General features: G+C 35.3%; 5 protein-coding genes across 5 annotated transcripts in view; 3 read left to right on the top strand and 2 right to left on the bottom strand.

Annotated features, from left to right (window-relative positions):
• The first annotated feature begins 342 nt into the window (after window positions 1-342).
• On the top strand, window positions 343-65,880 carry LOC136821314 (protein unc-13 homolog D-like). The gene is made up of 36 exons (XM_067077547.1): window positions 343-477; window positions 1,130-1,290; window positions 14,505-14,673; window positions 15,454-15,538; window positions 15,790-15,875; window positions 16,443-16,470; window positions 16,976-17,014; window positions 17,525-17,705; window positions 18,954-18,998; window positions 19,348-19,425; window positions 21,170-21,257; window positions 21,579-21,683; window positions 22,623-22,670; window positions 23,526-23,639; window positions 24,000-24,100; window positions 24,432-24,677; window positions 25,154-25,241; window positions 25,489-25,545; window positions 27,483-27,580; window positions 27,992-28,040; window positions 28,811-28,956; window positions 29,402-29,525; window positions 33,957-34,025; window positions 53,328-53,402; window positions 54,536-54,637; window positions 55,486-55,701; window positions 56,298-56,443; window positions 60,783-60,843; window positions 61,189-61,230; window positions 61,577-61,648; window positions 62,373-62,456; window positions 62,938-63,016; window positions 63,241-63,279; window positions 64,277-64,400; window positions 64,725-64,945; window positions 65,682-65,880. The coding sequence occupies exons 2-36, from the start codon at window positions 1,151-1,153 to the stop codon at window positions 65,795-65,797; spliced, it is 3,561 nt and encodes a 1,186-aa protein (XP_066933648.1). The 5' UTR covers window positions 343-477; window positions 1,130-1,150; the 3' UTR covers window positions 65,798-65,880.
• Window positions 49,782-51,100, top strand: LOC136821351 (golgin subfamily A member 6-like protein 22). The gene has a single exon (XM_067077589.1). The coding sequence runs from the start codon at window positions 49,841-49,843 to the stop codon at window positions 51,098-51,100; it is 1,260 nt and encodes a 419-aa protein (XP_066933690.1). The 5' UTR covers window positions 49,782-49,840.
• Window positions 65,881-74,136: 8,256 nt separating the features above from the next.
• LOC136821311 (WD repeat-containing protein 35-like) overlaps window positions 74,137-121,896 on the top strand; it is a 70,038-nt gene continuing 22,278 nt past the window's right edge. The window contains exons 1-24 of the mRNA XM_067077543.1: window positions 74,137-74,229; window positions 78,014-78,131; window positions 78,353-78,427; window positions 78,801-78,893; window positions 79,238-79,419; window positions 80,143-80,223; window positions 80,495-80,559; window positions 80,837-81,209; window positions 81,743-81,835; window positions 82,352-82,444; window positions 83,045-83,105; window positions 85,423-85,567; window positions 86,002-86,071; window positions 87,905-87,958; window positions 88,525-88,634; window positions 88,881-88,929; window positions 89,528-89,623; window positions 96,667-96,735; window positions 96,882-96,962; window positions 97,539-97,675; window positions 98,005-98,122; window positions 100,206-100,291; window positions 101,293-101,372; window positions 101,658-101,854. Of these exons, the coding sequence (XP_066933644.1) occupies window positions 74,206-74,229; window positions 78,014-78,131; window positions 78,353-78,427; window positions 78,801-78,893; window positions 79,238-79,419; window positions 80,143-80,223; window positions 80,495-80,559; window positions 80,837-81,209; window positions 81,743-81,835; window positions 82,352-82,444; window positions 83,045-83,105; window positions 85,423-85,567; window positions 86,002-86,071; window positions 87,905-87,958; window positions 88,525-88,634; window positions 88,881-88,929; window positions 89,528-89,623; window positions 96,667-96,735; window positions 96,882-96,962; window positions 97,539-97,675; window positions 98,005-98,122; window positions 100,206-100,291; window positions 101,293-101,372; window positions 101,658-101,854 (2,550 nt within the window). The 5' untranslated portion in view covers window positions 74,137-74,205. The remainder of the gene's footprint in view (window positions 74,230-78,013; window positions 78,132-78,352; window positions 78,428-78,800; window positions 78,894-79,237; window positions 79,420-80,142; window positions 80,224-80,494; window positions 80,560-80,836; window positions 81,210-81,742; window positions 81,836-82,351; window positions 82,445-83,044; window positions 83,106-85,422; window positions 85,568-86,001; window positions 86,072-87,904; window positions 87,959-88,524; window positions 88,635-88,880; window positions 88,930-89,527; window positions 89,624-96,666; window positions 96,736-96,881; window positions 96,963-97,538; window positions 97,676-98,004; window positions 98,123-100,205; window positions 100,292-101,292; window positions 101,373-101,657; window positions 101,855-121,896) is intronic.
• Window positions 90,281-94,758, bottom strand: LOC136821312 (gamma-glutamyl hydrolase-like). The gene is made up of 4 exons (XM_067077545.1): window positions 94,585-94,758; window positions 92,889-93,132; window positions 91,621-92,092; window positions 90,281-90,699 (listed from the first exon to the last, which is right to left on the bottom strand). The coding sequence occupies exons 1-4, from the start codon at window positions 94,677-94,679 to the stop codon at window positions 90,347-90,349; spliced, it is 1,164 nt and encodes a 387-aa protein (XP_066933646.1). The 5' UTR covers window positions 94,680-94,758; the 3' UTR covers window positions 90,281-90,346.
• On the bottom strand, window positions 107,887-109,103 carry LOC136821313 (QRFP-like peptide receptor). The gene has a single exon (XM_067077546.1). It carries the CDS (start codon window positions 109,040-109,042, stop codon window positions 107,909-107,911), a length of 1,134 nt encoding a protein of 377 aa, XP_066933647.1. The 5' UTR covers window positions 109,043-109,103; the 3' UTR covers window positions 107,887-107,908.

The raw sequence follows: 121,896 nt of genomic DNA, 5'->3' as shown, positions 1-121,896 counted from the left end.
GAAATTAAATGAAGCTTAAAGCAATTGCAATTACACGTTTTTTTATAAGAACATCCAAAATTTTTTAAGCTTTTGGATGTTCAAAAAATGTTCTTAATTTCACCATTTTGTGACCATTTTTACCTAAAAATGTTATTAATCTATTCTTAACATTTTAACCATTGAAGCCTTATGCTCTTATATAGTTTGTCCTTATAAAAGAAGCGTGTAGATCAGAAGTCATACCTTTTGGCTATCAGGCACGCGGAACATCGTAATTATTTTTTTTAAATTACCAATGTAATTGTCAATGATGCTTTTTTGAAAAATGCTTCCCAAAGTAGTTTTATAAATTATGGATAAGTTTGTTTTGATTGTAGATTAGTTTTTGTTGAATTTGGTTGAATTTGGTTGAATTTCGTTCATAAATTCGAGTATAAAAACGTTGAAACTTCGCATTCGTAAGACTTTTTATCTTGTGGCTTTATTAGCAAGAAGGTTAGTAAGAAATCTGAGGCTGGGATTATTCTTGACTTGTTCCAAGCTTTAGACCAAAATTGAGCCTCGTAAAACTGTTCTCATAAAAAAACATGTCCATAACTTCAATTTCAATTTCGTCCATGGAATTCAATTATATACACGTTTTTTATGAGACCCTTCGGATGTTCTTAAATCTCTGGGTGTTAAGCCCAAATATGTTTTAATTTTCATCATTGAGTGTTTTGGACTGATTTCCCAAGAAATTTTATGTTTAAGAGTCTGCAAAGCTTCAAATATTCTAAGGATGGTCTTAAAATTTTTGGCTTTAAAGTCTTATTTATGTTCTTATATACCTTGTTTTTTATATAAAAAAACACGTAACCTTGAAATTTTTTATCCACAAAACTTTTGAAGCCTTCGTTCGGATGTTCTTAACTTTTTGAGTTTCAAGCCTAAAATGTTCTTAATATGTTCTTATTTTCAACATTTTTTGAGTGTTTTCATCCGTTTTCCTAAGAAATCGGGTGTTTTAGAGTCCACAAAGCCTTAAAATGTTCTTAACTTGCTCTTAACATTTTGGCCATAGAAGCCTTTTGTTTTTATATAGTTTGTTCTTTTATTACAAAACCGTGTAAATCCATTCATTCCTATTCTTTTTGACAATTTTCAGTCCTTCCGCAACTTTTGCAAGATGTCGTTCGGGGAGACTGCAAAGACGATGGCTGCATTGAACAAACGAAGGAAATCTGTTTTATACAAACGCAAGGAAAGAACTAAAAGAGAATGTCTGGTAGAACCTCAAAATGCAGTGGATGGAGCTGACGAAGATAGGTAGGAACTTGTATTAAGTTTTTAAATACACTGGTTGCAAAATTATATCAGTGCAGTCAAAACATGTGATTACTCAAAAAAGTTCACGTGAATTTATTCCCATGTTACTTGCTTTACAACTTTACATCTGATAACTTTATTAGTGTCAATAAATTGGAACCAATCAGAAATAAATGTCATGTAACAAGCACATAAAAATTTCGAGTAAAAGTTCTGTCTGTCTGTCTGTCTGTCTGTTTTGGGACACCTATTTCTGGTGGATGTTATTTAGATTTTATTTGCATTTTTGCTCATTTTGGGGTCCAGTGACTATTTTCTGCACTAAACTGGTAGATTGGACTTGTTACTTTGTTTTGGCGAGGTGTGAAAATAATTTCATGATGAAGGTTTATTTTCTTGATTTAAGTATAATCGACACCTATTCATAGTCTTTTTTCCATTCTGTCTCAAATTTTAGTTTATAGGTATTGAGCTAAAATTGCTGGTTTTTTGTTATAAGATTTTGCGGATTCATGAGTCATGTCGGGGAAACATCCGTCGGGGAAATGTGCGGTCGGGGAAATGTGCGGTCGGGGAAATGTCTGTCGGGGAAATGTCCGGTCATAGTCGGGAAAACGTTCGTTCGGGGAAATGTCCGGTCATAGTCGGGAAAACGTTCGTTCGGGGAAATGTCCGGTCATAGTTTGGGAAGCGTCCGACGGGGAAATGTCCGGTCATAGTCGGGAAAACGTTCGTTCGGGGAAATGTCTGGTCATAGTCGGGGAAACGTCCGTTGGGGAATTGTCTGCCGGAGAAATGTCGGTCGGAGAAACGTCCGTCGGGGAAAAGTTCGTCGGGGAAACGTCAAAGGGCCGGCGATTTGCACAATTACTTCGCCGCTGCGCAGCCTTTCGCAAGATATATTTTTTTCTTATTCAAAATTTTTACTTTCGCGACTTCGGCGCAGCGGCAAAACCCAACGCGCAGCGCACCCTTTCGCAAGACATAAACCTATTTATTCTTTAAAATGTCTACCTTCGCGGCTTCGGCGCAACGGCGAAACATATTGCGCAGCGCAACCTTTCGCTTGATTACACTTTCTTTTCTGACGACATTTGATCTGACGTCACTTTCATTTTCAGAAACTCTGCATGAGCTTCAGTTGCTGTTAACAAAGATTTGCGCTGCGCGATATGTTTCGCCGCTGCGCCGAATCCGCGAAGGTCATTTCAGGACACAAAATAACTCTTTATAAACGCGAAAGACTTGCGCTGCGCAATATCTTTCGCCGCAGCGCCGAAGCTGTGACGGCCATTTCTGATGTAAAACTAATCATATAAAATGATATTTTAGCATGGATAATACTGCTTCGCGACTTCGACGCAGCGGCGAAATATATTATGCAGCGCAAGTTTTCGCATGATTACACTTCTTCCTGTGACAACATTTGAACTGGATATAAAATAAATCATAACATATGCCAAAGACTTGCGCTGCGCAATATGTTTCGCCGCTGCGCCGAAGCCGCGAAGGCTGTTCCAGACATAAAATAACTCATACCATATGTGAAAGACTCGCGCTGCGCAATATGTTTCGTCGCTGCGCCGAAGTCGCGAAGGCTGTTCCAGACATAAAATAACTTATACCATATGCGAAAGACTCGCGCTGCGCAATATGTTTTGTCGCTGCGCCGAAGTCGCGAAGGCTGTTCCAGACATGAAATAACTTATACCATATGCGAAAGACTCGCGCTGCGCAATATGTTTCGTCGCTGCGCCGAAGTCGCGAAGGCTGTTCCAGACATAAAATAACTTATACCATATGCGAAAGACTCGCGCTGCGCAATATGTTTCGTCGCTGCGCCGAAGTCGCGAAGGCTGTTCCAGACATAAAATAACTTATACCATATGCGAAAGACTCGCGCTGCGCAATATGTTTTGTCGCTGCGCCGAAGTCGCGAAGGCTGTTCCAGACATAAAATAACTGATACCATATGCGAAAGACTCGCGCTGCGCAACATCCTTCGCCGCTGCGCCGAAGTCGCGAAGGTCATTTCAGACTTAGAATAGCCCCCATCACACGCGAAAAGCTTGCACACGTAAAATATGTGCGATAACTGCGTAAGCCACGCGCAGCGCCGAAGTAAGTGTGCAAATCGTCGCCCCACTCGGAAACGTCCGGTCACCTGTATAGGTATAGACAGAGTCTTCAAGTATATTGTGACACGGGTAAAATATATCTAAATTTAAGACTAAAGTTAAAAAGGGTGTGTCACACAATTCGAGTCCACTGGTAAAAAAAAATGTGCAATCTATATATGAATGAAGATTAGAAAGGCAAAGACACAAGAATTCTGACAAGAATGATCTCCACAGTGAGATATAAAAAAAAAGTATTTTTTTTTTGAATTATCAACTTGTTACAAACTATTCGACTAGCCTAGAAATCTAAGCTAGTTTGATTCAATCACCAGGATAAATCTGATGGTAAGTTGTGACTGAATAACAGTATTCCAAGGCAAACTTAAAATCCGTAAATATAAAGAATCTTTAAAGCAACGAAAACGCTATATTGCCAAAAGCCGTGCGCCCTAGCCTGGTGAATACGGGCTTAGTTAACTAGGCTTCCATTCGACGTGAACTGTAGTCGCAAGATCTTGCTTTTTTGTTCACTTTCAGGGCATTTTATACCTTTCCTCGATTCGGGTTATTTCGTAACGTAGCGTCGTTAGGACCCGGACGGAAGTATTTTATCTTTAACTGCCTGGTTATTTAACTGTCATTAGTGTCCTTGCGGATACAAAGTAAGCCCCTAAATGGGTTCGTTATGGAGGTGATTTAAATAGATAATGTTTTTTATCATCCTAGATGCTACTTAATGTCTCAAAATTTCCTTCATCACGATATATAATGGGCTGTTCCATTGAAAAACCATACAGGGGGGTGGACGAACCTTTTCAAGTCAAAAAAACAATTATTGAAATATGTCGATACTCCCCTGGACAATGGAGAAATTTGCAAAAGTACCCTTGGAAAGATTCTTTTCATACCTTAAAGTGAGGTTGGACGAACAGAAATCAGTCTTTTACCACGTGGAAATCTTAGAATAGCTTTTAAGCCCCTTGGAAAAATGAAAAACGACCCCCTGGAAATTTTTCTCGGATTATCCTCTGGAAATGTTCGTCCACCCCCTGTATGGATATAAAATGGAATGACCCAATTGACAGTATGATAATAAGTGTGACTGTATGAACAGAGTGAATTAATTTGGTTTTGTATGAGACTCGCGGAAGTTAGAGAGAGCCTTTAGAAAATAATAATTTACTGATATCTTAAAAACCAGCAAAACCAGACAATTTAATGAAATATAAGCAGCAAAATCCGAATATAAACATCTTTCTGATTTTTTAGTAAAAATTCAAGAAAGAAAACAAGATGTTGTGGTAAACAGAATATTTCGATGTTTCAATCACATCATTATCAACTGAATGTTATAAAATGTTACCAATCTTATGATGTTGAGAAATTCTGATGTCATTACAAAGTCATTGATTAGAAAAGTCATAAGAAATAATATTATCAACTGTGAATTTAAAGATAAAAGGAAGCAATTATCAAGAGAATAATTGTTCAATTATCTCAATATTTACTAAAAAATCAGAAAGATGTTTATATTCGGACTTTGCTGCTTATTATATTTTGATATCTTCTTGGTCAGAATTCGATCATCTTCTGTCTAGAATAATATTATGTACAGTGTGTGACGAAGAAGTTGAGGAACTTCTTCCTACGGAACTCCATTAGTGTTAGTTTTTCATTTTCGTCGTCAATTTTTCAAATTCGTCGTTAAATAGTTAAAGGAGAATCTAAATGGCACTAATGGGGGCCTAATGGGCTTCCGTACCTTCCAATAATAATATTAACAAAAAGGAGCTATTGGACAAAGTCAAATCCAATATGCAAAAATATTGGGTGTGTGAAGCTTCGCCGAGACAGATCATTGTTTTGTATGAGATGTTTTATTAACAGTGAACTATTTGAAATTTTGAAATTTTTTCGATATTTCCACTCGTTCTTCTCTAGCAGTTGGAAAACTTTAATACACCTCTGTCTCACAGTTCCGGTGGGGCTTTTTTCCTCAGTGGGGTTAAAGATTCATATTGAAATCCCAATGGGGATAGAAATTCTATCGTTCCAAAGTTAAAATATCCAGTGCGGATGATTTTAGAATGCAATTTTGAAGCATTGAATTTCGAGTGGGGATGAAATCAAATTCATTTCCCCGAATGGGGCTGAAATTCCAGGGTATTTCTCCACCGGGGACGAAATATTTGCCAAATTTTCCAGTGGGGCTGGGGTCCCAGCGGGTCTGTGACACAAGGGTGTTTTAATAGAAAAGAGTTGTTTAAGTGGAAGAATACGATTCTCTTTCTGTAAAATTTCTACAAAACAGCAATGCATTTCAGCTGTTACGACCTAAGTTAAAGTAAACAGAATAAAATTCTGGTTTTCAAATCCAAGATTTTTCGAAAATCTAAACAACATCAGTTTTGGTAAGGTATAAAGACAGGAGGAAAATTTTTATGGTTTTTAGCATAAATTCTGATCCTTTTATCATTTACGAATATAAAACAATTTCCAAGATATTGCTACTAACTCTCCGCAAAATAGACTGGTTTGGGCTCAGTACATTTGAATCTGTGACTGTGTGATGTTTTAGTGGAGAAGATGGGTAAAAGAATCCGTCGACGAACTGTCGTACGACGCAAAGAAAAACCTGTCGAAATAAATGACGAACATTTTCAACAAAAGACCAGTGACATCAGGTGAACTTGTACTTTCCATTCTTTCATTTTAACACAGTGCTTTTATTGTTTCCCAATAATAAAGTTTTACACGTATTTAAACGATTCTTGTTACCTTAAGTTTTGTGAAAACCTCACATCGTGGGATGAGCTGGAGTTTTTACAAGATACTTCACTAATTGGTCATTTGAAGTGATAGAGATGATGCGTTCTTTAGAAAAAGTAACAAAATTGTTTTATTACTGGTTAATGACCAATCAAATCAAATAAAAGCTTGTAAGAACTCCAGCTTGTCCCCACGTCGTTCATTCCTCAACTTAAGCTAGAATCTGAGATTGTCTGTATGACTGTCTTTAAATTTGTAAAAAAAACTTTTCGTCCATAATAGTGTTTCCTCAGAAAGAATTTCGATGTATATTGTACTTTTGTGTCTATTGCTTTTTGCATTGATATCGTCCATACACCCCTGTCTCAGTGCCCCGGTGGCATGATTTCAGTACATGGTTTCAGTACATGATTTTTTCCTACGTCACTGCAGTAATCAAATTTTTATTGCACTCATTTGTAATATCCTAAATGGCTTGGGAATTCAAGAACTGTTTTTTATTGTCGCTGTCTTTATTCAATTTATATCTCAATTCACAAATGAGTGCAGTAAAAATTTGATTACTGCAGTGACGTAGGAAAAAATCATGTACTGAAACCATGTACTGAAATCATGCCACCGGGGCACTGAGACAGGGGTGTGTCCATAATGTAAGAAATAAACGTCAAAAGTTTTTAAAGGCTTAAAGTATTCTTTACTGCTTAAGTTTTTAAGCCTAAAGATGTTCTATTCTCAGCATTTTGTGAGTATTTTAGTGTAATTTTCTATGAAATTAAATGTTTTCTGATCTTCTTTGTTCTTACAAAAGTGGTTATTTTGCAAAATGCAAAGTTCTTCATTTTTAATTTGCCATAATTGTCTTTATGTGCATGTTTTAAGTGTATTTTTAAGCAATCTAGAGCTCAAATTTTCAACCCCCCCCTCGGGCCAAACCATGGTTGGCCCTCGCGGTGTCACTAAACTTCAGCCCCCCCCAATATGAAAATGCTTCCTACGGCACTGTTATATATAGAAAAAAAGCGCGTACTGTAGTTTACTAGCTGATGCGTATTATGTAAAACCATGCTTTACACAGGATATCTCATTTACTCTTGTTTCGATTAGTTTTTAGGTTAGTTATAAATGCCTTTGTATCTGAGAACGACATCCATATTGTAGAAAATAGCTTAGAAAACGCTGTATAAACTGGATCATTAGATTGAATGATTTTCAAGCCTCGAAGTCGCCACAATAAATACAACCAAAACCGAAGCCGGCCAAAAGTCACCCTGTTCTCAATTATCTTCCCCACGCCCTGTTCTTAATATCTTCCTGTAATTTCATCAATTTCATAATATTTTGCGAGTTATCTTGTTCTTACAAAGAGTTTAACTGGTGTTTTCTTATCAGATTTTGCGGACGCAATTGAAACTAAAACTCGATATACTAGCTGAAGTGCTAAATTGAAAAAAAAAAAATTGAGACAGTGTTCAGTTCGGTTTTGTCGGAACGAATGGAATATTATTAGCTGATAATTCTAAAAAATTTTTGTCTATAATTTGATAATATTTTGCAAATAGATCCTTTTCAGGAGAAAGTTTTTCAAATAAAGGGAGATAATTTATATAAAAATCTTTGCAAATCTTTAAAAAAGTTTGGATATCACATCTCTGCATGACAACTATATCTTCCATTATATCGTGAAGAAAAATTTTTCCTTTTATTTTGATTTTCATGTACAGTATATAGAGTTAATTTTCTTTTCGCTCGAATTTCTACGTTTTTCGCTTAATTATCGTCTGAAACTTACTACAAACAAAAATCTAGATCATTTTTAAGATAAATTGGTGTCGATGTTTTGTTAAGTTAAAATGGAAGCACTTGTATTCTCTACTGTAAATTTTTCTAGATTTTCTTCTACACGTTTTTTTTTATAAGGAACCTTAACTTTGCTCTGAGCCTGGAGTTCCTTATTTTTACAGAGAATTTCAGCCTCAAAGTTCCTTATCGAGTTCCTTATTTACATAGCTGCTAAGTTTGGATTCGCAAAAATTGGATTCCTTAAATAACTTGTTTTCTTATTCTCAGCCTGAGCAGTTCCTTAACAATTCCTTATTTTTTGGACCATTTTCAGCCTCGAGTTCCTTATAAACGTGTTCCTTATAAAAAAAAACGCGTACTACACATTGCACAGTTCAATCTTCTTTAAACTGTGTTTTTGAACATTCTTCTATAAACCTTGAAAAATTTGGATTGATTAAGATTGTTTCTTTTGAAATTTTAGCAAAAAATTCCAGTTTCGATTATTTATTGAGGTACTACCCTCAATCTAATTCTACTTTTTAAAATCCCTGACTTTTCAATTCATAGACAAAATACAAGTAGTTCATAAACGTCGAAAACTTTTTTAATAATTTAACAGTCCCATACCTCTTTTCATTGAAAAATTGAATCGATTGTTTTAGGATTTGTTTTTTTTTACCTAATTTTTGTATTCTATACTGTTTGAATAATTTAATCAATGAGAGGAAAGAGTACAACTAACTCTGAAATTCTTCAATTTCACTAACTGTAACATCCAAAGTTTCATGGTTTTTATTAACATAAAAGCAAAACTATGACCATGTATTCGAATTAGAGAGAAGAAGAAAATGTTTAAGAAATTCCGCCGGAAGACTGGGACTGGTATACGGTCTAAGGATGAAACGTCAATCGTTTTAAATGAAGAACTTTTCAAACGAAAAACCAGCGAAATAAGGTAAATTATGGATTCCAGCTAGCATGCAACGTTTTTTCAACCTTCATCTAATGTTCACAACGTCTTTATAACGTTAGATGAACGTTGAAACAACGTTTCGTGCCTGCCAGTAGGGATTATTCCAGCACTCATTCAATCTATTTTTATTCGAACAATTTCATAAGAACAACGAGCCAGCTTTAAAAACGCTGACAAACTATATAAGAACAATTTTAAGAAGAAAAGCTTGAATTTGAAACAAATAAAGGTCATAGTAGCAAAAAAAGATTATAAAGCCTTAAACATGATTTGTAAGAACAATTTTAAACTTCCAAGTACCCAAAAAAGAACAGTCAAGCCTCAATAAAAATTACTGGTTCCCTTAAAAAACAATGTACAGCGTTGTTCCCTCAAGACTTTTTGAACGAAAGATGGACGACGTTTCAATATTTGTTACCTTTTGGTATACACTTTTCATAAGAACTATCAGATTTTTTTACCTTATTTTTTTGGCATTTTGAGTCTCAAATTGTTCTTATCCTTGTTCTTATTCTCAACTTCAGTTGAGCTACAATCTGACAATGTCTGTGTGTGTGTGTGTGTGTGTGTGTCTGTCTGTCTGTCTGTCTGTCTGTCACAAAAACTTTAGGGCAGCCTGGAGACTTCAAAAATGCTTGGATTTGGCTGAAATTTGGCACACTTGTTCCTTGGGTAAATATATGGGGGCGTTTTTTTCATTTTTTGAAAATTTTGATTTTTGGGGCCTGGGGACGAGTTTTTCGTCAAAACGAGGCTAAAACTTTGGGGCAGCCAGGAGACTTCAAAAACGGTCGGATTTGGCTGAAATTTGGCACACTTGTTCCTTGGGTGAATATCTGGGGGCGCTTTTTTAATTTTTTGAAAATTTAGATTTTTGGGGCCTGGGGACGAGTTTTTCGCCAAAACGAGGCCAAAACTTTGGGGCAGCCTGGAGACTTCAACATTGTTCGATTTGGATGAAATTTTGCACACTTGTTCCTTGGGTGAACATCTGGGGTTTTTTTTGTTTCGTTTTTCAAAAATTTTGATTTTTGGGGCCTGGGACGAGTTTTTCTCCAAAACGAGGCTAAAACTTTGAAGCAGCCTAGAGACTTCAAAAATTGTTCGATTTGGCTGAAATTTTGCACACTTGTTCCTTGGATGATTATCTGAGGACGTATTTCTTTTACTTTTCAAAAATTTTGATTTTTGGGGCCTGGGGACGAGTTTTCGCCAAAACGAGGCTAAAATTTTTGGGCAGCCTGGAGACTTCAAAAATTGTTCGATTTGGCTGAAATTTTGTACACTTGTTCCTTGGGTGAATATCTGGGGGTCTACAATTGGGCCTATGAATAGTTTGAAGGCACTGAAGTTGAGGCCAGTGCGTTGCGCACGTTCGGCTATTTATATAGGCCGGGAGAATTTAGGGTTGACCCAAAATTTTCGTCCACATGGAATTTTTTGATTGAAATGTGTTCATTAGGTCCTTAGGAGTGAAAAACCGTTGAGTGCCACTTTTCTCACCTTGGACATTTTCCATAATGGTGGAATTTCAAAATGGCGGATTTTGAATATCTTTGAAACTTTGATATCTTAGAACATAGGCATATTATATACAGTTAGAAAGTATTTTTCATATATAGGGTAAAATTGAGGTATATCAGGCTTTATACCCAATTTCTATTACTTTTACCCTAAATTGCTTCGATTTGAGTCATTCCAGGCTCAACATTGTTGTTATTTTTGGCAATTTTAAGCCTCATTGTTCATATAAAATTGTTCTTATAAGAGAAAAAGAGTGTACTGCGAAACTGAGAGACACCGTTGTACTTAAAATTTTATTCAAAAGTTTCGACTGTATACTGACTATGTAACAGTCCTTATCAGTCTAAAATCTACTCTACTTTATATTTGTTTTTCCCCTTGGTGTTTTTTAAGGAAATTCCCCCATCGGGATTTGATTATTTTCCACCTGCAGATATTTACAAGATTTTAATTACATCTTCATATGTTTTTCAGAAAAATATTTAAATTTTAAACTACCTATTCTCATTTGTTTTGTTTTTTCATGTTCATTTTCTTCTTCTTCTTCTTCAGATTTTTGTCTTCTTAATTTATTTTTGTTGAAGTTGAAAATATACCTTTGTTTACTCACCTGTTTGCTAAGACATGAATGAAACTAAGCAAAACCGATTTTTTTTCAAAATTCATAATTTGATAAGCGCTAAGCTGGTTTTACTAATAGCTAGAAAGTTGTAGGTACTTGTACTGTAGTAATCAGTAAAATTCAAGCTAGTTGTGAGAAAGATGAAGTTTTCTACGTTTTTGGGTTGTTGCTTGGAAAGACGCTTTTTTTTATTTTGAAGGTTTTACCAGGCAAATCACGGACAAAAGGTTGTAGACTTTTCAAAAATACATGAAAATTTCAAAATAATCTCTGAAAACCCATTTTTACCAGAGCCAATGTTTTTTTTATTGGATTTGGAGAGTATGGGTGACAAGTCCAGAAGCCAAATCCAGTCAACATTGAAGGAAGTGAATTTTTGCAAAGTCTTCAGGCCTTTTTTTTGGCCCTGGTGGGGGTACAGGGGGCGAAGCCCCTGTTAGCTGGCGAATTTTCTAGAATTTTTAGATAAAAAGACCCTATTTTGAACTATTTTCCAACAACAGATTGAAACAATTTAAATAGTTTTAATCAATGAATAATTTTATCAAAACAAAAAAAACAACAATAAAAGAATTATTTTTGAAAAATTATTGGGGGGGGGGCAACTGCCCCTGCTAAAATTTAAGCCTATAGTCGCTCTGAATTTTTTCTTAGGATTGAGCAAGATTAATTTTTGAGATTTTTTTTACCAGAAAATTGTTGTCATAAAAACAATTGCTTGTAGTGCACTTGAATGAAAGATCTATTTCCAGCATATTTTTTGGTTTCCTTGCCAAGTATTGCCAAGTTTGAAGTGTCATTTACACTACTGATATACATAAAACCACTCTTTAGAATAAGAGTGTTGTTTATTATGTTCTATGAAGGTATCAAAATTGCTCTTCAACGTGTCTACACGCTTTTTTTTATATAAGAATAGTGTAAATCTATTTTTAACTTTTTTGGGAAAATCATCCTAAAGTATTCTTACAGCATTCTTAGGTTAGGATCCTAATTCAGACTAGATTTAATATTTAGTACATTCTACCTACGCCTTGGGGCTAATTGACAATTTATAATTGAAAATGCTCTAAAAATGGCATTCTTAGCCTGAGTAGAAAATTCCATGATGGTGATATTCTTAACATTTTTCTTATTTTTTTGGCCATTTTTATCATGGACATTCTTATAAAGTGTATTCTTATAAAATAGAGCGTGTACAAGATAACCTGATTTTCAAAAAGGGGCTGTTGTCTAGAAAGATCGTTTCAGATTAATACTAGAAGTCAAATATCTCTGCTCATACTATAGATGAGATTTTTCGTTCGATCAAGTTGATTAGTTTTATCAAATTTTCTCACGTTTTTTTAGAAGAACATTTTGAAATCATTGATGTCCTTATTTTTTGAGTTTTATACCTAAAGATATTCTTAATATATTCATATTTTCACAATTTTAAATAGAATTTTTGTCCATCTTTTCCTAAGAAATCGGGTGTTTTAGAGTCTGCAAAATGTTGTTAACTTATATTCTTAACAATATGACCATCAAAGCCTTATGTTCTTATATAGGTAGCTCTTAAAGAAAAAAACGTGTATCAGTGTCCTCAAAGGTCCTGTTCTGTACGCTTTTTGCAGGCCCTTTTCTTCGTTGATATTATTATCGTGTTAGAATTTTAGAAGCTCGTAAAGATTAGCTAAGTTTTCAACTTATGTAAACAGATTCTTATGTTTTAACTAGCTTCTAAGATATATTTGAATCGAAGAGCAGTTTGGTTGGTAAAGTAGAGACTTTTTATAGTAAATTTTAGTTTTTGACATGGGCTTTTGATATGTGATTTTTTTACAAGATTTTACTGTATCACTCTATTTTAGATGACAGGGCTTCCTTTGGTGTAGCTTTTCGTCTCAAATTCAAACGTTCCTCCTAAATGTCATGTCTACAAGTAGATTTGAAGGTTAAAAACAAGCTTTATTGAATGTAGTTAATTATAATTGTTTAAAGTGAACTACCCAATGTACTCCACAAAGCTTTGGGTTCGATTTTATTCTGGTCTTACGATGATGTCTGTGTATTTTAGATACACTCTTTTTTATAAAAATGCCGAAAAATAAGACCAATTTAAGAATAATGCTAAGCCTATAATGACCGATCTTTAGGCAAAGCGAGGGTCAAAGTATTGACAATAGGACGCAAAGGCTAAAATACCTCAATATTAGTCTAAAATAAGAACAGATAAAAACATTTTGAGGCTCAAATGCCAAAAATAAGAAAAGCCGAGCCTCAATAGAAAATTAGGGTTCTCAGGGTTTATGATTGCAATGTCAGCAAAACTTAGTAGATTTGCACGGTTCTTTTTATAAGAACATCCAAAAACTTTGAAGCTACGGATGTTTTTCACTTTTGAGGCTATTTTTGTCTATGAAGCCTTAAAATGTTCTTAACTTATTCTTATTATTTTGGCCATCAAAACCTCATGTTCTTATTTAGTTTGTTCCTATAAAAAAAGGTGTATCGCAATGAAACGGAATCTCAATGCACCTAACAAACTTTTTACTTATGAAGAATGTTTCACGCCAAATATAATACGGTAAGGATAACCGTCATAAAATAAATCTAACCCTCAAATTTCATACGTAAGTCTCCCAAACTACCAGGGTATGAATGTTGAAGATTTTATGACTATTCATGATATGCACCATTGCAATGTCTTCTATGGACCCAACAGTTGATTGGTTGAAAGTGACGTATTGATTGATTTTACGTCCCTTACAACCAATCAGCTATTGGGTCCATGATTTAATGTCAGAAGTCATTGCAATGGGGCATATCATGAAAACAATTAACAGAAAAAAGTTACATAGAAAAATTATATGGTGCGGTTTTTTAATCACCCTGTAGTATTGGACTAATGAGAGTTCTTTTTATACCCCGCCTGAACATGAAGCTCTAAAAGATGTAAAATGGTGTGGAAACTCGAACTTTGGGAGATAGATATATTGGCTCGGTTTGTGTCGTCTCCCTTTTTCAAAGTATTTCGTTGTATTCTCTTCCCTTGTTTACTTCAGAAATTGGAGTTTTTTCGACCTCAACTATCTGCTCGTTTACCGGTGGTTTATAAGACAGGAAATCTAACCCATATTACCGCTACTGTTTTACTTTTCAGAGCTCAGCGTCTTAAGGTCAATTGTTGGAGAGAGTCGTTAACTCAGAAACTATTGAAGGATAAATTCATCGGCACGTTTTCTCAAGAAATAGTCTCTCTAATTCAATATTCAAGAAATCAAGAATTTCACTTCGAGTTACATAGATTGCTGTAAACGACTTTCAAACTGAGACTACTAAAGTTTTAGTTCGGATTACAGAAAAATTCTAAATGACAGAGGTTCGATTTAGAGGGAGAGTTGACTGTAAACCTTTTTTTGTTTCTTTCCCTTTTTTTCAGAGCTCAGCGACTGGACGGTGCATTTTTCGAAGGTTTCGTTGAACTCCAAGAAAAGCAGAAAGATGAGTTAGAGGAAGCAGCTAAAGGAACTCTCAAACGCGAAGCGCTCTCGTCAAATAAATATCAAAATGACTCCAGATCGATCATCAAACCGCGATCCAAGAAACAGGTATTCCAATCATTTATTTTCGTAGCAATGAGGGTAGAGTATTCGGCTACGGTGCACAAGGTTATGTGTTCAATCTCCGGCCATGTCATACCAAAGATTACCAAAAGGGTACTTGATGCTTCTCTGCTTGATGCTCAGCAACATAAGAGACGGAGTAAGGTTAAGTGGAGAAATTCAGGGAAGGACTGGCACCCCCTGCCTTCAGGTAGACAGCTAGAGAAAATAAGGGAGCCTTCAAGTCGCCCTCAAATGTGATCGCAAATTTACTTACTTCTAAACGAAATATGAAAACTTAAAAAAGTCGAACTCCATAAAGGCATTATTATGATCTCCTGAATCTCATTGTATTAAGTATTACGGACACTCTATGCTTAAATCATTAAGGTTGTTATTGTGGAGTGATGTTCGAATATTTTGAGTTAACGTAATGAGACCTGGAAATGTTTGTTACATCAATATCCCTGGGTGCTATGTTTGCTGGTTGACAGGTGGAACCACCTGACTTGGAAAATTGGAAATGTTCGGGTCAAAAATCGAGGGAAAAAGCCCAAAATTTGAGAATTTTAAGACCTTTATTGGGACATTTTCCAGGAATTTCCTCTTTTTAGAGACAAAAATCATGATTTTTTCTGTTTTCTTTTTGTAGGTAGACTGAAATTAGCTTTTATGATTTTTACGAGGCTTAGCGAGACTTTGAAGGTCAAAAGATGGCACCTTTGAAGGCGGCACATACCCTCCCCTTTCATTAATTTATATCATTTTGTCTTTTCTCCTTTTCAGTCGCTGGACTTGTACAAAGAAATTATGTACACCATCATGCATCGACTGGGAGCAAGAAAACAGGGTGGTGATAATTTAACTGATGGTAAGGAGAATTTAGATTTTTGTAGTAAAATACATACTATTGTCGAATGAAGTTAATGTGTTTTATTTCAATACTAATAGTTTCACGCCGTGGAGACGATCATCAGTTGAAAATAAAATTAAAAAAAACTAGAGTTCGTTTTAAATGAGACTAGTACTTTCTAACAAAATACTAAGAAAGATTTTTAGTTCAGAACCTCGAGAGTTATGGAAATCGAGATTTTCTTAAGGTTGCAACCCTTATAATTTCAGGCGAGATTTACTCATACGCGCGAGAAGTGTTGGATATATCTGCTGAAGAACATAAACAAGTTTACGATGAAGTGAAGGCGGTCAAGGTTTGTTTTGTTTTACTTTACAATACGTGCTGCTCCACATCGTATTAAAACTAGTATAGTCTTCAGGTGGCTTGCCGATAGAGAAAAGACGTCTATCCGATGGGCTTTCCCATGTTTAGGAGGTGTGACGTAAAGGGTGACCACAGAGAATAAAAAATTCAGAGGGGTCTGGTTTTCGAGTATAACAATTAAAATGGTTAGTAAAATAAGGTGGAAAATCCAGGGTGGTCAGTAAAACGAGGTCGAAAATCCACCACTGTCTTATGTGCCAGACATTGTTAAAAAGTTCCTTTTGTTAAAGATCCTTAGGCAGATGTAGAACGATAAGCTCGGTATACATTCACTCACCATCTGAATAAGGCTATCACTGTGTCTGTCTCACTAACATTCTGCCGATTGGTATTATGAAGGTTTCGATCACAGACTTTCACCGCAATGAACTGTGTTCGAATCCCAAGCACTTCCAGGCAGGGTGTTAGAGAAATATGGCGATAGACTTCACTCATGGGACTCATTATATCCTTAGGCACTTAACATAAATAACGTAAAATTTAAATTTGTTTCCAGGCTCCTGAATGTTTCCTCAATGTGAAAGGTATTTAAAAATTATGCTTTTTATTTTTTTATTTTTTGCATTGAACGATTTAACTTTTGGAGCCGAACACATCCATCTTAAGATCTGGTTTTTCTCGTGACCCAGACCGTCATCTGGGGATGGTGAGTGTTGAGAGGTGACCTCGCTATGTGCCCGACTTGCATGAGACTCGAACCTACAACCTTCCGGTCAGGAGGCGAGCGCGGTCTCGATATGTGTGTGACCGGTTTGCTTGAGACTCAAACCTACAACCTTCCGGTCAGGAGGCGAGCGCGGTCTCGCTATGTGTGTGGCCGGCTTGCATGGGCCTCGAACCTACAACCTTCCGGTCAGGAGGTGAACGCGCTACCGCTCAACCACATCACCCGTTTCTGTTGCTATTTTTGTAATCAGTTGTCAAACCAATAAGGCAGAAATTCAATTTATATAATTATCTGATTTCGACTTGAACCCTTACAGTAAATCCGTAAAGTATCTTAAAATGAGAATCATTTTTAATTTACAGTGTTTCGAGCGGAAGACGTTGAAGCTAAAGACGCAAATGGTAAGAAATATTTCAGAGTGGTATTGAACCACTTCCGCAGCGTGGACATTCTCAAGTTATTTAACCATCTTTAGTTTTCCACAAAATGCCGCTTTTCTTTCCTTAAATTTCTTATAAAAATCCTGGCAGTTAGTAAAATATTTTCCGAGACGACAATAATAGACAGTAAATGCCCCTATAAAAAGAACGTCCGTCTTTGATTTTGTTACTCTAAAACAAAAATTAAATTTGTCTTAAACTATGTCATAGTCTATATCATCACGATAGTTTTGTGCTATTCTCCTTCATTTTTTGTATTTTTCCTTACTGTATGCTTTCTATCATCAAAGATGGAGAAGGCGATAAAGTTAGGTACAGGAACAGCCCCCTAGTTTTGAACCGCCCCTAAAAGCCTAGTATGAATAGGGTTAAACGAAAATGAAATTCGTCTTAAACTATAGTCTACTAATGAAATTCTATTGTAATTGACAACACGGTTCTTACTCACCGTTTTTGTTTGTATTTCTCCAGGTTTCAGTGATCCATACTGTATGCTTTGTATCATCAAAGATGGAGAAGGTGATAAAGTCAGTGATAACGGAAACAAAATCAAGAAGCAAGTCCTCCGACATTTACGGGAAGAAAATGACGTTAAGATGACCAAAATACAAATGAAAACACTGAACCCTGAATGGAACCAACCTTTCAAATTGTAAGTTTAACAATCTCATTCTCAACATTGATCCTAGCATGGACATATAAACGACTGGACATCCAACTCCTTTGTCTTTTTGTAGAAAGGGCTGCTACCTTCGTTGCCGCCTCGTTAAAAGCATAAAATGAAACAATAGATTTTGATGATAAACCACTTGCTAACAACGTCAAAACTCCGATAAAAGTCTCTGTTGTTCTACTCTTCTCAAGTCTTTTATCTATATCATAACAAAGATAAACAGAGGTAAAATCATCGTCAGCTTGTCAAAACTCGACTAATATTTCTAAATTTTACCTTAAAAATGTCTAATAGTTTTAGAGAGTGTCACACTCTAATTTTGATATTCTTATGACACAGGCTCTCAACTTTGGCAAGCTATTTTTTTCAAGTCACAAAAAAAATATTGGAGTGACAAAAGGGATTCAAAAGTATGCACGCAGTTGAAATTCTGCATTGCAAAATTGTGAAAAAATTCGAAAATAATGTTTTTGTGCATTAGGAGTAATGTTCAAGCTCTATCAATCTTTTTACCTAAATAATTCAAAGAAATAAAATTATGACGGAATATTGTCGGATTTTTCATACCAATTTTGAAATACAGGCGGCAACGAAGCTCGCTTCAAAGAGACAATAAAAGATAGATGCCCGGTCGTTTATATGTTCATGATCCTAGATATTCTAAATTTTATTTATGGTTCTGATGAATGCCACATATATACTGGAAGCGAGATTCCATTTTTAATTCATTCGTTCGGGAATAGACCTTTTTCTTATCACTTTGTCATGTTGAATAATTAAAAAACTCAAATGTCACGAGAAAAATAGTACACGCTTTTACTTATTATGCAGTATCAGTAGGGATTGGTTTATATAGCCGGAGTTTTCAATTATTCATATAACATCGAATTAGGAAAATGTTTATGGTAATTTATGACATTGACGAAAATTTGTGACTATTACATGAAGCTTTTGCCATCACCGAAATAATTCATTTTAAAATTTTGAAGCACCAGTCATAGTTAAAAAATCCTTGATTTTTATAGAAAGATATATAGAGCAATATTCGTGGATAACCCAGTAATCTAGGACTTTTAAACAGTCTTTAGGTTGTTTTTTATGGGGTCCACGGCTAGCCGTCTTGTTCATATCGATAATTTAAACGGAACGAAACTTGGAGGGAGCGGGTACTGAACTGGGAACCCCATTCGCTCCATAAAATTTAAAAATTCAATTTCTTTGTACTAGTAACGTTAATGACCTTCACAATCAAGTGCTTCGCATTGACATGTGGTAAGTAATTTAGCTTAATTTAACTTAAAACTTAGGCTCCGGCGAGCTGTTTGAGGTAAGGGGTCCAAAATTTTGGGAAAAGATATTCGGCCACCGTGGTTGGGCAATGAAGAAAATTTTTTGCACTGTCTACTTAATTGGATAAAATCAGGTTTTTAGGACCCTGCATGTTACTCTCACTATTTTGCATACTAAAAACGTTTCTATTCAATCATGGATGTCAGAAAGTGAAAAATATTAAGAATTGTCTTCCGTCCAAACGATGGGTGCCATTTTTGGTCTTACCGGGTGCATGAACATTGAATTTTTAAAAGCAAACCCGTTCCAACGATTTACATTTATTTTGAAGGGACAAAGATGACAATTCAGTTATTTTGGATGAAGAAAATAAAATCACATCCATCAAAGGTTTCAAAGGAGCTGGAAGGTAAAAAATGTTACCTCTTTTTTTGGAAAGTTTGTATAGGCCGTCCATTTAGTAATCAGGACCAATAATCTATTCTGATTGGTCAAAAATCTTGAAGATTTTTTTTATCTGACGAACTAAGCCGTTGTTAGAACGCATTCCTGTTCTGATTACAAATGGTCTTTTTCGTCCGTCAAATGACTTCAATTGAAATCTTTCTCAAATGGATATTACTGGTCCACAATAACAAATTCTCTGAAGTCTCGTTAATTAAACATAATTTCTTTCGAAAACGGAAGTTAAATATGACAGTTTGGACTATTACCCTTGTCCTGTTTCTAAAAAGACCTTAAATTTCAGCACACCATCGATTTGTCAAACTTTACTCTGACTACAACTGCATTTTGACGTAGACACATACCCACTGAATTTGACTATAACTGTGACTTCTTTGACTCGCACTTGTTATTCGACTTTACTGTCTAATTGTCGTATTGTGTCGTAATGTGTTGTCGACATTGAGTTTAAAGCTCGATGGGGCTAGAGAGGAATCTTCAACCTTTCTCAAGCAAGAAAAAGTGTAGCCGTAAGATTTGCGCCGCTTTTAGAATGACAGATTGAATTTAGCGCTCTCTTTGTTTTCAAGCAGCATATTTTTCGGAATCTTGTGATTGGTTTCCTTTCAATCTAGCGTTTGCGTAAAAACCTTGTGAGTCATGCGTTTTTGATTAGAAATAAATTAAGTGGCTTCATTTCCCATCCAAGAGCTTCAACTCTAGCGCCTTCGGGGCTTAAGACTCGATGTATTGTAGTGTTGTAATTCAGTCATCATCATTAAGAGATGATGCGTGTTTAGAATATTTATTTGTTCTTTCTCTTTACGTGTGTACTTTGCAGAATGGTGCATAAATGGTATAAAACATCCAAGAGGTATGTTCTGTATTCTATGCACGTTATTGTTTTATTCTGCGTGATTGCTGTTGTGCTCAGTAATGACTTTTGACTTTTTGAACACGACATAACGTAAATATTTATGATTATTTTATCCCTACCGATTCTATCGGCCTTTTGAAGTCTTTTGAGAATCAGATTAAAAAAACACGAGCACCGAATAAATTCTCCGACAGTACGATACCGTCGTTATGTGTAAGATTCCACATCCGAGACTAAGATTCTACCGACATTTTTCTAGAGAAAATGACCAGGACTTTGGGTAGTTGAAAAATGAGCTTCGGAAAGTTGGGTAGCTTCTGAACTCAAAACAACATTTCCCGTACCTTTTAGAAAAAACCATTTCCAATCTCATACCGGCTATCCCAGGAAAATAGAGAAAATTTTCTGGAACTGTCAGAGGAATCTTAGTCCAGAAAGTAGAATCTTGCCCCCAAAACGACGGTATTGTACTGTTGAAGTTTTTGTACTTTAATTCCCAAAAGAGTTCAAAGAGACGGGAGATGACTGGCGCCCACGTTATGTTGTATGGGATATACTGTTACAGTTGACGCTCTCTAATTCGACTTTCTACTACTCGATACGCTCTATTATTCGATGATAATGTTGAAACTTACCGTCAACAAGAAACTATCATAGATGCCGCTCTAAAATTCGCTTATTTTAGGAAAATCCAATTCTCCTTTAAAATCGAATTAAAGAGCTGAATGACTTTTCGCATCACTGGACTGGTGCAATGAAATTACAGTATTCTCAATGTAAAACCTTTTGGCTTCAAATTAAAGAATTTGAAAATATTTTGTTTAATTTACAGAATGCTGAAAGAGATTTATCAATCGGCTGCCGGTGGATCGAAAAATACTCTTGACGATTTTCTTGGTCTTGTTGAAGTCCCTCTGAAGGTAACGAAAGCTTCAAGGAAAAAATCTTTGTGTCTTCTTCGTTTAATTGCGTGTAGGGAGTTCTGGGTAGTTTCTTTCTAGAACGAAGTTATTTAATTCCGATTTTGTTTTTTGCTTTTAAAAACTTTTGTTCTTCATTTTTCATCTTCATTTTTTAAGGTTTTTAAGATTCTAATAATAATAATGGCATTTAAAAATATTTTTGGAACGAGTGAAAAATTGCAATCTAATCTGCTTTTGTTGGTTTCACATTTTGGCCAGTTTTTTTCTCGAATCCACTACTTCACTTATAAATAGAAAATATTTCATTTCATGTTTTAGAATATACCAGAGAACGGTGTTGACGCATGGTTCAAAATTGAAAGTCGAAACAATAAAAAGACGGTTAAAGGTCGTTTACGTTTGAAAATATCTTTATCCACAAAGGTAACATTGAAAACAACACAGTTTAGTTCGAATTTAATTTAAGATCGCTTAATTACTAATCCATCTAAAAACTTTTGATTCATTTTGTAATCTAAGCTCTGGTTAAGATGGCTCCTTTTTCGCCCTGCCTATTCTAATTGTGAATTTGGGGCTGTTTATGCACCTGGCGGTTGGTTGGATTTTCGAACGTTACGTCGCAATTTTCGACGAATCAAATGGCTAAAAATAGATCACGTGACGTTCGAAAATCTATCCCACCTCTCATTAAAACTTTAATATTTGGATGAGTCACAGACAAGAAACAACAAAAAAATTATTTATTGATAAATTTTCTCTCTACTCTATGTTAGAGCATCTTCAGATCTATTCCACCTCACCTAACCAGGCCAGCCCGCCTCCATATGGACAGCCCCTTAAAATAGGCAAAAAGTTGGTTGTCTAAAGTCAATGTATATTGCCTTTTTTTGACGTCAATGAAATGACTTTTTTAAGCAAAGATTTTGATTTCCAACTTTCTTCCCAGTTTTTGCCTACTCTCACATTTATTTTTGCCTACTCTCACAATTAGAACAGACAAGGCTTTTAGTCGGTCGTCTAAACTAGAGCTAATCCAGACCTGCTTATTTGTTCACTGTTCTTTGGTGATCCAAAAGATATTTTTCTACCGTCCTATATAGTCATACCTTGAAACTGAAAGTTTTTTTTACTAATTAACTTACAAAAGTTAAGTTTTAATTACTCAACTAACAATAGTTGACACTAGCAATACACCACATTACATAATACTCTCAATGAATATAAAAATATTACGATATTGGATCTGAAACACAAGTTTTACATTTACATTATAATTTTTTTGATTTTACACAAAGCACAAACACACATACTTTACACCATTTTACATGACATATAACATTGCACTGACAATTTCTTCTTTAGTTTGACTCAGGTGAAGTTAGTTTATTACCAGACAAGACGAATGACAAGGTATCTCATCAACAACATTTTCTAACAACATCACACTACTAATCTTAATTCGTGTCTTCCTTTTCAATTTTAGACCAGCCCCTACCTCCTGTATTATGAGCCGCCCTCTCTTTATCATTCTCACTTAACTAGCCACATCTAAAATCACGAAATGATTTAATAGGAAATGCGATAATAAAGATTAAGGTCTCTTTCTGTTTCCCTTGTTTTACATAGTTCAGAGAGTCGACAAGCTTGTTAACCATTTACCTGAAACATCTGGAAGTCTTTAGTGGTTTAGTATGAACGTTAATTGTCATATCAGCGAAATAGGAACTACGAAGCCTCGAAAGTGAATCAAGTTTTTGGAGCGATGAACAAGTGGTCAAAGGAATCAGTGTTGCAAGCTAGGGGTCCTCTTTAGTTAATGGATTTACGAAACGGCAGAATCCCGTGAAAACAACAGAAAATTATCTAAAAGTCCTAGAAGATTACTGGGCTATCCACGTAAAATATCAACTGTATTGTGCAAGCTTGCTGGACCTGTAGATTTAGAATTTGATCACTTCTTCATATTGGGGATGTCTAATTAAGTCAAATAATTATATACCGTAAGTTGGTCTAATATCGACATCCCTTGTCTAATTCCGACACCCTTCTTTAGAGATAAGAGTAATATGAAAGCTTGAATCACTAATTGAAAAAGAATTATTCCTCTCTGACCACTAAGCAAAGAACAACAGTTTCAACCTTTCTATCAATTTTAGCTGATAAAAAGGGTGTCGAAATTAGAGGAGGGATATCGACATTAGACCAAGTTACGTTAAGCCAGTGGCATCTAGCTTTCCATGAATATTCTCCTTCTCTCTCTCTCAGGAACCAGACAGACCAACATCCAATTTATCAGAAGCTTCAGCAAACGAAGTCTACAAAGAACTACTGAATTGTTGTGCCAGATATGACTGTCAACAAACTATCGATTCTATGCAGGTTTGGTCCTTTCTTACTCTGTACCAAAGTGCATTTACGTAAAGCGTAGCGTAGTCTATTCTTCGAACCGAGAACCTTCGCCTAGTTTAAATCCACTAAAAAATCAAACTTTGTCAACTAAAACCTGTCAATATCTAGTAGCAGCAGTGACGATTAGCTTATTTTATTAGCCTCTTCCTTGAAAAATTGGGCGTCTATAAAGCCTTAAAATGTAAAATTCTTGATATCTTGATCATTTAAGCCGTATGTTTTTAGTTTGTTAAGAACGTGCAGGTCAATACTCTTTGAATTGATTCACATTTAACAATGACCATAATACCTCTTCCTCAGAAGCTTATCCCCAAATCCTTTTTTGTATAGAACGACAGTGAATGGCAATGTATACTCTCTGATCACGCAGAAGCCATCTTACTACAATACACTATGCAACACGAAATACGTCCACTGGAAGTTGCTGTTATGTATGTCTCTTATCGATAACTTCATCTTCATTTGATATTAGATTCTCTCTGTGAAAGGGTCTGAAAATAAAGAGAGAAGTAATTCAAGGTAGAGTCGATGACACTGAAAGAGAGTTATTGTTTCCTTCATATGGTAGCATGTATTGTTCGTTCGTTCGTTTGTTCGTTTGTTAACTCATTCATTCATTCGCTCACTTACTCATCCATTCACTCACTCACTCATTTATTCACTCATCCACTCATTCAGTCGTTAATTTCATTCGTTATCTCATTCATTCACTCATTTATTTGCTTACTCGCTCATTCATTCATTCATTCATTCTCTGTTTAGAAAATGGGGTATCTTCAGCAAACTGATACAAGAAATTAACATCCCCATGGATGTTTTATCAACCCAAATGGAGGATTTCAAAAAGCATTCGGCAAACGATAAACTCGATACCGACTATGAACTCGAACAACATTTGGAATCGATGAAAATATTCTCCGATTACATGATTCGGTTGATTGGCAAATATCGATACACCTATTCGAACGTTGAGCAAAGGAATGTAACAGAGCTAGGAAAATTACTAATGTGAGTGTCCATTTATCTTTTATTAGTGTTAGTACCGTAAGTTGGTCTAGTGCCGACTAGTGCTGGTCTAGTGCCCTCTTCTAATTTCGACACCCTTCTTTAGAGAAAGGAATGTCGAAATCGCTGATGGAAACTATTTTTGTCTGCCTAGCAAGCAGAGTAGAAAAGATATTTTGTCTATCAGTGATCCCGACTTTCCTATCATTCCTATCTGTAAAGAAGGGTGTCGATATTAGAAGAGGGATGTCGATATTAGACCAACTCACGGTAGGGTGGTGCCTTGAGAAACTTAATACTCCCTCTTACTAGCGAACGTATCATAGTAAACAATAGTCGAACGAACGTGAACAAAATTCTGTAACTTTCCCAGTTGAGAAAAAAATCATCAAAAATTATTTGAAACCAAGTTCAGCAGATATAGATTCTACCCAAATGGTTTTTATCCATTGGTTAGTTTGTTTCTTATTTCCTTTCAGATGCTTGTTAATGATTCACCGAGTACCTGTTTTCACGCAAAAATACCCCGATCTTATTCTTCACAAAGAAATTGAAAAAGTCTTAGAGGTAAGCAAATCTGCATATATTTCATAAATAAATGAACAACAGCTTTTTTTCAAACTTCTAGTTGTCTGCGAGAAATGAATTGCGTATATAGCATGAAACTTTTAGTTACATATTTTACATTGTGATTTTTTAAATACAACTTTATTAACGTCCAAATAACGTTATTTGAACGTTAACACAACGTTGTTGGTCAGCTGGGTTGGCTTTAATTTTGCTTTTGATGCTATTTCTCTCTTTCTCTCCTCAGAAAAGTACGAATGAGTGGTTTTTCATTGAAGAAGCATTTCACCAATCTATGGAGCAGGTATACGACGCCGGTAGTTTTTGAGCTAATACACGTTTTTATGAGAGGATGAAATTGAAATATGCATTCGATTTATTTTTCCTGGAAAGCTGTCATTTTAGAAGAAAGTTTAAAAGGAAAACTTTTTAATTCTGGTCAAATTTGTGTATCTTCTGTGCATTTCTACTTCAAAAGGCAAGATTTACTCAGTGAACTCGGTTAACATTTTTGGACCTACCCCGGTGGGGTGAAGGTCCTATAAATTCACCTCTGTCCGTCCGTCCGTTCGTTACCAGCTTTTCTCGAGATTGAATCATAGGAATCATTTGATTTTTGGTACAAAGGTGCAAAACGGTGGTGGCCAAAATGTGACGGAGCCCGATTTTAAAAAAAAAAAATTTTTGGGCAAATTTGGGCCAAAAAACGGCTAAAAAACGGGTTTTTTGGACTTTGTGAAAAATTGGATCATTAAATTTTTTTGATTTTTTGCATGAAAGTAGGGTACCATCATAGGTAAAAGATGGCTCAAGCAGATTTTTGCTAAAAAATTTATTTGGCTTAAAAAACGCTTGTTTATCTATAAGAATCACTATTAAGAAGCATACATCAATGTTCTTAGTCAAATTACTCAATTTCTTTATGAGATGGAAGTTTTTTTTGCTCATGAGGGCTTACTTTTGAAGAATAAATGTGTGTTTAGACATGAAATTTTGGTTGCTTGGCGTGTTTTTATAGAAAAACTGGCCAAGTTCAATATTTTTTTATAAGCACATTATCAATTACTTAGGTATTAGCTTTTCTCGAGATTGGCTCTTTCATTCTTTAAGACTTTTTGCACAAAGATGCATAACTATAAACCCTCGAATGTGACGGAGCCAAATTTTCGAAAAAAATAAATGTTTTTGGGCAAATTTGGGCCAAAAAACGGCTAAAAAGCGGGTTTTTTGGACTTTGTGAAAAATTGAATCATTGATTTTTTCTGATTTTTTGCATGGAAGTAGGGTACCATCATAGTTAAAAGATGGCTCAGGGAGATTTTTGCAAAAAGATTTGTTGGCTCAAAAAACGCATGTTTATCTATAAGAATCACTATTAATAAGCTATACATTAATGTTCAAATTAGTCAAATTACTCAATTTTTTTATAAGATAGATGTTTTTGCTCACGAGGGCCCACTTTTGAAGCATATCTGTGTTTAGACATGAAATTTTGGTTGCTTGGCGTGTTTTTATAGAAAAACTGGCCAAATTCGATATTTTTTTATAAGCACATTATCAATTACCTAGGTATTAGCTTTTCTCGAGATTGGCTCTTTCATTCTTTCTGATTTTTTGCACAAAGATGCATAACTATAAACCCTCGAATGTGACCGAGCCCGATTTTCGAAAAAAAATGTTTTGGGGCAAATTTGGGCCAAAAAACGGCTAAAAAAAGGGTTTTTTGGACTTTGTGAAATATTGGATCGTTGTTTTTTTCTGATTTTTTGCATGAAAGTAGGTAAAAGATGGGTCAAGCAGATTTTTGTAAAAAAACTTTTCAGCACAAAAAATGCATCTTTATCTATAAGAATCACTATTAATAAGCATACATCAATGTTCTTAGCCAAATTACTCAATTTTTTGATGAGATAGATGTTTTTTATGCTCACGAAGTCTTGAATATGAAAGAATATTTCAAGAGCATGAAATTTTGGTTTCTAAACGTCTTTTTTATAAGAAACAAACGACTAATTTTGATAAATCGTCACTATTTATGTTCTGAATGATTGTTTAACGTTCATTCTCACGTAGATATCAATTATATATGTGTTAAATGCATAACCAGGTAGGTCCATAAAAGTATCACTTGTTTACTCTCCATTTCTCAAGGAAAGGGGGGGATTCTCTTCCGCACTCTTATATGTTGCGTCTTTATCAAAACAATAAAATTTAACTTTAATCGTTTTAACTCATCCACAGGACGATAAAGACATCTTGGGATACCTGTGCCATCTGACGAACGCAATAAATGCTGATCTACAAAGAGGTTTAGAAGTCTACGAACCAATTTTCAAATGGTATGTGAAATTCTCCATCCATTCATTTTTTTTAGTCTATTCTTGTCAGCCTGTATTGTATCATAATAGGTATTTAAGCACTTCTTGCCACCGGTATACACTCATTATATTTATACTCAGTTTAAATATTAAACTTAATATTTTGTAACCCTTTTGTAAGCATTTGTAGAAGATAATAAATAAAATTGGTCAAAAGTACTTTTTTTCTGACTCTTTGGTACAAGAAAACAACTTTTTAGGTTTTTAAACTGCGACCGACCATGGTGGGTAATATTCTTGCCTGCTTTATTAAAATTCTATTTGTATAGGAAAATGGTGATAGGGAAAGTTCTCGGTTAGAAAGTTTACCCACTTTTCTAATATAAGTCACTTAAAATCTTGAGAATTATTACTCTCCCTCTATTTTTTCAGCATAAATGTTCGATATATGGTGGTCGTTTTCAACAAAATTGAAACTCTGGTAAATTGTTCTTTTTTTATAGCTGAAATGTTTAAGAAAGTTTTGATATTTTTTTTTCTCTAACGGACAAATCCTGACAAACCCTGGATAAAACGAATTTAGCCTTTTTTTAAGTCGTATGACGTCACACGACGTTCTCAAGTTCTTATGGTTGGTTTTCATGGCGAAATTGATATAACCTTAATCTATGCATTACATTAATTATAATTTTCAGTTACCCGAATTTATATTTTACCTATTTAATTGTTAAACTGTAAACAGTGGGTAGAGTGTTGGAAGATATCATTTTTGCTTGAAAAAGATTGAAATAAGTAACTTTACATTGCATTGACTTCAAAAGAGGTTAACAAATTGACTTTAATAATTCACTATATCAAGAGGGCAGAAAGTTAGCTGTCTAAACTGGAGCTTAGCAAGTGATATACATGTTTATATAATTAGTGCCCTGTACCAATGAAATAGAAGCCCGAAGGGCTAGAAGCGAATCTTTAACTTTTCTCGGGCAAGAAAAAGTGAAGCCTTTAAAATGGGCGCCGTATTTTTGATGATGGATTGAATCTAGCAATTTCTTCGTTTTCGAGTGGTACATTTTTGAAAATCTGGCGGTAAATTTTACATTTGGTCCGGCATTCGTACGAAATCCATGCGGACCGCGCTATGCCGCGCAACTTAGGTAGGATTTAATGGCTTCAAATCCTACCTAGGAGATTCACTTCTAGCCCTTAGGGCATCTATTTCATTGCCCTGTACCCCGAATCGTTCTTTAATAGATATCACAACTGGTAGAAGAAAAAACTTCCAAAATCAAGAACAATTTCCATCAAGGAAGCAAAGATGATGTAGCCAGCATTTGGTTTCAATTATACCTTGCTGTTAAAGGCTTATACCAACTGAAAAAGAAACACATACCTCAAGGGTAAGCAATGTTTTTAACCTTATGAACTCAAAAATGTACTATACACCCCTATCTTACAGCCCCGGTTAAACCTCTTTCGATAGTGGGGGATAGAAATTTCTATCGAAATCCCAATGGCGATAGAAATCTTTTTGTTCAAAGTCTTCAAAAATCAGTGTGAATGGTTTTGAAGTACAATTTCCATTACAATTTCTCAGTTGGGCTGATACTTTAAGGGTGTTTTTCCCACCAGGGACCGCTCCAGGGTAAGTGAAGCAATCCAGGGAAAGGAGTGGCGCATTCATCTACCTTCGGGTAGATAGCTAGAGCAAAGTTATCATTCGGGTCACCCTCGACTACGTTCGCAAGCTTACTTACATACCAACTCCACGCCCTCTTAACTTTATGCACGGACTTCACTTGCCATAAGAAAATTGTTATAAACCCTTCTTTGTTTTATCATCAGCGATCAGAACACAGAAGGACTGGACAATTGGAGCTCATGGTTTCGTAAAGGCGTGGTCAAACTTCTTGAAATTGCATCCGATAAAGCCGAAGCAAGAACACTGAAAGCTCTGGAGATGGATGAGGTATGATGCCTTTCAAAGTGTTTTTTTTTTTTTTTAATCTATACTAAGAAAGATGTATGCTTTGATGCATGAAAGGAGTTTTCAACTACCGTATTACTTCGAATAAACGCCCGGGGCGTTTATTTAATTTTTGAGCAAATATACCCTTTGTTTTAGTTCTTTATTAGGATTTTAGTGCAAAATTTCTTTGGTTCAACGACTAAAATTGCATCGAAAACTGCTCTGGTTACAAGAAATGACTAAAATCTTCCTTTTCAAGCCCAATCAACACTGGTATTGAAGTATTAAAGTCACAAGTTTCTAATAAACGCCCGTCCCCTAAAGGGGGCGTTCATTCGAAGGGGGCATTTATTTGAGGGGGTGTTTATTACGCACGAGCGAGCGCAGCGAGCGAGTGCGTCCCTTTTTCTAACGGCGGGCGGGCGTGCGAAAAGAAACCGAAATTAACCCGAAAATCTATACTATGCGTGTTGCATTTTTCAAATCTTCCACTTTTTTACAACTTTTCGAACGATTCGAACGTTCTACGGACAAACTCACTAAGATAACTTTACATTTACGAATTTGTATTTTAACATGGTAAGTTCCCGATTTCTTATAACCAACTATAAGAAATCGGGAAATAGGCGGGAAAGTCAGTAATCGGCAAATCGGGTTTCCCCCCGACAACAAGAAAGTAAACAAAACATTTTTGTCAACAAAACCAAAAACCTGAAAACTTTTGGCGACATAGATGGTTTGCTGGGTTTGTCTTGCTTTGACTAGAAGATTGAATTGATTCAATTTGCTTTAAAATCAATTTGCTTTAAAATCAATTTGCTTTAAAATTATCAACAACATTAAAAGTACTGCTGTTTTTTATCCTGGTGTTTTTTCTATCCAACAAAAACTGGCAAATGTCAAGGCAGAATATTCAAAATGGCTAACTCCAGCATCACTTTTTTGTTGATCAGAGCAGAATTGGTTGTGACTTACCTGCTTGCATTGCAGCTGTCAAAAACAGTTAAACAGAACAAATATATCTAGGAACTATGATGGTTCAGTTTTGTACCTTATTCTTCAAATTTTGAAACTGAGCTACCTATTCACTTGTTGGTGTTGCTTTGTTTGAGGAGCGAGTACTGGCTGGAAGATTTGATTTTCCTAAATTCACAATCCTTCTGGAAATGGCATGGAACAGTCACAGCTGGTAAAGACTAGAAATATCAGCTTAATCAAGTGGATGGAAGAAACAAGGGAACAACGGCTTGATGATCAAGTACAATATATTAATCACGTAATACGTGTGTGTGCTGCATGCATAGCGTGCATGCATATGCTTGATTCTGATAAGTTATGTTATGATATCTGGATATGATTATTATTGATGTTTGACGGACGGTAACTGACAGTTGAATGGATGATAACTGACATCCTGATTTAAAGTGAATCAAATGGGATTTGTTTGCTTCAATATAAACTTGTTAATGGATAATTCTTGGATCTTTTTCTTCTCTAAAAGCTGTATATTACTGTCAAGCTCTAACTTGGGACAATTGGTTGAAGCATGGGACTGTTGACAATCTGGCCTGTATTTTCACTTACTGTTAAATCTCTTTGGCAACAAATTTGCTTTGATAACTCCACCAAGTTTATCAATCTTACTTTTTGTCATAGCATGTCACGACAACTTTCACTGATAGCGCGCCCTTTTTAACTTTGTTGTTTTCATTCAAAATGACCGGGCGCCGATTGGAGAATTAGAGAACGCCTGCCGCCTAACCGCCTATCACCTGATGGGATTAACTTGTCAAATGCTCCATCGTTTTGCCACTAATTTGTTCTTCTTCGTTCCAGACATTTGCGTGTGTTCCACTACAAATTTTTTTCATATTTCAATTTAAAAGCCTACTCGGTGCAAAAGAGAAATCGTGTATTTTTTAATATGCCGTTCATTAACTCAAATCAAATGACTTTGGAGGTTCGGTGAAATGGTGGCCGAATTGCTGTCATATGTTTTGTCAGGTAGTCCTAAGTTAGAGCAGTTGACGGTATAAAGGATTGTGCTGTGCCAGAAAAAACTCTTCATCGGGCTTGGGTGATTTTTCCAGGCACCAGGGGTAACTACCGTGAAGTCGGGTAACTTGCATCAGTGGAGGCTAACATGCATAGCCCTCAAATGACTAACCAATCAAAGCAGCAAAATTTTAAAACAAATGAACTACGCAGCTCCGCTCACAGCTTTACTCTACCATTTTTGTTTTAATTTAACTTGGTATTTTAAGGACCAGCCAGGTCATTCATTTGAGGGCTATGCATGCACCCGACTTCACGGTAGGTGATGGTATGTCCAAGCCAAAATTTGAAAATTGACCCTGTGAGAGAATGAATTTTGCACATACTTGACACACCCAATTTACCTTTAAAATACCAACCATCCCGCCCAGTTCTTGAAAAAATTGCAAAAAAAACAGTCATACCCAGGCCCAGGGGGTCGATTTGTCCAGAGGTAAAATTATGGAAAAAATAATATATCTTTCACTGTCCAACCCAAATGAATGAGTTTTCTGGAAGGACCATTTCTAACAAAAGAAATAGATTTATATATTTTATAATTTTTGACTTTTCTGTTGTTTTTTTTACTTATGAATTTTTTTAGGATATATGGAATTTATGGAAATTTTTAGGACTTCCTAGTATAGATTTTATATTAAGTTATGTCAATAGATTTTGAGAAATTTTAGGACTCTTGGAGATTTTGCGGATTTTTCTAAGACCTCTTGGTTTTACAGTCTCGTTTATTTGAACCAGTAATTTTTTGTTGAGAACTTAGTTACTGTTCTCATTTTTTATCTTTTTTATTTCTATAATTCCGAGTTTCAATAAGATAATAAATCAATAAATCCTTTATTTGATTACAATTTTATTGTTTACCACATGCTCGAGTTACTCATATTTTCTTCCAAAACTCTTTGTTGAGCCTAGGATGTATTTATTTTTTTTATACCAAACAATCGTTATGACTTTCTTATTTTAGATCGAAATTTTAAGATATTTGAGACTATCTTTGTTCCATTAATTGTATTTATTGAATTTTTATAATAAAAAAGCATACGATTTTTGCTTATTTCAGCTCAATTGTTAATATTTTGTAATAACTCTTGCAATTCAAATTCTTGTGATTCAGCCATTTAAAGTTGTTTTTATACCCTGGCGATTTGATCCTCGACTCTCATGAAATCGTTCTTATAAAGAAATATGTCATTCTATCTTGTATTCCATCAGGATTTTCCAAGTTTTTCATTAATTAGGTTTTAGAGTGAACATTCTGACATTTTGTGTAGTTAACGAGTTTCCTTTCCATTGAAATTCACCATAACATTAACATTTGATGATTTTATAACCAATCAGCCGGTGGAGCTGGGGGAGGGTCAGTCTATCATATAGCAGTATGTAATTTGAGTTTGGTCGGTGTTTTCAGAAAAATGTTCAGTGTTTTACTACACGGATATTATAAAGTTTCATTAATTTTTGAAAATAGATTCTCAAATTTTCAAAAATACGTTAACTTCGCGAAAGAGGCTCAATGTCCCAAAATCAAGTTTTTGTTCACCAGAGTTTGTATATGCTTAAAATACATCTGTAGAAATCTATCTTGCTCTCGTGACAACCATGCAAATCACCAAAAGTGGTTGATACATCATGCAAATATAACGAAAATAGCCCAAATCACGCACCATGATGTCTCAAATTATTTCCCGCGATCACGAATGTCGCAAACGGCTGCGGTCCCTTAGTTTGAATTTTGCCGTACGTACCCCTAATAATTGAAAGCGCCAAAATCGCAAAATTCGGATGTTGGCTTATTTTCAAACAAGTTAACAAAAATTGGGTTAGTTTCGGTCCTTTTCTGTTGTAAACTGGCAATGGAAAAATTTCCCCGGGAATGAGGAAAGCTTCCTACGGTAGTGTTTAAAAATCCTTTCGCTTGCGAACACGAGACTTTGGTATCGTGCGTAACCCCTTTTACAATTGATTAAATGATTTTCCTTTTAGAAGGGGCGTTTGTTCGAGGGGGGCGTTTATCCGAAGTAATACCGTACGTATGATACCTTAAAAAGCCTACGTAGTGTAAAGGTAGAGCGTCCGGCCATGGTGTGCAAGGTCATGGACTGGGTTCAATTCCTGGCCGGTTCATGCCATAGATTTGGTACTTAATACCAAAATGGTATTTGATGACTCTTTGCTTGATGCTCAGTAATTAAGGGAAGCGTCAAGTGTAGGTGGAGAAAACCATTGGGAAAGGAGTGACTACCTCCCCTACCTTTGGTAGATAGCTATGGAAAGAGGAGTCTTTGGGTTACTACGTCCACTACCTCAAGTGGAAAATAGTAGCATAGTCTCCTGAAAATTTCGTAAATATAATGCCCCTTTTTTCTAATTGCTTTTCAGGTGCGTGTTATCGACAGTATGGTTAAGCATTCTACGTCAGCAGTCGATGTTACTTGCTGCTTAGGACAGGTATATATATTAAAACGATTCCTTCCAAAATGAGTTTCTTCTTCGTTACCGTGAGATCGTGTAACTTGCATCAGTGGAGGCTAACTTCATAGCCCTCAAATGAATGACCTGGCTGGTCATTAAAATACAAAGTTAAATCAAAACAAAAACGGTAGAGTAGCTACTGCTTTGATTGGTCATTCATTTGATGGCTATGCAAGTTTTCCTCCACTGATGCAAGTTACCCGTACGGTAATGATGTTGGTTGTACACGGGTACAAATAATACAAATACTATTGACAAATATCGGTCTTTTCCGATCTACAGACTGTCCTGTTTTAATCAAGGGGACAGTTTAATTTTTTGCTTATTTGCCTTTTTTCTTCCCCCTTTTTAGAAGATTTAGAACCCCATGAATTAGATGCATCTTTGGTTCAAATTTGGTAAAAATTTATAGAGATCATACAATTCATGACGTCACCAAATTCGATCAAATTATGACGTCATGATCACAATTTCTTTAAATATAGATTTTTGGGGTGATAGTTGATTAGGCCACGACCTGATTCATAAACTTCAAGGTATAGAGGTACTTTAAAGCCCTAAGTGGATCTCTGAATCTGGTTGTTATCGGTCGCAAAAACTTAGGGTAAATTGTTAGTTTTTTTGAGACTTGCCCTAAGTCACTCGAGTCTTTTAGTTTTCTCGGAATCTCAATTCAAATATGTAGACTTTCGTTGAAACACAGGGTACAAACTTAAAGGCTAATCTTATTTGAGGCTACAAAAACAAATCAACCATTTCAAATCAATGTACATTCAATGTATTCAGTTTTTATTTGACGTCAGTTAGTCAACACGCATTTTGTGCAGTTCTTCAAAAATGGTTATCTGGCACCCGATGTAGAAATTTTCTTCCGACACGCTAAAGCTCTGAAGGTCGGGAAAATTTTCAACATCTGGAAGAAATACATTACGGAATTTCGCCTGACCGCGTAATTTTTTAGAAAAATGGGCCCGAGTGCAATTTGGACAGGGAAGGTGTCATGGCCGACAAAATTTCGGTCAGAAAAAACTTCAAAAGGTTTCACGAAATAAATCCAAATACAAAACTTTTTGGAGAAGGAATCATGCAAAATATTATCATTCTTTTCACAAGGAGGGCATGTAGAAATACTCAAATAAGTATTTTTCCTTCTTTAAACTGATCACAGAAGCAAAAACAAAATAGAAATAACATTGTACACAAAAAAGCCTGAAATAATCAGCATCTATAATAACACTAAAAGAAAAACTAAAGCTATAGAAAATGAATACTAACCCTCAATGAACACTTTTGTGAAGTTTAATAAAGATTTTATCCAAAAAACTTCAGTTCTGGAACACTGAAGTCGGTTTGTCGGTTGTGTCGGCCGGTGGACAACAGTTATATTTGGAGGACGGTCTAAGATAGATAACAACATGAAAGTTACTGATAAAAGCCTAAGCCCATAGGAACATACCTGCTTTAGTTTCTTTGGTCTTTGAATGGTATAAAATTTGAGAAAGTGCAGAAAAAATCAGCCATCAAAACAAACAAAAACAAAAGTTATGATTATCAACTTTTCTGTGGTAGAAACACATTTTTTGGGTTGGTGCACATACAGAAATTACACTGGATACTAAAACTAATATTCAGGGAGTGATAAGTACAGTTAAACTACAAAAAATCCATCAAAAGAAACCAAAAACAACCATACAGCACACATTTTTTGAAAATTACATCAGCCATGTTGTTTGTAATTTTTGCCGACATACTCATGACGTGGTAACTAACGACAGTGATTTGACGGTCTTTTTGAGGCGCCAGATCTCAAAAAAACAATTTTTGAGCGTTCAGCACGGCCCCGAAAATGAGGGCTAAACTTATGTCGGCACATCAATGGATGACTACTATTTCTCTCCGATGGTATATTGGCCCGCTCCTTTAGAGCTTTAGCGTGGGCGGCCGCCAATACGCCATCGGAATATCAGATAACAAAAATGGTTGAAATTTAGCAAAATCAAAAACATGAACGAAAAAACCGACAAAAAGCAAGAAAAACAACCATTTGAAGAAGCTAAACAAAACCAAACATGCACTCCCACCTCCTGCTCAGATGACGATGACCAAAACCGTCTAAAATGCCGAAAATGCCACCGCATGGTACACTACGAGTGGACACAATTACCGCTTTATCAGCTGCAAATTTTTGCCAACACTTATAACGAACAATATCTATGTCAGAATTGCGTGCGGATAACACGATCTCTAATGAGTAAAATAGGTGAGAACTCGTATCATATGATGCAGAGGGAGATTGAGAAGAAGGACGACGTCATTAAAAAGCTCAAAAACCAGCTAGCCAAGAACCGCAGCCTTAAGAACGATATCGAAAACATCTTAACCAATAAGATGGCTGACTTTGAAATAAAAACCAAGCAGATTATAAAAGAAGAAATAAAGCAAACGACGAATTATATAGAGAAAACATCAGAAAAAACATACGCTGAAATAACTAAGAAACACAAGGATAATTTCAAATCAGCAGTGAGAGAACACCAACAAGAAAACAAGAATGAAGAAAGAGACATCGAATCAAGAAAACGAAATATTATTATACATGGAATGGTGGAATTAGAGGTAGACAACAAAGAGGAACAACAGGAACAGGACAAAATAGATATTGAAGGTATACTAGGTAACATTGGCGTTCAAGATATCAAACCGTCCCACCATCATCGCATTGGACAAAACCAAAAAGGGCTACATTGGCGTCCAATCAAGTTGATCTTAAAAAGTATAGAGGAAAAAGAACGGATAATGCAAAATCTGCATAAGCTGAAACGATTCAATGAAATTGGTGGCTTTAGCATCACAGACGACTTCACCATCAACGAAAGAAAAATCATTAAAGATATGTGCCAAAAGGCGAAAAAAATGAATTCAAAAAATGACGATTTCGTTTGGCATGTAAGAGGAAGCCCTTGAACAAACCTTCGCCTAGTTCGAAAATCTAGGACAAAGACCAAAACAACGTCTTCTCTTCTGTCCATATCTTCGACTGGACGACAGATGAAGAATTAGACAATTTATAAATCTAAAATTATTTCGTAGAGGTCAATAGACCTGTGAAATATAATTCTATGAATAAAAAAAAAAAAAAATGTTCATACTTTAAACCAATAAAATTAGAAACTCAGTACACCTTTCCCGTAATTCGCAAAAAAAGATGCGCGCGCGTATTATTTTGTTGCTCTCCCACCGTCTCAAACTCGTTTTTGCCTGAGTTTCCTTAGGGAAAGTTGGTTTTTTGAGCTTTTCTTTAGTTCTGTTGAACAAAATCCACTCAAATTTGAAGTATGTTCTTTCTATTCATGATATTATACACCCTAAAAATCTTTTGCAAAAAAGGGATCGCTATCAAGAGTGAAGAAGCTGAAAACCCACTTTCCCTAACCCCTCACAGGCAAAAACGCGTTCGTTTAAATCCCAAACAATTTTATACGCAACGGTGGGTCATCTCTGAGAATTTTGAACTACGGGAAAGGTGTATTTAAAGAAAGTAGTAAGTTATATTTAAAACTCTGTGGAAACTGTCCTATGAAAATTGGCGTAATCATAAAATTCCCTAAAAAGGGTCCAAAGCTGTTCGAATCGATTGTGGGTTATTTTCTATTGGTTCTAGCAACCAAAAGAATTTGGGTGTGCGAGAAATAAGTTACCCTCTTTGACTTGATATTGCAGGCAGTAGCAGAAAGATTTTTGCCTTTTTTGACATTTTTTAAAATTGTCATTTTAGGTTTTTAAACATAACTTTTGAACCAACGAAGTAAAATTAAAAAGTAATACACCAAATTTTAAGTTAGGCTTTCCTCTGAATGATTCCGAAACAATCTTTCAAAAATCTTTCTGCTACTACCTACAATATCAAGTCAAAGAGTATAATTTTTGTCATATGTGCAACTTCTAGAATGGGTTTTGTCAGAGAGATATTTTAAAAGCGGATTAATCAAATAATAAAGTAGGATATAGACAGTTGAAATATATAACTCATTACTAAAAAAAGAGAATTAAAACAAATAACTTATTACAATTTTTCAATTCATGTTAATAAAATGACTAGTAATATTCGTGTAATAAGGTATGCAATAAACTATAAAGTGACTGCAAAAAAGCAACGAGAATGACAGATAAGACAGAAAATATGAAACATATTACAATATTCGAAATTAGTAATACTTATAAAAAATCTCATGCACGTGATTCTATTACTAAGGAGTACATGATTATTATTCTCTTTTTGGCTATTCAAAGTAATGCCATGCTCTTCAGAAAGCTACAAAGGTGAACATCCAGACAAGGTCGCAAAAAATTAATTTGTGATAGAATTCTACAAAACCGTAAAATGCTTCACGCTTTTTTATAAGAATAAACTTTATCAGAATATTCATAACGAAATTGGCCAAGAAATTAAGAATATGCTAAGAATAGCACCATCATGGAATTTAGCAACTGAATCTTAGAATGTCGATTTTTAGAGCATTTTTTAACTGTAAATTGTCACTCATCTTCCAATCTTCACCAAAATGCCATATCTTTGCTCGAGGAATGTTTTACATGCTAGATTAAGGCTGTGTTAGATCCTAACCTTAGAATATAGCGAAAGAATATTTCAGGATGAGTTTCCCCAAAAAGTTAAGAAAATCCATCATTCTTATGAAGAAAAAAAAAACGTGTAAAATGTATCCAAAGTTTAGAAAGTCAAATCATAGCATAGGATTGCGTTCCAATCAATCTACAATCTAATTTTTAATCACTAAGAACAGGAAGGTGTACCAAAAAAAAGATTTCCTTCCAAAACTTTCGAAGTTACCAAAGATAAAAGTCATATCTCTTATATGAGTGTTATCAGTACGATGTAAAAGTTTAACGCATTTTATTTTATCGGAACTCCATGCTGGATCTTCGATTTGATATAGAACAATTTCATGTTTAGAAGCGCTTAGCGTCTTGATAAGCAAAACATTTCCTGATTTTATGTGTCGCCCCACAATACTTTTACTTGCAAGCTCACTAACCCACTTTTTATAATCTTCACAAAATACAGTATTCTCTAAAACCATTGAAAGGCCACTTGATAAAACATCTCCAATAGACATTTGACTAAAATCGATTGGTTGTTTGTTACGATGAATTGGGTTATAAACTGGTACAGGGGTTGCCACTTTCTTTTGTACTTGGTTATCATTCTGCAGCCTCTTGTTTGCTTCGTTAAGATCATTGAGTTGACCTTCCGCCTTTTTCTTCACCTGGAGTACTTCCTCCTTTTCACGTTTGGCAGTTTGGTACAAATTTTCAAATTTATTTTTCTCCGTTTCTAGTTGTTTGCTCCTTTCATTGACGCGCTCAATTTCTGACTGAGATTTCTTTTGTTGCATTTTTACGACTTTTAGTTCGTCTCTGGCTGATGCTTCGTTGGCTTTCAATTTGGTGTTTTCTTGTTGAAGTTGGTGATTTCGGTTGTTTAATCCGTTTAAATCACGTTGCAAAGCCTTCACAGCTTTGTTTTCTTCGACAAGTTTTCCTTTTTCAATCTCCACAATTTTTAACTCATCTTCAATTTTTTGCTTCTCATTTGAAAGTGTTTTCAAATCAATACCAAACTGCTTCTCAGCTTTTAAGAGGGCAACTTCAGATTTTAAACCTTGAACTTCAAAATCTTTTTTCAATCGTTCATTTTCAATTCCCAGCTTTTCAAAGTGCATTCGTTTAAGTTCCCTTTCCTTTTTCATTTTCTCAAGTTCTCCTTTCAAGTTTTTCACTTCATCCTGCACATGTGCTCCAACATTCACTTGTGGTTCATTTTCAGCAATTTGGTGATTATTGTCTTCTCGAAAGCCGTGAGCATTGTGCTCGTCCACTACCCTCCGTTCGCCATGTGCATTGTGTTCTCTTATATCGTCATGTGCATTCTTGATGACAACTTTTTGTGGATCACGTCTACCGCTCATATCGTCGTTTAAACTTTTTATGAAATATTTTTTTTCTGTAGATAGAAAAATCTAGTAGTCTATATCCTCTCTACACAAAGTCTTTCTTTACTACAAGCTTTGAGAAAAAACAAATTGACTGCTGAATAGTTTGTTTAGTTATGGTATCGTATTTCGACCAACTTGCTTTGTGCTTTACAAAATCAGTATGCTTTTATAGTAAATTATTTATATATCAAAGGGGTAGATAATGGCTGTTACTATAACGAGGAACAAGAAGTAACAAGAAGTAACACGAACTAGCGAGTAGGTAACGAGAAGTAACGAGTAGGTAACAAGGAGTAACGAGAATTAACGAGTGCTTAAATGGAAATAACGAGTACCAAACTTAAGTAGCGAGTACTTTAGTCAAGAAAATGACGCTCTTTTGTTTTGCTTTTGTCACCAGTTAATTGTTTTAAGATTGATGACGTCATTTCTAGATTTTTTTTAAGGCACCTTACAATATCAAGTCAAAGAGAGCAGCTCATTTCTGGCACACCCGGTATACAGTACTTTTATTTTCAACATAAAAACTTAATTCTATTGGAATGTTGCCATCCTTACCTATCATACAATGAAAAAAAACGAGAGTAACAGATTTATTGTACAGTACTTTAGAAGAAATATAATTTTTGGACCTACCCCGGTGGGGTAGAGGTCCTATAAATTAACCTGTGTTTGTTCGTTCGTTCGTTCGTTCGTCCGTCCGTCCGTCCGTCCGTCCGTCCGTCCGTCCGTCCGTTCGTCCGTCCGTTACCAACTTTTCTCAGGATTGAATCATAGGAATCTTTTGATTTTTGGTACAAAAGTGCAAAATGGTAGTGGCCAAAATGTGACGGAGCCCGATTTTCGAAATAAAATATTTTTGGGCAAATTTGGGCCAAAAAACGGCTAAAAAACGGGTTTTTTGGACTTTGTGAAAAATTGGATCATTAATTTTTTCTGATTTTTTGCATGAAAGTAGGGTACCATCATAGGTAAAAGATGGCTCAAGCAGATTTTTGCAAAAAAAATTTGTTAGCTCAAAAAACGCATGTTTATCTATAAGAATCACTTTTAATAAGCATACATCAATGTTCTTAGCCATATTATTATTTTTATTAGTTTTTTTTTAAGATGAAAATGTCACAGTAGAGGGCAATGGTTTGAGTTTTCTAGAAACACTTATTATTTTTTTGGCTGAAAAACGAATCTTTATCTATAAGAATCACTATTTATAAGCATAGATCAATGTTCTTAGCCAAATTATTATTTGATTATTATTTTTTCTAAACAAAGAAAATGTCACCTTAGAGCGTAGAAACACTTATTATTTTTTTGGCTGAAAAAAACGAATCTTTGTCTATAAGAATCACTATCTATTATAAGCATAGATCAATGTTCTTAGCCAAATTGTTATTTTTATTATTATTTTTTCTAAAATTAGAAAATGTCACGGTAGAGCGCGATGGTTTGAGTTTTCTGGAAACCTTATTTATTAAGCTGTGCATTTTTCTGATAGTGGATTGTTTTTATAAAGAGAAGCATTTAATAGCTTCTTTATTAAATATTTCCTTTCCAGAAGGAAATATTTGTTAAAACGGTAATTTTTCTTCTCCTTCTTCTTCTTCTTCTCCTCCAAGTCTAACGCTCGGTTTTGGTCAATTTCGTGAGTTTGTACATGAGTCTCTTTTTAAATCAAGCTCCGGCGGTAAAAACAGTAGGATGTTCTTTTTTCGAGGCGGAAGACGTCATTTTTCCAAGACACGTCGTAGGAAATATGCGTACGGTGGTCTATTCTCCTTGCCGATCGGAAAACGTCGCCCGGTCCAAAAGCGTATTGTTGATCGGACCATACTGCTTTTTAACAGTCAAAACAAAGATGGAGGCAAAAAAGAGACAACAAATGTTGCTCTTTCGCTATTTTTCTTTGGTTTTTATGCTTTCATGAGTTGAATTGGATCATGTTTTTTGTACCATTGTCTGGATTTGATGTTTCGTTTACATACTCTTGGTGTGAGAGATACAATCTCTTATCTTGATGGTCTTGGAAAAACAGGACATTTTGTCAACTTTCACAAACAAGCTAACTTCAAATTTTGCCTGTATATTTACCTCCTAAAGTGATTGTGGATAAATCTGACCATGTTATACCTGGAAAAAAAGTTTGAACTCACTTTTATGGTATGCACCACCCAATGCGCAATGGTCAGATGGCGATGGTTGGTGATGAACTATGATTTAGCTAGCTTTGAGCTAAAAATTTAAACATGGAGCAAAATTGACTGGTTAATGATTGAATTTCCCTTGGTGTTTTTATCTAAAATAATGAATTAACTGGTTTGTGACAGTTAGTGAAAACTCTCTTAGTGGGGAAAATTCTGTTGCGGTTCACAGAACTGTAATTTCAAACTTTTTAAGCTGATATATATAACCGGAACACCTTGGTCAATATGAAGAATGTTAACTCTTAAAATTTTGATTGTATTGAATATGGAATTAAACAATTGGAATCATTGTCTTGAACTTGGTACTTGGAGATTTTCTTCCCCATGCATTTATAATGTGGAAAACTTTGGTTCTTGGAGATTTTTTTCCACGTGCGTTTTAAACGTGGAAACTTTTGTTGTGAATTTGGAGATTTTCTCCCCCGTGCATTTAAAACGTGGAAAACTTTGGTTGTGAATTTGTAGATTGTTTTCCACATGCGTTTAAAGGCAAAAGGTTGAAAGTTTTGTTATAAATTTGGAGATTTCTTACATGTGCAATTAAACGATGGAAAACTTTTGTTATGAATTTATTTTCTTCAATGCGCGTTGAAAACATGGAAAACTTTATAAATTTGGAGATTTCTTACATGTGCATTTAAAAGATGGAAAACATTTGTTATGAATATATATTTTCTTCAATGTGCCCTAAAACTTGACATTTATTTCCACATATGCATTTAAAAAATGAAGAAAACTTTAGTGTCAATTGACAATTTTTTCAAGTGATTTCCTGGCCTGGCATGACAACTTTTTTTTCCTTTTTGTCATTCTTTTTCATTTCAGATATTTCCCCTTTTTGGCTACCTTAAAGGAAGAAATTTTGGCGGGAACTTAATTTTGTGGATTTGGCGGATTTGGTCGAAATCCGCCAAATTAAGTTCCCGCCAAATTTAATTTATTCCATCATCCGCCAAAATAAATTCCCGCCAAATTTAAATTGTTCTATTTATTCCCCCAAATGTGTGGCTTTAAAACAGGTTTTCCTTTTTTAATAGCGTTTTTCGGACAAAAATGTCCTTCATCCGCAAAATTAAATTCCCGCCAAATATAATTTTTCAAGTTAACCCCCAAATTAAATTCCATCTGAAAAAACTTTTTCGGCCTATCCCAAGGCCTTTTGATGTGTTCAATAACACAACACTCTACTCAGCGGGTGCGACGCCGGGTGACGGCTAGTATAATACTAATATCCAACTAAAGTCCACCTACTCTCACCTCCTCGGGTACCTAATAGCCGGGGGGATTGGAATAAGCGGGGGGGTTGGAAAAAATCTCAAAACATTTTGAAATAAAAATGTCCTGGGTGGCAAATTTTTTAAAAGGAGGCTAATACAGCAGAATTGGGACAAAAAAGGGAACTTTCAAAAACATTTTCCCAAAAATTAATAAGCGGGGGGGCGGCTATTAGGTACCCGAGAGTAATGAAAATTAAAGGTTGTCTAGCCAATTTGGTTACTGTATTGTTATTCTCAGTCGAGTTCAGCTTGGATATACTCCGTAATCCGTAGGTTTGAACCTTCGTCATCTTACGAAAATCCTGCAAATACTAGCAATTACATAAACGAATTTTGAAATTCTTGGGGACTTGTGTTGCTTAATGTTATCTGAGATAAAGCACTTTGAAATCTTTTGAGGACATCAATAATTATTTTATCATTTGTAAAGGAAATATTTATCCGCATCTTTGCGGCTCTTGTTTCTTTTTCAATAGTGTTCATAGTTTCTCCCAATAGATATGCTTTCATTTTTCTTTATTTTTTTGTATTTTGACCAGTTATGTCTTATGTGTTTCATTGTTTCAATGTTCATTGATTAGTTTGATAACCAGGTAGGTCCATAAAAGTATCACTTGTTTTTATGTGTGCAACTTCTAGAATGGGTTTTGTCAGAGAGATATTTTAAAAGCGGATTAATCAAATAATAAAGTAGGATATAGACAGTTGAAATATATAACTCATTACTAAAAAAAGAAAATAAAACAAATATGCGATAAACTATAAAGTGACTGCAAAAAAGCGACAAGAATGACAGATAAGACAGGAATTATAAAATATATATTACAATATTCGAAATTAGTAATACCTTTACATAATATAGTGTGATTGTATTTCAAAAGAGCACATGATTATTATTCTCTTTCTGGCTATTCAAAGTAAGTACCATGCTCTTCAGAAAGCTCTAAAGGTGAACATCCAGGCAAGGTCGCAAAATTTAATTTGTGATGGAATTCTACAAAACCGTAAAATGCTTCACGCTTTTTTATAAAAATAAACTTTATCAGAATGTTCAAAACGAAATTGGCCAAGAAATTAGGAGTATGCTAAGAATAGCACCATCATGGAATTTAGCAACTGAATCTTAGAATGCCGATTTTTAGAGCATTTTTTAACTGTAAATTGTCACTCATCTTCCAATCTTCACCAAAATGCCATATCTTTGCTCGAGGAATAATTTACATGCTAGACATTTCTAGTCTGTGTTAGATCCTAACCTAAGAATACCGTAAGAATATTTCAGGATAAGTTTTTCCAAAAAGTTAAGAATATCCATCATTCTTATGATAAAAAAAAACGTGTAAAATGTATCCAAAGTTTAGAAAGTCAAATCATAGCATAGGATTGCGTTCCAATCAATCTACAATTTAGTTTTTAATCACTAAGACCAGGAAGTTGTACCAAAGAATATATTTAGTTCCAAAACCTTCGAAGTTACCACAGCTTTCCCAATTAAGACCTGTAAAAGCCATATCTCTTATATAAGTGTTATTAGTACGATGTAAAAGTTTAACACATTTGATGTTATCGGAAGTACTCTATGTCTCGACCAAAGTTGCAATAAACTGGTTTAGGTTGTCTCATTGTATTATGCTGCAGCCATTTGTATAATTCCTTCAGGTGATTTTCCGCCCTTTCATTCGCCTGGAGTAATTCCTCCTTTTCACGTTTGGCAATTTGTTAAAAATCTTCAAATTTATCTTTCACTATTTCTAGTAGTTTGCTCCTTTCGTTGACGCTCTCAATTTCTGTCTGAAATTTCTTTTGTTGCATTTTTAACACTTTCAGTTCATCTCTGGCCGTAGCTTCATTGGCTTCCAATTTGGTGTTTTCTTGTTGAAGTTGTTGATTTCGGTTGTTTAATCCGTCTAAATCACGTTGCAAAGTTTTCACAGCTTTGTTTTCTTCGACAAGTTTTTCTTTTTCAACCTCCACGATTTTTTGTTGAAGTAGGTGGTTTCGGTTGTTTAATCCGTCTAAATCATGTTGCAAAGCCTTCACAACTTTGTTTTCTTCGACAAGTTTATTTTTTTCAATCTCCACGATTTTTTGTTGAAGTAGGTGATTTCGGTTGTTTAATCCGTCTAAATCATGTTGCAAAGCCTTCACAGCTTTGTTGTCTTCGACAAGTTTTCCTTTTTCAATCTCCACAATTTTCTCTCCAAATCTTTTTTGAATTGTTCGTTTTCCTTTTTCAACCTTCCAAAAGTTGCTCTTTCCTCTTCAAATTGCATTCTTTCAAGTTCTCTTTGCTTTTTCATTTTTTCAAGTTCTCCTTTCAAGTTTTTCACTTCATACTGCACATGTGCTCAAACATTCACTTGTGGTTCATTTTCAGCAACAACTTGGTGATTATTGTCTTCTCGAAAGCCATGAGCATTGTGCTCGTCCACTACCCTCCGTTCGCCATGTGCATTGTGTTCTCTTATATCGTCATGTGCATTCTTGATGACAACTTTTTGTGGATCACTTCTACCGCTCATCGTCATCAACTTTTTATGAAATATTTTTTCTGTAGATAGAAAAATCTGATGGTCTATATCCTCCCCACACGAAGTCTTTCTTTACTACAAGCTTTGAGAAAAAACAAATTGACTGCTGAATAGTTTGAGTAATTATGGTATCATATTTTTAGACTAACTTGCTTTGTGCTTTAAAAAATCAGCAATTTTTTTTTATCTTTATAGTAAATAAAGCATTTATATATCAAAGGGTAAGATGATTGGGACAAGTTGGAGTTTTTTCAAGCTCTTCTTTGATTTGGTTGGTCGTTTACTCTTTTTCTTACTTTTTCAAAGAACGCGTCATCACTATTACTTGAAAATGACCAATTAATGAAGTATCTTTATAATTTCCAGCTCATCCAAGATAATTAAGACGACTAATCAAAAACCTCTACTAATGCATTAAATGAAAAAAAAAACTATACACGTTTTTTTTTACATAAGAACAAGCTATATAAGAACTTAAGGCTTTGATGGCCAAAATATTAAGAACAAGTTAAGAACATTTTAAGGCTTTCCAACCTCTTAAGAAAATGGCCAAAAATACTCATATAAAATGATGAAAATATAAAGAACATGTTAAGAACATTTTTAGGCGTTAAACTTAAAAAGTTGATAACATCCGAAAAAAAAATTAAGACGCTTTTAAAAAAAACGTGTGTGTGAGGTAATGTGTATTGTATCTAAAGCATTTTAAAACCCCTTTTAAGACGGTATGCTGCGGCTGCTAGGCTACGATCTTTATAGAAAGGAATTGGGTAAAAGGAGATCATTTTTAAATAACCCTGATCCGAGAGGTATAGTAGTGTGTACGGAGATTTTCAAAGGATCTCTTTCGCACTTTTTAGCAAAAACTTGAGGTTATAAGTCATCTATTTTCTATATAGAGAAGTCAATCGAGCATTTATAAAGGCTTTAAAAACTAAAACTTAAACCTCTGATTCTGTACGCCAACCAAAGTTGTTGTTGTTGCCAAATTAATACTTCAACAGAGGATTGAATAAGGGTTTTAGTAAGAACATCCAAAATTTTTGAAGCCGTCGGATGTTCTTAAGTTTTGAAGTTTAAAGCCTCAAAAAGATTGTAATATGTTCTTATTTTCTCCATTTTTAAGTGTTTAATTGTCCTTTTTCTTAAGAAATTGGGTGTTTGGAGTCCGCGAATGTTTCATATAGTTTGTTCTTATAAAAAATGTGAATTAGTCAATCTTTAATTATCTATTCAGCTTTTTTGATGTTGGGTAGATCAAAATATACAGCTTTTAGTTGTTTTTTTGAAACTCGCAGTATGAGGGCTGCTCTGTATAAGACAAACATAAATGACTATCCTTGGTGCTCTCAAAGATAGAGAAGGAGTTTAGAACTAAATGGACAGAATCTTTAAATCAACAGAAAAAGTATATATCTCATAAAAAGTTTAAACGACGATATGAACGGTAGAAGTGATCCACAAAAAGTTGCACCCGCCGAGTAGAGTGTTGTTGAACACATCAAAAGCCCTTTGGATAGTAAAGGGGGAAACTTTTGACTGATTTAATCTCAAATAACAAAAATTGCCACTTATGTTAAGACCAATCAAAACTCGAAAAATCGCAAATTTAATGTTTTGTGACGTCATTTGGGCCCTAAATGACGTCATTGAAAGGGTAATAAATGATTTGCTTGACTGAAATCAATTTGTCATTTACCGAATAGATTCTCTTGATAATTTCCGACACATACAATATGAGGGGTCAACCATTGCTTATATCTTTCTCAAACTTTAGATATTCTACTTTGTAGGTTCTGATGACGTCATCGGGCCAAAGATGCCCGAATATATTTATTTTCGAAAGTCTCTTTATACCCACTCTTACCTTTCCCAACTTATTCTCTATTAAATTCCCGATCCAATGAGGGTTCAACCATCTCTTAACTCCTTTCCAATCTCGAGATATCGCCTTGTTGAGTTTCTTAGCTATCTTCCGTAAAAAAGCCCGGGCTATAAAATATACGGTCTATCACGTTGCTATGTGAACGGATTTAAAGAAAAATGGCGGATTCCCGATATAAACAAAACACAAGGAACAAAAATGTGTCAGATAAGAAAAAGTTTATTTTTCCAATTTTTCCCCTCCGATTAACCATTTTACTTTTTATATAGACATATAATGATTAATAACTGAACACTTTAAAAGCAAGAAGCTAAGGCCAAAATCATTTAGACAGAAAACATGAATTTAGTGAGGACAAAAAACTGGTACAGTTTAAAATGAAAATATCAGCCGCTCAATATTAAAGAACCCAAAGAAATGGAAGATAGGATAATGTCAATATTTTTATAATGAGGTTTAGTGATAAATTTAATGTGTTTAAATCTGAATGAAATTAGAATGATTCATTTTATCATATGATAGTGTCAATAACTATAACCTTTTACTATTTACAACATAATAAAAATGATGGAAAATAAAGTGAAAGTGTATTTTTAATTTTGCTTTCATTGTTCTAGAGTTCTTGGTTAAACAACAACATTGTGATAAGGAAAAAGTCTAATATATAGTCATTGTCAATGATATTCAACCATACGTTTCAACATGATAATGTATCTACACTATTGTACGTATCAAATATTCTTTGCTGCTGCTTCTTCTTGCGCAGCACAGCCCGCAACCAAAGTAGAGTATCGAAGAGAAACGTATAAGGCGGCAATCACTGAGTCGTCGATCGGTCTAAAAAGTGAGTCGGTCGATAAGTCTAAAAAGTGAGTCGGTTGATCGGTCTAAAAAGTGAGTCGGTCGATCGGTCTAAAAAGTGAGTCGGTCGATCAGTCTAAAAAGTGAGTCGGTCGATCAGTCTAAAAAGTGAGTCGGTCGGTTGTCTAAAAAGTGAGTCGTCGGTCGTCTAAAATGTGAGTCGGTCGGTCGTCTAAAAAGTGAGTCGGTCGGTCGTCTACAAAGTGAGGCAGTCGGTCGGTCTACAAAGTGAGGCGGTCGGTCGGTCTACAAAGTGAGGCGGTCGGTTGGTCTACAAAGTGAGGAGGTCGGTCGATCTAAAAAGTGAGTCGGTCGGTGTCGGTGTCGGTCGGTCGGTTGTTGAAACGAACATATTTGTGATTGCTGCCTACAAAGACTACCAAATTACTTGGATGTATTACCATGCAGCAAAAATATACCACTCTCAATTTTCAAGAGGGCTAAAGTAAATGTTTCCATTGGTCGGTCTTTGGTCTTTGTTTATTTTGTTAAGATGGTTGGTTGCGATAAGCCCCATAATAATTTCTGAAGAACAACTATACAAATCCATAACAAAATGTTCTCTATTTAAGAAACAGGATACCATCACCATTAGACCATTCCCTATCCATGTACAAACGATGGCACCAGTGACCAGAGCAGAGAGACCAGATCAATCAATCAATATTAAAAAACCAAAGAGCTTCTTGCTTCTATCTGGTTCTATTTACTTATACGAAAATTACCAGTAAAGTAGAATTTCGAAAACGGAGATACGCTTCCGAACCGGGCGACGTTTCCCGATCGGCAAGGAACCGTAGGCATGTTTTCCGGTGACGTGTCTCAAAAGAAACGTACCCCGCCTCGAAAAAAGAACACTGTACTGTTTTCCCGCTCGGAGCTCGATTCAAAAAGAAACTTGGAAAAAAATCCATAATGGCCCCCCCACAGCTCAATACGAATTAGACTTTTAGTATATAGATGGACAGAATCTTTAAATCAACAGAAAAAGTATATATCTCATAAAAAGTTTAAACGACGATATGAACGGTAGAAGTGATCCACAAAAAGTTGTCATCAAGAATGCACATGACGATATAAGAGAACACAATGCACATGGTGAACGGAGGGTAGTGGACGAGCACAATGCTCACGGCTCTCGAGAAGACAATAATCACCAAGTTGTTGCTGAAAATGAACCACAAGTGAATGTTAGAGCACATCTGCTACAGGATGAAGTGAAAAACTTGAAAGGAAAACTTGAGAAAATGAAAAAGGAAAGGGAACTTGAACGAATGCAATTTGAAAAACTGGGAATTGAAAATGAAAAATTGAAAAAAGATTTTGAAGTTTTGAAGAAAGATTTTGATTTTGAAGGTTTAAAATCTGAAAATGCTCTTTTAAAAGCTGAGAAGCAGTTTGGTATTGATCTGAAAACACTTTTAAATGAGAAGCAAAAAATTGAAGATGAGTTGAAAATTGTGGAGAAGGAAAAAGATAAACTTGTCGAAGACAACAAAGCTGTGAAGGCTTTGCAACGTGATTTAGACGGATTAAACAACCGAAATCACCAACTTCAACAAGAAAACACCAAATTGAAAGCCAATGAAACATCGGCCAGAGACGAATTAAAAGTCGTAAAAATGCAACAAAAGAAATCCCACACAGAAATTGAGCGCGTCAACGAAAGGAGCAAACAACTAGAAACAGAGAAAACCAAATTTGAAAATTTGTACCAAACTGCCAAACGTGAAAAGGAGGAAGTACTCCAGGCGAAGAAAAAGATGGAAGGTCAACTCAATGATCTTAAGGAAGCAATCAAGAGGATGCAGAATGATAACCAAGTACAAAAGAAAGTGACAACCCCTGCACCAGTTTATCACCCCGTTCATCGAGACAAACAATCAATTGATTTTAGTCAAATGTTTATTGAAGATGTTTTATCAAGTGGCCTTTCAATGGTTTTAGAGAATTATGTATTTTGTGAAGATTATAAAAAGTGGATTATTGAGCTTGCAAGTAAAAGTATTTTTGGGCGAAACATAAAATCAGGAAATGTTTTGCTTATCAAGACGACAAGTACTTCTAATTCTAAAATTATTCTACATCAAAGGGAAATCAAAGATCCAGCATGGAATTCCGATAAAATAAAATGTGTTAAACTTTTACATCGTACTGATAACACTCATATAAGAGATATGACTTTTGATGGTCTTAATTGGGTAAGCGGTGGTAACCTCGAAGGTTTTGGAAGTTTTGTTTATCATTATTATGCCTTCCTAATCTTAGTGATTAAAAAGTAGATTGTAGATTGATTGGATCGCAATCCTATGTGCTATGATTTGACTTTCTAAACTTTGGATACATTTTACAAATTTTTTTTTATCATAAGAATGATGGATTTTCTTAACTTTTTGGGGAAGCTCAGCCTGAAATATTCTTACGGTATTCTAAGGTTAGGATCTAACACAGACTAAAGCTAGCATGTAAAACATTCCTCGAGCAAAGATATGGCATTTTGGTGAAGACTGGAAGATAAGAGACAATTTACAGTTAAAAAATGCTCTAAAAATCGACATTCTTAGATTCAGTTGCTAAGTTACACGATGGTGTTATTCTTAGCATATTCCTAATTTCTTTGCCAATTTCATCCCGATATAGTATATTCTTATAAAAAAAGCGTGAAGCGTTTTACGGTTTTGTAGAATTCTATCACAAATTAATTTTTGCGACCTCGTCTGGATGTTAAAACCTTTGGAGCTTTCTGAAGAGCATGGTACCTACTTTGAATAACCAAAAAGAGAAGAATAATCCTGTGCTCTTATGTAATAGAATCACGCTATACTATGTAAAGGTTTTACTAATTTCCAATATTGTTATATATTTTATAATTCCTGTCTTATCTGTCATTCTCGTTGCTTTTTTTGCAGTTACTTTTATATAGTTTATTGCATACCATAATATTACTAGTCATTTTAAATGAAAAATTTGGTGTTATTAAAAACCCCTTTTTTTTTTTTCATTGTATGATAGGTAAGGATGGCAAGATTCCAATAGAATTAGGTTTTTATGTTGAAAATAAATGTACTGTATACCGGGTGTGCCAGAAAATAATAAGCTATACCCTCTTTGACTTGATATCGTAGGCAGTAGCACTACTCTTCAGATTTTTGATTTTCGTGATTTTGGTCTTATGGTCCGCACAAACCCGTCACACGTTTTGTCAAAGTACCCCCCCCCCCCCCCCCCACCCCTAACTAGAAACGGAGAAAAACTAATTGGAAATAGTGTACAAAAGTTGCAAACGAGTACTCTTAGGTTCAAAATAAACGGGGGAAGTTGGCAATTGTACTTCTGAAACCCGATAATAAGGTAAAAATAGGCTAAAATCAGGCTATTTAGAGCAAAATAAGGGGCCTTCTCTTTGACAGCTGAAAATATTCTTAGAGATTAATAAACGGGGGGGTCCTAATAAGGTCCGGGGGGGTTGGAAAATTTACGAAAAATTTCGAAAATTAACAAGCGGGGGGCCGTTTATTTGGAACCTAAGAGTAACTTGAAGCCAGTTAGTTGATTTCAGTCAGAGTTTTGAATATCATATCCAGAGGTCTTTTGATGGTTATTAAGAATAGAAAATATATCTCTTTGACTATCAAGTCTGGTATGATAAAGTCAGCGAAAAGACCCCATACATGGGAAGTATCAGATTAAGAAATGTTCTACTTATCAAATTGGCTGGTACTTTCGACTCCATAGCTGTTAACATCGATGATTATACCCAAGACCCACAAGATTGGACTATTAATAAACTGAAAAGTGTCAAACTTTTACATCGTTGTAATAACACGATGATAAGCAGTGGCGGCCTGGCAGCGGGTGCAGGGTGTGCAGTGCACCACCCAGAAAGACCTGAGAGGGGTGCCAAAAAAGCTTTTCAAGGGGGCGCCAAAATCTTTTTTGATGTTAGGTTGGACGATTTGGCGCCCTTTGACACGTTTTTAGCGCCTTCTATAAGTGCAATGTAATTTTTTTTTCGCCTGCGGCGCTTCGATTTATTTTAAAAAATTTTTCAAAACTACTATCAACATTGAATTGCGAAAAGTCCAAGCAGAAAGCATTTAGAATTTCAGGACGTGTATTTTCATTTTCATTAAAATAATTCTCAGTTTTTGTCAAGGGGAAATTCTCGTAAAATACTCTATATAATTCTCTTTGCAATTCGAAAAGTTAGAATTAACCAGAATTTTATTCAATATGGGGAATTTCCTTAAGTGTTCATAACGTTTAATGTGCGTGTGTCTGTCTGTCAAGAAAACTTTGGGACAACCTGGAGACTTTAAAAAGAAAGATGGATTGATTTTGTGGATAAGTTTTTCCATTTTTCAGCGTTCGAATAATTAACCTGCTGGTTGCTCAGCTTAAACATTCTAAACTGCGTTGCTCTTTGCTCGAAAACGAAAGTGAAAACGACTGGGTTCTAATGATTATGATGTTTCTGTACTGTAATACAACACCTTCTTTTAATTTCAGATTTGTATTTTCAATAACACATTGGAATGGCCTGATCCACTTGGTGCATTCACTTTTCTGGCACAAGTCGTCGGGGTAAGTTCCCATTCCAAATTTTACTGTGGAAGTAATTCACCTAGCTTTACAGAAAGGCATTTAGTAGTATTTCCTTTGAGTTTCCTTTAAAAATCCTGGTTGGATGCTAAACCTGTACCATTGTGACCAACAGAATGTTCGTTCCTCGAAATCTGCGATTTTTAGTATGAATAAAAACTGTGAAAGCATGACCTGTCGATTCTTTAGTCTTTAGGAGTTTTAAGCTAGAGGTGTCAGAAAAGCTATCACAGTGATAACTGGCTTGTGGCAACCAATCGGAATCTGGACCAATCCAATCAAGAATACCATATCATCGTTTCTATTTATCAGCTATTTATGTTTTGCTCGATATACCAGATTCCAGCTTCAGTCACCTTGATCAAACTGAGCAAATTTCTATGTTAAAGAACAACGCTCATAAACAAAATTAAACCATTATATATTGGTTATTGACATGAAAACTCAAAGCAAATTTGAAGGCTCGACGCCGTCACTGCGTTTGGTGGGAGTTTGATCCTCCTGAAGCATTCTACACGTTCGGGAGACTCTGCAAAAAAATTTCTACATCATTTATATCTCTTATAAACTAAAATTTTGGTCATTCCCTTGAGAACGGACTGAGTCCGAAAGATATCGGGAAAAATCAAAATATAATTCATTCTTTTTCACCGTTCAACATCTTATAAACTAAAATAAATGATAGCTTTTTCTCTCTCCCATGCCCCGCGAGCACAGGAGGGAAATTATTTTGTTAATTTTGCTTTGTAAGCATTAGAGGCGAGCGATTCCTTTCTGAATCATATAAAAAATAAAGATACCTTGAAAACGATTTAGGCCCAAACATACTGGAAATTCCTGTTTTGTTCCTCCATCCAATATAAAATAGAATATCTTTAACCAATAGAATGGATTGATTTCGCTTTGAAACAGAGTGGAACCATAGAAGCATTTGTCTGTACACAGACCCGATATCTACGGCTAATTTCAAAATTCCATCCCTTCTACGAAGCGATTAACGTGAGATATACTCTGGTACAGAGTATAGAAGGATAAGATCGTAATTAATGGATGGATTTATGGTAACCTCTTTGTATTGTTTTGTCTCTAACATTGTCTCTAACAACCTTTTTCAGATTGTTGGTAAATGCGCAATGGATTATGGTCATTTAGTGTTCAACCAATTAAAAGACAAAGGATTCTATGATGACGTCGGTCAATTTGATGTCACAGACGAGGTAAGATGTGGTAATTTTCCATCTAGCCCTAGTTAGACTATTAACTTTGTGGCTTCTCTTTTTATTTTGTTATTTTGGCATACAGTCGATCTTCTAAAGTCAAATACCGTATAACTTCGAATAAGCGCCCCTTTTTTTTAAGCGCCCCTTTCGAATAAACGCCCAAGCCGAATGGAGAGAAGTTAAAAGAAAGGATTAATCCTTCGTGGGTTGTCCCCCTAAATCTGGGTCTACAATGGAAAAGATTTCGTCGCAAACTTGTTCTTCGCAAAAAACAAATCTTAAATCTCTGTTGCAAAAAAGAACAATAGATTTTAATTCCAGGCATATGTTTGGCTTTAATTTTTGTTAGCAGATATTTGCGACGAACTGAATTTTTTCGAGTGGACCCCAAGTTTAAATGCTTCTAACTAAGTTGTAGAAGGAGTACTAGATAGGTTTAATACTTACAGAATTTCTGTGGAAGTGTTCCCAATTTAAAAGTCGACTAGACCGCTATTTGACCTTAGAATTTCGAATGTTCAAAACATTCGAAAACAGAATAGAAAACAAAATGGCGAACTAGCCAGCTCAACAGTTAAACACGCTTCTGCTGTTATAGGCAATTTGACAGTCGAAATGGATCATGGGTTATCAGGACTGAGTGTGCCTCCATAACGGCTTTCTGTTGTCTAGTCGCCATAATCTTAAAATTTTTTCAAAACTTTGGACCAATAGTATATCGTCATTAGCGCACAGTGGTCCTGATTACCCATTACGCTTTGCGATTGTGAATTGGCCTACAGAAAGTCCAATCCAGTCAATTAGTTGGAGATCAGTTTTCTATACAGTATCTTTTTTTTCTACAGCTGTGTATCATGATGAACAATACAGCACATGTTTTGCAATTCCTTGATTACGTTCCCAAAGCTGCTCAATTCGATCAATACTTGGATGCAATGCGACTTACTGAACGTGAGAAAGACGTAGAAAGATCATCACAAACCCTCCATAATATATTGAATTGTGCTAAAGAAGACATGAGAAATAAATTGGATCAGATTATACTACATGTTGGGAAAAGGGTATGTTTTCATTTTCTATGATGACTACTAAAATGGCTACATACGCTACATACATTACATTGTCAAACAATATATTGGCGAGCCCCAGCAATATATTTTTAAAGTGCTCACAACAAACTTTAAAGGTGCCCGCAATATATTGAAAAGGTGTTCACAATTTTTTACCAGCTAAATTTTTAGTATTCCAATAATATAGGGGGATTTTCTACAGAAAGAAAATTCCTTTATCTAATAAAGCACCTGTTATTCGAACATTGTTCGCCAATAAATATGTAGTCTAAATAAGCCCTATATTATTAAGCAGATATTCTGGGAGCCTATTGTTCGAATCAGAGAGAGATTCGAATGATTGAAAATATCTTACGAGATTTAGTTCGAACTTTCGAAAGATTCGAATAATAGAGACCCCCAGCGGACCTTCGATTCACGCAATCACGCAATTTTTTTCCAACTTCACGCATTCTCGTCATTTTCTTTGAATTTTTACGCATTCACGCAAGTGAAAAAGCCCATTCACGCATTCACGCCTCTGGGGGCCCCAATAATAGGAGTTCGAATTAGCGATATTTCACTGTAATCCTCTCCTTTTCACCTAGATGAAGGAAAGTCTGAAAGATTACATTCTTAAAATTATCACCAACAATCAAAAGACGGTCGATGAATCTTGTGATGATCTTTTGGAGTATATTGAAAATAATTTGACCACCTTGTCATCCTCACTTCTATCTCAAGTCTTTGAACGGTAATTATTATTATTATCCATATAGCGGTCATTAAGTAAGCCATTAAAGATTCGAACGGCGGGCAGTATTGAAAGGTTCTATTACTCAAATAGTCATACCCACGCTGAGAAAACTAAAGGCGTCGTGCTTCAGAGGGCTGAAATATCATTAACCGCCCTGGTTATAGGGCGATAACGTCATTTGCGGCCCGCTTGGAACTTTATTGAAGTCGTTGCATTGAAACGGTGAGACTAAACCGACGTCAGAAAAAACTTTTTGGTCATTTGTGGCGCTCGCAAGGGTACTCAAAACTTGTTGAAGTCATTGCATTGAAGCGAAAAGACTTGGCTGACACTAGAAAAAAACGTTGTTTGAATTTCCGATATGGATAATAATAGTAACAGCGTTAAGCTTTCGCTCGTTGTTGTCATTAATTCTGCCCTTGCAGTTCGATTATTAGCCCTCTAGTGCCATTTGCGCCCTCCGCTTTGCATCGGGCCCAAATGACACTCTCGGGCTAATAATCAAACTGGGCGGGCAGAAAATAACAACAACGACCTCAAACTGAACGCTATTGTTATATTTTAAGAACCTTTTGCTAACAACTGTAAGAACATGGTTACAGTCATGAACTTCCAAACCCGAAGGGCTAGACTCGAAACTCCTGGATGGGAAATGAATCCACTTTATTTCCCATCCAGAACGCCGGATTAAAAGTAAAGTCTATCGCTACAATCATGGTCGAAACATATTGAGATATTAGTGTATTTTAACGTTTTAGCACTTCCACATTCTTTCATTGATTATTTCGAGTTTAGAGGGGTTTGGTGGCTTCTAGGCTATATTCCAAGCCTTCTTGGAGCAAATTTGAGCTTTTAAGAGCCATTTTTTTTAAAAATCTTCAGAATAAAGAAAGTGTGATACCTCACCCTCTTAGATTTTAATGAAATTTTGACCAAATGATCCATCACACAAGAAAATAAGACCATGAAAATTTCACCTTGATATCTCAAGTAGTTTTGAAGATACAGAGTCTCAAAGATAGGCTACTAAGCGGAAATTGACCCCTAAAAATCATGAACTCTGGTGGGGAGCAGATTTTGAAAGCCAATGAATTTTTATTCAAGTACATTAGAAAGCTGATTTACAGTGGATTTCAAGAACTTTTTGTAGGGAATCAGAAAAAATCAAATTGAGTCTCCAAAATTTTCCCCGAAAATCTCTAGCACCCTCCTGTAGAGGGCTTCAAACTTTGTGTAATCTTGGTTTGGAAGCACTTTTAGCTGTCTGCTGATGGTCCTTGGAGACTTTTTTGAAGCAAACTTTTGACCTGGAGTGGTTTACTGGTGGGTTTTGGCCACAAAAATAACATTTTCAGGATTTCCTATTTTTGCGTAAACCGTCAAAAATGGCCGAAAAAAATTGCTATTTCGGCTGATCTGGAGCAAAATTCAAGATGGCGTATCTTTTTTAACCTTCTACAAATTTTTTTGAAACTTTCAGTAATGCTTCCTTAGTAGGTCTAGTTTATAACCTCAAAAAATCTCAGTGGGGGGAGTGGGGCCTGGAAGTCTCTTAAAGATATGATCAATTGAAAATTTGCTTAACTTCGTTGTTTTTTCCCTCCTAAAATGCTAAATCAGGCCCACTTAAGGGCTCTAAAGGTGAATTTTTGTCAAAAATATTGGTTGATCTTCTCTAGCCAACTAATCATTGGCATAAGGGAACAACTGTAAAAAAATTCAGGTCATTTCCATTAACAGATGACATTTATGACTGTTTCTTTATTTTTAAGTATAGAATATGTAAAAAAATGAGACTGACATCTGGCCTTTCCTACCATTCCAGGGCCTTTATTTTCAGGAAAAGCCTCAACCTTTCACAGTTTGGTGAATATTATTCTTAAATATAAGCAGGTTACTTCAACTAAATGGGTTTAACAGTACTTAATTCCTATTCAAAAACTTTGTAGACTCATTCAGAAATCCTACTTTGACAATAATTAGCGCTTTACCGCAAAATTTCTAAGTCCAAGTGTCGTGATTAACTTTAGACTGTCCAATATCTCTATATTTGTGTACACTGACAGCCTTACTTGTTGATTCTTAAATAACTAAGCAACATTACTAGGGTGATATTTTATGAGATAATGCAAACAATGATGTTTAAATCTTCTGGACAAGAAATATTGGGCAGTCTAAAGTTAATCACGACACTTGGACATAGAAATTTTGCGGTAAAGCGCAAATTATTGTCAAAGTAGGATTTCTGAATGAGTCTAAAAAGTTTTTGAATAGGAATTAAGTACTGTTAAACCCATTTAGTTGAAGTAACCTGCTTATTTTTAGGAATAATATTTACCAAACTGTGAAAGGTTGAGGCTTTTCCTGAAAATATAGGCCCTGGAACGGTAGGAAAGGCCAGATATCAGTCCCATTTTTTTACATATTCTATACTTAAAAATAAAGAAACAGTCATAAAATGTCATCTGTTAATGTAAATGACCTGAATTTTTTTACAGTTGTTCCCTTAATGCCAATGATTAGTTGGCTAGAGAAGATCAACCAATATTTTGACAAAAATTCACCTTTAGAGCCCTTAAGTGGGCCTGATTTAGCATTTTAGGAGGGAAAAAACAACGAAGTTAAGCAAATTTTCAATTGATCATATCTTTAAGAGACTTCCAGGCCCCACTGAGATTTTTTGAGGTTATAAACTAGACCTACTAAGGAAGCATTACTGAAAGTTTCAAAAAAATTTGTAGAAGGTTAAAAAAGATACGCCATCTTGAATTTTGCTCCAGATCAGCCGAAATAGCAATTTTTTCGGCCATTTTTGACAGTTACGCAAAAATAGAAATCCTGAAAATGTTATTTTTGTGGCCAAAACCCACCAGTAAACCACTCCAGGTCAAAAGTTTGCTTCAAAAAAGTCTCAAGGACCATCAGCAGACAGTTAAAAGTGCTTCCAAACCCAGATTAAACAAAGTTTGAAGCCCTCTACAGGAGGTGCTAGAGATTTTTGAGGAAAATTTTGGAGACTCAATTTGATTTTTTCTGATTCCCTACAAAAAGTTCTTGAAATCCACTGTAAATCAGCTTTCTAATGTACTTGAATAAAAATTCATTGGCTTTCAAAATCTGCTCCCCACCAGAGTCCATGATTTTTAGGGGTCAATTTTCGCTTAGTAGTCTATCTTTGAGACGCTGTATCTTCAAAACTACTTGAGATATCAAGGTGAAATTTTCAGGGTCTTATTTTCTTGTGTGATGGATCATTTGGTCAAAATTTCATCAAAATCCAAGAGGATGAGGTATCACACCCTGAAGACTCTTAAAAAAAATGGCTCTTAAATCCTGAGATCCTAAGGTCGTAAGTCTTAAATCTCGTGTGAAAACTCACAGAGTTAAAACTGTGGTTTAACGCGCTTAAAAAAATTCATTTATGGTGTTTATTTCACAGGGAAATCCCCTTTGTCTCAAATGTTTTGTCCATGATTGTAGATTTCGAAAAATTCAATCCTTAAAAATAAAGGAACCACTAAATACAATCCGTCGTCATGATTGCAGCGCGTTCTGGATGGGAAATAAGTGGCTTCACTTTTTCTTGCCTGAGAGATTCTACTCTAGCCCTTTGGGGCACTGAGTCCACTAAGTGGACTCCAGGCTAGATTTATTGTAAAAACGTCAGAAAAATAAAAAAGCTATGATGTACATCGGGCCTTAAAAAATTATATTTTACAGAAAGATGTTATAATCCCGATAAACCGGCATTGGATCCCGGCTGTTTAAACCGGCGGTCTGGCTCGACGCTTCGATCCGACCGTTCGATATTACGACCTGACCTTTTGACCCTTTGATATTACGACCTGACCTTTTGACATTACGACCCGACCTTTTGATATTACGACCCGACCCTTTGATATTACGACCCGACGGTTCGACCCGACGACCTGACCTTTTGACATTACGACCCGACGGTTCGACCCGACGATCTGACAGTTTGTAATTACGGCCCGACGATCTGACGGTTTGACATTAAGGCCCGACGTTTTGATTTTGACACCGATCTGACTTTATAGACTTCTGTCAAAAATTTTGATCCATTATTCATGATATTCATGATCTAGTGTTTTATATGGAATGACCCAAAAAAGACCGGGTGTTTGCCAATATTTTTGAATTTAGACAATAAAACTAGTGGCAAACGCCCGAATTATTTAGAGTGGTACTTTGGGAAATGTTACGCTATGAGTATCCTGAAAAGACATTTCTAAAAACACCAATTCTCAAAAGGAGAATAAGCTTTATCTCATCTCGTTTATAACGAAATATTAACCTTTTTCATCATTCTATTTAGGATATTAGACCACATGTGGAAAGCAGTGCTTGAGTGTATGACGGACCTCACAAAGAAAAAGGTAATTTTTTATTCCAAATTCAATAAATTAAATTGAGGAACAAAGGTATACTCAAGAAATTATTGAGCAATGTCAAATACTGTTTGACAACATTTTTGAAGCCTTTGAATGTTATTAACTTAACTCTGATTTTTAAGCCTAAAAATGTTCTTAGCTGTTCTTATTATTTTGACCATCACAGCGTTTTATATTACTCTTTATGCACTAGGATTTCGTATTGGTCCTTTTTTTTCAAATTCAATATCATGTCAAAATTTTTGTTTTTAAAAGTGAATGCTTTAAGACTTGTTGATATTGAAAGGGATAACCCCTATGGGTCTTTATTTTCATCATTTTCCATTTTAGCTATTACAAAGGCATTACAAAAAGCTTCAAGAACTTCTACAGGTAAAATCACTTTTTCATCGGTGTTAACTGGCGTATATGAGATGGCTCAATTTTTCGGTCCTGTACTGGTAGGTTTAGACCTAGGAGCATCGCAACCCATACCGCCCTGTTTTTGACCCGCCCGAGTAAAAGTTGAGATTGGCATTTTTCTCTTAGTTGGGTTGGGTACACGCATTTGATGTTCTGAAGTGATGGCACTGAATGAGTTAATATATCACCTATCATGTTTTTAAGTTATTTGTCACTTATAATAATTATTGTTGACCGGAAGAAATCATCGTCAGTGCTTTAATATATAACTGGACATTATTTACTACAAAAAATAATTCTCCCATTTTTACCCTAGATTGTGTTCGATTTCTTCCACGGAGATGGGAATGGATTATCTGTGGAAGCCTTACAAGGAGCTCTGCATCAGGTAATCATTATTCTTCTGTTCCACTCGTATTTATATTTACACTTGGTTCGGTAAACTGATGATTGCGTGTGTAGCATGAAACTTTAAGTAATGTATTTTTTACATGGTGATTTTTGAAATATAACTTTATTGAATTTGCTCTACGAAGAGTATTGAGCACTCTTTTAATGGTTGTTCAACAAACACATTATTACACTTGATTTGGGCTGACTGGCTTCTCGTTATCAACGAGTTTAACTATACAGTCTTTTTAACTCGAACTTCTACAACTCGAATTTCTCTTTAACTCGAACAAGTTTTGTGGTCCCATTAGTTTACCTTATAAACCTTACTCTTTAAATCGAATTTTCCTTAACTCGAACAGAATTTATGTTTCCCGTATCTGTTCGAATTATGGAGGCTCGACTGTTTATAAATCCTTTAACAATTGTAACATGTTGTTTGAAAGAGGTTTTTTCCCCAAGTATTATCCATACAGTGGAGTTTCCGAAAACACACGGGAAAACAAATCTGTTTGAGTTAAGGAAATTCGAGTTATAGAGTAAGGTTTATAAGGAATTGTTAGCTGAAGGGACAAGAAAACTTGTTCGAGTTAAGGAGACATTTGAGATATAGAGGTTCGAGTTGAAGAGACTCCAATTTAATATTGAAGCTGACCCTCTACGCTGCTATTTATCCCTTACGATAAGATTAAGACAAACATTTTTGATATTTTTTTCCTTAGGAACTGACGTATTGTTTACAGTTGAATAGCTCGTCCACAGAAGAACTGATCGAAAACTACTTTGTTGACCAATGTGAACAACAGGTTCGTTGAAAATTTTCACATTAGTAGTCGGGAAGATCAGTTAAGATCAGACCCTTAATAATCTTTGAGTGATCTTTGAAAAGGTAATATTTTTTGAGAACACTATTGTCAACCTTCCCTTTTCTAATAGTGAGGTTAAGTAAATCGGTATAATCACGACGACGGACGAAAATTTAACAGGCTAGTGATTTTCAACCAATCAATTTCCGTATATCCACTAGCGTATTACAATTTTCGTCCGTCGTCGTGATTATCCTGGTACCGGTAAACGCATTAAGGCCGGTGAAAATTTTCGTCGGGGAAAAATATTCGTCACTTGGCCAAAATTTCGTCACTTTTCCCCGACAAAGTTTCCCCGATAAAGTTTCCCCGATAAGATAAACTTAACCTCGGTAAGGACTTAATTATTGATTGGACTATAGATTATTTTCAACATCTTATTGGCAACTATTGTTTCTACGCATCTCTTTTAATGATTTAGAAAGCCGCTGATTCCAGTTTGGGAAAGATTGCTTTCAAAGTTTTCTTTGATAATTTAACAAAGAAATTGAATGTCTATGGTAAGAATTTAACTCACATGTCTCTATTGAGAAGCCTGCAATTTTTTGAGCTGCAAAAGTTTTCTCTTGACATTTTTCGATGTTTTCGCAGTCCATCTTCTGCACCGACAAAACATCGAAAAATATGTTTTTAAGAAAGAATTGTATTTACGACCACCCAATCATTGGGTTCATTGTAATCACGTCTTTCAACATTTGAAAATAATTTCTCATTTCTTTTCTAGTATTAAATGCAGCAAATATTCTTCCGCTCGATAGCTCAGGTAACCATCACTTCTATAAGGACATCATTCTATGATTCTATCCTATAGCTTTACTTTTGTATATGACACAAAATGATGCAAGGTCTTAGTGTGCTACCAGGGGGGCACGCCGTTACTACAAGACATGATGTGTAGTAAGTGCCTTTTCAGCACTTATTTTTAGGACCACCACCCTTTGCAGTAGTGGTAGTAACTGTTTTCAGAATTCAGGTACCACCCCCATTTTTGGGTGGAGATATAAAAGACACCACTCCTATACAACTTTGTATTAAGTTGTAGTTGGTTTGATATTCTACGTTTGACGTTTGATATTCGTTTGTCTCAAATTTGGTTTTTGAAGTTCATGTGATTACTTTTGAAATTGGAAACTATTGGAAGTCAATTAAGTGTCATACTTTCTTTTAGTAACTGCGTGCCCCCCCCCTGATGCTACGGTTAAACGTGACTGCTATGAAATTTCTTCTCTATCTACAAAGATCTTTAATATTATACGAAATTTTCAAGTTCATTTTTAAGTTTTACTTTTTCTTTTTTTGGGAAAACTTAGCTGCGTATTTTGACTTCATATTTTCATTTTGAGCATTCAGTGACTTCTATTAGACTTCTTTCCCTTTTTGTGGTGTATGATAGTAAAAATCTCTTCAATACCTTTTTATATACCTTCTCTACATGAGCCCCCCCCCAGCGGTAACTCTGATCACGATATCACGCAATTTTTTGTCTTCAATCACGATCACGAAAATCATTAAAAAATTGCTAATCACACATCCCTTTGAAAGAGCCCAAATCTCACATCACGGATCAAAAGTTTTTCAAATCGCAATCTTGTTTTGACCTCTCATCACGCAATCACGAAAAAACAATTCCAAATCACGTAATCACGCTACAAGTCACTATCATGTCATCACGCAAACTGCTTGGGGGGGGGGGCTCCTACATTACTTTTTGTTCTTGACAATAATTTTCTTAAGAATTTTTGTTTTGATTTCGTTTTTAGGCAAATCTGACCCTTACATCAAACTGTCGGTTCAACCACAACACTTATTTCCACAAGTCAAGCCTCAAAAAACAAAATTCCAAAAAGAAACCTTGTACCCATTATTTGATGAAAGCTTCCAATTGTAAGTATAAATGATTCTCTAATTCGAATTTTAATGGGGCTAAAACCTTTCTTTTGAGTAGAAAACATTACATTCGACTTAATAGCTGAGATGACCAATTGGTTCTAATGTTTTCCTATATCCTTTTTGACGTGCTGAAATGTTTCAAACCTTCGCATTTATGTATTGTGATATTTTTTATCTTGTGATATTGACTGGTCTCCACTGGTCTTTAAATTTAAATAAAAAGTGAAATTAATTTCAATAATCTTATTTTAACACTACAAATAGCTTATAGTTATAAATTTAACTCACTTCCATCTCTCTCATCTACATTTCTTTTAGTTCAATTCCACCACCTGATTGTTTGAAAAATGGTGCAACGTTAGTCTTTTCCGTATATGACCATGACCGTATTACGGACGATGACATTGGCGGTGAATCTTATTACGATCTTCAATTTGTACCTGGCCTCACTTACGATACAGTTCAAGGAGGTTTTGCAACCGTTCCACAGATTGATATGTGTTTGACCATTCCAACTATTGAAAGCAAATCTGTAGCTGGTAAGTACATCATTCGAGAAAACTTAAAAAAAACTTTCTTTTCTTTTACTTTATCTTACGTTATCAGCTGGTCATGACTTTAGATAAAACTTGTATACATACAGTCGATAGATATCGTTTTTTTTTACAATTTGTTCACGTTAAATAAGGAAGCTAGGTGTTCACAAATTCATGGCAAACGGCTCACCTTAGTTCAGGCACTGTCAAATGTATTAGCTTTACATGACATTTTTCGAACGACGTTTCAATCAAATCGGTCTAATGCTTCTTTTGTGCTGTTAAATGCCCACCGAAGATTTGAGATTGATTTTGAAACTTAGAATTTTCTTCAACAAAAGGAACGAGATGGAATTTTTACAAGCTCTTATTTGATTTGGTTGGTCGTTAACCAGTAATAAAACAATTTTGTTACTTTTTCTAAAGAACGCGTCATCTCTGTTACTTCAAATGACTAATTATTAAAGTATCTTATAAAAACTCCATCTCATCCTGCAACCGAAAGGTACACTTGAGTCTTTACAACTCGAACACGCATAGGGAACGCAATTCTGTTCGAGTTAAGGAAATTTCAAGTTATGGAGTAAGGTTTATGAGGCATTATTAACTGAAGGGACCAGAAAACTCGTTCGGGTTAAGGAGACGTTGTAGGCGTTCGAATTATAGAGACTTCACTGTAATATCTTTACCACGGTTAAAAAATGAAATCAATTTCTTAATTTTTCTATATTTTTTTCAGTGATGAAGAACCGTCAAAAGGAAGACTCAACAGCCGATCACTTCGTTTCAAGCCTCTTTGTTAAAAGATCCAAACTATTGGAAAACATTCAAAAAGCAAAAGAATACAATAATTGAGAAGGAATGAAAGAACCAGTTCAGAAATTGATGGAAAGTTTCGCGTTTCAGAGTTTAAAAGAATATGTGAAAATGGAGTTGAAAATCCCAAATTAACGCGGTTTTGGTCCATTTTGAGACTTAATTTTGAGGTCTAAAATTATTTTGTGTTTCGAAAGTTAATCTCCTTATGATACCTCACCTGTCTTTACAAAAGGCGATGAATAATTCCAATACTCTGATGGGCCCTTGAGAAATTGGAGCTTCGACCGATCGAACATTTTGATTTTGTTTGAAGAAAACTCAAGTTTTCCTACAGTCTTCGTTTCGCTAGACTTGATAATACCGTATTTACGGCTAACAATCTAAAAGTGCGCTTAACAATCGAACCCGCCAAAGTCGCAAAATTAACATCTACTGCGGTACAGCCACATAGACAAAAACCAAACTGTCGCATAATCCTCAAAAGACTTCTTACGAAGTTCTTTTAGGTGGCCAGCTTGGTTCGTCTCTTGAATTATTCGGAAATATTAATTGTCAACGGCAATATTCTCATTTGGTTGTTGACCGAACTTTTGAATTGTTAACTTTGCGCACGTGTAGATGGTTTTACCTAATAACCCGGGCGTACTACATTTATAGCATGACGGGGGTGGTCGGTTACGACCCTCGGACCCTTAGCGGGACTAGTAAGGACTAACGCTACAAGGACTGTCAGGTTCCAAAAAGACACCCTTAAGGGTGGCACATACCCGTACCATTCACTTGCTTAATAAACGCTGGCCTAATAAACACCATTGACAATCATCATTGTTAATTTACGGGATCTTTCATATTTATGAAATAATTAAACGATTAAATTGTAAATATCAATTTCAAAACAACCAACAAATTTGTAAATATGTCTCTATTTTTTTGGTAGAAAACAATACATTTTCAGAATTCGAAACATTTTGTTCTGTAATAGTTTCAATACCATTTGGTCACAAAATTAAACGAATTTCTTTTTTGCTTAAAGGATTTCGCTAAATTTTAGCAATGGCATAGTCTCAGCCCCTAAATTTATTCTGAGGGAAGCTAAAATTTCTCAAAAAACTCAATAGGGTTACTTGCTAAGAGGATCTAGTGGTTCTTTTTTTTTTTAAGTTAGATATTTCGGTATATATTTTGAGCCTAGTTTCTCATCTTCTATTTTGTTTAGTTTATCTTTACTTACCAAGGTATTTTGCTTAACCCTTTGACTCCGCTGTCGACCGCTGTGTTTGACCCTACAGCGCGCAGTGGTTTTTCATAAAAATTCACCTTTTACGCAAACCGGTATAACTTTTAAACAAAACAACTTCAGCTAAAAAGTTATATATCTTTGAAAAGGAAAATTTATCTGCTTTCTTCTGAGCCATAACATAACTCCTATACTGCATTTTATCTCAGTCAAAGTTTCAAAAGGTTCAACACTACATTTTACGACACCGAAAAAAAGTGCAAAATATGGGCCAATGAAAATCTATTTTTTCAAAAGCTATTTTAGTGAAAAACAAATAAAAAACTTACAGAACAGCAGTAGAAGACATTGATGTGTTGAAGGATAAAAAAATTCTGCACTAAAACTGCCAAAATACTTGAAGAAATCTCAAATCCTTACCTCTAACTTTCATAACAGTCATTTCACCGCCTCCATCTTGAATTTGAACGTTTTTCAAATGTTTGTTTTGATTGCGCACTTCATCCTAACCCTTTGAAACCTATACTTTCCGGAATGGAAATTTATCGCTCTTTTCAAATATCATAACCATTTGATTCTCACAACAACAGAAAACTAAATATCATTGCTTAAATGACCATACATATAAAAGACGCGTATACGCGTCCCTCGTATATAGGCGCGGACGCACATGTGCGTCCCGCGTGGGCTAAGGGTTAAGGAGTCGATATATAAACCTTTAATTAGGACGACTTGACTATTTGATAATAACACAAATCCCATTTTCAATACTTATACCCAATTAAAAATGATTTGATTGACTAGTTAAAGGAAATGAGGATATCCTTTGACAAACTCATTTTTAGATTTCCTGTTCGTTGTGTATATTATTCCCTCTACAGATATTGGCATTGCAGCTAATATGTAAATATCAATATATTTTATCTTAATTACAATATTGCATTTCATGATTATCAATAGACTTGCAATCATGGTCAGAATATGTTGGCATTTCTGAGTATTTTAGCGTTTTTGCAAAATTTTAAGTTTTGGCGAGATATTTCAGGATATTTTCAGGCTTTCTACTTTTTCTAATCGGATATTTCGATTTAGGAGGGGTAAAATGGCTGCCAGGCTATATTCTTAGCCTAGCTGGACCTTTCCAAGTCTCGTGTTAAAACTCAGAGTTAAATCTACTTTCCAACCCTATATTAAGGCACTTATTCACTTAAAATGTGGGGAAATCCCTATTTGTGCCAAATATTATGGCCGCAATTTATTACACTAAGAAAATCTAGGGGGGGCTCTTTGTCATGAACTATGCTCCACTATGGAGCTATACTATACACAACTACATTAACAAATATGTCTCTGTTACTCAGTGATATTTAGTTCGCCAGTTGGGCTAAATGCCAATACGGAGAGCATCACTTTATTGCAAAGTCTACTCTCAAAAATCCTACTGTGATTTTTATCACTGGATGCCATTTGTTGGGTAATTCCAGTGACATTTCTCGGGTTTGTGTTAAATGAACTTTTCCAATTAAGCACACTATTTCTCTGATACCGAAACTTTATATTTAATGAATTTTTATTTGTGGCGAATTGCCTGTAACTGCGTGGAAAATTAAGGTCATAAAAAGTGAATAAGTGAGTAGCAGTTTCGTTTTCTATCTGAAAAAGCGCATGGAAGAATTATTTGAAACACATTATTAAATACGTTCTCTCAGTGAATGAATATATACGTCAATGTAAAATGAGGTCTTAATTGAATAGAATATCATTTTAATTGATTACCGTTTGTTGACAACCTTTTTCCTGATTAAACAGATAACAACAAAAAGCAGTTTTTCATTGATTTCTTTACAGTTATGTATTGTCGCTTTTTTGTTGTTTTCGTCGTTTTTTTGCCAATACAACAATTTTTTTATGCAATCGTTGAAAACTTAAATTAGCAAAATATTTCAGAAATATCCTGCTTGAGGCAATTAATGTTACATACGAGACAAGAGACACTTTAAATAGTATTAAGCCGATGTGATGAATTGAGCTTCTTTCTTTCGATTTATATATCTAGTAGAGTGCGAGTGAAAGAGGGTCTCTGTATTTATTTTACTATGATGGTTTGATATTATGGTTGGCTGCTTATACACATTTATAGTGTTTTATTACAGGCTCAATATTTTTTTTTGTAATACACGCTTTTTTTTTATAAGAATGGTGTAAATCCATTTCATCATGGATATTCTTAACTTTTTTTGGGAAAATCATCCTAAAATATTCTTACAGCATTCTTAGGTTAGGATCCTAATTCAGACTTGATTTAACATTTAGTACATACGTCTCAAGTATGAAATGGCATTTTTGTGAAAGGAGTGAGCCTTGCTTGGGGTAAATTGACAATTTATAATTAAAAATGCTCTAAAAATGGCATTCTTAAGCTAAGGGGACACGGAAACAGTTTTTGTGCAATTGCAACAAAAACAAATTGTCGCAATCGCAATGAAATTTTACACCGTGTCGTATAGGCCTAGCACACGAAACAAAATCATAAAAATGAAATCAAAGCAACTCCACCATTTTGAGCGCATCTCTTGCGTGTTGAAAATGGGAAGATTATGTCATAATTTGTTTTGAGTTGTATAAACGAATTTGATTGGCTAAATGAAAAAAATGTTTCAAGGAATCTTCTTAAGGTGAGGGGACACGAGGGTTTTTGTACGATTCTCGTTTGCAACATGAAAATTTTGTTGCAGAAACAAAAATAAAATTCAAATCGATTTGAATTTTATTTTTGTTTCAGCAACAAAAACTTTGAGTGAAAAAAGTTGCCAATCAAGGAGATTTAACGTGGGGACACAGTGAAACATATTTATGCGATTGCAACAAAAAAATATTTTTGTTGCAATCGCATAAAAATTGTTTCCGTGTCCCCGTAGCTTTAGCTTGAGTAGAAAATTCCATGATGGTGATATTCTTAGCATATTCTTAATTTTTTGGCCATTTTCATCATGGACATTCTTATAAAGTGTATCCTTATTTTAAAAAAGAAGCGTGCTGTTTGTGAGGGGGGGTTTTCACTTTTACGGTATGACGGTATTGGGCCTTTTTACCCCCGGTAAATCGGTATTACGAGAAAAAAACGACGGGATTACGGTATTTCATTTTCTACCGGTATCGGTAAATTGCCTGTTTTTTTGTCGGTATTTCGATATTTTTATCAATAAAAAACGGTATTTCGGTATAAAACTATTTACCTTTTAGTTGTTTTATGAGTTTCATGCAGAAAAATTTTCAAAAAAGATAAGTCTCTTCCGCTATTTTAACCAGTAAAATTTTCTTGCTCGCTTCGCTCGCACAATCTAGGATGTCCTATTGAGTTATTGTCATGGTGAGGTTATTCAAAATAAGCAAAACTTTACGATAACTAAACAATTTTTGTTATTTTTCTGCGGGCGCATTTTTTTGTGATGATAATACTGCATCAAAGTTCTAAAAGCATCTTGTGCAGCATCGAACGATTATAAAATAATTCACATCATGATGCACATGATGCGTTTTCAGGCAATCTTAGACGATGTTATCGTCCGTTACAGTGATAATAAAGGCGGAAAAATGGCGGTATGGCGTTATGGCGGTATACGGAAAAAATCGGCGAAGGAGTTTCGAAGAAACGAAAACATCTGTAAACACTGTAAACATACACTGTAAACATCTCCGCCACTGCTTACTCCACCCGAATTTATCACGCCTCTCCTCAATCTCCTAAACTATTCCCTTTTTAGTGAACTTGTGTAGACGATAGGATCGTCTAAGGCAATCTAGGCATTCTAAATTTTAAATTTTTTCTTGGGCGAAACTCTTGGAACGCCGCACCGGGGGTACGGCAGGTACGTCGCTCGCCGTACCATATTTTTGCCAAAAATTTTATAATTTAAAATGCTCTAAAATGGCATTCTTAAGCTAAGGGACACGGAAACAGTTTTTGTGCAATTGCAACAAAAACAAATTGTCGCAATCGAATGAAATTTACACCGTGTCGTTATAGCCTAGCACAGAAACAAAATCATAAAAAGAAATCAAAGCAACTCCACCATTTGAGCGCATCTCTTGCGTGTTGAAAATGGGAAGTTATGTCAAATTTGTTGGTTGAGAAACGATTTGATTGGCTAAATGAAAAAAATGTTCAAGGATCTCTTAAGGTGAGGGGACACGAGGGTTTGAGATTCTCGTTTGCACATGAAAATTTTGTTGCAGAACAAAAAAAAATTCAAATCGATTGAATTTTATTTTTGTTTCAGCAACAAAAATTTGAGTGAAAAGTTGCCAATCAGGAGATAACGTGGGACACAGTGAACATATTTATGCGATTGCAAAAAAAAATATTTTTGTTGCAATCGCAATAAAAATGTTTCCTTTCCCCGTAGCTTTCTTGAAGTAGAAAATTCCATGATGGTGATATTCTTAGATATTCTTAATTTTTGGCCATTTTATCATGGACATCTTATAAAGTGTATCCTTATTTTAAAAAAGCGTGCTGTTTGGAGGGGGGGTTTTCACTTTACGTAGACGGATTGGCCTTTTTTACCCGGTAAATCGGTATTACGAGAAAAAACGACGGTTTACGGTATTTCATTTCTACGTATCGGGAATGCCTGTTTTTTGTCGGTATTTCGATATTTTATCAATAAAAAACGGGTATTTCGGTATAAAACTATTTACCTTTTAGTTGTTTTATGAGTTTCATGCAGAAAAATTTTCAAAAGATAAGTCTCTTCCGCTTTTTAACCAGTAAAATTCTTGCTCGCTCGCTCGCACAATCTAGGATGTCTATTGAGTTATTGTCATGGTGAGGTTATTCAAAATAAGCAAACTTTACGATAACTAACAATTTTTTATTTTTTCTGCGGGGCCTTTTTTTGTGATGATTAATACTGCATCAAAGTTCTAAACATCTTTGTGCAGCATCGAACGATTATAAAATAATTCACATCATGATGCACATGATGCGTTTTTCAGGCAATCTTAGACATGTTATCGTCCGTTCAGTGATATAAAGGCGAAAAATGGCGGTATGGCGTTAGGCGGTATAAAAAATCGGAAAGTTTCGAAGAAAAAAACATCTGTAAACACGAACATAACTGTAAACATCTCGCCCGTTACTCCACCCGAATGTTCACGCTCTCCTCAATCTCCTAACTATTCCCTTTTTAGTGAACAACGATAGGGTCTAAGGCCGGCATTCTAAATTTAAATTTTTCTTGGCAAACTCTTGGAACGCCGCACCGGGGTACGGCAAGTACGTCGCTCGTACCATATTTTTGCCAACAAATGGTTAGTGTTAAATAAAATCAAACATTTTATGACCAAACAAGGCATAGTTGGCTAACAATAGCGTATTAAGGCCGTTTTTCAATAACAAAGGAGAGCGAAAATTCTCGAAAAATTTTCGCGCTCGCTTCGCTCGCGTTCTTTTTTACATTTTTTTCTTTCGTCCGATAGGGGGGGGGACTTTGGAATTCGCGTCCTCTAGTTGCACGAGGGTTAGGGTTAGGGTTAGGGTTAGGGTTAGCACCACCTCTATGAAGCCTGTGTTGAAGTCTACGGCTTCTCAGACCATGATTGGCCCAAACCTCGATTTTGAATTAATTCTCAATATAAAAGACATCTTATGGGTCTGCGAAGAAGAAATTATTGGGGGAAAGGCTTATTTTTTTTGCCTCCCTACAAGCAAGTAACTTTGGCGCGGCAGACCTAAAATATTGCTTTATGAAAGCTCAAATAGCTGTAAAAGAGGCCTTAAAAATGGACAATATCGAGAATAAGGTCACAAAACTAGCAAAAAACTTTATTGGCGAAAATGTTTGGTATATAAAGAATGGGACAAGCTGGAGTTTTTACAAGCTCTCGTTTGATTTGGTTGGTCGTTAACCTGTAATGAAATTTGTTACTTTTTCTAAAGAACGCGTCATCGCTATTACTTCAAATAACCAATTAGTGAAGTCTCTTGTAAAAACTCCAGCCTATCCCATAAAAATAGGCCAATCTGTTTAAAAGAGACCATAAAAAGGTTAAATTTAGCCCAATAAGGTCACAATAATTTAACCAAAGATGTAAAAGCAAAAATGTTTTTTTTCACGCGTGAATACGTGAATTGGCAAAAATTTGTGCGTGGGTTGACTGGGGGGCCTCATAAAGTACAAAACTTGTTTGTACAATTTCTCATTTGTTACTACACAATAGATCTGATAACTGAAAATTCATTATTTTCGAGAAAAAATACATAAATATAATATCGGTATCGGTATTAGGCTTCCTTTACCGACGGTATTACGGTATTTGACCCAAAATCTTGTCGGTATGACGGTATTTAAGACCCCTGAACCCCCCCCCCCCTTTGTGGCCAATAGTTTGGTGCACGCTAATTCTAGTGATCCAATTTCACTTACTAAAACTCGTTTCTAAGCCTGATAGGGACTTTTTTCTAGTGTGATTACGTGATTTGGAAATTTTTTTCGTGGTGAGTACGTACGATCAGAGGTAGATCAGAGGTCAAAACGTGATCGTGATTTGAAAGATTTTTGAGCCTTGATGTGCGATTTGGACTTTTTCAAAGGGAATGTATGATTATTCAAATCTTTTGTTGATTTTCGTGATCGTGATTGAGATGATGAAGACAAAAAAATAGCGTGATATTGTGATCAGAGTTACCGCTGGGGGCCTCCATACCGCGAGTGTGTGATCAGTGTATGAAAATAACAAAAGTTTGATGTGAAAATTTGCTACGACACGCTTTGTGCTCTGAGGGTCGCACCCGCTCTTTTAGAGCTGTGGCGGCTGTGGGGTACCAGGTAATAGAGCGTTGGCAAAAAGAAAAAAAAGAAAGGGCGGTTTTATCTGATGGTTCGTCCATTCACGCCTTTCTCGCGCCATACAAAAAGATCCGCGAAAATATAATTTCTTTTTACTCGCTTGCCTTCACTTATTTCTAAGAAACAAAGCTATGAAAGACGGTACATCGAGCAAACAGCGTCCTTAGTAATAATGGTACCCGAAGCAGTGAACAATGTTTATTTTGTGTGGGATTCGGATTTCTCATTTCGAAAGTCAACCTTTTTTGCTCTTTCTCCTTTACTCTGTTTGTTTTTTGATGATTTTTTCTTTCAGATTTAGTGAGTTAATACCTAGTAAACTAGAATGTGCTGTTGAATCAACTTGAAGGTCGAAAATGTTCGTTTATTTAAGCAAGAAGGTAAGCTTCATTTTCTAATTTATTTTGTCTAAACTTTGTATTGTTTTTGTGTGTTACAATTTTTGGCTGGAGTTTCTGATCAATAGTCCTACTGTTTTTTAGTTAAACAAATTGCATCGTTTTACTACAGCTGCCAAGTCAAATGCAGGACAAGGTGGGAAGGAAGGGAGGGCAATATGATGGACGACGATGGCAGGAAACCAGGGTTTTTTTAGGGGTAGGGGGTAGAGTAACTTTTTTGGGGGGTATCTTCAGATCTTCTTCGCCTGGTGTTTTTTCTGTTCCATATAATGATAGAAGACATTTAAAAAAAAAGAATTTCAGTTTCATGCATTTTTGACGAATTCCAGCCCAAAAAACTGCCCGGGGGGGCTTTTTTACCGAAAAATCAGCTTTTTTGAGTTTTCTTCTTCATGTCTCTTCCAAAACTTGCTCAAATTCAAGATGTAGTGTTTTTTATGAAAATTTAATTTATTGTGATGCATTCTGCGCAATTTTAAGGTCAGAAGTCCAAAATTGGCCGAACGCCACTGGGGGTACTGATTCGCACTACAGGCAAAAATTGGAAAAAATGGCATTTACTGGCCTTTTCAGGCCTGTAAATATGTCAAAACTATTGCAAATCTTATTTTTTTCACTTGCTGTACTAAATTTTATGAAGAAACAACAAAATAATCATAATGGATTGAAAATTGTGCCCGTTGGAGCCCTAAACGAGCTGTTTTAAGCCAATTTTGGGTAGCAAAATGCTTTTTAAGGCCAATTTTGCAAGTTCATAAACTTTAAACTAATTGATTTACACGTCTGAAATTTTCAGAGATGGAAGTCTTCAGTAAAGTCTTTAAGCAAAATGAATTTCAAGATTTTCACTTTTTTTAAAAAATCATAATGGCGTCTTCAAAAATCGCTTTTTAGCAAGAAAAATCATATTTATCAAAAATAGCATTTTTTAAGGCAAGATTCTACAAACTGAGTTTAAATGCTGACTGAAATTTTTTTTGCAGTGATAGTACTCTGGAGATACTCAAGGGAAATCAAAATCATTTGGGTCTGGGATGCGTCCATGTCCCCCATCATGGAAATAAAAATCCCTGCTAAGAGCCATTTTTCAGGCAAAAATCTAAATTTGGACTGAAAAAATCTCTAAAATGAGAATAGACATGAACCTATAATCTTTTTGCAGTGATAGTCTTCTGGGAATACTCCAGGAAAATCAAAATGCATTTGGGTTTAAGATTTGGGTATATCTGCCATTATGGAATTGAAATCTGTGCTAAAACTGGCTAAATTGCCACATTTCAAGCAAAAATCCCATTTTGACTTAACAACTGCTCTAATGTGGCAATAGACATGAACCTAAAATCTTTTTGCATTGATAGTCTTTTGGAAATACTCCAGGGAAATGAAAATCATTTGGGTTTAGGTGATTTTGATTTCCCTGGAGTATTTCCAGAAGACTATCACTGCAAAAAGATTTTAGGATCATGTCTATTGCCATTTTTAAAATTTTTCCAGTCAAAAATTGGATTTTTGATTGAAATATTGCATTTTAGCAAGAATTTCAATTCCAAAATGGTGGATATACCCAAATCCCAAGCCCAAATGACTTTGATTTTCCTGCACTAGTTCCAGAATACTATCACTGCAAGAAAATTTGGGCCCATTTTAGAGATTTTTTCAGTCCAAATTTAGATTTTTGCCTGAAAAATGGCTCTTAGCAGGAATTTTATTTCCATAATGGGGGACATGGACGCATCCCAGACCCAAATGAATTTGATTTCCCTGGAGTATCTCCAGAGTACTATCACTGCAAAAAAAATTTCAGTCAGAATTTAAACTCAGTTTGTAGAATCTTGCCTTAAAAAGTGCTATTTTTGATAAATATGATTTTTTTTGCTAAAAAGCGATTTTTGAAGACGCCATTATGATTTTTTGAAAAAAGTGGAAATCTTGAAATTCATTTTGCTTAAAGACTTTACTGAAGACTTCCATCTCTGAAAATTTCAGACGTGTAAATCATTTAGTTTAAAGTTTATGAACTTACAGAATTGGCCTTAAAAAGCATTTTGCTACCCAAAATTGGCTTAAAACAGCTTGTTTAGGACTCCAACGGGCAAAATTTTCAATCCAATATAATTATTTTGTTGTTTCTTCATAAAATTTAGTACAACAAGTGAAAAAAATAAGATTTGCAATAGTTTTGACATGTTTACAGGCCTGAAAAGGCCAGAAAATGCCATTTTTTCCAATTTTTGCCTGTAGTGCGAATCGGTACCCCCAGGAGCGTTCAGCCAATTTTGGACTTCTGACCTAAAAAAATTGCGCAGAATGCCTCACAATAGTTTAAATTTTCATAAAAAACACTACATCTTGAATTTGAGCAAGTTTTGAAAGAGATATGAAGAATAAAACTCAAAAAAGCTGATTTTTCGGTAAAAAAGCCCCCCCGGGCAGTTTTTTGGGCTGGAATTCGTCAAAAATGCATAAAATTGAATTTTTTTTTTTTTAATGTCTTCTATCATTATATGGAACAGAAAAAACACCAGGCGAAGAAGATTTGAAGATACCGACTTTTACCCCCTACCCCTAGTTTTTTATAAGAGCCCCCTTACTAAGGGCCTATAGCTTAGACCTAGACAGGAGACCCGTCTTGTATTTTTATAATCTGATGTATACAAGACAGGTATGACCTGTGAGGCAGATTTCTATAGATTAGATTAGATTAGATTTTCTTACCGTGAGAAAGGGTAACTTGCATCAGTGGAGGCTAACATGCATAGCCCTCAAATGAAAGACTTGTCTGGTCATTAAAATACTTTATACCTTATCGCAGTTCGATCAAGTTCGATCAGTGTTTTTGTAGCTCAAATGGTTCAAGTTATTCGACAATCGAATTGCAATTACAGTATTCAATCTCGTTCAATTACGTTTGATTGGTTCAATTGCAAAGTTGTTCGACACCGTCTGGATCAATCAATTAATCGAACTTTACCAGGATTTCTCGGTTCAATGACTGTTTGATTAAGTTTGATGATTGAGTTTGATTAGTTTGGTAATCAAACATTTTTGACATCACCTGGCTTAGAACAATTTTCATCATTGATTTGATGGGAAATATTCTTTGCATCAAAATAAAAAAGCTTTAAGTCCATTTTTGTTGTTTTGAGAAAATCTACTTTAAATTATTTTTCCTTAAATCCTGAAAAACCATTAACATTTGAAATATTTTTGTGTTAAAAAAAGTTTTGTTTTTTTCCACACTGGTTTTAAGGCTTTTTTGCCCTAAACTGGTTTTTGATGGATTTAACTCAAAAAGATGGTAAAAAATGGGATGTAAAGCATTGGTATGGCCATAACTCAATTTTCCAAAAAATGGACTTAAAAGCAACGACATATCCTTAGAAAAATATGAATGAGAGATCACTTATCTTTCAATATTTAGTAGTTTTTTTAGATATTCCATTGTAAAGTTCCTTTTTTCTAAGATTTCTCTAACTTCTCCCCATCTTGTAACATTTTTATGGCCCACTGAAATTGCCCCTCCTGGAAATTGAAGTGAAAATTGTTTTTATGTTATCTGGAAAATTATACAGAAAATCAATATATTTCCTATTAAAGAAACCTTTTTGCTAGAGGATGAGCAGCTGTCTATGACTTTAAAGAATATTTTCTCTTACTTGTAATTAGTTACTCTTTGTAATATTTGGACAGTGAACCTCCCAGTTTTTTTTGTGTTCCCTGCAACCTTATTGCTCTTTTAAAAACTCAAATCTTTTTTTTCTAGATTGCCATCCCCAACAACTTGAAATTGCAATCCATTGGATGGAATCGAGATCATGGTTACATTGCATGTGGAGGGGAAGATGGTTTGCTGAAGGTTCTCAGGCTAGAAGCACAAGCAGGTAAAAACTTATGAATATTTTTTTAGAGGAGCATTATTGAAAGGCTGTCTCAGTAAATTAATGCAAAGTTTCATTTTTGGTCTTGAGTAGTAAAATTTTAAAAAGTAGCAATTTTTAACTAGATTGGTTGAATCCAAAGGACCAAAATATTATCAGGTAGTATATTTCTATATTAAAATTTAGTATGAGTTTTAAGTTTATTATCTATCTTTGTTTTTAAGGAACTGATGCTAAGCTGAAAGGACTAGCTGCACCAAGCAATCTATCTATGAACCAAACCTTAGAAGGACACTCTGGTATGTTTAGTTTTTTCTTTTTGAAAATGCCAGGCCATTGTCTTAATTTATGCACAATGTAAAGAACCCGCAAATTACAGGTTTGGACATTTTTTATTAAAAAATTTGAAAAATCCCTTGGAAAATGAAAGAAACGTGCCCTAACCGCAAAACCACAAAAATTATCTCCTGAAAAAATTATTTTTCTGAATTATTTTTACTGTGAAAATTAGTTCCCATTGAAATTAGTTCCCTTAGTATACTTTATTTGTTAAAGTTGGATGTTGTAAATCAAGTTTGTATGTGTTATGAAGGAAATCATTGCATTATAAAGTAGAAGTTTACACCCCCTAGATCTTTTTTAGATAAAAGTTTAATTTTTTGTTTTATTCAGATACCGTGAAAGTCATCACTTGGAATGAGAAACATCACAAACTAACAACAAGTGATCAAAAAGGATTGATCATTGTATGGATTCTCTACAAAGGTGAAATGATGCTCATTACTCACTTTTGCTGAGCTCAGTTGAGCTTCATACAAGTAACCTGATACTATGTCAGTATAAAAAACCCCGGTCTGGAAACTTATGGTTTCAACTTTTTGTTAAGCTTTTTCCTTTGATAATATCAAAAGATAACAATCAATTTGCTCAGTTCTTGATCATGTTACCAAGCCTTATGGATATGAAAAATCTTTGAAGGCACTTGAAAATAAACAAGAATCTTATTTTACTGGAACTTGGAATCAACAAAACACATGTCTATAAAATAGATAATTTGAAAAGATTTTAAAACATATAAATGTATCAACCCTTACTTATTCTCTCCAAAGGTGCTTGGTATGAAGAAATGATAAACGATCGAAACAAATCAGTCGTTTGTGATATGAAATGGAATACTGAGGGACAGAAAATCTGTATTGCTTACGAGGATGGTGCTATTATTATGGGATCTGTTGATGGGAATCGTATTTGGGGTAAAGAATTGAAAGGAATCAAACTATCCAAAGTTGAGGTTTGTAGCCAAGAAACAGCAAGAATTTGAAAAATTTTATGGGATTTTTAGGCTGATATCGATTGGAAGCAAACTCAATTTTATCATACTATAAGGCTGGACTTAAAAAATTGTAGGTTTGTCGTCACCCGACCGACCCTACCTCGAAACCTGCCGACCCAAAAAATTTTATTGCCATTTTAAAGAAGATTTTTTTTCCTTTAAAAACTTCAAACAATAAAAAATCAAAACTCATATCTTGTTTGTCTCAAGCATAAGAATCGTAAATTCCCTGCTAGCACTTCTGTTTTTTATTCAAAATTACCTAAATGTAAACAAACTGTTAACCCTTCCATGGACGAAAATTTCATAAATCGCCAAAATAAAAAAAAATTCCGACCGACCGACCCACCTCCAAAATCTAGGGTCGGGTGACGGCAAACCAACAATTTTTTAAGCCCAGTCTAACCTTGTTTTCGGTTAGTACTGTTCATAGAAATGACTTTTAAGCTCTAAGAGAGTCCTGTTGATTGCTTGCTATGAAATTCATTGATTTCATCTTGGCACTTGAAATTTGATGGCTCAATATTTTGTTCCTAAAAATTATTTCTTTCCTGAAGACTCCCATTTCTTGTAGGAGTCTGGAACAAAGGAAGGGGAGGACCCCATTTCCTTCTCTGGATTTCCTAACTTCCCATTGAGATGTATCAAGTGGCATCCAATTTTGTTTTCTTAATCTTTCAGTGGTCACCTGACAGCAAGATCATTCTATTTGGTACAAACACTGGTGAAGTGCACATTTATGATAATATTGGAAACTCTATTGTATGTGCTTATTATATTTTGCCATCAGACCCATAAAGCTAACTATTATAGAAATATTAAAGAAGTCTCATCAATGGATATCTTTTAGGCTGTTTTTAGTTTTATTCTTAAATAAGTACTCCTAATGCCAAATGAATGCAGAATGACTAGTCACTAGAAGCCATCGAAGAGCAAAGAGTTTAATTTGCCATACATCTTGGTCCTTCCTTTATTGATTGATAATCATGAAAATACTCCAATGACGTGTTTGTTTATCATATCTTTTTTACAGGGTGCAGTCAGTCTACCATGTTTAGAAGGAGAAGTGTCTGGATATAATTTGGTCAGTGTAGAATGGTATGTATACAATCCCACAATACAATCTCTTTTGTCTAAATTATTTCGATTTTACAATTTTATGAAGAATAAAATATCTATATAAGCCTTGTTAAGAATAATTCTGCTGTCATTTTGTTTAACAAACTTATCACGTGGCAGCCATTGACTAGTCTGTTATCTTGAATTTTCTTGCATCTCAATCAAGCACTATGATCTAATTCAATTGTAAAGGCAATCACCGCTTGTGTTCATGATCGAACAAAGTTCTTTCAACTTTTTTTTACAAACACAACAGGTATAATGGTAAAAGTGGTTATCTCGAAGAGAACTGTCCACAACTCGCCATCGCATATGATATAGGACGATGCCAAATCATGAGACACGAATTCGATGATGAACCAGTGTTACTTAACATCACTATGACCATCGTCTCTCTCAAATGGAGTTGCAAAGGAGATGTTCTAGCCATTGCTGGTTCACAAAAAACTTCCAGTCAAGATCGTGATGTTAACATTGTACAATTTTATAACCCTTTCGGTCAACATTTGAGGACGCTGAAAGTTCCTGGCAAAGAAATGAAGGCAGTCTCCTGGGAAGGAAGCAGTCTAAGAATCTCATTGGCTGTTGATTCGTTCATTTACTTTGCAAATATCAGACCAGATTATAAGGTACTTACGGTTTTGTTTTCATTCAGTCAACTTTACAATTTGCAAATAGAGGCAAAAGCTTGATATATTTTATTCAAGTATAAAGTCGTGGTATTCCTCTCTGAAATGACCCCGAATGAAAGGTTTTGAATAATCGACGTTGATGAATTGCCGAGACATCGTTTGTAGGATGAAAAATTTAATGGCAGCAAATACACGTTTTTTATGAGAGCAGCCAAAAATTTTGAGCCATTATATATTCTTTACTTTTAGAGTTTTATAAAGCCTAAAAAATGTTCTTAAAAGATATTCTTATTTTCACCATTTTTTGAGTATTTATATGTACGATTCTAAGAAATTCGGTGTTTTAGAGTCCACAAAGCCTTGAGATGTTCTTAACTTGTCCTTAATATTTTGACCATCGAAGCTTCTTATTGCGTGAAACGTGTATTATGAATTGGTTCTGCAGAATAAATGACTTCACATGGGACGGTCTTAAAAACAGATGTTCCTACATTTTTATTAAACTGACAAATTTTCTATTTTTTTTATAGTGGGGATACTTTGCAAACACTTTGGTTTATGCTTTCACCAAGCCAGAACGTTCTGAATGGGTTGTCATCTTTTGGGATACCAAGAGTAACGAGGTAAATATATCAATCAATTAAATTCGAATATATTAAAGAGATCAATCATGTCCTCATACAGACAACACTGTCCTTCTAACTAACTTTGTTTATCAACGCCATTCAGTCTATCAAATAGCCATAGGCTGTTCCCGGGCTAGTCCTACATTTACAAAGTAATTTTTTCAAAACTTTTAGTCATAATTTAGGATTGTTTAAAACCTACTAATGAATATTGACCACAAGTTCTTTTACAATACAGTCTCATAAAAAGCTTGCAGATAAATGTTTTATCCGCTAGCGGATAAAAGTAGAATCCTCATAATTTCACGACTTGTATACTCAATATTTCAAACTCAATCATCTTGGTAATTGAATATCTATTGATTGAGTAGGGAATCAATTTGAATCTCACTTCATTTATTCTAAACCCACTTTTGATAATGAGTTTTGAAAATTTTACTTTATAATTAAATTGGTCCGCTTTTTTCGGGGCACACAATATGACACATTATGTTAATTTGTCTTTATCAACAGAGATATGTGAAGTACGTTCGTAATTTGATCAGTATTACGGCAGCTGCTGAACATTGTGTTTTGGTCACCAGGGCGGATGATGCCAATATGCAGGTACTGTCTTTTTATTCCTCTCGCCAATGCAAGATTATCTCTCTTTTACTTTCACTACCGTATTCAATCCACTGACATTTATTATACCCTGACACAGTTACTTTATCCTAGCCAAACAAAACCAATACAAAATTTTAAATGGAAAATTTCCTTGCATTATAAATTGACCTACATCGAGAAGTGCTACCATTGGGGTACTAGTTTTTAAAAAACTCCGATCAAAGATGACGGATATAGCTTAGTCCAGGGTATTTTAAAGGTCAGTGGTTTAATCTCGACTCAGTCGATCATCAGTTATCCTTGATTTCAATCAAGAATCTCCCTATCTATACGTTTATGTGAAGCTCAACACAACACTTAGTGTTTTGAGCACTCTTGTGACAACAGCAGTCTATACTCGCTCACCCGAGCCGCACTGATGAGTCCTGGGAAGGACGAAATACGTGTCTGCCGATAGTCGTAGATTTGAAAATTCAAACTTTTAATTCCGAGATAACTATAAACTAAGATAACAATAAAAGGATTCAAAAATTTAGCTCAGCTGATGTACTAGTGTCATTTAGTGGCTTCAACCAAATTTAGATTTCATTTCATTTTCAGCACGTTTTGGTTTTGTGCAATGCTATTGGTACACCTTTAGATTCAAGATATATTGGGATAGGTAAGTCTAATCGACGATTGACATAATGGAGCATTCTTGTGCTTTGTTATTTTACACCTATCAACCCTTAAAGGTGTGGTCCACTTTTAAGGGATCTGGCAGTGAATTTACAAGGTAATGACGTCAAGGTTCTTTGTCTATGAGAATGTCAATGCAACGACTTCAAACATTTTGACGTCATTCTTTCCTGGTAAAGTCGAACCCAGTCCCTTCACGCTTTAAAGGTTGATAGGTGTATTGAAATGAAGCCGACCGTCTCAAATATTAAACTTTTATCTTTGAACCCACGCAACGAGCTATTTTATTGTTAAATCGCGACGTTTAATCTCAAAACTGGACAATAAATTGGATTCGTTTTTACCACGGATCTTGAGAATACGGGAACGGAATATTTCAATTGAAACTTGATATATGGGTGTTATAAGATAACACGAAAATGTTACGGCATAATATCAGTTTCTAAAAACTACTAAGACTACAGTTTGTCCCTTCCATTATTTTTCATTTATTGGACCTACCTAAGGTAGTCCTTTAAATTAACCCTTGTCCGTTCGTTCGTCCGTTCGTTCGTTCGTTCGTCTGTTGCCAGCTTTTCTCGGGATTGGCTCATTAGTTTTTTCTAATTTTTTGCACAATGATGCAAAATGGCAATGCCCAAAATGTGACGGAGCCCGATTTTCGAAAAAAAAATTTTTCCGGCCGAAAATGGCGGAAATATGCCGGAAAAACTGGTTTTTCGGCATTTTCTCGAGATTTCATCATTAGTTTTTTCTGATTTTTTGCTTAAAGATGCGTATTAACAATGCCCAAAACATGGCCTAGTCCGATTTTTGAGAACAAATTTTTTCCGGCCGAAAATGCCGGAAATATGCCGGAAATCGCCGTTTTTCTGGATTTTCATTGGACTTTTCCATATAATTGGTTGTTTTTTTCATTCAAAAAGATTATTAATAGCAATGCCCACCATCAAGCATGTTTCAATTTTCAATAAAATTGATTTTTGAAGCCGGAACTTTCTAAAAATCGCCGGAACAGCCGATTTTCGCCGGAAAAACGGTATTTCTTGAATTTCTTGAGCTGTACTTTATAATTTTTCATGAAATTTTGCACACTGATGCAAAATGTCAATACCTAAATTGTGACGGAGCCCGATTTTCGAAAAAATTCATTTCCGGCCGAAAATGCCGGAAATGTGCCGGAAAAACTGTTTTTTTGGCATTTTCTCGAGATTTTATCATTAGTTTTTTCTGATTTTTTGCTCAAAGATGCGTATTATAAATGCTCAAAACATGGCCGAGTCCGATTTTTAAGAAAAAATTTTTTCCGGCGGAAAATGCCTGAAATATGCCGGAAATCGCCGTTTTTCTAGATTTTCATTGGACTTTTCCATATAATTGGTTGTTTTTTTCATTCAAAAACATTATCAATAGCAATGCCCACCATCAAGCATGTTTCAATTTTCAATAAGATTGATTTTTGAAGCCGGAACTATTTTAAAAGTCGCCGGAACAACCTATTTTCGCCGGAAAGACAGTATTTCTTGAATTTCTCGAGCTGTACTTTATATATTTTTATGAAATTTTGCACACTGATGCAATATGACAATACCTAAAATGTGACGGAGCCCGATTTTCGAAAAACATTTTTTTCCGGCCGAAAATTCCGGAAATATGCCGGAAAAATTTTGAGAAAAAAAATTTTCCGGTTGCCGGAAATGGCTGTTTTTGCAGATTTTCATTGGATTTTTTCCTTTTATTTCTATGTTTTTCACACAAAAACATTATTGATAACAATGCTCACCATCAAGCATGATTCAATTATCAATAAAACTGATTCTTGCGACCAGAACTTCCTATTTATTTTTTCCCTACATCCCTTCTCTCTCCCCCCATCAACAATCAATGATGAATTTATTGTGTTGTGTATTTTCGCTAAATGCTATATTTTCTGACTGATTTTTTTCATATTTCTTTTCGCATTGCTATCAATGCTAACTAACTTTCATCATCAGGTAGGTCCATTCAGCATGTTGCTTGTTTTTTACTATTATCTAGGTTAGTCGTATAGAAAGCTAGATAACAGAAATGGCTGTCCAGTCTTTTTTCTTTGCTTATTGCTCTTCTTAAAACTGTATATCGTATCACTTCTTTTAAACGCCCCCTTCTTTTAAACGCCCTTTTTCTTTTAAACGCCCTTTTTCTTTTGAACAAAAAAATAAATAAACGCCAAGGGTGTATATTCGAAGTAATACGGTTCTTCGTTGGCTTTGTTCACGCATTATTTAGTTCAATCAATCCTTCATATAAACTTCCCATAGAACCATGTTTCATGGCGATGACAGCTGGTTACGTGGTAGCTGCATCAAGGGAGGCTTTCTACACATGGAATTATAAGAGCACCAGAAAATTCAACACTTCTGAACTCACACAAACAATTACAAGAAAAAGAGATGGCACTGAAAAGTAAGAAAATAATTGATTAAAAACTAATTTATTCATGATATGCACCACTGGAGAGGCTTCTGAGAACTTTTAAAACTTTCCACCAATACGTCACTTAAACTATAGAAAAAGTGACGTATTGGGTGGAACAAAAACAGAAAAGTTGCATAATTTCGTGAAGTCATTGCAGTGGTGCATATCATGAATATATAAATTCAGAGAAATTTTCAAAACTTCCTACAAAATATTTTTCGTAATTTTGGTATCCTAGCCTAGAAACTTTATACAATTTTTATTGAGCTGAAGTTTCCAGTAGCAGTAGCTTCTTTTTTCGGCTGAATGTTTCGTTTGTTCTATCTGTGTCAAAGATGTTTTGAGTTTATTATTTGTTGCAGTACTTGTATCTCATCCGTTCTTTGACGAATAAGAAAATATCTATTTTTATAAACTTTCAGGTTGTTCCATGCGGACGACGTACCCTCTGGAGCAGGCGAAGGAATTCAAGACATCAAAAAAGCTCTCGCTGTATGTATTAATCGATCTATTTATCATTTGGGGTACTAACCTTCATTCAACCCTTGTTAAAAATCCCAACACCATAACACTTTGAATTAATTTTCTTTGATAGCATTTTTTTGCTTCTTTAGAACCTTTTAACATAACTACACGCATGCTAAAAGCGATTAATGTAATTAATGAAGAATTTTAGTGGAAGAATTCAAACCAGGGGTTCGTGGTATCCACGCAAAATATTGATTTTGTCTTCCTATTTAACAGTATATTACATAGAAATGCATTATTAAGGGAGACCGGCAAAAACCATTATGGATTGTGAATTGATTTACTATCTGTGATTGATCTCTAATAACTTCTTTATGCCACTATGCAACAGCCCCTTCTCACTGACCAGGATTTTTTCCGCCAGTGCGGATAAAAATAACGGACTGAGAGTGGATGGGATTGATATTCCCATGTTTTTTATGGCTTGGGATTTAAATTGAGATTAAAAAAAAGAAAATATAGTAAGGATGGAAAAATTAGCATGATTTTTTGCAATGAAATTTGTTTATTTTGATCATTTTCAACGGGGAAAAAATTGTACCGGGTGCGCCACAAAAAAGTTTTTCTCTTTAAAACTAATTTTCTCGAAATCTAAAAGTTTTAAAAGAACCATTCCTATTTCATTGGAAAGAAGGAAGATAAACTTAAGTTTTGGTGGGTCATTTATTAAATTCGATTCATTAGATCAAAAGGGCTACTTAGACTACACAATATATTGACGAACAATATTCAACAATATGGTTTGCGGACCGTAATGTACGAAGTAAACAACTGGTACTCTATTATAAAAAGGAATTTTCTTTCTGTAAACAATCCCCCTTTATTGTTGGAATATTGCAAATTGAGCTGACAATATATTGCGGACACCTTTTCAATATATTGTCGACATTCAGCAATATATCATCAATATATTGCCCGACAATATATTGTGTAGTGTATGTAGCCCTAAAAGTTATGCTCAATTGAATAAAGAAGTTACTTTCAGAAAATGCTCAAAAACGTTAAAAATCGACCAATCAAATTAAACAGAAGCATAGTTATATGATATATCAGTATTTTCGTTTCAGTCATTAAAAATGATAATTAGCTGTCTAAATGACCTTTTGTTATTTAAAGGAGGTTGAAGTTATTTAAAATAAGGTTAAATTTCAATGAAAGGAAGAAAATTCGTCAAAAAGGCCAAATAATCTGGTAAAATTCATAAAAATACATCAAATATGGGTTTCGAGGTAGATCCAGCCTTACATAGACTTTATCCAGTCTAGAACCAAAAATCTGAGAAAAATTCCAGTAAAACCAAATTAGATTAATGTTGATGAGGATTTTAAACCCTTTCGACCCTTTCGTTTCAAAATTTATGTGTTTTGTTACGGAAAAATGCTCTTAATTATGTATAGGCTATTGCAATTGCCAAATTTAAAGTAAAAAATTTGATAGGTCGATTTTTGACGTTTTCGAGCACTTTCTGAAAGTAACTTTTTTATTCAATTGAGCATAACTTTTGATCTAATGAATTGAATTAAATAAATTACCCATCAAAATCTAAGTCTATCTTTCTTCTTTCCAATGAAATAGGAGTGGTTCTTTTAGAAATTTTAGATTTTGAGAAAATTAGTTTCAAAGAGAGAAACTTTTTTGTGGCGCACCCTATAATTTTTTTCACTGGGTACGATTTTTTAACCAATTTTCCCAGTGAAAGGTGGTCCCAACGAGTCTGTAAGAAGAGGGTACTATAAAAAAGCCATTCAGAGAAAAGGTGGAACAAAATGTCTTATCTTTTCTATTTCTTGTTTATAGTCAACCAGTGATCCAGTGTGTGCTGTATGTGTTTCAGAGAAACTTGTCGTTTTGGTAAGTCGACTAAAGTTTGCTCACCAAAAGTGTTCAGACGTTACGGTTTGATATTGCTTCGGGATGGTTTTTGTTACGGATAGGAAGTGGACGTATTAGATTTCGGAATGTCTCGTAGCAAGAAAACGGAGCATTTCCGTTCCGATGAAACTAGTGGAACGTAGCTGTTCCGATCCGTTTTGCTTTGTAGTGCCAAACTTTTGTTGTCCACACAGTGTTTCGGAACCGTTTCGTTTCGAAGCATAATGTCTGAACGAAGTCTGAATTTCCTTTTTGCCCCCTTGCGAAAAAAATTCTTCAAAGGACTAAAAAGTGAAGGGCTTACTTAGACTACACAATATATTGGTGTTTGTTGACCGTATTGTACCAAGTAAACAACGTGTACTCTATTATTTAAAGGGATTTTCTTTCCGAATGTTGCTTTAAAACTTTATTCCATAACTCGACATTTCTTTAACTCGAACAAAATTGGGTTCCCTGTGCGTGCGGGTTCGAGTTAGGGAGACTCCACTGTATACTGTGTAGTGCATGTAACCCTTAACGAGTCTCTTTTATTTTTTTTACAGGGAAGAGAATCTGGCACCATACAATGTTATTCATTACCTCGTCTTGGACTTGAAAATAAATATGTATTGAATTGTCGTCCTTATCAATTCACTATGAATTCTAATTCTACGTAAGTTTCTTTCTTTTTTTTTTGATTCTTTTCTCCCTCAAAAAAGGGGATACTTCCCAAAAGTGCAAGCGACATCATAATAATAGAAAGAATCTATAGCCTGGGTATCCAGGCTATTTTTTTGAGTCTCTTACCGAAAGCACTGTCACTCGTCGATAGAAAACTTGAAACTCAGAACTCGACTAATGAGAATTTTCTATGGTACAAAAATTATAACTTTACAACTATCATTTTTTCTCTTTTTAGAAAATTAGCAATTATCGATATTTCAGGAATTCTGACATTCTTTGACTTTGTAAGTAATAGTCGACACGAGTTCCCCAGCCATTTCCTAGTCAAATCCTCATTAAAAAATTTCCAAAAGGCGGACATTTTATTAGCGGACAAAGTTCTTTGTACGAAATGGCCGAAGCCCTACTTTTCCCTCTCTAATTAGCGGACATCAACGATCAAACTGGCCACAGACTTTAAAAAATTAGACAGGATTGATTTATCCAAACCATTTATCTCTTATATACAGTTCAAAGTTTCATTGAACAAATTGCTTATAGACGTTTAATTCCCCAGTCGGTGAATTTGCTTACATCATAAAAATGATAAATTGCAGAGACCCTCAAGACTACTATGATTCATAAAAAGCTAAATTGTTGCATTTGAATAATCATTCTCTTGTTTTTCCATATTCTAGTGTCTCTAGAAAAGCACTTCGGACCTAAATTTTACACGTACTTAACCCCTTAATAGTAACTTATAGCAAAATTAGAGCACAGAATTGAAATTTTTCTAAAAGGCGGACAATTCTAAATAGCGGACACTAACCTTATCCCCGATGGTGACCGCTAATTGGAGGTTCTACTGTACTTTCATTCATTATTTTTTCTTTGCTTTATTAGGAGGCTAAAACAACGAATATACAAACAGGTCGTGAACAATACGGAGAACATTTGAAATTTGAACGCAAAGATGCTTGGGATATGAAATGGGCTGATGTAAGTGAAAATTATTCCATCCATTATCTCATACTCTATTTGAATCACAGATATCATATTCCTTTACACGCTAGATAGGCTAACTGATCACAGATTTCTCGTGGAAGTGTACCCAGTTTTAAAGCTGACTAGTCGGCCATTTTGTTTTCTAATCTGCCTTAAATTTTTGATCGTTCCAATTTCAAAATTGTCGAATCGCGCTGTTGATGACCAGAATTGAAAACAAGATGGCAGACTAAAACTGGACATGCTTTGTCTTATATGGGAAGCCCGATCCAGCCAAGTAGTTAGAGATCAATGATTTGAATGATAAACAGGCTCCCCCACATGTATTCTTAAAAGTTAAACACATTTTTGTTAGAATATTTCTACGCTTATGTGTTATAAAACACTAGATAGAGCTACTCCGTCCCTGGCTGAAGCAAAGTACTGTGCCATTTTTGATAAGTAGCTCACAGTTGGCTGGCATTTTGATCGATTTAGATTCCATTCTTTCGCTGCCTCAGGAAGCAAAAATTACAAAGTTGGCATTAACGTTGGCCTGACTGCCAGCGTGTATGTTGAAGGATATGTTATTTTTCATGAGCACGTGATAAGACTAAAACGAAATCGTCCGAAAATAAAGCCTGAATTACACTTAATCCCTTAAAATCTTTTGCGAGTACACATATTAAATAGACAAAGATTCTCTTTCACCTAAAAAACAAGCATAACAATTTATATTTAAAATTGCATAGGTATTTTATGTTTTTTCTTCTTGTTGCCTTTTTTATCCGTCTCAATATTCCGGTCTGCAAATTTCTCCGAGTAGAGTGGAAACAAATATACTTGCTCGTACGGAGTCTCGGTGATGTTTCCAACATAGACAGCTGAATTCTTATACAACAAATATTTCTCCTCGTCTTTGCGTGTTTTGAATTGATTTGGATTTTGACGTGCCAACCCCATGAATATGTTTGCAATATATTGTGCGGCCGTTACGGCAAATGTGGAATGGTCTATGGCTAAACTTGGATTATGCATGAATAAGGACTTCTCTGGATGCCATTGCAACCCGAAAATAGGTGCAAATTTGTCTAAAGAAAGAGAGAACAGTAATAGTTTGGTTACCACACAAAACCAGCTTTTATGAGACATCGTACGCCGTGCCGCCATGACCCAGCGGGACCATCCCCACTGGTCACCCCAGTGAAAAATCCTTCAAAAAATGTGTATTGTTATGTGTATATTGTAAACGAAAAAAAGTCTTTCTACTTTCAAATGTTGTTAGACTAGCAGATGATCAAACTGAAAAGTGGGTTATCGTAATAGTTTAGTCCTATAAAAGTTGCCACGGGACTTGGCCCCTACTATAAACTGTTCGTATTAAGTACCGTTAAGTATCTTGTCAGCATTTTGATAACACAACTACAACTATGACGGAAGTCTTGCAAAGAACCCATTGGATTTGAGTTTACGAAGGTCCGAATGATGTCATATTTTTTTATTTTTGAGGGTGTGTCAATGCAAGGAATTCAGGCGTTAAACCTCATTCAGGCTTGGTACACTCGTACCCAATTCCCTTTCATTTAGCTATCGGTGTATAGATAGATAAGTGTATGGACTAGGTATATGAGTTGATTGATGCATGGGTTGATAACATACCTAGATTTATAAAGCCCGAGGGGCTAGATGTCGTGCTTTGGCTGAAAAGTGTGCCGAGGTTAGGTAGGAAATCCTACCTAGGTCACGTGACATTACAATAGAATTTCAGCGCTTAACCAATCAGAAGCTTCGCGGGCTCTCGAAAACGTTAGCAACAATATTTTTTCCGATATTTATTTATGCCTGCGAAGGCTTAAAGCACGACATCTAGCCCTTCGGGATTTATAAATCTGTGATTGATAGGTGTTTGGACTCTGACGAGTTTATACTTTTTGAAGTTACGGATTGCTCAGCCTTACGGGTCACTGAGTCGTTTACGATTTTCAATCGATATTTTCGAAAATCAATCTTACCTTCATATGTGCTGATAAACTCGATTCCTCGTCGATCATAATTAGTTGTCAGAATGCGAAATTGTTTCGTCAGCTCCGGATGCTTTTTAAAATTCTCATACAGTGCACTGTAAATATGTGCATTAAACGTCAAAGCCTTCTCCTTTAGAACTCGAATCAAATCTTTGGGTGCTTTACCGAAAAGTTGAGATTTCCTTGCTTCCTTTGTGAACATTAAGGGTAGAGTGATATTACTAGAGTCAGAAGGTCGCAGGATTTCTTCTTCCGAGAGTAGCTGCATAATCATTTGTGAACCACGGCAGATCCCCAATACGGGATACGGGATTCCTTTCTTAGCTTGTTCTCTTGAGTATTCTGTTGCTGCTTTTGAGATTCTACTATATCCAGAATCTGCCAAGTCACCGTCGCCTCCAGGGATTAATACTCCGTTCACTTTCCTCAACATGTTTCGTAATTTACGGCCTTTCAGGTCCTAAAAATCAAGAAAGATTGATGTTGAAATTTTCGCTTCTTTTGTAATGATATAGCTGAAAAATGTTTAGACGCGTGTTTATGAGAATAATTGTGATAAATTGGAAAAATTTTTACAAAAAGGGATCTATCCAGAATGTGGAAGGCAATACACCGTAGTCGCGCGGTCAGGCACGTGCCACTTTATTATTATTTAATTGTCCCCCTAAACTTGATCCAATTTTTTACACCTTTTTCGATTGTCTATAGGTGCGAAAAAAAGACTGGGATGGTTTTAGGGTGGTAAAACGGACACAAAAATGCCCGCGCGGCAATGGTGGCTACAGTCGAAAAAGTGTATTGAAAGTTAATCGAAAACTACTGCGATTCGATTATGTCCTCAATCAAAGTAAGGAATGCCAAAAGAAACCGTCCAAGGAGGAACGATACGTAATCAGGATACGCGTTTTTTATGACTTCGATAAATTATATCACTACAAATTTCTGTAAAGCCCAAAGGGCTAGATGTTGTGCTTTAAGCTCTTTCAAGCAAAAAAAAAACTGAATATCGCAAAAAATATTGCTGCTATTGTCAAGCGCTGAAATTCTATTGTAATATGTGAAATAACCTCGGCACACTTTTCAGCCAAAAGCCCTTCAGGCTTTATAAATCTATGGGAATCACTTGTATCAGGCGCTCCTCAAAAGAACATTGCTCCTCAAAAGGAACTTCCAAAGTTTCTATGAAAACTTGACCCGCTTCTTTCAGTACTTCAGTGAAACCAAATATACCAAATAATCATCAAAATGCAACCTACCTCAGAAATACTAACAGCTCGTCCACCAGTCATTTCAATCAATTTCACAAAACTGGCACCAAAATATTCTTTAGACCATGATACAGGGTATTCCGATAAAATCTTATCTCCATCCAGAGGCATGGGGACGATTCCTATGACTGGACGAAGGTTAATAAATTTCTTGTATGTCTCTGTGAAGTAGTTGGTTGGGAATGAGGACAGCGTTGGATAACCATTGTCCTTTGACTTGTTGCCACTTCTCCTATTACAGAAAAGGTAAACGAATTCAATGCTTCGTAGGCTTTTTAATACTCTGTACTAGAGTGTATGTATCTCACGTTTATCGTTTCGTATTACACTATGTGCGCAGTGTCTGTTTGATAAAAAATATTCCCGTAAACCGCAAACCTCTGCGATGAAGTATGATTTATAAATAGCAACACTTCTCTCGTCGTCTCCCCTCTCTTGAAAAATTTCAAACCAGAAAAGACAAGGACAACAGACTCTCTACGGCAATGAATTTTGAAATTAGCCGTAGATATCTTCTTAAAGGATACGTCATTTAATGCATCTCCTACCATTTGCTTACACAGCATTTTCAAACAAATGTTATCTGATATTCCGATGGCGGATTGGCGGCCGCCCACGCTAAAGCTCTAAAGGGAGCGGGCGGTTAGTCGGCCTTTGATGTGCCGCATCCTCAGTCGGGTTCAACAGTCCTTGCCCGTAAAGAAAGAAATATTTCGGTTGGACCCGCCAATCCCCGGAAACGAGGGCTGGGTTACCAGACCTCCCGCTGCAAAATTCTTAACGCGGTCTCGCAAAATTCCGTAATGTAAACCTTCCAGATCTTGAAAATTTTCCCGACCTTCAGAGCTTTAAACGTGTCGGATGAAAATTTCACCATCTGGGTGCCAGATAAAAACAAATGATGCCCATACGGCGACGCGCGAGAACAAGTGATGAGAAATTATTGTTTATTCGCTTTGTCAACTAGTAATAGGCGCGTCCTCTTTCTATATAATAAAAATATTAGACAGCCGTCGAAACCTTGTACACTACTGTGTTATTTTTAAAAGGACAGGGTATAAAGTTCATCAAGGGACACATAGATGGGTTATTGCCAAAAGTTATCTTCCTGGCTTTCGTGAAAAAGGTCCGGGTTCGACTTCTACTAAGGTGCTGCGATTCACTTATTAAATGAAGGTGCATTCGCCCAGGTTAACCGTACTTGCGAGATTACTTCTCGCTTCTCTCTCCCACTCATTTTTTGTTTATTTGACGTCATCTGAACTGATAAGCTCGAACCAAATCTTTTTTAATTGTCGAGATTCAAATTTCCAATATTTGATTCAAGCAATTGGAAATTAGCCGAAATACACTTTTCTTTTATAAGAACCAGTAAATTTTTACTGAAGCTCGGCTGTTCTTATTTTTTTGGCACTTTGAGCCTTGAATTGTTCTTATTTTGTTCTTATTTTTTCTAAGGTAAAAAACAAGTTTTGGCTATTTACTTCACTATTTAGAGGATTTTATAAACCAGTGATTCTTTTTGCTATAACTCTCTAACTTCAGCCTCTCCACTGTTCTTAAATTGTTCTCATTTTTTGGCATTTTTGAGCCTCATTGTTCTTATAAAATTGTTCTTATAAAAAAAGTGTAAGCCAATAATTCGAATAGTTTTAGCATCAGCAAAAGAATAAGTGTGTAATACCTTTTTGCAGAGTCAGCATTCCTTTTCCCTGAAGCGGTGACATTAAAAATCACCAAAATAAACAAAAGAAAACGAATTTTATGAAGATCTCTCATTCTTCTTTTTCATTCCAAAAAATCTTCCTTCCAAAAAATAAAAACACACAAACATTTCCTGAAAAAGCAAAACTCCCTTATTTCATCATTTGCATTGCATCAATTTGATTGGATAAAAACCATACTCTTGAATACTCTATAATTGTGAATCGATTGTTGGTTATTGATAGCATGCAGCTATTTACATAGTACTATTCAGTATAATTTTAACAGCTTTTAACTAGTTTTTTTAAAACAAACACAAAAGATCTTTTAATCAATGCTCAATGAGAGGTTGCCAAAGCAAAATTAGATTTCCTGAAACGATACATTTTCACTGAAAAAGTGATTTGTTTATACATTTTTTGTTTTTGCTTCACTAACTATTTGTTTTTTTCTTTTTCAATTCTGATAAATTTAAAGGTTTTATATTTACATAAGTGCTTCCGTTTCATATCAGACACGTATTTCATATCAGGACAGTGTCTGCCTATTGTAATGTTATGCTGATGTAAGCAAAAAAATGTTTTTCTTTTCCTCTTTCTGACCAATCTTGCTCCACATCCGTATCGATCCAATGAAAAAGCTTGTGAATTAAAATTGATGAGTAAGCAAACGATACCACTCTTATTCAAAAACAAAACCTTTAATGCTTCTTCTAAGAATGATGTTTTTCCATTTCATCATGGGTACACTCTTTTTCTTTTACTGTATAAGAACAATGAGGCTTAAAATCGCCAAAAAATAAGAACAATTAAAGAACAATGCTAATGCCTGGAATCACTCAATTTCAAGCAATCTAAGGGTCAAAAGAGTTTATATTCTAAAAAACAACTAAAATCTGACAGACGGTTTTGCAGTCCGCCTAAACAAAAGCTTAAAATTGAGAAATACTTTCACTACCGGGCCACTCTTAATCGTGGATTGACCCGGGCGAAGTTAGATTTACGTTGCCAAGTTTGGATTTTTGCGCGCCCCCTTTTCAAAGTAAAATATTTTTGTAAAAATGACGCGTATAAGCCAGCACGAAAATTTTCCTGCTTTTTTTCTTCTCTTTTGCTGAAAATTGCTAATTCTAAGCAAATAGGCGCGAAAATTACTAATCAGAGGCGCCTTTTTCCGACCGTTGTCTTTCAGTGCCCCCGAAAAATCGGCTGTTTGTTGTCCCCTGCCCCCTCTGCAGTACCACTTGTACCACGCTACTAGTGGTGATATTCTTGGTATATTCTTAATTTTTTGGCCAATTTCACAATGAATATTCTTATAGAGTACATGTCGAGAGGTAATGTCGAACGACATGCATGCAGATTGTAAAAATATGAAAAGCGAGGGTTTTAAACCAAGAAAAAATTCTATTGTATATTGTATCATGGCCATGCTTGTACAAAATTTGGAAACTTGGGAAACTCGCCAATCTCTGTAATTCCACCGTACGCTGCCCTAAGCTACAATCCTATTCCTCGAGAGAAGGAGAAAAGAATTTCCACCTCGCTTGTTCGGTGAAACTTGGTTCTAAATGATAAGCTTACTTGAGAGAATTTTCATCGAGATAAAAATCTATACTATAGTACTATAATACCCCCCCCCCCCAGTGGACCCTCGATTCACGCATTCACGCATTTTTTTTTTCAATTTTCACGCATTCACGCAACCGAAAATGCTCATTCACGCAACCGAAAATGCTCATTCACGCAACCGAAAATGCTCATTCACGCAACCGAAAATGCTCATTCACGCATTCACGCAAACCGCTGGGGGCTCCAAATTTGGGAGATAATTCATCAAAAATTATTTAAGTTGTTTATCAGAGGCGTGTCAAAAATGTTAGAGTCACGGAGAATGAAGTTAAAACATGGTAGAAAAAACTTTGAATTCCATCTCACACAAAGTTTATTTTTGTAATTTGGCACCGCTTATGTAAAACTATTTCTTCGAATCTTTTATATTATGTATTTTTTTTGGAAATTTTCTCTATAGGGTTTTACATTTTGTTTCTTCTCATTTTCAGGACAACCCAGATCTGTTTGCAATGACTGAAAAGACGAGAATGTACATTTTCAGAAATCTTGAACCAGAGGTATAATTCGATTCGTATTTCATTGATTTCAAGCGATGATATCTTGGTGATGATAAACGACCGATTTAAAATGTTAATTTTTGACAAAACTGAGTAGTCAATAATTGTCAATTATCTTTGTCAAAAGCTTTTTTTAACTTTTGTAGGAGCCCATCGTATGTTCAGGATATATTTGTCAATTCAATGATCTTCAAATTCAATCAATCCTACTTGATGAAATTATGAAGGTAAGTCAAGTTATGCTCTTTGTTGGCCTTTGTTCTTTCGACTATCTGACCATTTCTTTCTCAGCAAATTTCGAAGTATGCAACTAAACTCAACAAATTTCGATTAAACTTGATGTGTAGAATTGCTTTCCATCTGATATATACAGTAATACAATTTCTCTCTAACTCCAATATCGGTCAAAATATATTGCAAATTTTGGTTAATTCCTCGTTTTTAGCATTTTAAAGTTTGGGCGAAAAAGTGGCTTTTGGGCTATTTGTTAGATTTAATCGAATATTTTCAATTTGGGTGGGGTTTTTAGACTTCCAGGTCATATTCTGAGCCCTATTGGACCGTTCTCTTTGATTTTAGATAAATCTCATGTTAAAACTCTACCCTTCCAACCTAAGTTAGAGTGCTTCCAAATCGATTGTGGCTAAAAAATTTCGTGGGAATTTCCCTTTTTTTCTCAAATATTATGGCCGGTATGGTCGCTCCAACATTTTTTCAACGTTCTTTTATTGTTTCATGACCGACCTAGTGGATATGGCATTGATGCCTTATATCAGTTATAATCTCATTATCATTTTTTTAAGGACCCCGAAAATCCAACCAAAGAATCAATCATCGACATTGAAACGAAGTCATTGCGAGATACTCGAGATCTGTTGGACAAAGTAGGAATCGACGATACATACCAGTTTGTTATGGATAATCCACATCCAAGGTTATGGTAAGTCAAAGGAAAATAGACGCATTCTTTATAAGTCTTTATAAGTCTGTCCCAAAAAAGCCGACAAATTTTTATATAAAGTACCTTATCGGGGAAAACTTCGTCGGGGAAAAATATTTGTCACTTGCTGGTTTTGGTAAACGCATTAAGGCCGGGGAAAATTTTCGTCGGGGAAAAATATTCGTCACTTGGCCGAAATTTCGTCACTTTTCCCCGACGAAGTTTTCCCCGATAAAGTATTTTAATCAAGACTTTACTTGTTTAAACCTAAAAGTATACCAATGTCGAGTATATATTTTAAAACTTAACTTTTATTTTCATATCAACAGGAGATTATTAGCAGAGTCTGCACTCGAGAAATTGGATTTGGAAGTTGCTGAAAAAGCTTTCGTCAAATGTCAAGATTACCAGGGCATCAAATTCGTCAAAAAACTGAACAAACTCGATGTAAGTAATATAAAATTTCCACCCTTCGAATGTCCCTGTCAATATACTCTTTATGGTCTTATTATAAATGGTCTAACTTTTGTTTTGTACGTACTATTCAAGAAAATTATTCCTTGGTCTGAATCACAGATCTTTTACAAAAACTGCAGGTAGTATAAGGAGCACGAATCCGTTAGTGGATGCCAGCAGCCTTATGATTCCTTGGATTTTCCAGTCATTTTGTGGGCGGTTACCTTAGTCGCTAGAGTATTTGCCTTCTAATCAAGGGCTCCTGGGTTTGACCCCCGGTCACCGGCAGCTCAGCTCAGTACTCAATGTACTGGGTAATCTGTCCTATGTGGTAATTTACTGGGAGCTGAAAGTAGGTGTGGCTTATACTACTTGCATTCAATCTCCCAAGTCAAGCTCCAAAAGAAAAGGGGGTAGAATCCTTCGCTCCCGGCGCCGCGGATTTTTTTTCCGTCAACGAACGAAGACCTACGCTAGCGGCCGAATACCTTTAAAACTTTAATGCGTGGTTTTCCAGCGGCCGAAGACCTACGCTAACGGCCGAAGACCTACAAATTTAATGTGCGATCAGGTTTCAGCGCCCGAAGACCTACACAAACGGCCGAAGACCTGCAAAACTTAGAAATTTGAGAATCTAAATCTGAGCCAGCGGACGAATACCTTTCTTTGCCGCATGAAAGTTTTTCGCACCAAACTGCCATTCAAGCAATAAATTTTTAATATTTCGTGAAATAAATTCTTTTCGTGATAAGTCACATGAAAACATAATGGTACTTGGTAGCACATTTCCTACGAAATTCACCTAGAAACTCAGCATATGCATGTGATGGAGTCATACCAGATTTGAATAGCTTTTTGATATAATTTTGCGTTTCCTCTGAAATCAATTTAAAGCTTAAAGCATGAAGAGAATTCACGGGGTGATTGTGTTTATGCTCTATATCTATGGTACATCTAAATGGAGTTGGTTGTTCATTAGAATCACTTTTAAGTATCTTAACCGACATCTGAAAGGGACAAAAAGTATTCCTGAATCTTTTGGTTGGTTTCTTCTCCAATATTGACTTGACATCTCTTGTCTTTTCGTACCTTGTGTCGTGGTAGCATCTATAAAACACTCGCTCCGAATAGATACTCTTCTCAGTGTTCTTTTTTGGGGTCCTAATTTTCAAGGTTTCACCCGTGTATTTTGAGTAGGTTTCAATAAAATTTTTGAGATCTGTGCTGAAAGATATATCACATTTTATCTCAATATCAGTTTCATGATTTTCATCACAAGAAAATGTAACAATTTCGTACTTTGATTTGATTTCCTCAAAAATATCAGCAATCAAATTCCTCTCCATGTTTACAAGAGTACCATTATGTTTTCATGTGACTTATCACGAAAAGAATTTATTTCTCGAAATATTAAAAATTTATTGCTTGAACGGCAGGAGTTTGGTGCGAAAAACTTTCATGCGGCAAAGAAAGGTATTCGTCCGCTGGCTCAGATTTAGATTCTCAAATTTCTAAGTTTTGCAGCTCTTCGGCCGTTTGTGTAGGTCTTCGGGCGCTGAAAACTGATCGCACATTAAATTTGTAGGTCTTCGGCCGTTAGCGTAGGTCTTCGGCCGCTGGAAAACCACGCATTAAAGTTTTAAAGGTATTCGGCCGCTAGCGTAGGTCTTCGTTCGTTGACGGAAAAAAAATCCGCCCCGGCGCCGCCAATAGCCACCAGATGAATATAATTTATACTTACTCTGGGTGCATCAGGCAAAGTTTACTCCTCAGTGTTTTTTATACAGCGTGTGTCCTAAAATAGCAGACAGATTTTTTATATAAAGTGAAATCATCATAATTTATGCGAAATTTTATGACTTATATACTTTAAATTTCAATCTCCAAAACCTTTTCATTCGTTCTGGGAATTGAATATTTATTGATTGAACAGAGAATTTTAATCTTATTTCAATTATTCTACTAAGCCCAGTTTAGATAATGGGTTTTTGGGGATTTTACCTAATATAAAAATTTGTCGGCTTCTTTCGGGACACACTGCATGTATTAAAAACTTGATATATTATCTTTGCAGGTGGAAGCAATAAGAAGTGCTGAAGTATGTGCTTACTTTCAACGATATGACGAAGCTGAGAAAATATATTTAGATGCTGATCGCTGGTAAGTTGCAATGATACAATAACACAATTTTTTTACCTTTGATTCAAATGTAAAATTTTAGACATCCAAAACATAACTTTGCTAAGCCAGAGAAATGGGGACTTTTGAGAAATTCTCATATGCCTTCAGCTTGCCATTGCAGTTTCCTGTTTTCTTTTGACTTTGAAATGAAAATGAACGCAACCTTAACACAAGTTCAGTGAATTAAAGAGCTAGCTGGGTTTGGCACGTGCATCCGGGGGTACTAGGTTGGTGAGGTGACAGGTTCGAGCGAAAAAAGTCCAAAAATCAACCCTTTGAGAGACTCAGTTTCGACATTTTTGCGACCCTTTGAGAAACTATTTTTCCAATTTTAGCTCAAAATTACCCGATTTTATGACCCCTCGAGGGAGTCGATTTTGATATTTCGTAATTTTGAGATCCTTTCGGGGACTAATTGCTATTTTATCGTTTTTGTACCCATAATGAGAGACTTTCGAGGGTTTAAAAAAAGGGACCCTTATTACCAAGAGTGGAGAGTAGTTTGTTATGGTAGATCCATTCTTTACGTTGCGATCCCTACACAATGGTCCCGTTTCGGCATCTTTTAATGAGTAGCTCCTAACAAATTGGTCATTAAGAAACGTGAATTGAATGTTAAAAAGATGTTATAATGATGTTATGTCTTTTAGTATACTAAGACTACGGCAAAGTCCTAGTATGCTACGGTTAAACGCAACTGCTTAAGCCGTATCTGAATTGCCTAATTTTAGGCTTAGTTAACTGGTTTGCGCATTATGACTTTCTAATACAGTGGAACCTCTAATTAGCGGACACCATCGGGGAAAGGGATTAGTGTCCGCTAATTAGAAGTGTCCACCTTTTAGAAACTTTTTTATGAGGATTTGACTAGGAAACGGCCGGGAAAAATGAAATTGTCCGCTAATCAGAGGTGTCCGCCTTTTAGAGTGTCCGTTAATTAGAGGTTTTACTGTATTCTCTGTTCTTTCTTTCATTTTAAGGGATTTAGCAGTTGAGATGAGAATGAAACTAGGAGACTGGTTCCGAGTTGTTCAACTCGTCAAATGGGGTGGTGGTGGAGGTAGGGTTCTTATTTTTTCCTGGAATGAATAGCCGACTACTGACGTTTATTATTTTAAACTAAGTTATAAAAACTTGTTCCAAATCACCGATATCTTATATAAAACACTAATTAGAGCTTTTCCTTCCCTATTTGAAGGAAAATGCGCCATTTTGAATGGAGTGACGTTACAATTTGGCTTGCGCGATCCTTACTTAAATACTTGAAATCTCCTTAACTCGAACGAATTTGTGTTCGAGTTATGGAGACTCCATTGTATATCAACGTTACCCACTTTGTTCATAGATGATGCCCTTTTGGAGAAAGCTTGGAATGCGATTGGTGATTATTATTGCGACCACCAGAAATGGGCGAACGCTGTACAATATTATGTGGAAGGACGAAACGAAGAAAGAATCTCAGAATGTTATTATATGCTTGAAGATTACAAAGGATTGGAAAAGTTTTCTGAACAACTGCCAGAGAATCATAAACTGTTGAAGGTATGTAATTTTAATAGTTTGGTGTGGCAGGTGGAAAACCCAATAAAGTAAAATCCCGAAGGGCTAGAAGCAAATCTCCTACGTAGGACTTGCAACCACTAAATCCTACTAAGTTGCGCGGCCTTGAGCGGCTAGTGTGGTTTTTAAACAAATTCCAGATTGAAAGTAAAATTTAACACTCGAAAACAAAGAAACCGCTAAATCCAAACCATCGGCAAAAATATAGCGCATATTCTAAAAGCTTCACTTTTCTATCCTGCGAAAGGTTAAAGGCTAGCAAGAAGCCGTCGCTATGATTGCCCCACGAACGCATTGATAATCGAGAATGAACGTTTGAAGGGCGCATTCCAGAGCTTGAGAGTTCTTTTCGCTGAACGTTTTACCGATTCCATTGAAACCATTGAAAAAATGGTGCGCAACATATCGTATGTATTTTATCAAATGAAAAAGCATAATATGCTGATACTGTACGCTATCCCTATCCCGGAATCTGCTTAAACTTAACTGTTTCAAAGGGTTGGTTTTTCAAAAAAGGACGAATAAAAGAAAAATTGGAAAAATCCAATTGACAATTTCTATCATTTTATTCTTAATCGCTTTCTTTCTTTTTAAGGGCTCTGACCGGCATACAGGAAAACTGGGAGCCGGGAGGCGGGAGGCTGAACCGGGAGCCGGGAGTCGGGAGGCTGAAATCGAAAGTGGGAGGCGGGAGGCGGGAGGCGGGAGGCGGGAGGCTGAAAACGAAAGTGGGAGGCGGGAGGCTAAAATCGAAAGTGGGAGGCAGGAGGCTGAAAACGAAAGTGGGAGGCGGGAGGCTAAAATCGAAAGTGGGAGGCGGGAGGCTGAAAACAAAAGTGGGAGGCGGGAGGCTGAAAACAAAAGTGAGAGGCTCATTTATGAGGCCACGCACAAACGTTTTTGGTCAAGGGATAGGTAACAAAGAGCTAAGAAAATAATCAGATCATTTATTTTTTATAAACACACACAATCCATCAAAAAAAATAGTTCAAATAGTATGTTTTTAAACCAAGTGTTTTCCTAAGCGTTTCTCTTTATAAAAATAATTTTACATAAAAATATAGCAAGCTTTGTTTCGAAACTGCTGATGCAAGATTTAATTACAAAAAAATATAACATGATAGTTTTCGAGTGTTATATATATTTAGTGCAATCGGCTCTTGCAAATCGGCTCTTGCATGTTGGAAATAATCTAAAATCGTTTCTTTAAGAAGTCAATACCTTGACAGGGTAAAATCAAAGACTTTGGTAAAATATTACAAGTCATGGCAAAATAAAGGTCTCATTATAATCATTGTTCACTTCACTTGCACATCACCTGCGTGGCCGAGTGTATAAGTCGATGAAACGGCAACAAAAGCGTAATGATTTTAGAGAGTTCGAATCCTATACGGTGCGACGAAAATTGTGTTATTTTGTCTGTTTTGTCAACATTGATCAAAGTTTTTCTGGTTTTATGAGCTCTTGTTGATATTTTTGAAAATTTCTGTTAAAATTTTAATAAACAAAAATTGGGGGGGGGGCAGTCAGGCAAATTGACCGACGCCGCGACGGGTATCTGCGGCGGTTAAGGGTATGTTTTCCAATTTATCAGAAATGCACTGTAAGGGTGGAAATTTCAGATAATCTATGGGAAAAATTATTGCTCAAAAAATCTTGATTGCTCGAAAATATTGATTTTTTTTGCTCCAAAACTTTCAACTAAAAAAATGCAAAAAATCGGCTTTCGTCTTTTTTTATTATCTTATAAACACTTTTTTCAGAACCACAAGTGAAAAGAAAAGCAAAACTGACTGAATATGGTGCCAAGAAAGTGGTTGGCAGGTCCAGAAAATGATTGACAGGCCCGGGGTAGATATTTCCGTGAACAATCTCGTTATCTCGTTATATTTATAAAAAAGTAATATACTTGTGGAAAGCCCAATTATTCTACTTTTTCGAATGCTGTGTCATGGAATTTTTTAAACAATTAAATAGAACGGGGTTTCCTCTGATGTAAACAAACCTCGAGTCCTATCCTGAAAATTGACATTGAGTGTAGAAAAAAAGACAAATGAAAGTATTTTCCTTTTTAATTCATATTTCCAATAATGAAAGACTAACTTGAAAACACCAAGAGTGAAATGTAGCTAAATGCTTAGAACGCCTTGCGACTTAGAATTTTTTTTCAAAACTGAAAATTTGACCCCGGCTCGAACTACCAAAGTCTCTTGTCATTGATTCTGAGTCCGGCGCGCTAGCAATGTACTATTGAGCCGATATACCACGTTACAATTTAAAAATCTTTATAAAAAACACTACTGCATATACGGGTGAACTAACCTCATGGGCTAGGCTAACTGTTTAGATCAATTACATACTCCAGGCTCCGTAAGGTTCCTTATTATAATTGAAAAAGCGTATACTAACAAACGATACGGAACTCGTGAGAGTGCTTTTTAAACCGTTGTCTTTGTTTATCTTCACAAGATTTTGTTTATCTTTGCAACTTAGTTCTCGCTTTCGGCCTTTCGTCTATTCGTTTTCCGCCTCCCGCCTCCCACTTTTATTTTCAGCCTCCCACCTCCCATCTTCAATTTCAGCCTCCCGCCTCCCACTTTCGTTTTCAGCCTCCCGCCTCCCGCCTCCCGCCTCCCACTTTCGATTTCAGCCTCCCGACTCCCGGCTCCCGGTTCAGCCTCCTGCCTCCCGCCTCCCGCCTCCCACTTTCGATTTCAGCCTCCCGACTCTCGGCTCCCGGTTCAGCCTCCCGCCTCCCGGCTCCCAGTTTTCCTGTATGCCCTCTGACTATAGTCCAAAAGTTGATTTTGGTATTTGAACATAAAAGTTATATTTCAGGTTCCTTAACACTTTTAACAAAGAATTGCCTTTACAAATTGCTTTTTAATCGAATCCCTTAAGAGTAATTAAGAATTTAATTGCAAAAATGACGTTATGAACTTTAAAAAGATTTTAATAATATGTTGCATCACCCTCTTTTACAAAAAGTGCTTAGTTTTAATGGGTAAATAAACTTTTTTGTTTCAAAATTTCTTTACACTGTCGGCAAAGAATTGAACTATTTTAAATTTTGCGGAAAATTTTTCTAAAAAGATGTGTCAAAAGTTATGACTGTTTTTTTAAGCAAAATCCAGATGAAAAATTAATGAAAAACCACTATTTTGAAGATTTCGAGACAAAGAGGCATTTACAAAATTTTTCCGCAAAAATTTTTATTGTTCGGTAAAAGATACACCATGTAATGCGAAAAATTTTTCAAAATGTTTTTTCTTCGCCGAAACTAAGCTCTTCAAAGTTGAAATACTCTTCCTCGCAAAAGTCTTCATTTTCTTCTTCATCAAATTTTTTCAATGCAATTTTTGAATTTTCAGATTCAGGAATAGTTTTTCTAACAGAAAATGTATAACATGCCATAGTTTTGTTGGTTACATCAGTCAGAAAACACATTTTAAACACGGCAATTATGAAAAATTCACTATGGTCAGAGCCCTTAAGCCACAAGTATCTACTCAATATCTTATTCAATCAATAACAATATTCGAATGGGGCGCTTATTCAAAGGGGGCGCTTATTCAAAGGGGGCGCTTATAATATTATTTTAACTAAAAGGGGGGCGCTTATTCAAGCGGGGCGCTTATTCGAGGATTTACGGTACGTCAAGTCAGAATGTCGGAATGTTTCGATTTTAGATCTATCAAGTTAGAATACATCGATTTGAGATGCGTTAAGTTAATATATCAGAATTTCGTTTGATATACCAGAGTTAGGTTTGATATACCCAAAATCTAATTCGAAATGCGCCATTTCAAAATGGACAGTGCATTTCGACTTGCTGTTCTGCATTCCCAATTCGCCTATTCGATTTTCTCCAGTATATGACGTCATAAACAATACGATGAACTTTTTTCTAGCGAGCAGCTCCACTACTTGAAGCAACATAAACCCCTGTGGGGCAATTAGCTTCTAGCCCTTCGGGCTTTTACTTCATTGGGAAAATCGCCTACACCGCTCTCTTATTAGTGGCTCGACATAAAGCGGCATGTAAAATGATTGCTAATGGTGTATTTTGGTTCCTTTTGACGGAATAATTTTGAAAAAAAAAATTTAAAACAATGTTTCAAAAAATGAGGATTATAAAAAACTTAAGGCTTGGGGACACGAGAATTTTTTTCGCGTTGGTGCAATGTAACATGCTTTGATCCCACCAACACAAGGAAAAAAGTGCGTGTCCCATGGTTTCTTTTTTTTGTTTCATGGGACAAAAAGTGAGGGAAATACCCAAAGGACACAGTGATTTTGTTCCTGGGAGAATGAAGCAAAATTGATTCGAATCAATTTTACTCCATTGCTCCATTGTCCCAGGGACAAAAGCGAGAGACACACAAATGTTATTAAAAGTGTAAATTACTGAAAGTGTGAAATTAAGAAATGTTTTCTTTTTTTTATAAGAACCAGTAAATTATGGCTGTAGATCAGCTGTTCTTATTTTCCTTCTGTTTTTTTTTTCAGACAGGTTAACTGTAAATGTTCTTGAAATGTTATTTTATTATTCTTGCTTTATTTTGAGGGGCTTTTTTCTTAACTTTTCTGCAATTCTGGGACTACTATTATTTTGTTTTGAGCCTCCATGTGCTTATAAAATTTTTCTTAGAAAAAAAAATAATTTCGCCATTTTTAGGACAATCATTGTGCCTTTTATATATATAGTCTAGGTTCAATTAAAAAAATTATAATAAGAGAAAGAGCAGGTGGTGTTTTCCATCCTCACTTCAAGTAAAGGGAAATTCCCAATGTGACAAAAGATTGAACCACAATTAAAAAATAATCGTCATGAATCACACCAGAACCATGTCTGAACAACGTGTAATATTATTATTAAGATTATAGTTATACTTTTTGGACGGATCTCATCAGGGATCCCACGTTTATTTGAAAATTCAAGTACCTTATCGGCCCTGATTACGCCACAGCCTAATTTTAGGCCGTTAATAATGCCAAAATTTGTTACAATGGTAACTTATGCTTCAAACTAGTAAATAATGACTAAAATTTACATTAAAATGTCATTTTCAGTAGTAAACTGTTGAAAATTCCATCGAAAATCACTGATTTTTAAATATATTTCAAATATTTCACTGAAGTTGTAAATATGGTGTACACGTTTTTTTTTTATAAGGAACCTTAACTTTGCTCTGAGCCTGGAGTTCCTTATTTTTACAGAGAGTTTCAGCCTCAAAGTTCCTTATCGAGTTCCTTATTTACATAGCTGCTAAGTTTGGATAACCATCTCTTACTGTTCCTTAAAACTTGTTTTTTTATTCTCAGCCTGAGCAGTTCCTAAACAATTCCTTATTTTTTGAACCATTTTCAGCCTCGAGTTCCTTATAAACGTGTTCCTTATACCGGGTGCGCCACAAAAAAAGTTTCTCTCTTTAAAAGTAATTTTCTCGAAATCTAAAAATTTTAAAAGAACCATTCCTATTTTATTGGACATACATAGACTACATAGACTTTATCCAGTCGAGAACCAAAAATCTGAGGAAAATTTCGGTAAAAGTAAATTAAATTGATTTTGATGAAGATTTTAAACCCTTTCGACCCTTCAGTTTCAAAATTTCATGTGTTTAGTTACTGAAAAATGCTCTTAATCTTGTAAAGGCTATTGCGATTGCCAGATTTAAAATGAAAAATTGATAGGTCGATTTTTAACATTTTTGAGCACTTTCTGAAAGTAACTTTTTTTATCCAATTGAGCATAACTTTTGATTTAATGAATCGAATTTAATAAATGACCCATCAAATTTTAAGTTTATCTTTCTTCCTTCCAATGAAATAGGAATTGCTCTTTTAAAATTATTAGATTTCTTGAAAATTAGTTTCAAAGAGAGAATTTTTTTTGTGGCGCACCCGGTAGAACGCTGAATTCTTCCTTAATCCTTTTAAAATTTAAAAATCTTAAAAATAACAAAGTTAATATAAAATGTTGGCAATTTTTTCTGTACGTAATAGTCAGTGTCATTTTTTCAATTTTTTGCCTTATTCACCATGAGCTTCTTTTCTTTCCTCTGTCGCTTCAGAAATCGTCCTTCGCATTGAAACCGATATTGAAATAGTTGAAATTTCCGACATTTCCGAAATCTGTCGGCTACTCATACGACTACTGGAGCTCAAATACGCCGAAATGACGGTATTTTGACGTCTATGTCGACGTCGATTCCAGAATTCCTTACGGAACTGCGGATTCATGATTGTATAAAATAAAACATTAGTAAAAGCCGTACTGATGCAAGGTAGCATTGTTAGTTTCATAATTCGCGTTTTAATATATTCTGCTTGCATTGTTTTCTCAAAGAATCCAATAGTATTTAGTATAAAATATACACCAAAAGGAAGCCAACTGCATATGAAAATCAAAACCAAAACACCTAGAAAACGCACAACACGGTTTCTATGGTTAACCTTAACCTGACTCACAAAATCTGGATCAAATTTATCCCTTGCTTGATAGTAGAATTGACAGAATACTAAAACGTAAACAACAGTCATGATGAAAATCGGGATAACGAGCCCGGAAATCGACAATACCGATCGGTATATCCCGGTAAATTCTTTCGTGAATCGGTGCGTCCGTAAACAGAAACCATATGTCTGTGTATTCTCCATTGTCAAAGTGTTTGGGATAAACACTAAACAACTTGAAATCCAAAAACCAATGAAAAGTCTCATCGATTTACGTTTATTGTTTAACGTATTTGCCATAGGGTTTTTAATGATTCTGTAACGTATAATAGACATGTGTAGAATTATCCACACATTTACAAAAGCTGCTACAAAGAATCCGGTTAAACCGTCTGTGAATCCGCAAATGATGGAATCTAAAATCGGGTTTTCACTGTGAACCGTTTTTAAGTTGATAATAATCCATGGAATGAAACCGATTTGTTGCCCGATATTTGCGGCACCCAAATGTACCAAACAAAAATGAAAATGCGTTCGTTGTATGTTTCCATGGCGATAAACGTAAATGAACACCAAGTTAGCAATTATACCACACGATAATAGTATAGTGGCTAATGCGGTGTATACAAAGTTCCAAGGATAGTCGAAGATTTCTTGTACAGCTTCCAGACTTTCATTATTGGTGCCGTTTGAAATGTTATTGAACACCATTATTTCAGTATAAGCGGTTAGATTAGGTTTTCTTCGTCATACTTTTTGTTAATTTCATTACTACTCTAGAAAAAATTAACATTTTCAGATATCTGTTCTTATTTGCCAGCTGGAAGAAGTATTGATGGTAAGGACTTCCCCAAAATTAAGATCAGTTCCCTGTTTTCTAGGAGAGGTTTCAGAACAGCCAAAACTTCCAGAACAGGTTTAATGTTTGTAGGTGATTTGATTTTCTGTTACTTATCTGTTCTTAACTGTCAGGCTAAAAATCTTTGAAAAACATTGATCACTAATTTTCAGGTAGTGAATAATACACGCTTTATTATGAGAACATCCAAAAATTTTTGAAGCCTTCGGATGTTCTCAACTTTTGAGTTTCAAGCCTAAAAATATTTTTTTCCACATATTTTATGTATTCTTGTCTATTTTTCTAACAAATTGGCTGTTATCGATTTCGTGAAGCCTTTATGTTCTTTTATAGTTTGTTCCTTTGTTCTCATAAAAAACGTGTATGATAGAATGGAAGGGGAGGGGCTTGTATCGTATTCAATAAAGCACCCTAATTATTCGTATATAGAGATGCAGTATAGGAGTGTAAGAAAACAACTGATACATAAAGGGAATTTCCAAAATACAAAACAGCGAACCACAAGTAAATATTACCCAATACACATACAGTAGTCTGAATGTCTGTTTGTTAGTTCACTTTCTTATTAGTTTGTTTGAAATTTCTGGACGGAACTACCAAGATCCATCGATATAAAAATGAAATCAAAAATCTATCAAAATTTCCTTGTATCTCATACACTTCTTGTAAACTGAGCTATATTATATTCGCCATAACTTTTCATTATTCAATTTACAAAAAGTAAATTGATCACTCACTTTTCAATTTGAACTTCTTTAACAAATTTTTTGAAAATTAACTTTTTGGAACCTTTATTTTATATATCGCGTTCCCCTTTCGAAAATGAAAATTCTTTACGTATTTTTTAGCAAGAGGAAAATATTCAATCTCACGATCCTTTTTAACCTTGTCTACGTAGTATACATCCACCTAGATGTTTTCATTTTTTAAATTTTTATTAAACCATTCGTTGTTAAACTTAAAGTTATCATTAGTCGAGATTTGACACCACTTTAGAATGACTGTCAAAAAACATCTCGGTAAACATCGAATGCTTTTTCATTCGACTTGAGAATCGAACTACATTCAACTCAACGTTCAAATCATCAATACGCCTTTGTTCCACCCCATAAATTCATTCAAATCACATAGCACCCAAGGCACATTCCATTTTTTAAACTTGATTATATTATTTCCAAGTCCTAGACAAAGTACTGCAAAGCTTGGAAATCAGGAGACTTGCTGGTTTCTTTTGATTATTATTCACAATAAAAACTATTTTAAACTTACTACCCCTAATCAGATATATCCTTTTAATACAATTTTGATAAAATCAAATTTGTATTTTCCAAATTTGTTTTATATTTATAAGCAGAGCTTACGTGAAACGTCCAAACAACATCCATCTACGGTCCATAATGTTCATATAACGTTAAATGAACGTTGAAACAACGTTGTTGGTCAGTAGAGAAACCTTCCTAGTGCATTTGCGTACATCCAGTTTTATTACTCGTCCAGGGAGCATTTTACTTTAAATTATTTTAACCTATTTCTTTAGCTTCCTTTTCTTTCTATATGCAGTTCCTTGTCTCTAAACGTTTTTTTATAAAAGAACATCCAAAAATTTTGAAGCCTTCGGATGTTAAAAACTTTTTACAGATTTAAGCCTAAAAATGTTCTTAACATGTTCTTATTTTCGCCATTTTGTGGGTAATTTTGTGCGTTTTTCTAAGAAATCGGGTGTTTTAGAGTCCCCAAAGCTATGTTCTTAACATTTTGGCCATCGAAGTCTTATGTTTTTATATAGTTTGTTCTTATAAAAAACATGTAGTTCTTCAAACTAAGCCCTTAAAACTATAACCAATTATTATGAAATTCTTTATCCAAGAATCAAGTTATTTCGCAAGAACTCTTATTCAAAAGCTTATTATATTAAGTTTCCCATCATAATCTCTAACCCTTAAAGCCTATCGTTATCTTCAGTATACTTAAAATCTTAGAATTTCTGTTCTGCTATCGAATTGTGATATTCAATAGAATTCACGTGTTGTGATGAAAATTCTTCATAGTAAAGGGGTCTTTTGAAAACTTATCATAGTTCATAGTTAGATAACTATGAAATAAAATAGATAGTTTAGAGCTTTAGCAAACTAACTCTTTTTATTTTATAAGAACAATGCGGCTCGAAATTGCTAACAATAAGAGCAATTTAAGAACAATGCTGAGCCTGGAATTAATCAATTTCAAGCAATTTAGGGGGTGAAGCAGTAAAAATTGAGTATAAAGCCTAAAATACCTCAATTTCGTCCTATAAATAAGAACAGCTAAGACTCATCCAAAGTTTACTGGTTCTTATAAAAAGAGTGTACGTGCCAAAGCTTGTCTAACATATTGTCTGAATCATAGAACTTTACAAAATCGTGGGTAATAATCCAAAATGAATACAAAAAATGCTCGGATACTTTCACCAGAAAATTACCAAAATGCGACACACAAGATCATATTCTAGCAAGCAAGACGACTAATTCAGACATAGTAGACATAATAGAAATAAAGCAAAAGCAAAAAAGTACTGGAGAGAAAAATTTTAGTCTATACAAACTAAATCCCGTTACAATAATCGTATTATCATATAACGCCTGTACTACTGTATTACACGCATTATAAACGACTCCAGTCTAACAAGATCATTGACTTTAAAACCCCTAAGGGGCTAGTTTTCACATAAACATCTGATGGAAAGTAAAATCCATTGCCAGGTTTCGAAAGATATGCTTTTTGAGAACAAAGAAAGTTCTAGGTTCGATCCGTTATTCCAAACGCGGTGCTTAAAGGCTTCACTTTTTCTTCTTTGAGAAAAGTTGAAGATTCCTCTCTAGTTCTAAGGCTTTAAACTCAATGCACAAAGTCTTACTCACATCAATGCGTTAAAAAAAGTTCTTGAGTTTTTGTTTTCAGTTTCCCAAAGAGAACATTAATTACTGTGATTCTAAATGTAAATATTCGAAATGAGGACGTACCCAAACCCTTTTATATAAATATCTCAAAAAGGTCAAGACTGTGTGGCGGATGGTAATATATTCTTCTTTTTGCCTTATATGGAGTGCAAACTCTCCCCCGAAAGGTTTGACCCTAAAAATACCGACATATTTTAAAATTCAAGAAATTGTCATTTTCTCAGAAATAAATCAAAGTTAAATATAAACTATAATCAAAAATCAAAACAAAGTCAAATCAAAAACCACAAGGATGTACATTTTATTCAAAGATCTGAATGACTTTTTCAAATATTTTGGTATCTTATCTTGGATACAAATTTCTTTGTTACAACGTTATTCTCTTTGATGTTTTACTTCATGAAAAATCTGAAAAGGGTTGGTCTGACTACCCCCTAACGTTTCCTGAAAAACAAACATATAGTTTTCTTTAGGTCATATTCTCTTTTTTTATAAGGACAATTTCATAAGAACTGGGCTCGAAAATATCAAAAGATTTAAGAACGATCTCAATGCCCATCTCGACAAACTCTAAAATACAGAATGTAATACTGTAGTACAAGTTTATTTTCTTCTATCTGCCGAGAGTGATTAATGATATCAAATTAAAAAAAGAGACTTTGATTTATAATTTAGAACTCTAAGTTTCATGCCGCCCGTATGGACGACAATCATCAGCTAAATATAATACTGTAGTATAAATATATAGCATATTCATCTGCTGACTGTCAGCGGAGCTGAGAGTGAGGGAGTCTATCCCCTTTTCTATTTGCGCCACACCTACTCTCATCTCCCAGTAACTTACCACCTAGATCAGATTAACCAATCTAAGCCACTCACTCAATAAGTTGGTAGTGACCGGGGATTGAACCCACAACCCTTGGATAAGCTAAGCTATCATTCACTGAGTTGGTAGTGACCGGGGATTGAACCGACAATGTGTACAACCCTTGGATTGTAAGGCGAATACCTTATCGGGGAAAACTTCGTCGGGGAAAATTTTCATCGGGGAAAATTTTCGTCAGGGAAAAATTCGTCACTTGCTGGTAGTTGGTAAACGCATTGAGGCCGGGGAAAATTTTCGTCAGGGAAAATATTCGTCACTTGTCCAAAATTTCGTCACTTTTCCCCGACGATAAGGTAATCTACCGACTGAGCTACCCGACCGGATCTGGATGAGAAGTGTTCAAAGTGTTCCGTTTATGGTTGTTCATTTTTCAGCTTGAGAATTCCCCTAAAGTGAGGTTTTTTTCACGAACTGTGTTTTTATGGCCAATTATCCTTTGTTATTCGCATTTTTTCTTAAGAACCAGGAAATTTATGTTGAGATTCGGCAACACTTCGCTCAGTCTCTTATTCATCATTGTGTATATAAGAAACAATTGTCTGGAAGCTTATTGTTTTAACTTTTTGTTAGCCTCTCCCTTTGTTAATATCAAAAGATAACTTAGAACTCCTCTTGGGATTGGTTTAAGATTTAATCATATGATCAAAAAGTGAGAAAAACTAACTAATTTCTCAAGTTCAAGAAAGAAACAATGGAAAGAAACAAAAGGCTTCCAGACCAACGTTTTTATACGGACTAAGATTCAGTAAACTTATTGATATTCCGATGGTGGATTGGTGGCTTCCCACGCTAATGCTCTAAAGGACCGCCCAATTTCTCATCGGATAGGAATCGGTGATAGTCGGTTTTTGATGTGCCGCATCCCCAGTCGGGTTCAACTATCCTTGCACGCGGAACTGAGAATATTTTGGCTGTACTCGCCAGTCCCCGAAAACGCTGGCTGGGGTTCAGGCTTCCTATGGCAAAAATCCTTAATGTGGTCTTTCAAAATTTTGTATTCTAAACCTTCCAGATGTTGAAAATTTTTGTGACCTTCAGAACTTCAGCGTGTCCTACATTTGGGCGCCAGATACATACAAACGGCTACTTCAGTCAAATGGAATATGACCAAATCTTTATTCTAATTGATCAATGATACATGCAAACCTCCTTTAATAGTTTTATTTTTACATTAGTGTTCCCGTTTCATATCAGACACATGTTTCATATCAGGAGCTATCTCCCTATTGTTATATTGTGCTGATATAAGTAAAATTGTTATTACGCGCGCAGCGTGTCTCCTTTGGTATAATGTGCGCGCGGTCGAACCATTTTCAAAATTCTAAGTTCGTGTATGACTACATGACATCAATTTTCGTATCAATTTTTAAATCCTCAGATCAATCACTCCGATCGCAAGTGAAGGATCTTGAGTGCTTTATATTTTAAATAATGAGATTGCTCCAAAACAAAAATCTTCCAACCCCCGGACCTTATTAGGACCACCATCGTTTATTAATTTGTAAAAATATTTTCAGCTGACAGAGGGAAGGAAGGCTCCTTATTTTGCTCTATAAAGCCTGATTTTAGCTTATTTCTGGGTTTTTAGAATTAAAATTTCCAACCCCTCCGACAATTAGCCCTCCCCCTACTAAGATCCTAATAAGAGTAAGATACAGTTTGTTTGTTGGTTCTTGGTTTTAACCATAAACATTACTGTGGTTTAATTGTAAAGACAAAATTTCAAGGTAAAGAGTTTCATATTCAAGTTAAAATCTTCATACATTACAGTACTCAACAACAACAGACAGGCCTGTCTGAGAAAAATCAAATCAAAAACAGTCGAAAAGATGACTTTCTAGGACCTAGGACCTTTCTTCTCTATCGAAATAATACTGTACATCATCTGCATTTTCAATTATCAATCTAGAAACTTTCAAATACATCTCTGAAAAATCACCCCTCACTGCGAAACGAAACAAAACTTCTGGGATCGAAAAATGCTTCTCTATGTTGTCATAGTCAAAATCAAAAGATGCAAACACTTAATTGAATATTTTCGTTCGAATCTATAACGTTCGAATTAGATTTTCGATTAACAACATTCGAAACTAAAAGGCGGAAGTAAAAGGGCGCTATCAGTAAAGCATAAAAAAAGCTGATAATACGCAGGGAACGAGGTTGGTAAAAAGGGTGCTCCGCTCTCTCAGCGAGAGGTTCGAAAAATTGATTCTTCGTTCGTGGGACTCTATTTTGAAAAAAAGTGACCCTGGATGGGACTGAAATGTGTTTTTGCGGCATTTTTACCTGGGACTCGTGAAGGTGAAAAAAGGGTACCGCCCCCAACCCCCTGGGCCCGTGCAATATAACTCGATTTTCGGGATTTTTTTAAATTTTTAGAATTTTGGTATTTTGGAATTTCTTTTTTCATTCCCTTTGGCCAATGTGTTTTCAGATATTTTGGATATACCGGGGATAAAAAACCAGGTAAATAAATTTTTTTTCAACTGGGAAAAATGTTGTCGCCTTAATTGTTAATTCTTATAATTTTCGTCACTTTCCCCCGACATATTTACCCAGAAAAGGCACTCTAGTTTTGCCTAACAGATTTCCCGCAAAAAGAATATCCAATTAGAAAGCTGTTGTTTTCACCTTTCACTAGTGTCTCAAGACTCTATTGACTCTACAATCTAAATATTTGTGAGGTTAACTAGCAAATCGGCATAATCACGAAAACGGCCGAAAAATATAACAGGCTAGTGGGTTTTAACCAATAAGATAACGTATTTTCACTAGCCTTAAATTTTTCGCCGATCGTTGTGATTATCCTGGATTACCTCAGTATTAGCGAGTTTATGTATTTGCACTTTTGAGGACGGTAGAGTGACTGAAGCGATTTGGAATAACCCGCAATTCCGCCCCACAAAATCGAGGACGGTAAAAAAGTGCTGATTTACCATCGTCCTCAGCTGGTCATGGTCTACTCAAATTAGAACCTTACCGTCTCCGTCGCTGAAAAACACACATACATAAACTCGCTATTATTTGCAACGCAAACAGAGTGGAGGGACGTACTTAAGCGTTCTTGAGCGCGCGTAACCCCTTTTTCTAAACATTGATTCTTCCTCTTTCTGACCAATCTTGCTCCACAGCCGTGTCAATTCAATGTAAACAAGCAGAAACCTTTTATGAAATTCAATCATAGAATATCGTTATGCATACCAATATCGCTACCTCGGGCTTAAGAAATACACGTATTTCCTATTAGCGGATTCATGTAAAAAAAGTCACGAAAACCGTCGAGAAAGTCTCTGATTGGCTGAAATATTGCACATACAAGCATATTTTTTCAAAATGTCCAGAGTATGAGGTAATCTTTGCACGTCTCCGCCAATCAAAAGTTTGTTTACTCGACGTTTTTTCGTGACTTTTGCATGAATCTGCTAATAGGAAATAGGTGTATTACATACCGTACAAAAAAACGATGCCCCATTTTCATTAGCCTGCACGCATTCCCTCTGATATGTTTTGATATAGGAGATGCTAATCTTGTATAAAATTCCCGTCCAAGAGTTACTCCGAATTTGGGGTAACTTGCTTTCAATTTTCTTTAAAAGGTTTATAAATTCAATGATTGTATTAACCTCTAGCTATTCAAATTTTTAATCCAAATTTAATAAAATTCAAAGATCTCTCATTTAAAGCTAATACAGAAAGGCGCGAGTAACTCTCTGACAGGAATTTCATACACGATTAGCATCCCCTATATCAAAACATATCAAAGAGGATGCGTGTAGTCTACATTTTCATTGTATAGCTCAATCGTAAATCCATAGTTAGTAGATTAAAATTACTTTATTTTTTTATCTAAACCATATGAAACCGGCTGGTTTTTTTTAATCTAACACAGTTGGATCAAGCTTGTTTAATTAAAGGACCAGAGGGATACAAAAAAAACAGTCGATTCACATGACCTTGCCAAAGGTTATATATTATGGCTTCCTATTTAACATATTAAAAATTATACACAGTCAACTCTCTCTAATTCGAACCTTACTATTCGAATCTTTCTGTAGATCGAACGTAGATCGAACTAAAACATTGATCCCCTCAGCTGGAGATGCCTTGGAGTTTTTACAAGATACTTCACTAATTGGTCATTTAAAGTGATAGAGATGACGCGTTCTTTTAGAAAAAGTAATAAGATTCTTTTATTACATCTTAACGACCAACCAAATCAAATAAGAGCTTGTAAAAGCTCCAGCTTGTCCCCTCAGCTGAAAAGTAGTATAAAATACTTTCTGTTTTTCTTTCTCTAATTCGAGGTAATCCCTGGTCTCTTGAAGATCGAATTAGTGAGAGTCAACTGTAATAATGTTATTGCATATTCTCAAGTCAGACTGACATCTATATAGCGGTGTCGAAATTGTGAAAACTTTAGCATATGAATGATATCACTTTGAATTTTACTTTACCGTTAGGTCTAATTTTCGGTCACAATCCTCCCCTGTTTGATATATCCTACACGGTTTTTTTATAAGAACAAACTATATAAGACCATAACGCTTCGATAGCCAAAATGTTAAGAACAAGTTAAGAACATTGTAAGGCTTTGGGGACCCGATTTCTTAGGAAAATGGTCAAAAATACTCACAAAATGGAGAAAATAAGAACATTTTTAGGCTGAAACTTAAAAAATTAAGAACATCCGAATGCTTCGAAAATTTTGAATATTCTTATAAAAAACCATGGACTTCAATAAGACGCTAATGTCTAGATCAATAGTATACATTCTACTTTTCCAGGGTGAAAATTCTTTATTCTCATGGTAGGTGGGACAATTTTGTTACTTGGGTTCTACACTCCCTCTTTTTCTTTTTCAAATTCTATTAAACGCAACCTACTAGTTTTAGCAGTTCCAAAGCTCTGAAAAAGGAGGTGGAAAAAGTTATATCCCACCCCAGACAACTGTGTTTTAGTCTAAATTTTGGTTGAGGAATTATTCCTTTTTCAAAACTGCTTTTTTAGTATACACGTTTTTTTTTTTTTAAGAAACTAGTTTTACCAAGTAGCCTCAATGTTTCTTAAGGCTCTTAAGAAATCGGCATTCTGAGCCTTAAATGTGTTTTACATGTTTCTAAACTTTTTGACATAATCAGCCTATTTGTCATGCAAAGATTGGAAGGTTCTAAAAAAAAGTTAAAAAATGTTATTTTCTTATTCTGAGCCTCAGTATGTTTCTAAGATTTTCCTAGTTTTTAGACAATCTGAGCCTCATGTTTCTTAAAAAAAACGTGTAGTTACCCAAATTACGTAACATTCTGATATAATTAAAATTAACTCATCCCATCTGGCACACAACGTTGTTTCAACGTTAATCTAATGTTCACAACGTCCATATAAGGGGGGGGTTTGTAGGGGTTCGAAATACCGTTTTCCCGTCAAAATTTTCGCTGAATCCCGGAATCCCGTACATTAAAAATACAAAATCCCGTCACCGGCATTTCAATTTATGAAACTTTACACTTTATTGCGCAATATAATTCCGTTTTTTAGTGGTTGATATCGCACCTAAACGAGAATTCTGGGTTAAAAGGATGTAGTGTGGTGGCTTGAGCCAGAATTGCAATCTCGAACCCAGAGCAAATTTTTTACTTTACTGGTAGTAGTAATATGAGGGCTATCAGAATCGAAGGGACTGGGTCCAAGCAAATTGACAAAAATTTCAAAGTGACGCTCTCTGCTGCAAAAATGTTGTTGTAAGGTAATGCGCGCGTGAAAGTCTTTCGACAACCTTTCTCCGTTTATGGCAAAAAGGCTTATTGCGAAGTAAAATAAGGAGGAGAGATGGGCGTCAAAATCGGTAATCTGAGGCACTATCTTCGGTGCAATCTAAATCTGTTCCCCCTAACATCATTTGGATACTGACTAGACATTAGTTGAAAGTTTAACTGGGATTGTTCTTTCTTTGCCTGAGAACTAATCAGATTTGGTCAGAGCGAGGAGGCGCAACCATGATTTGCGCCGACGAAGAAATTTTTCATATGTCGGGTCCTCGTTATATGGTTAAAATTGCTTTTCCTCCCACAAATTCGCCAAACAAATGTCAATGGTTCTGAAGCTATTCCCAGTCACCTTATCTAAAAAATTTTAGTTTGAATATAGTGTGCAAGAGATCAGTAAAAGGTTTTTGATTGTGAAATGTGACTGTCCAACTTTTCCCATCACCGGAACACCGGTTTTTAGAGCTTGAATTACCGGAATACCGACAAAAAATTAGGCTAATTAATCACCGTCACCGTCTGATTTCAAAATACCGTTTTCCCCTCTCTTTTTTCGTCAAATCCCGTAATACCGTACTAAAAAAGGGCCAATCCCGTTACACCGTAAAAGTACAACCCCCCCCCATATAACGTTAGATGAACGTTGAACCAATGTTGTGTACCAGCTGGGATACTATCTAAGTTTTGTCTGAATGAGTGTAGTGGGAAGCAAAGAAACCCAGCTGGCACACAACGTTGTTTCAACGTTCACCTAACGCTATATGGACATTGTGAACGTTAGATAAACGTTGATAAAACGTTGTTTGTAAGCTGGGAACCGCTCGCTTTGATGAGTTCAGAAGAACTGAACTGAACTGAGACTGATTCACCAATTTAGTTTGTTGTTCTACGGGCCTAACCAACCTTTATGATTTTTGCTAAAATCTACAAAATAATAATATTGAATTTCCACTACAATATAGGTATTTTACATACTTAGTTATTTGTAAGAATTGAATTGATTGAAGCTGAAAATTATTTTCAAGAAATTGAAAAATTTAGAAAATCAAGCATTCCATACACTAAAATTTTATTATGATCTTCATCGAAGATAAAAAAAGTGAAATTTTGATCCTGATATTTTTTGGAAAATACTTTCGGTACACTAACGATCTGCCCGTAGATCAACAAATTAGATTGGTCTCGCCCAAATGAAGTAATTAACAAGCCATAGCTTTCACTAAGTGCCACCCGCCGTTACAGATGCTAAGACTATAATGCTGAATAATAAGGCTTTTTAAAACAAGCAATAATTAGATTGATTTTATTTTCAAAAGCATTTTCTTTGAGATATCAAGGAGGGATACATCAAATATCTTTTTTCTAAAAATGTGGATTACTTTTTCAAAGAATAAATTGTGAATGTTATAATACTAATTAGCAAAAGTGTCCGGGTTGAGTCAATTACAAACCCAAACACTCAAAAGACATGCAACTTTATTTCAACCAATTTGAAATAGAAATGACCAAATACTACCCAAACAGCATAGAGAATACCATGAACCAGAAACATAATAAATACATCACTCAATAGACATATAGATTCATGTATTTCAATCAACCTGAAATATAATAACTCTGAGTAAAGTCAATAGCATTTCGTGTGCAGGAACCCAGAAATTAACAGGTAATCATGTACACGTTTTTTGGACCTACCCCGGTGGAGGTCCTATAAATTAACCTCTGTTCGTCCGTCCGTTCGTTCGTTCGTTCGTTACCAACTTTTCTCGAGATTTTTGCACAAAGATGTGTAACTATAAACCCTCGAATGTGACGGAGCCCGATTTTCGAAAAAAAAATTTTTTGGGCCAATTTGGGCCGAAAAAACGGCTAAAAAATGTTTTTTTGGACTTTGTGAGAAATTGGATCATTATTTTTTTCTGATTTTTTGCATGAAAGTAGCGTACAATCATAGGTAAAAGATGGCTTGAGCGGATTTTCGCAAAAAAAATTTGTTGGCTCAAAAAACGCATGTTTATCTATAAGAATCATATTAAAAAAGCATAAATGTTCGTAAGTCAAATTTTTTTTTAATGAAATAGTTTTATTGCTCATGAGGGCTTACTTTTGAAGAAAATGTTTCTTTAGACGGAAAATTTTGGTTTCTTGGCGTGTTTTTATGGAAAAACTGGCCAAATTCTATATTTTTTATAAGCACTTATCAATACTAAGTATTAGCTTTTTCTCGATTGGCTCTTTCATTCTTTTGATTTTTGCACAGATGCATAGCTATAAACCCCGAATTATGAGCCCGATTTCTAAAAAAAAATGTCTTTGAGCAAATTGGGCCAAAAAACGGCTAAAAAAGGGTTTTTGTTGGACTTTGTGAAAAATTGGATCATTATTTGTTTCTATCTTTACATGAAAGTAGGGTACCATCATAGTAAAAGATGGCTCAGCAGGATTTTGCAAAAAATTTGTTGGCTCAAAAACGCCGTTATATAAGAATCACTATTAATAAGCATACATCAATGTTTCTTAGTCAAATGCTCGATTTTTTTTATGAGATAGAGTTTTTTCTCATGAGGGCTTACTTTTGAAGATATGTGTGTTTAGACAGAGATTTTTTGCTTGGCGTGTTTTTATGGAAAAACTGGCCATTCGATATTTTTTATAAGCACATATCATTTTCAGGTATTAGCTTTCTCGATCTGGCTCTTTCATTCTTATGATTTTTTGCACAAGATGCATAACTATAAACCTTCGAATGTGACGGAGCCCGATTTTCGAAAAAAAATGTCCTTGGGTAAATTTGGGCCAAAAAACGACTAAAAAACGGGTTTTTTGGACTTTGTGAAAAATTGGATCATTAATTTTTTCTAACCTTTTGCATGAAAGTAGGGTACCATCATAGGTAAAAGATGGCTCAAGCAGGATAGTGCAAAAAAAAATAGTTGGCTCAAAAAACGCATGTTTATCTATAAGAATCACTATTAATAAGCATACATCAATGTTCTTTGTCAAATTACTCAATTTTTTAATGAGATAGATGTTTTTTTTGCTCATGGGGGCTTACTTTTGAAGAATATGTGTGTTTAGACATGAAATTTTGGTTGCTTGCGTGTTTTATAGAAAACTGGCCA

Source organism: Clytia hemisphaerica, unplaced genomic scaffold (genome assembly GCF_902728285.1).
Source record: "Clytia hemisphaerica strain Z4C2 unplaced genomic scaffold, Clytia hemisphaerica genome assembly, whole genome shotgun sequence".
NCBI lineage: Eukaryota > Metazoa > Cnidaria > Hydrozoa > Leptothecata > Clytiidae > Clytia > Clytia hemisphaerica.
Note: the sequence above shows the minus strand (reverse complement) of the source record. Positions and strands in the feature narration are given on the sequence as shown.

Excerpts from the sequence above, each read along its gene's own strand:
- LOC136821314 (XM_067077547.1), top strand. The coding sequence starts at position 1,151 with ATGTCGTTCGGGGAGACTGCAAAGACGATGGCTGCATTGAACAAACGA. Across the intron at positions 61,231-61,576 it reads AGCTTCAAGAACTTCTACAG|ATTGTGTTCGATTTCTTCCA; the intron begins GTAAAATCACTT and ends TTTTTACCCTAG. Across the intron at positions 63,280-64,276 it reads TCTTCCGCTCGATAGCTCAG|GCAAATCTGACCCTTACATC; the intron begins GTAACCATCACT and ends TTTCGTTTTTAG.
- LOC136821351 (XM_067077589.1), top strand. The coding sequence starts at position 49,841 with ATGAACGGTAGAAGTGATCCACAAAAAGTTGTCATCAAGAATGCACAT.
- LOC136821312 (XM_067077545.1), bottom strand. The coding sequence starts at position 94,679 with ATGAGAGATCTTCATAAAATTCGTTTTCTTTTGTTTATTTTGGTGATT. Across the intron at positions 93,133-94,584 it reads AATGCTGACTCTGCAAAAAG|GAGAAGTGGCAACAAGTCAA; the intron begins GTATTACACACT and ends TTTCTGTAATAG. Across the intron at positions 90,700-91,620 it reads GTTTATCAGCACATATGAAG|ACAAATTTGCACCTATTTTC; the intron begins GTAAGATTGATT and ends CTCTTTCTTTAG.
- LOC136821313 (XM_067077546.1), bottom strand. The coding sequence starts at position 109,042 with ATGGTGTTCAATAACATTTCAAACGGCACCAATAATGAAAGTCTGGAA.